The 144,179-nt window shown below is 40.0% G+C and overlaps 6 protein-coding genes across 12 annotated transcripts; 1 reads left to right on the top strand and 5 right to left on the bottom strand.

Moving 5' to 3' along the window:
- Positions 1 to 12,092: 12,092 nt before the first annotated feature.
- On the bottom strand, positions 12,093 to 15,687 carry LOC126395988 (retrovirus-related Pol polyprotein from transposon 412). Its single transcript, XM_050053791.1, has 3 exons — positions 12,767 to 15,687; positions 12,368 to 12,490; positions 12,093 to 12,252 (listed from the first exon to the last, which is right to left on the bottom strand). Exons 1-3 carry the CDS (start codon positions 15,685 to 15,687, stop codon positions 12,093 to 12,095), a joined length of 3,204 nt encoding a protein of 1,067 aa, XP_049909748.1.
- Positions 15,688 to 33,598: 17,911 nt separating this feature from the next.
- Positions 33,599 to 39,045, bottom strand: LOC126395627 (neuropeptide FF receptor 2-like). Its single transcript, XM_050053236.1, has 4 exons — positions 38,941 to 39,045; positions 36,869 to 37,207; positions 35,608 to 35,707; positions 33,599 to 35,518 (listed from the first exon to the last, which is right to left on the bottom strand). The coding sequence occupies exons 2-4, from the start codon at positions 37,197 to 37,199 to the stop codon at positions 34,627 to 34,629; spliced, it is 1,323 nt and encodes a 440-aa protein (XP_049909193.1). The 5' UTR covers positions 37,200 to 37,207; positions 38,941 to 39,045; the 3' UTR covers positions 33,599 to 34,626.
- Positions 39,046 to 47,366: 8,321 nt separating this feature from the next.
- LOC126395385 (electrogenic sodium bicarbonate cotransporter 1-like) lies at positions 47,367 to 87,877 on the bottom strand. Of its 3 annotated transcripts, none has more exons than XM_050052801.1 (27): positions 87,544 to 87,877; positions 81,642 to 81,715; positions 80,474 to 80,650; positions 73,799 to 73,931; positions 72,388 to 72,548; positions 71,459 to 71,638; positions 71,154 to 71,249; positions 70,464 to 70,540; positions 68,618 to 68,775; positions 68,389 to 68,476; positions 65,843 to 65,997; positions 64,833 to 64,949; positions 64,208 to 64,382; positions 60,662 to 60,795; positions 58,539 to 58,801; positions 58,015 to 58,067; positions 57,683 to 57,868; positions 56,226 to 56,339; positions 55,395 to 55,556; positions 53,486 to 53,664; positions 52,502 to 52,574; positions 51,654 to 51,722; positions 50,736 to 50,909; positions 50,470 to 50,634; positions 50,250 to 50,343; positions 49,849 to 49,926; positions 47,367 to 49,730 (listed from the first exon to the last, which is right to left on the bottom strand). In XM_050052801.1, the coding sequence occupies exons 1-26, from the start codon at positions 87,558 to 87,560 to the stop codon at positions 49,883 to 49,885; spliced, it is 3,318 nt and encodes a 1,105-aa protein (XP_049908758.1). In that variant the 5' UTR covers positions 87,561 to 87,877; the 3' UTR covers positions 47,367 to 49,730; positions 49,849 to 49,882. The 3 variants fall into 3 exon arrangements, with proteins under 3 accessions (XP_049908758.1, XP_049908759.1, XP_049908760.1); XM_050052802.1 differs by having other exon boundaries at positions 49,853 to 49,926; XM_050052803.1 differs by lacking the exon at positions 71,154 to 71,249 and having other exon boundaries at positions 87,544 to 87,876.
- A 697-nt stretch (positions 87,878 to 88,574) lies between these two features.
- dck (deoxycytidine kinase) lies at positions 88,575 to 99,367 on the bottom strand. Its single transcript, XM_050052804.1, has 7 exons — positions 99,154 to 99,367; positions 98,707 to 98,822; positions 96,634 to 96,827; positions 94,011 to 94,158; positions 93,701 to 93,816; positions 90,911 to 91,010; positions 88,575 to 88,877 (listed from the first exon to the last, which is right to left on the bottom strand). The coding sequence occupies exons 1-7, from the start codon at positions 99,254 to 99,256 to the stop codon at positions 88,851 to 88,853; spliced, it is 804 nt and encodes a 267-aa protein (XP_049908761.1). The 5' UTR covers positions 99,257 to 99,367; the 3' UTR covers positions 88,575 to 88,850.
- Positions 99,368 to 101,012: 1,645 nt separating this feature from the next.
- LOC126395633 (MOB kinase activator 1B) lies at positions 101,013 to 110,850 on the bottom strand. The gene is made up of 6 exons (XM_050053245.1): positions 110,538 to 110,850; positions 109,034 to 109,200; positions 106,500 to 106,593; positions 105,598 to 105,731; positions 103,263 to 103,426; positions 101,013 to 103,138 (listed from the first exon to the last, which is right to left on the bottom strand). The coding sequence occupies exons 1-6, from the start codon at positions 110,549 to 110,551 to the stop codon at positions 103,061 to 103,063; spliced, it is 651 nt and encodes a 216-aa protein (XP_049909202.1). The 5' UTR covers positions 110,552 to 110,850; the 3' UTR covers positions 101,013 to 103,060.
- A 2,631-nt stretch (positions 110,851 to 113,481) lies between these two features.
- Positions 113,482 to 142,904, top strand: tnpo1 (transportin 1). 5 transcript variants are annotated; one of them, XM_050052897.1, is made up of 25 exons: positions 113,482 to 113,632; positions 113,776 to 113,895; positions 115,572 to 115,647; positions 116,312 to 116,461; positions 118,030 to 118,136; positions 125,423 to 125,556; positions 126,152 to 126,233; positions 127,018 to 127,140; positions 127,921 to 128,039; positions 128,339 to 128,399; positions 129,551 to 129,722; positions 129,963 to 130,115; positions 130,230 to 130,455; positions 131,111 to 131,282; positions 131,542 to 131,628; positions 132,156 to 132,263; positions 133,769 to 133,927; positions 134,020 to 134,107; positions 134,193 to 134,291; positions 134,405 to 134,500; positions 137,494 to 137,569; positions 138,480 to 138,579; positions 138,664 to 138,738; positions 139,006 to 139,145; positions 139,736 to 142,904. In XM_050052897.1, exons 2-24 carry the CDS (start codon positions 113,791 to 113,793, stop codon positions 139,111 to 139,113), a joined length of 2,676 nt encoding a protein of 891 aa, XP_049908854.1. In that variant the 5' UTR covers positions 113,482 to 113,632; positions 113,776 to 113,790; the 3' UTR covers positions 139,114 to 139,145; positions 139,736 to 142,904. The 5 variants fall into 5 exon arrangements, with proteins under 5 accessions (XP_049908854.1, XP_049908851.1, XP_049908853.1 ...); XM_050052894.1 differs by having other exon boundaries at positions 113,502 to 113,609; XM_050052893.1 differs by having other exon boundaries at positions 113,508 to 113,632; positions 113,779 to 113,895.
- Positions 142,905 to 144,179: the final 1,275 nt, after the last annotated feature.

Raw genomic sequence — 144,179 nt, 5'->3', positions numbered from 1 at the left:
ATATATATGACAATATACATAACAGTATATAAACCACTATATTAACGTGAGACACTAAAGATGTTTTTTCAGTTATAGATATCACGATCAGACCTCACCCAGTTGATTACTAATATTTTTGGTATTACAAGTTTTCTGAGTTGTTATGTTAAAATATGCAAATTAAATATGCACTGATTTGTAAATGTCCAGAACAGAAATCTGAACATTGGATAAAGCCAGGTTCAAAATTCTTGTTTCATTTTACTGACATGTTAAGAGTCAAAGTTTTTCCAGAGGAATTATCTCTTACATAAATGTCTCTATTTATCACTTTAAAAATAAGAAAATAAGGCTGTGAATGACATATGAACAAAGACCAGTGTAAAAATCGCTTGATATCACTGTGATATGAGGCAAAATATTGTTTGTGAGTGACAAATCTGGTATAAGAGAATGTATGAATATAATGATTTCAAGCCTTTTGACTTTCAAGTTCACAAACATTATGAGTTAGAAAATGACATTGACCCAGAGACCCACTTCTACCAGGACATTAGAATGACTTGTGGGTATTATTCTGAGGACAAGTTCCATCCTGAAAGGGCTTTTCTGTGATCCACTTTAATAGTAGAAGTCTCTACAGTAACTTCTCCAAAATCAAAGATTACCTTCAACAGTTTCAGCAAAGATGTAGTGTAATAGCAATTTCAGAGACTTGGCTGAGTGATGATAAAGAACTGCAGGATGGATTAGAGGGTTATGAAATGTTTTGGCAAAATAGGGCCAACAGAAGGGGAGGGGTGTTGCCCTATTTGTGATGTCTGCTCTTAAATGCAAGATTATTGGTAATATGACAACTGTTATTGATAATCTAATGGAATGTGTTACCATTGAAATTAAGGCTGAAAGATCCAAAAACATATTAGTTAGTTGCATTTATAGAGCACCGGGGTCCTGTATTGATCAGTTTAATAAGAAGATTTCTGAGTTATATGAAAAACATAATGATAAGGTGATTCTGGTTTGTGGTGACTTCAACATTGATTTGCTAAAATCTAATGATCATATGAAAACTGCTGATTTTGTAAATATTATGTTTAGTTTGAGTGTTTATCCATTAATTGTAAAGCCTAGCAGAATAACGAAGCATAGTGCAACATTGATTGATAATATCTTTGTAAATATAACTGATGGAAAGATAAAAAAAAGTGGACTATTAGTAACTGATGTAAGTGATTATTTGCCTGTTTTTGCAGTGTTGGAAATGGACAACAAGTTAACATTAAGTATGAATGGGCAGTTTACTATGATCATTTGTTACAAACCCATACAAATAATATAATAACATACATTGTTGGAAATGACAACTCAATTATTCAAAATATAGACGATATTGTTAATGTGTTGTGTGTTAACTATTGACATGTCAATTATAAAAGAAGTAATTGACTATGTTCTCAAACCATTCACTTGTATATGTAATAAATCCTTTCTCACAGGTACTTCTCCTGATAAAATGAAAATTGCCAAAGTGGTTCCAATCTATAGAAATAGTGACAAACATATGGTATCAGATTATAGACCTGTGTCACTGGTACCTCAGTTTTCTACTTAAAATACTTGAAAAATTATTTGTAAACAGAGTGGACAACTTTGTTGCGAAATATGAGTTCTCTATCATGTTGAGACTATCTCTCCACCCTACATATTCCATATGTACGGGGACTGACCCCCACGGGGACAGCTGACATGGATATGAGTTACTGAGTGACCATCAATATGGGTTTAGGAGTAATTGATCTACATCTTTAGCAGTGATGGACTTAGTAGAAAATATAGCAACAGCAGTAGATAAAAAACAGCACACTGTAGGTGTATTTATTGATTTACATAAAGCGTTTGACACAATTGATCATTCCCTCCTTCTTCAGAAATGTCAACGCTATGCTATAAGAGGTGTCGTGCATCTTTGGTTAAGAAGTTACTTAGATAACATATCAGTTTGAAAAAAATCAATAATACTGAATCACATCTTAGAAGAGTAACCTATGGTGTTCCACAAGTTTCAGTATTGGGACCTTAGTTATTTATACTTAATTTACATGATATTTGTAAGGTATCTAATATGTTGAAATTTGTAACATTTGCTGATGATACAAGTTTATTTTGTTCATGAGACGACATGACAGAGTTATTAAAAATGGTAGAAAGGGAATTGATCAAGTTGAAAACATGGTTTGCCGTTAATAAGTTATCATTAAATGAAAATAAAACAAAATGTATGGTGTTCGGTGGTGTTCGGGCTAATTGTGAAATAAAACTGAACTTCAATCGTGTTAAAATTGAAGGAGTATATGATGTGTTTTGGAGTGATTTTAGATCATAAACCATGTTGGAAGCCACATAGAGAATATATTAAACGGAAACTATCGAAATCTATTGCTGTTCTTTATAAGCCAAGGGAGTTGTTCAACAAGAAATGTTTGTATATATTGTATTGTTCACTTGTAATGCCATATATGTCCTATTGTGCTGAAATTTGGGGAAATGCTTACAAAACAAATATAGATCCGATAACTAAACTTCAGAAAAGAGCCCTCAGAATAATACATATAGCAGGTTATCGGGAATCTACAAATCAATTGTTTATAGCATCTTTACACCTTAAAATTTCCAGACGTGTATTTAAAAACATTGGAAATACTTTCTTGAGTTGTCAACAGAAACCTTCCTGTCTGTATTCAAAAATTCTTTACATTAAGAGAAGGTAATTATAACTTAAAAGGGTTGTTAATTTATGAAACATGTAAAGTGAGAACCAATGTAAAATACAGATGTGTTTCAGTTTTGGGAGTTAAGTTATGGAATGGACTCAGTGCTGATTTGAAATTGTGTAGCTCTCTGTTGAGTTTTAAAAAAGTCTTAAGATGTAGAATGAATATGGATTATAATGTAAAATGATCAAATTGTAAAATACTTGAGGATTAATTCATTTATTTTCCTTTCTAAAATAGGATAGGCAAAAATAAGCCTGGGGCTTCAGCCTATTCCTTTTTCGGTTACAGACTGTGAGACAATTTGTGTGAAATAATCTTTGTTTTTTCAGAAGTATGTAACCAAAATTCAAATTCTTCATTCATTCATTTAAAAATCTTAAGAATATAGACAGGAATAAAACTGGAATGTTTGTGTCAATGGTGTGTTGGTTCTACTGAAGTGGAGATCTCTGGCTCAAAGTATGGGAAAAAAAAGAATAATTCTAAGAAAATAATCTGGGTGACTTTGAGATTTTAGACTATTTTGCTTCCAATATACATCTTCTTTCAGGCAAGTGGGAAGAAAACATTCGAAATACACATTTCATTTTATATCTTAGTTCAGATATATGTTCTGGAAATGTATGCAAAAAGCACATATTTAATTAAATGATGTCTCATTTGTATATTTAAACATCAAATTTCAGAGAACTTGTGACACAAACAATAATTGTCTTAATGTAAGTAATCAGCTGGGGTAGTTTCATGGTGATATCTGTTGATGAGTTGTTTTTAGCCCTGTCACCTGTAGATGTATAGACTATTATAACAGTGTATAACTTTAAAAGCCGTGTTCTCAAAATGAGTTTTTTCTCAAACTCTGAGACAGAAATCTGCACATCAGTAGCTGATGTACTTTGCATACACCAAACATTTCACTTTTATTTCTATCTGTATTCTGAAGGTTTTTACAGACAGGTTTGTTCATATATCATTCATAGCCTGATTTACATAAAATTGTATTCCTAAAAACATGATAAAAATAGATTTTTTTTTTTTAAAAGATTTTGACTGTCAACAAAATTAAACAAGAATTGTGAACCTGGCTTTATCCAATGTTCAGATCTTTGGTCTAAAGTATAAAAATCATCACAAATTTTAGTGTGCATGTTTAAAAAAGAATTTTATACAAAAAATAATTGTCTTAATCTAAGTAATCAACTGCGGAAGTTTCATGGTGGTATCTACAGGTGAAAAGGGCAGGAAATTTTAATTAATAGATATCACCATGAAACTTCTTCAGTTGATTACTTATATTAAAGCAATTATTTCTGGTATAACAAGTTTTCTAAAATCTGCAGCTTGGATGTTTTCTTGCCAACTAGTCTGAGAGAAGACATGAAGTCTATGGAAAGACTATGGAAGTGAAATAGCCCAAAATCTCAGAATTGACCGGTGCATTAAGAACATCGAAAAAGGTGCCTATCAGAGTCAGCTTTATTCCATTTAGAGTGCATGTCCTTCTTTGTGACTTGTATTTTTGACAATGTGCCAATAGGTGGTGCAAGAGAACTGTTTGATCGTCTCAGTATTGCTGGTTGCGTACATACATAAGCATGTGCTTGTGTAACCGCATACCCTTCCTTAATCGCTTGTCATAGTTCTTTGCAGCATTTCTAGCTATATATGAAATTGATCTATTAAACTGACAGTAACTGATAAGAGCATTATGTTTTGTACAGCACTTGTGGATGAAACCAAACCCTGGGCTGTGACACAAACTATTATTTCCATTAATGATACACAAATGCAAGTGATTTAAACTCTTCAAGAAACATACCTATCAAAAAATACAAAGATACAGCACCAATTTGTTTTTGTTTTTTTAATTACAACCACTGTGTGACCATAGTCTACTCTAGACCAACCTGCTCACAGTGTTTCCAGTTAGTTAAAAGCACACAGTTGTTGCACTAACACCAATAGTCTCATTTACATCAAAGACAAGACATGAGACAATGAGCATCCATAAATTACATAGCAATTTGTTCTCATGCACTCAATTGTTGATAGACGTTTGATGATTGTCTCTCTCTGAACTGCATTACAGTACATCATATGTCACAAGGGCCCATTTGTGTCAATGTCACTGCCAACGTGTGCCCACTTAGCCCTCGAAGGCTTCTAATTTACGTCAGTTAGAGGCAAAGAGGCACCAATCCAAACACAAGTGTTGTACATATATGTGACAGATGAGTAGCCTTCACATGCTATAACCTGCAAGTATCATTAAAAACCTGCCTGCAAGTCCACTTATGCAATAAAGTTTTGTGAGAGCTTTGATGAGAAATTAAAAGTACAAAACCCCAAGATTTACTGCCCATGTTTGCCTCTATATAGGCTTATATTATGAGAGTATTTAATAAGTCAGTATGATGAAAATATGCAATAATTGTGATAACACCATGATTTCTGGTTATTACTGAGAAATGATTAGGTAAAAGTTTAACCTGATCTACTGGTGGTATTATACACAGTGCATTCAGAACCCTACATTTTTTTCATGTTGTTATGTTGCAGCTATGCTGAAATCATTTACATTAATTTTACCTCTCATGAATCTATAGTCAAAACCCAATAATGACGATACAAAAACAGGTTTTTAGATTTGTTTTTGTTTTTCTTATTTATTATGACTAAATCTCACAATAACAGTATTCAGACCAACAACCCAGTACTTGAAGCACCTTCGGCAGTAATTACAGCCTGAGGTCTTCCTGGGTTTGACGCAACAAGCCTTTCAAACCTGGATCTTGGAATTTTTCATTCGTCTGGCCGATCCTCTCAAACGCTGTCAGGTTGGATAGGAGACGTCAGTGGATAGCTATTTTTTCTCCAGCAAGGTTTAATTCAGTAGTGCCTGATACAATCTGGGGTGCTCATTTTTTAAAACTAGATAGTGGTATCTTGTGGAACTAGACAACCTAAGGCATCCATTGGTACCAACCATGCTGACACTGCTTGTCAGGTAGGGGGGTAAGTAACTTTTCAAATTTAGGCTCAATTCTGGCGAGGAAACAACTGGCATGGCCATTTTCAAAGGGGCCCTTTGGTTGTCAACTAGCTTATACACTACAACAATATAATAAAAGCCCTGAAAATAAGTTCTAGCTTTTGGTTTTGTGACACCCCGAGACTTTCAATGGCCCTATCTAGCCATTCCCATGAAAAATTTCTGGGGGTGCCACTTGTTCTTTTGGGTTCCCTTTTACAAGGCGGGAATGCTGCGCTGTTATTCCACCTTACCATTGTTTATAAAAGGTACAACCATGGAATGGGAAACAGAGTCATCTCGCCTTTGAGCCAGCAGCAGAAGTAGTAACGACACTGAATCAATGTCTGTGTAAAAGGAACAGCCAGCAGGAAGGACCATAAATGGGACGGGTGTGATGTTTTGAAGGCATGTTATGTGTGCAACCCACCGCCCGGAGATTTATAAAGCAGCTAGAAGCAGTTAGCAGCTAACTCAAAGAAGAAGAATGATAGCCAAAAATGTCGGTAAACTGGGGAGACAGTGAGGTCAAAGAGCTCCTTACCCTCAGAGCAGAGAATGAGATCAACCGTCATAAAACAGGGACGGAATGATTGTTATTGCCATGTTAATGCCACTGTTATTGTTAATAAAGCACTGCTGATGTGTATGTTATATGTCACACTAGAGGCCAGCACTGTTACATTACGTCACACCCGTCACACCTCTGCCGGCAAGCTATGTAAAATCACACACTGGGGTGGCATTATGCTGCCATTATTTGGTTCTGTGTAAAAATGCGAAGATGGCATAAAAAAGGGACTTGGTAACAACCCTATAGAACAATCTCTGTAAAAAGGGCTACAGAGTTGTCCTTAAGAAACTCCTGCTTTGACTAGACTGTTCTGAGGGTCGTTGAGCTGTTGGAGGGTAAACCTTGGGCCCAGTCTGAGGTCAGTTTGGCCGAGTTACCTTTAAGAAGTGTTCTGGTTGTTCCAGACTTCTTCCATTTAAAAATCACCATGGTGCTTATGGGAACCTTCATTGTAGCAGAATATTTTTTCTATGCACAGCATTTTAGGCCTGGTTTGGTCAGCAAGCTCCTGAGAAAACCTACTGGATCTCTTCCACTTGCTCCTGAAATGTTCAGCACACTTTAGCAGCCACCTGTTGTTTCTCACTGTAAAGGTGGCAGTGACCTTTAGTGAGCATGCCAGAGAGCTGCTCCCCACAGTTCTGCTGTACATAAAAGACAGAGCTATGTGGATTTACCCATATGGGCTGAAATGAAAGCTGCACAGAGTGGCAGCCTGAGCTGACTCTGTGGGACTCTCAGTCAATACAACTTTTCCACATTTCAGGGAGTTATTTGAGTCATTGTTAATATCAATAATATCACTCACTGGAGCTTCAAACTGCTGCTGTTTCATTAGTGACTGGGTTTAAAAATGTCTCTGTCTGAATATACGATGCAGTCAGATATCTGCATGCAGGCACATAACAGAGGGAACTCACTCAAAAGTGAGTGGTGGTGTGCTTGCATTAAAATCTCATGCTATCTTGATGTCATTGCCTGGATGATTTAATGTATCACATGAGGTCATGGCTACAAACACAAGCCAACACTGATATACAGTTTGTGTTTAATCTTTGTAGACACAACTAAATGAGTGTCTGAACTACAAAAAGAACTGTTTTTGTTGGGAATCCCAACTCTTAGTTTGGTTTCATTTGGTTTTGGTCTCATGTCTCATCACTAACTCTCCTGTCAGTTCAGATCACGCCTCCCTCTCAGCCCATTCAATCTGCTCATTACCTGCACCTGATTTTCCTCGCCCATCGCCACACCTGTGGCTCATCCTCCCATCAGTCCTTCAGTATATATATCAGTCCATTTTCCCCTGCCCGCTGCCAGATTGTCTTGTGTTTCTGCCAAGCTATCCAGCATGCTTTCCCTTTTTTTTTTGCCTGATCACCTGTTTTTGACCCTGTCTGCCTGTTTTTTGGACTCTGGATTCCCTGCCTGCCCCTTGTCAGATTTGTTTGCTGGTTGGACTGATTTCCTGGTTTGACTTTCCCTGCAACTCTATTGTCTCTTTGTCGTGCATTTGGGTTCAAACCTGTTCTGTTGAATCTTACAGTTTTACATGAAAGCAGTCTGTTAAGTGTAAAACTATGTGTCAAGTGGACTCAAGTATGCTCAACCTGATTCACATTGATAAAAGCATACGTGACACTAACTTTCTCTCTAAATTTAAAATATGCCATCAGTAAAACCTTACATTGACACAAAAACACCCAGGACAGTGTTCAAGTGTTTTAGTAACCAGCCTGTAGAGTTGACCGAAAAGGATGAAATAACATCAGAGATCTCACAGAGAAAATTTTGGTAACATAGCTCATTATCGCAGTGCTTTCTGACAGCCAACTCACAAGTCTGGAGGTCAGAGCGTCCTTCAATGCACCAACATGAGGGTTGCCTGCTCACAACACTGTAACTTTGTGAGCATATTTTTGAAGCGCAGTTAAATAAAAGGAACCCAATGTTTGCCTAAAAGAGATAGGACCTAAAACAACTTACAGTTCACTAAAACATCTAAGGTGTAAAACACATCTTGTTGTAATGCCATTTTACCCAGACTGAACCAAAACAACCATATTACTTTAATTCAAAAATATTTTATAATTTTATAATTCAACCAAATACCAGTGTAATAGGGAGACAGTTATATAAAGAGCCATGTCTCACTGGAATACTCTGCCATACTTTATTCATCAAGGATCCACTATTTTAAAAATGGTTTAATGAAACATCTTAAAATGAGAAAGAAAAAGCAGAATAGGTATTCTTTACCGTAAAGTAAATTGCAATTTACTTCTAGCCGCACTAGGGGCCAGCCTGTTCACCACTTTGGTCAAGATTAAAATTGTTCCACAAATAATAATGGATTATCTAATGCCACCAGTAGACTTGGGTGACACATATATTCACATGTGCCGGGGTATTTGGTATATGATGGTATTTGTGTAAAACAAAAAAAGAAAAAAAAAAACAGTAAAAGTAAAGTAAAGTAAAGTAAAAGCTGAGCTACTGGTGACTGAAGTCACTGTAGCATGTATGTCATAGCCTACAATGCATTGTTTCTAATATGCAATGAGTCTACTTAGATGAGTCTTGCTGGGTCTAAAAACTTACGGCCCATAGAATAATAAATTGATTGGAAATAAGCACCCTTCTTTCATTTCATTCCATTTATTTATTTATTGAATTGGGACAATGCACATTAATCAACATTAATGTAATTAACATCAATGTAAATGCGCCAGACTTAGCATAAATGCTAAATTTCATCTGTAGTCCCAAGGCAGACACAGTAAGACTTTTAAAAACCTCACAACTACAAATCATACAATAGACATTTTCAAAACAAGACACAGGCAGACAATATCAAAACAGTCTTACACAAGTCCTACACCTAGGTACATTACAGTCTCCTCTAGTTAGCGCTGTAGTTCTTCGTCCATCATTGTCTTTTTTCTGGATGAAGTCATTCAGTGGTGGTGGTGGGGCAAGACCATTTAAGACTTTAAAAATGAGACAAACATCCATGAAGATTTGATAACTGTCTAGGTCAAGAATATTAAATTAATTTATGTGTGAAAATATCATGGCAGGAGGACAGCTGTTGCTGCAGATACCGACACATCAGTGGCTGAAGACTTCTGCTTCTGCAGTTGGTCATCTCAGTGTGTGGCAATTCTCCCAAACAGGGGCAGAGGCATTTTCTTTTTTACTACTCCTGTAACGTTATCCCCATCACTTAGCTCAGCTGCCTGTTCCAGCAGTATATACTGACCTCTGGTGGTGCATGCTGTGCACTGCAATAATACGTTACCTAAATACAGCATCTCTGTATCAGGTTAATAAAAGACGAGTATGTATAGTTTTGACGGTATTGAAAATTATATCCACTGGATTTGTAAATACTCCCGCATACCCTCATACCTTGATACTGCTCAAACCTAGCCACTTGCAGATCAAATCTTCAATTATTAAGAGAAATATTTTAACATCTACTGAATGGACTTGCACAAAGTATTGTGCAGCCATTCATGGTTCCCACTTAACCTGACTTTTCTTTGGTACCACAATGATGATGACATTTATGGTTCTTTGTGAAGTGTCTAGACAACACTCAAATGGATTGCCATGAAATTTAGTGGTGAGAAGACCCTTCGTCTAGTTATTTTCTGGTCAAAATTTCCATTTCCATCCACAAAGATGTGCAAAACTAACCTCAGATGTACTTTGTCTGTAGATGGTGGAAAATGCAAAACCAAAGTTGTACAAAGATGGAGCCAAAAACATCCCGAATAGAGGTGATGGTACCATCTTTGTAATATGGAACCAGGGTCTGCGCAATTATGATAGGGAAGTGGAGCTGCAGTATTGAGTTCTCGCTCATACTCCTGTCTGACCCAGCCACTTGGGGCGATCTTTGGCTTCACTTTTGGGGAGCTGTCATGCCATAAATCTTTATGCACAGATATTGTGTTAAACATTATAGAGAGGTTCAGGAATGAGTCCTAAAACCTAGCAATTAGTATTTTACCCCTCCTGGTTCCTTTATCCAGAAGTTAATGAGTTTCTGAACGTTTTTTGGTTATGTGGCGAGGGGGGAGGAGTAGGAATAGTAAAGCTAAGGTTGTCAACAACGCCACCCTGGGAATTTCACCCAGAGAATTATTTTTGCACTACAAGGCACACAGGTACGTTTACTCAAGAGGCGTGAGACGTGGTTCCAATTGATAAAAAAATACAATTTATTAAACAAATTGGGTAAAAACCGTAATTAAAAATGTCACACAGGGAGGGGAAAAGGAAACTGATCAGGGCTGAGGCCTAGTTGATGGACGGGGCCTAGTGCAGGGGAAGGATCCACCAAAAAAACAGAAATCAACTTATATCACCGGACACACGTGGCAGACACACACTCAGTGAAGTAACCCACTCCCAGGAACACTGCAGACAAGACAGAAGGGTGCCAACACCAGATCACCAACACCGCCACCACCGGCCTCCAGCCACTGAAAAGAGGGGAAGATAAAACAAATTAGTGGGGTTGCAACAAAAACACAAAGCAAAATCTAACAAAATTGTAATTAACGGGGCAGGGCACAAACTTAAACTTAACAAAATATATCAACCAATAACTACCCAATTCGGTTTCAAACAAATATAACCCAAACAAAAAGGAAAATAAAGAACAGAAAAACAAGACAATTTCCTAATTGCATAAAAAAAACCTTTCAAATTAATTCAATTAATTAACAAATGAGTTACCCAAACAGACCGAATCAAGTTCAACCCAAACAAAAACATACAAATAAACCTATACAAATAACCAAAAATAATGGTGTAAACCCACACTGTCACACATGCATTCCATATAAATAAAGAACCGTGCCCCGGCGTGCGGCCGAGCAACTGCCCGCACCAGACGTTGAAACAGAGTCACCAAGGGTCTATTTTGTTGAAGCAGAGCTACAAAGTGGTTTAATAGACCGCCGCGTGGCGCCGTGCCATAAAAGCGAAGCCGCAGCAGAGACACGCTGCAGACGCGGTGGAGACGAAGCAGCAGCCACAGCGCAGACAAAACAGCAGAAGCAGGGGAGACAGCAGCAGCCGCAGTGGAGACAAAACAGCAGCGCCCCAATAAGCTGGTTACAGTAATTCCTAATCAAGAAAAATACTATTAGCAATATTAAGTACACTGATGATGACGCGGTGCACGTTATGCTACACATACATACCTTTTTAGCAGCGATGGACACACACACACACACTCACGAGAGGAGGGAGGGAGAGAGGACCCCTGGCAGCCACCAGCATTTACCTGTGATCACACTAGCATTAGCCACCGGATAGCATCAACCATACCGCAGAGAGAGAGGACACCTACCACAGACACACGCAGCAGCGCATACAGGGGGGGGCCGGAGCAGCACACAGACAGTCGCCCTACAACACAACACCAATGCCTTAAGCACATTGAGAGACACAAACAACCAGCGAGGTGAAGCAGCGTGCAGCCATACCTGTCAGATCAAATGACCGCTGACCCGGAAGTGACGCAGAGGTGACGGAGGCGCAAAGGAAGAACTGGTGGGTGGACTGCCGCTTTTATACTGGCCCACCTCATCAGCGGCCACCAGCGGCACTCATTATAAACAGTGGCAAATCACAAAGGATAAACACCTCTATGCTGCTACATCCTGCCCCTCCTCCTTGGATCGTCGTCCCGACGATCGACAAATGAATGCTAACACAGTAAGCTACCTCCAAGGTCTAAACAAAGCAGAGACTGCATTGGACACGGAAGTCGGCGGATTGGCAGCCGGGACCTCTCCAGCTGACCGTGGAAGACGGTGGACATTTGGGTGCTGGCCAGCAGTTTGCCGTGTGGTCCGGCGTGGAGCCACCTGGCTGGAACCAGGACAAGGGACTAAATGAGGAGCTGAAGATGTTAATGCTCCCAAAGGTGGAACTACTAAAGGGCTAGACCGAAAAGAGTCTGGGTCCGATGGCGGCACTGACAGTTGGGACGTGGCCACAGCCGGTCTGGCAGGGGGCAAGGCAGAAGTGGCCACAGAAGGCTGCTGGCCAAGCACAAGCAAGTCATACTCAAATGAGCACTCCTCTTCAGAAGGCGGCCCTTCTACAGGTGGCGCGTTGTGGGAAGAGGCCTGACCAGGCGAGTCCATTCCAAGGACAGCCTTTAGCATGGTACGGTGGACCTGTCTGACCTTGGTGTTGTCGTCCACTGGCACAATAGTGTACACCGAGCCACCCTCCTTGGGTGCCCTCAACACTTGATACCTCACAGAGCTCCACCTATCTCGGGTCTTATGGGGCCCCCTTGCAGTGAAGTCTTGCAAGAACACCAACTGCCCTTCACTCAGTGGCACATCTCTAACATGCTGGTCATGGGCTCTCTTTCGGTGATCAGCAGCCTGTTGCAAGCGTTCCCTAGCGCCTTCAAATGCTACCTGCAGTCCAGCTTGATGTTCTTGAACCCACTCATGAATGGACCCACCAACAGGACTCTCAGCTCTACCCAACAGAAAGTCTACTGGCAGTCTGGGTTCCTCACCGAACATTAAGAAGAAGGGAGTCTCTCCTGTGGACTGATGGGGAGTTGTGTTATGGCAAAATAGCACATGGGGCAGACACACATGCCAATCCCTTTTTCGGGACACTGGCAGTGTACGAAGCATGTTGTGGAGCGTCCGGTTAAACCGCTCACACTGACCATTTCCTTCTGGGTGGTATGGGGTAGTGCGTGATTTTACAACGCCATACAAATTGCACAACTGCTGAATGAAAGAGCTTTCGAAGTTACGGCCCTGGTCGGAGTGCAAACGAGCAGGGACGCCAAACTTGTAGAACCACTCCGACACCAAGACCTTCGCCACAGTGGCAGCACGCTGATCCCGGGTGGGGACAGCAACTGTGTATTTGCTAAAAACATCTGTCAGGACCAAGACGTTTTCTATGCCATTCTGGGCAGGCTCTAGAGTGGTGTAGTCAATGGCAAGGATTTCATTGGGGCGTGAAGCCAACAGATGTCCCATAAAGCCACGAGCCCTTGGGTGGACATCCTTGGCCACTTGACACCTCTCACATGTCTGACACCATTGGGCCACATCAGAGGACATACCAGGCCAGTAGCATCGGGACCGTAGGAATGCCAGTGTCCGCTCCACTCCCTGGTGCCCGTGCTCCTGGTGGACTTGAGTCAAGACCTCGTTAGTCAACACACTAGGCAACAACAGCTGGAACACGGCCTCAGCGCCATCTGGGTACAACACTTTACGATACAAGATGCCATCTTTCTCAACCAGGCGGTCCCACTGCCGAAGCAAAACAAGTGTGGATTGGGACAGCTGTGCCCGCACCTCACGGCTGGGACGACGCTTCTGCTTCCACAACCCAAACAATTCCTGTATAACAGGATCAGCCTGTTGAGAGGCACGAAGCTCAGTGGTGGTGTACTGAGGCATGACTGAAATGGAAGCTTGCATGACCTCAGCCTTCCCCAACCCCAAAGCTTGCTGCAACGGCTTGGGCATGGCGGTACCTGGGAGCATAGCCTCTACGTCCTGGGGGCCCGGGGGATGTTGACGAGAAAGAGCGTCCGCATTGGTGTTATTCCGCCCTGACCGATACTTGATCTCAAAATCGAAAGAGGCTAGCTGGGCTGCCCATCTCTGCTCAGTGGCGGCCAACTTAGCAGAGGACAAATGACTGAGGGGATTGTTATCAGTGTACACAACACACTTATTGCCCAGCAGGTACTCCCTAAATTTCTCCGTCATGGCCCACTTAAGGGCCAAGAACTCAAGTTTCATGGAGCTGTAATTCACCATGTTCCTCTCTGTGGGTCTCAAACCCCGGCTAGCATAGGCTATTGGTCTCACCTTGCCTGCCTGCACCTGAGAAAGGACTGCTCCCAAGCCACCATGGCTTGCATCCACCTCCAGAATGAACGGGAGGGCAAAGTCTGCGTAGGCTAACACTGGTGTGGTGGTGAGCTTAGCCTTCAGTGCTGCAAAGCTCTGGTGGCACTTGTCAGTCCAACACCTGAGAAGCTGCTGGTCGGTCTTTCTACCAGACTTGCCGTTACCACACGCAGCTACAGCTTTATGCAGAGGGGCTGCTAGTTTAGCAAATCCCTCCACAAACCACCGGTAATAACTGGCGAAACCAAGGAAATAACGCAGCTCAGGGGCAGTGGTGGGAATTGGCCAGTTGGCAACCGCTTCGACCTTACTCGGATCGGTGGAGACACCGTTGCCAGAAATCACATGGCCCAAATAGTGTACCTGTTTCTGGAAGAACAAACACTTGCCGAGTTTGGCTTTAAGACCCTCCTGTTGAAGCCGCCCTAGCACCACCTTCAACCTCTCCAGATGCTGTTCCACAGTGGAGGAAAACACGACAATGTCATCAAGGTACAAAAGTAAGGACTGGCACTGTTGGTCCCCGAAGATGCGCTGCATTAGCCTCTGGAAGGTGCCGGGTGCATTGCAGAGCCCAAAAGGCATTCTGTTCCACTCAAACAAGCCAAATGGTGTACAAAATGCAGTCTTTGAACGGTCTGCCTCAGTGACTGGCACCTCGTTGTAACCACTGGCCAAGTCCAGGGTTGAGAACCAGCAAGCACCAGACAACGCATCCAGAGACTCCTCTATGCGTGGCAGAGGAAAAGCATCTTTTCGAGTCTTACTGTTGAGCTGCCTGTAGTCAACACACAGGCGTATGCTGCCATCTTTCTTCCGTACCAACACAATAGGAGACGCGTAGGGGCTACTACTCTCCCGAATGACCTGTGATGCAAGCAGCTGGCTGATGTGTTCCTGCACAACCTCATATTCTGAGGGTGGGATGTGCCTCACTGGAGTATCGTCCACCAAAGGAATGTCATGGGAGATGAGGTGTGTACAACCCAGATCGCCATCATGGGCTGAAAAGACAGGAGTGTACTGCCTAAGCAATGATCTCACCTGACCCTGTTCCTCAACAGATAACGTGGACAGATCAATGTTCTCTACCTGCTGCTGCACACTAGGGGAAGCTGTCTGGGAGGACACGGTGGCCACACTTGAAGGCACCTCGGTGATCCCTGAAAGAAGGCTGACGACATTTACAAAGTCCAGTGTGCCAACAGCAGTGCGAGGATGCAACACAATGTCAGTGGAGCCAACATTACTGACAGGTATGTAGGCCGTGCCCCCGATTACGCGGACCAAGGTAGGGGAAGCAAGCAACCCAGCTGGCAAACCAGCATCCAAGGGCTCAAACAGTACTGTAGAGCCTGAGTACTGCTCAGAACATGTGGCAGCCACGATTTTCATGACGCCACCGGATAGCATCAACCATACCGCAGAGAGAGAGGACACCTACCACAGACACACGCAGCAGCGCATACAGGGGGGGGCCGGAGCAGCACACAGGCAGTCGCCCTACAACACAACACCAATGCCTTAAGCACATTGAGAGACACAAACAACCAGCGAGGTGAAGCAGCGTGCAGCCATACCTGTCGGATCAAATGACCGCTGACCCGGAAGTGACGCAGAGGTGACGGAGGCGCAAAGGAAGAACTGGTGGGTGGACTGCCGCTTTTATACTGGCCCACCTCATCAGCGGCCACCAGCGGCACTCATTATAAACAGTGGCAAATCACAAAGGATAAACACCTCTATGCTGCTACAGTTACATGCCTGAATAAGGTCTGTGGTTGACACAAGCTTAGGAGGCTTCACATTTTTTTTATGACATAAAATACATCAGTAAGTACCACACTCGTGAATTTTGAAGCTTTTATGTGTCTTTAAAAAGGCAGTTGCTAAGAAGTGGCTAAATGAGACTGCAGAATGTCATCACACCAAGCACGGCTTTACAGCCTTGTGTGTAAAGCCTAATGGCGACGTGGCAGCTATTAGACAGTTGGTTTATAGCCTTAACGTTTAATGTCTGCCAATTGCATTTATGCTAAAAAAAAATCCTAAGAGTGGTGTTAATTTGTGAAGATTATCTTGCTGAACGAAATGTGTTAATATCATAAACTTTTGTTTGCCACAGAGCTTATTTCTGCAAAAATCCAAAATCTAATGGAAAAATTCCATAGGCGTTTTGACGAGGGAACCAGGGCAATGCTGATTTACATGTCAGTCTACAAAAAAGCATTGTCCCTGCAACACTCTATATATGTTAAATATCAGTATGTGACATAGGCGTTTCTAGCCCATTTTTGGGGGTGCTGAAGCACCCCTAAAATTTGAGAGTTTTTAAAAAAAAAAAAATTTTTTTACAGTATGTCCCTTTTTAACAAGCTAGAAAAGTGTAAAAATCATACAGTACTTGGTTGCAACGTGATATTTTAACAGCAAAAATACAGCAGCAACCCTCCCCACCCCTTGCCTCAAAAATGGTTTGATCCACCCCATCCCTCCCACCTTTCCCCGACTCGGGCTCTGAGCGCTCTATCTGCACAGAGCAATGCGCTGCCTTCCAGAGTGGGTGATATGCAGTAGTGGTGTAAGTACCTGGCTTAAACCAGGATATGTGGCACATTTCTTAACTTCTACCACTCAATACCAACACATTATTATCATTACCAGTCCTCATTTTTGCTGCATTTAATCGTAGGTCACTGTTTATGTTGTTAGGTAGGAGTTAGCTGACGTTTTTTCTAGCTAGGAAACGTTACAGGTGGTCAGTACCACTGTCCTCTGTTTGAATTGGAATGAGAGAAGCTAGCTGTTGTGTCATGTGCATGTGTTAATATTAAAGCCAAGGTGCTACTGACTAGCTAACTGACTGGATGCCCATTAACATTATAACTCCTATTGTGTGTATTTATTATTATTATTTTGTAGATTTCAAGCACTTTTCTTTTTTTAAGTGTATTTTTATTTATGTATTTGTATTATATAATACAGACAAGAAGGGAAACGGCAGAGACAAACATTGAAAAAGTCAATTAGTGTTAATATGTTAATATGTTAATATGTTACATGTTGTGCATTGCATTTCAAATAAAAGTCCAAAAAATAAGTCCAAGGTCCATTTTTGGTATTTTTGGTACTCACTATAGGGGGCTGGTTTACTCCAGAAACATACATACTGTTTATGTGTATGTTGAGGAGCTGCTGTATCAAAATGAGTTGTCTTCCCCCAGAAATTAGGGTTACGATATGTTTCTTTTATGATTCCAATCCATTCCTCTTTTGCTGTGGCTCAGCATTTAAATAACCTTTATCAGATTTCCCAAAAAGTGTTGTGCTTTTTTTTCACAAATGTGGGAAGGAAATTGAGTTAAAATGTACAAAACAGTGAAATTTATCTTGCCTGGCCAGGCAGCTCTCTGGGTGCTCAGCACCCCTAAACCTCTGATCCTAGAATCGCCCCTGGTATGTGAACACCTTAGCATGCTGACATTAGTATCTAGCTCAAAGCACCGAAGCGTGTCTGTTCCGCCAGATGAGACAGACGACTGAAATATGAAACACAAAAATGATTTCTTAACAATAACGATCCAAAGAAACAATAAAAGAGTTGTCATTTCCTCAGGGATAATAGTCTTACCTGAATTGCAGTCGAGTTGCTCTCTGTAAATCTAAATCCCACATTAATCACCAGAAGGCTCATGAGAATATTGCTCATCAACACACTCCAGTATTGCTGATCTAATATAAAGTGTCTATCATTTTGTTCAGCCAAAGTACATTTTCTGCTGTATTCCCCAGGTAGAATAGGATAATGAAAACTAAATAAATCAATTTACAATATTGAGATGTGCTCCTTAACATTTAATGAAGTGCAGAGTGTTAGAAGTAGAAAAGCCCCTCACAGATGTTTAGAGATTAACATTGTCCTTAGTGTGGGCCAGCTAAAAGGCGTGGGCCTCAAACAATAAATAGCTCTGGGAAACAAAGCGGCACGTATGTCTTCTTGATGAAAATCACACGTAAAATGACACGTAAACCTAATGGAGGAGCAGGGACAGAGATATTGCTGGAGGTAGACATACTGAAAATCACACGTAAAATGACACGTAAACCTAATGGAGGAGCAGGGACAGAGATATTGCTGGAGGTAGACACACTAATGGCTTTTGGAGATTAGTAGCCCCAGAAGGTGACTTTAATCTGTTGAGAAGACAATCCATTTTCTCTTCACCCATAGGACACAGATTTAATAGATAGTTTATCGTGGCCTTGGCTAATCAACTGTAATAATAACTGTTGATCACATCTGACCTCATTGCTCTTTTGGTGTCACTCTTGGTAGGAGAATGTCTACACCAACATTTATCTATGTTTTTATGCTTTATTTGCCAGACTAGCATGGGTCATTTGGAGTTTTTCATTATTTGTATGACCTTTCACATTTATTTCTGCCTTTCTGAAGTAGGTGACACATATTTCTCTCAGTGCTGACATTTTGGTTTATTAAACAATAAAACACATCAGCTGTCTTCTTACAGTCATAGGTTACAGTACACATACAACAATTAGGAGTACAACATTATCGGAGACAGCACCTTGAGGAATAATGACCGGAATGTAAAAGTCAATAATTCAATTACTGTGTATCCTCTGCCAGTGTTGCTATTCTCTGCTTCACTGAGTACATACAGTGGACCTATAAACTCATCCTTTCTTTGGGGGGGGTGAGTTTTTCCTTGTCCGCTGTGAGGGTCTAAAAACAGGGGGATGTTGTATGCTATAAGGCCTTCCAGGTAAATTGTAATTTGTGATATTGGGCTTTATGAATAAAATGTAACTGATTTAAATCTTGGTGACAGCTAACCTGAAAATCCAGATACACAGTGCCCGATACACAAGGATCTCTTTAGGATCTGTATGAAACACACCAGGCTTTCAACTAACTCCAGTGTAAACCCATCGCGGCAATATTAGACACTCAGAGTAACTGCTATAAAGAGTGAAAAAGTCTGCTTAGGGACACAGGATTTTCACCCAGAAGACCACTGTTTGTGTCCTGTGTGAAACCAAAAGTCAGTGTTGACTTATTTTTAGCATAATGTTATGTTAAGCCATGTTCGTATATCACATAGTTATGTCATCTCATGTCACATATTTACATCATATTATGTCTAACTGTAACCCCTTAATAAACATACTAACCATATTATCGTTGTTCTTAACCTGACCAAGTTTTTCTGTTGCCTTAACCTAACCGCAACATTTCACATTAGCCATGTTTTATGGTTTCACCTAGGAGACTACTGTGCGTCTGATACAGATGTTAAAGGGTGCTTGTATTTGATGACATGGGAATGAGGGCAACTTGGTACGTAACCTAACTTGAATTAAATACAGTACACGATGCACTGTAACGAGTGCACTACACAAGTCAACTTTCATACTTTCACACAGGACACGAACAGTGTCCTCCTGGATCAAAGTCCTGTATTTGTGTGACCCATCCATCCACCTGGACTTCATCCCCACACAGACTATGTCACCTGACTGCCTCCTTTGCACATAGGGCCAATGATGAAATTGCTGCTTTTAACTAGCTGGGAATGTGTTGAGAAGAGATGACACGAAATGACATTAAACAAGATGAAATGAAATGCAGTCGAATATTGCACTGTTTTTGGTTTGGTTTTGGTCAAGTCTACACATAAAATCCGAACAGTTATCATGAGCTTAAAATCACATCCTCTAATCAGTAGACTCAGCTAATGTTTGCAGTAATATTTACTCCTGTATACTGACAATGCATATTTATTCTTATTGTTCAGTTAAAATAGGAATTATATAAGAGTTACATGTCCCCATCTCAAAGCTCACCCCAGGCATTGTTTCAAAGCAATTTAACTGTATAATACAAATTTACATGTCCCCTAAAATGACATAATAATGTAGCATACTTAACACTCTGATAGTCTAAATACACTGAACAAAAATATAAACGCAACACTTTTGTTTTTGCTCCCATTTTTCATGAGCTGAACTCAAAGATCTAAAACATTTTCTATACACACAAAAGACCATTTCCCTCAAATATTGTTCACAAATCTGTCTAAATCTGTGTTAGTGAGCACTTCTCCTTTGCTGAGATAATCCATCCCACCTCACAGGTGTGGCATATCAAGATGCTGATTAGACAGCATGAATATTGCACAGGTGTGCCTTAGGCTGGCCACAATAAAAGGCTACTCTGAAATGTTCAGTTTTATCACACAGCACAATGCCACAGATGTCGCAAGTTTTGAGGGAGCGTGCAATTGGCATGCTGACTACAGGAATGCCCACCAGAGCTGTTGCCCGTGAATTGAATTAAGTTTAAGTTTAAGTTTAAGTTTAAGTTTATTTACTTTATTAATCCCCCTGAGGAGAAATGTGTTGTGTGTGATGTTGTTGTTGTTATGTGAATGTTCATTTCTCTACCATAAGCCGTCTCCAAAGGCGTTTCAGACAATTTGGCAGTACATCCAACCGGCCTCACAACCTCAGACCACGTGCAACCACACCAGCCCAGGACCTCCACATCCAGCATGTTCACCTCCAAGATCGTCTGAGACCAGCCACCCGGACAGCTGCTGCAACAATCGGTTTGCATAACCAAAGAATTTCTGCACAAACTGTCAGAAACCGTCTCAGGGAAGCTCATCTGCATGCTCGTCGTCCTCATCGGGGTCTCGACCTGACTGCAGTTCGTCGTCGTAACCGACTTGAGTGGGCAAATGCTCACATTCGATGGCGTCTGGCACGTTGGAGAGGTGTTCTCTTCACGGATGAATCCCGGTTTTCACTGTTCAGGGCAGATGGCAGACAGCGTGTGTGGCGTCGTGTGGGTGAGCGGTTTGCTGATGTCAACGTTGTGGATCGAGTGGCCCATGGTGGCGGTGGGGTTATGGTATGGGCAGGCGTATGTTATGGACAACGAACACAGGTGCATTTTATTGATGGCATTTTGAATGCACAGAGATACCGTGACGAGATCCTGAGGCCCATTGTTGTGCCATTCATCCACGACCATCACCTCATGTTGCAGCATGATAATGCACGGCCCCATGTTGCAAGGATCTGTACACAATTCCTGGAAGCTGAAAACATCCCAGTTCTTGCATGGCCAGCATACTCACCGGACATGTCACCCATTGAGCATGTTTGGGATGCTCTGGATCGGCGTATACGACAGCGTGTTCCAGTTCCTGCCAATATCCAGCAACTTCGCACAGCCATTGAAGAGGAGTGGACCAACATTCCACAGGCCACAATCAACAACCTGATCAACTCTATGCGAAGGAGATGTGTTGCACTGCGTGAGGCAAATGGTGGTCACACCAGATACTGACTGGTTTTCTGACCCCCCCTGACCCCCCCAATAAAGCAAAACTGCACATTTCAGAGTGGCCTTTTATTGTGGCCAGCCTAAGGCACACCTGTGCAATAATCATGCTGTCTAATCAGCATCTTGATATGCCACACCTGTGAGGTGGGATGGATTATCTCGGCAAAGGAGAAGTGCTCACTAACACAGATTTAGACAGATTTGTGAACAATATTTGTGAGAAATGGTCTTTTGTGTGTATAGAAAATGTTTTAGATCTTTGAGCTCAGCTCATGAAAAATGGGAGCAAAAACAAAAGTGTTGCGTTTATATTTTTGTTCAGTGTACATAAAACAATCTCTTGTTTTAAAAAAGGCCTCAGCTAAGGTCAACCTATCATTGAACAAACAGTCTAGATAGATATGTATTACCAGTGTTCATCATCCTCAGTGCAAGTATGTTTACTTCAAAGTAACTTCTCTGTCCACCTGTCCCATGATCACAGAGCTGCTGGTGCTGCAGGACTTCACCCTCAGAGGAAGACGCACATATTTCTGCTTGCTCTTCATTAAACTTTCCAGTAGACAAGCCCCTCTCTGATCCCATGTTAGTCCTCTGACATTCAAGTCTATTTAGCCCAGCTGGAGGGCAGGTATGTCTTTGTACTGTCAGCATCAAATCTCCACCGTATGGGTGCACTATGGCTGCAAAAACACGATAAAGGCCTCAACAAATCTTGCTTGCGTGACAGCCCACTCTGAGCAGGCCTCTCAATCCCAGACGCCAGAAGAAGATGCTGGCATAGTTCATTTCTGCAAACCAGAGATGTTGTTACATTTGCTCATATGTATCATATTAATGTTTCTAGACACAAAAACACCCAGTATAGAGTTTCATTATTGCAGTGCTTTCTGAAAGCCGACTCACAAGTCTGAAGGTCAGAGCGTCCTTCAGTGTACCAACATGAGGGTTGCCTGCTAGCAACACTGTAACTATGTGAGTATATTGTTGAAGCACAGTACAATGAATGGAACCCAATGGTTGCTTGAGGGACAGGATCTAAAAAATGATGGTTGGCTGAATGATTTTGAAGAATGTTTTTCAATGAATAATGTGCAATTTGGTAAAAAATATTTGGTGTAAAACATGTCTTGTTATAGTGCGACCTTTAACCAAAGGGAACCAGACCAACCATAGTACCTGCATTCAAGAATGTTTTGATATTTTTTTAACGTATATAAAGTAAAAGAAAGTAAAGTAATTTGTCAAACAAGGCAGATGGGGAGGGGTCACATAGGCCACCTCAACAAAACCAATGTAAACGGAAAAAACAATTGACCTATGGCTAAGCCACGCCCCCCTCCACTCACTCGGACAAACTATCAACATTCATTGACTGGGCGCTATGGCAGGTGTTACAGTACACGGCATTTTGCAGGAGGCAATTGATGATTTTTGGAGACATAACGATCAGATGTCATTGTTTTGGAGACATAACGATCAGATGTCATTGAGAAGTAACCAAAAGGGCCTAAACTACACATTGGATGGATATATTCATCATTTAATTGTAAAGCTTAAATTACAAGCCAAAATTTACAGGTCACATTGTACGCTTGTGAACCACATCTCGTTGCCATCGCCATCAAAGACAACAAGTTAAAGTGCCACTGAATTTAAGGTTTTTGGCTCAGAGTATGAGGATAACAGCCTTTTTGGTGCTACAGTATTTACACTGAATCATTCAGCATAACGTTTGCCAACCTTTGCTATCTCTGCGATTACAGATAAATTAATGAAGCTAAGCTCCAGAAGTTAACGTTAGCTTACCTAGAGTCCTTTGGACAACAGTTAACAATGATGTACGATCACCAAAGTACAACCTAGAACAAAATAGTCTAATGAACTCCCAGCAAACAAGGTGACATGATGAACAACGCAGCTAGGAGCTAACGTTAGCTAGAGATGTTAAAGATAACTTTATATTTCTTTCCAGCAAAGTGACAATATGTTGCCTCAAACACAATGTTGACTTACCTTAGAACAGATGTAGACATCATTGTTAATCTTATTCACGTTGAGTTTATGTTGTGATCTACCGTTACCACACAACTTTATCCAAAGGAGACACTTTTCTCGGTTGAGATATGGTTTAAGAAAGTGTAAAAAAAATACACCATGTCGCCCAGCCTCTCAGGATACCTTGTGTCGGAGTTGCATGTACCCCATGCACACCGTTTGACCATTTTTAAACTTCAAATCTCCGAAAAGCTCATAAAACCAAACGAAACTGACTTTCTGTAATGCATTTCAATGAACGTCCAGGCAGAGAGTGTATGGGAATGGCTATACGCACTGTGATTGGCACATCGCATTTGAGGGCGGGACTTAGCCATAGGTCAATTATGTAAAGAGCCATATCTACTATTTAAAACGGGTTTTTATAAATGAGCATAGCTTACTTATAGCCACACAAGGGGGCAGTTGGTCTGTCCACCACTTCTGTCTAGATTAAAGTTGTTCTGCAGAAATTAGTTTGATAAGTTTGGTGACCTGTTGACTGTTCCTGTAGCCACCATGAGGTGACTGGGTTGGGCCTCTCCTTTCATGAGCCTGGTGGGCGGAGTCGGGTCATCTTGGAGATTCAGCTCATCTGGTCTGGCTCCCCTCACTTCGAACCTGTTTGGTTTTGTTGTATTTAGTTTGTCTGCAATGTTAATTTTGAAAGCTATTTTAGATTTAGTCTTAGTCTTAGTTTTGAGATGATAATGCTTATTAATTTTAGTCACATTTTAGTCATTTTTATCCTACATAGTTTAAGTCTAGTTTTAGTCGATAAAAATTCAAAACATTCTAGTCAACTTTTAGTCATTATGTTTTCTATGTTTCAACTGTTAAGAAGCAGAAAATAACTTAATAAAGACTGAATTCTTTCTGAGTCTGCAACGTTAGTCATGAGGTTTAAACTCATGTCCTCTCACAGAGTTGGTGATTAAAACTAAACATTCATCTCTGTCAGAAAAAACTCTGCTGCGTTCAGACTGTTTACTTACAGCACAGTTACACTCACGGATAACTGAGCCTCCTACCTCAGTCTGGGTTTGGAATCCTGCAGGGATCAACTGTGAAGTCTGGAGGCTGGTGGCTTCTTGCCCCACTGCTATTCAGTGGCTAACAAGTGGAGCTAACCGCTAACAGCCACTGCTGCAACCGGCTGCAACTAACAAACTCCACAAATCCACAAATCAACCATTTACAGCCAGACACTCATGGCTAATTATTTACTGCTGAATTACAGCTCACAACTCGCACCAATGGCTGGCGCTGCTCTGGTGTGAATGTTTTTGCTGGCTAGCGAAACATCCTGGTGCAGATGATTTACTGGTGTTTACCAGCCTGCCGCTCATGCCGCATTTAAAAATAACTGCAAGCACGGCCGTTCTCGGCTTACAATGTCTGATAGCCCACCACTAACATTTTTGTAATATCTAATGTCGTTATCAAAAATAAAACATTGATTTTGTCGTAGTTTTTGTTATCAAGATCTATTTTTTGCTCTTCATTGTTTCGTTTTTGTCATGGAGAAAAGGTCGTTTTCACCATAGTTTTCCTTAAGGAAAGCAACACTGTTAGTCTTAATTTCCCTTTTAGTTATGTAACATAAACATATTTTTACTTGCCTTTTGTGGTCTCCAATCCTCTGTGCAGCCTTAGGCCAGGTTGTGACATCTCCCAAAAATGACAAAACATACTCCTCTGAGAAATATAACTATGGCAACAGAGCAGGAATAAGAGAAGTAATAAACCTAAACCCAAAAATATGTCTACACAAGATGATGAAAGTGAGAGGAGAAAACTGAAAGAGAGATTGAGTAATATATCAGAATGAGACAGAGATGTGTTTTTTCAACCCTTTTATCGGAGGGTTTCTCCACAGAATGTCTCTACCTCACTATAATTTGGTTAAAGTTTAAATTTATGAAACACGTTTGAAATAAGAAAACGAGTGAAAGAGAAAATCTCAGTTTAACAGCTGCTTGTTTAGAATTGCATGTTTATCAAAGTAGTTTGTTCTGTGTAAAAAAAACATGATGATTATTTCGTCTGTATGAGATACAGTAATAATGTTCCAAACCCAACACATTGTATGTTTATCCCTTTGATCCCTTTGAGCATATAATCCAAGTGTTTTCATTTGGCTTATGATTTCCAACTGTTTTTTAAACCCAGTGATACAAGGACCTGAGACATTATTGATTCTAGGTTGAATTAATTTTAGGTATAAAAGTCCATATGGGATGGGGTGTCGGTAGCATAGTGGATAGTGCCAGAGCCCCATGTACAGAGGCGATGCCTCGATGCAGCGGTCGCAGGCTCGACTCTGGCTTGCAACCATTTGCTGCGTGTCGCTCTCTCTCTTACCCCATTTCACTCTGTCCTGTTCATTAAAGGCAAAAGCCCAAAAAAAAATCTTAAAAAAAAAAAAAGTCCATATGGGATGTCTTGTTTTCAGCAATACAAATAATTTTGCGTCTCATTTTAGCCTCATTCTAAAAAGAAAAACCTATTGTTTGTGTCAAAGTACAACAGTCAGACTCTTCACTTCAAATTGACTAAAGGGTTAAAGATTGTCTTCAGTGGAAGCTTTACGGTAATTATTCAACCTAAAGTGGCCAGTTCATTGAAGCTATTGAACAATATGTCTGTTATGTTGACGGTGGGGGTTGTGGGTTTGTGTGGTAGTGCACTCAGGCTTATCGTCTTGTTGTGTAGGCTACACATCTTACATGAATTATCTTTGAAGCCCAAACAACAAGCACAGTCCCAGGTGAATGTGGCACATTACCTTTTTACTGTCAGCACAGTGTTTTAGGAAATTACATTTTTTAAAAGACTAAGTGAATTTATTTATGGTATTTTTTAAAAGGTACATCTTCATTTGGAACCAATGTGGTCACCTTCTGGAGCTATAAAATTACACCAACATGGAAGTGCCAAAAACTGCAGTTCATCAAATGGCCACTTGCAGCTGGCTCCAAGAGTGAATCAATCCTTATAGACCCCCATGTTAAAATGTCCAGTTTCACGACAGAAATAAAAATGTAACAGCCTTGCACAAAAATACTTTTGGGCTCTATAGCAAATTTCAACATTCATGGCAACTGCACAGGGGTTGAATTTTTATATAACTCAAACATTTACATTTTATTAAGCTCCAAAGTTATGCATATTTAAGGGCGGGGCCATTTGAATGAAAGGCTGTCTGCGAGGCGTTGCTACAGTCTGTTAGTCAGATCTACCGCTCCGTGCTCCTCCACAACTCCAGCCTTTCGTTCAAATATGGTCACTTCTGGCTTCAAAAATGAAGATGGTGATGGCCAAAAGGGTTCAAAATGGGAGTCCACAAACCAATAGGTTACGTCACAGTAGCTACGTCCATTATTTATACAGTCTGTGGTCAAATCCCATAGACCACCATGTAAATATGCACAACTTCACGGTGAACAAATAAAAACAACAAAAAAAACGCTTTCAGTCTCTCTAGCTAATTTCACCATTAATCACAACTGTACGTTTTTTTTTTTTTTTAGTTTTTTTTTTTTTATAAAACTCACCTGTTTATATTTTATTAAGGCTTAAGTTTATGCACAATGAAGGGCAGAGAAGCTTTGAGTGACATGTTGTCTGTCAGATGTCACCAGAGCCTCATCCAAATATGGCTCATCCAAATATGGCTCCAAAAATGATGGTGAAAACTTATGGCCTTGAAATAGCAGTCAACAAACCATTAAGCGACATCATGGTGGCTACATCCATTATTTTTACACAGTCTGAGAGCCACAGACATGGTGACAAAGTCTTGAGAGTCGAGCTAACACATTGTTGGCTTCTGTCTTTTCATGGGATTTGTTGACAATAATAAACACAGAATGTAGCATGCCTCATTCTTTTAATACAGAGGAGACTAAACCCCTGAGCTAATGGCAGCCTTCAGAAACATTTTGTACAGCTCCTGAACATGACATGAAATGCATGCATTGTATTTTAATCATCGGCGGTCCAACACCTTTAAATTTAATACACTACTCGGCTACTGTGTCAAACCGAGACCCCCCCTAACAAGCATCTGTCAGATCAGGCATGACAACTTGTAGAGGGCTACTGGTTGCATGGCAACTAGTGGCACATCATGAGTGTCATGGTAATTACATTGTATTATCCCTGCTTGTGCTAAATCAACAACAACTCAGCAGTTTAATGTAGAAGTGAGATGGAAAAAAAAAATTGCTTCATGTGTGCACTTTTCCTGTGCACATCTAAATCATATGCTGGCTCTGTGAAATCGGCACTCATCGGTCATCAAAACTTCAAGAAGTCATGTTTTCATAATGAAGGCTAAAATGTAACACAGTAAATTTTTGGATCTTTAGCGAAATCATTATAATTCCTGTAAATATCTAACATTGTCTCTCACAGAACCTGCCCTTGTTGTCTGCAGCCTTACCACTGTGATGTAACAATAATGATCACTAACAACTTTGCAAACAAGCAGCAGAGAACACTGGCAGTAGACTTTATTTATCCATATTTTTCAAATACAAATATCAAAGTATGTAATAAGCCAAAAGGGGGTGGCTGAAATATACATTTTTGTATCCATGTATATTAAGACAGACAGGTTCACACACGAGTGCAGTCATACAGATGAATATTTTCCATATTTCTTTACATCTTTCTTGTAGTAACTGATCAATAAACCTGCTCAGTGAAATCTATGTGCAGATTGGCCAAGAACCAAACCAAAAAAACAGCCACTTTCATCAAAATAATCAGAAAAATCAATCCAGTATATATTAAATACACTGCGCACTTCATGCTCTATCAGTGAGGTAATCTCCTTTTCTTTCTATCCCTGAGGCTGGTTATTTGGCCGCTGTCAATAGTGTCATTAAGAGCATTCTTATAACCGACTCAAATGTAAGACTTGAAGAATGAGTTTTTGGGAGGAACATGGTGAAGTATCCTCACTAATGCAATGTTATCAAGGGAGGCATTGACACGCATACAAAAAAGAAACTACAAGTAACATGAGTCCCACCTTTATTCTACCTTTATTAGAAAGAGAAGGATAAAACCCTTGAGTTGCACCAACTCGTTTTCGAGGGGGTTCTTAACACAAATAAACAATGAATACAACACAAGACAACACAACAGTTACATCCATACAGACACAGAAAGAAGCTCCCCACGCCAGAATCAGAATATGATGAGGTATGTGGGACTAGGAATTGTTTTAGGTAATCAGGATAATTGAAATGAATGCATTTGAAAATAAACTGCAGCCAGTGAGAATATCTTCTATGTTCAATTGTTAACCAATTAAGTGACTTATACATGAAACAATGGTGGGTTCTACAGGGACACCTCAAGATAAATCTGCAAAGATTATTATAAGTGACATAAAGTGGGTGAAGAGTTGTATCTGAGGTGTTCTGGTAGATAATGTCTGCATAATCTAGAATATTATATTGGGTAATATTAACTGTGAAATTATTCTTTTCCTGACCTGAAAAGTAAAACAGCTGATTGACCGGTATAGTATTCTCAGGCTGCAGTCTACTCTCTGAGTAACAGAACTGACATGGGATTTGAAAGAGAGTTGGGGATCGAGCCAGAGACCCAGATATTTAAATTTCTCCACAGTTTCAAGTTGTGTCCCATCCAAGCATTCAATAGGTAGACAGGGAATTTGGTCTTATGGCAAACAGCATACAACATGTCTTCTTCTTGTTCAGAGATAATTTGTTAAAATGAAACCATTTTTGCACAGAATCAAAGTTCGCCTGGAGTGTATGCTGAATCTGAGAGATGTGCAAGTTTGAGGAATATATGACTGTGTCATTGGCATATAATTGAATATTGCAGTCAGTGCAGCTATTAGACAGGTAATTAATAAATATAGAGAACAGCAATGGCCCCAAGGAAGAACCTTGCGGAACTCCTTTCTCCACAATCAAAGAACCTGACTGACTGCCCTGATAGGAGACACATTGACGTCTAAGATGGAGGTAGGAATTAAACCAAAGTGGGGTTTGTCTTGAGAGACCTATTGCATAGAGTTTGTCAAGAAGGATATAGTGATCAACCATGTCAAAAGCCTTAGAAAGATCTATAAATATTGCACCCATTAACATGCTGTTATCAAAGGAAGAGAAAATGTCATTGGCAAATTTCAAAAGTACAGTGGATGTGGAAAAGTTAGGTCTAAATCCGGATTGAAATGTAGATAATATATGAGTCTCATTGAGGTACTGTGATAGTTGGTTGAAGATAAGCTTTTCAAATACCATAACTGTACTATTAATAATAGAGATGGGTCTGTAATTGTTGACGTCATGAGGATCACCACCTTTATGCAGTGGGATGATTCTGGCACACTTCCAGCTTGGTGGGAATTCACATGTAGATAAAGATAAATTGAATAACATGGCAAGGGGATATGATAAAACATGAGGTGCAATCTTTATAAACCTAAGCTCTAGACCATCTAGGCCAACAGCATTACCTGAAGTTAATTCGCGGATCACCTTTTCCACACTGACAGGACGAATCCTTTGGAAGGAAAAGGAGCTGCCGCATTTAGGATTAAAAAGGGGAACATCAGAATAGGGAAGATCAGAAAATTGGGAGCTACAGACAGAAGAAAAGTGCTGGGCAAAGGCATCAGCAATTGTAGAGGGATCATTAGTTAAATTATTATGAACTCTGATGTGATTTGTGTTTGAGTTAGCTTTATTAAATAGACTATTAATTCTATTCCAAAATTGTGTCGGGTTGTTGAAATCATTATTCAGACAGTCCCTATAATAATTTGATTTGGCATTTCTTATTTTGGTTTTGCATATGTTTCTTAAATGTTTATATATAAGCCAATCAGCAGGATCTTTTGTGATATGATACTTTGACCAAGCCTTATCCCTCTGTTTAAAAAGATGTATGAGGTCACCATTGATCCATGGTAAATGCCTCCCTTTAACCTTAATGGTTATCCAAGGGGCATGCCGGGCAATAACGTTAACAGCTCGGTGTAAAAAAAATTCCAGGCATCTTCAATAGATGGAATTAGCTGAAGCCTGTTCCAATTAATGTAATTCAAATCCTGAATGAAAAGGTGTTCAAATTTTTAAGCTGCCGATGTATTTTGGGGGAATGCGAGGCAATTTGATCTTCCAGACACAGAAAATAATGGAGTGATCACTGAAACAGTCAGACAGTACCCCAGATTTTTGGATACAATTGGGATGGGTGACTAAAATCCAGTCTAGAAGTGACCTAGTCAAATGAAAGGGGTCAACTCTGGTAGGCTCTTTTATAAGTTGAGTGAAATTAGCACTGTTAATAAGGTTCCGATCCTTAGAGGATGAACGGTCGAGCCAATTCTTATTAAAGTCACCCAGAATGATGCATTAATTTAAGCGATCTATGGAGTTAATGGTAGACAAAATGCTTTGTGTAGATTCAACAGGAGCATCTGAGGTCTGTAAATATTTCCTAAAATTATTTTTTTATTTTCCTGAAAAGTAACTCTAATGAAAAGAGCTTGTCATACCAAATGAGAAGCCTATGGACTTTGAATGTCCATAGGCTTCTCATTTGGTATGACAAGCTCAGAGCATAGGTTTGATGAGACATATGTTGCCACTCCTCCTCTAGAACCCCTGTCTGCTCTGTACAAAACATAATTTTCAATTTCGATGGCATTATCAGGAATAGTATTTGTTCAAGTGTGTTTCTGAGACTGTGATTACACAAGGTTTGTTATAAGTGACCCAGGCCTTTAAGGAATCAATTTTAGGGAATAAAATCACTGACACAAGCACTTCATCACATAGAACTACTTAGTAGCAGGTTTTTAAAGAAAGCAAAGACTTTATGAATCATCATCATTATTATTATTTGTCACATTATTTAACGCTTTAAGGAGACAGTTCACTCGCAATCCAAAAATACATATTTTCTCCCTTACCTGTAGTGCTATTTTTCAGTCCAGATTGTTTTGGTGTGAGTTGCCGAGTGTTAAATATATCTGCCGTAGAGATGTCTGCCTTCTCTTGAAAATAATGGAACTAGATGGAACTTGGCTGGTGGTACTCAAACAGACATTTGAAAAACAATGTCACACACAAACAAAAGAGGGTTGTGGCTAGATGATAACACTATATTTGTCAAAATCTCTTGCAGGCTGCATTAGATTTCTCTTGTCTCACTGTTTTTTTTTTTTTTTTTAAAGATATTTCTTGGGGCATTTTTTGCCTTCAATGGACAGGACAGCCAAGTGCGAAAGGGGGAGAGAGAGAGGGGATGACACGCAGCAAAGGGCCACAGGCCGAACCCGAGCCCAGGCCACCGCGGCAACAGCCCTGTACATGGGGCGCCTGCTCTATAAAACCACCATAAAAATCACCATAAAACAGTGAGACAGGGGCATCGGTGGCTTAGTGGTACCGACGCCCCTGTCTCACTGTTTTATGGTGTTGCCATGGTAAAGGTCTTGGTTGGGGTTAGGGACAGATCGTGGTTTGGGTTGAAATTGTAACTTGAAACATGGAATATGAAATCACACTCAAGTTCTCCAAATCTGGGGTTAGCATTTAGACACAACTACAAAGGAGGGACTCACATAAAATACATTCCTCTGTATCATCACTAGTGGTCAAAAAAACTCCATAAGATACCTTAAAGATTTTGGTACAAACACATCACATACTGCAGCTTGCCAAATACTGACTACAAAAAGTTAAAAATGACAATTATTTAAGTACTAATAGTGACAAAAACTGGATTTTATAATAATGATGAGAATAAGTTAATACAAGAATTTCCAGCAAATTTAACATTTTACAATCATGATTCTTAACTGTACATGTTATCCTGCTCCAGTATCAGTATCAGCACTGTTAAATAACATCCTGAGCTAATTATGAGGATTAAAATGTACTTATGTGTGGAAAAAGAGTCCACAGCTTATAATCAAGAAAATTACATCATTTTTACAACAGTGCTGTCTTGACACAGCTGTAACCCTCTGTGGCAATGACAAAAGAATACTATCATTATGCAAGTATACCATACAGAACATACTGTAATGAGGACGTTTATTGTTGGTTAAGCCCTGAAGGTTTTCTGATGGTGATATAAACACGTAATGTGTAGTTAAGCACAGATGTCATGGTCAAATGGTTCTGAATGCCTATCAAGCATTATATTATGCATTTGTGCTTCCTGTTGGCTTAGTAAGTCTCATCTCAATTTATCTGCTGTGCTTTCAGGTGAGACTCCACATGCTTCTTCTTTTCCAGAATCCTAATGCTTATCTATTAGTTACTAGTGTGCTAGTAAATGTTAATTTCTACTCTTTGACATGGTAGAGTTTTAAGTGTTCAAATTTCAAATCACCCCATGAGCAAGCAGAGAACAGGAGGCTTTCCAACGGAGCCTGCAATCCTGTTCCCCTGTTACTGCTTGTCACAGCCGTCAACTCAGGCATTAGAACATGCACTTTGACTGGAGGAAGTTGACACAATATCTCATCACACTACCTTGTACTTCACCCTTGAGAGATGTGCTATTCTAAACGCAGTATCATCAATCGTCCAAGATGTCTAGATAGGCCTTCATTCTTCCTGAAACATTAAAAACTATCAGGGGTAAGGGTAATGCTCAGTGCCCTTATGAATAAAAGCCTAATTGAACTGCACCACGGTGCCATTCGGAAAAATCTTATGGGTATTACATCACCTGCTCAGAGAGTTTGCAGAGAGAGTTGACAAAGTTTGATAGGTTTACAATATGTGCACAACAAACACACAATATAAACAATCAACATGGTAAGGTTCATCAAAAATACAACTACAAAACAGCAAAGCAACAGGTTTGCACTGCCAACTCTTCAGCAATGTAACCAACTTTATAGTGCGTGGTTTTTGCCTGGAATGCCACCAAAACCAACTGCTTTAATGTGACTTTGTTTGGCTGCACTGTAAACAGTTATACCACTTGTCCTACTGGTGCTATTTTAGACTGTGATTATGGTAAAATGTTAATCAAAAAAGGGGTAATTAAAAAATAATGCTGTGGTTACTGGATAGTGCTGAACTGTATCAACATTTTTGTGACTTGGCAAGTACGTAATTCGCAATATTTCCTCATTATGCTAATAGAAAATGTAATTCACTTGTTTCCTTCAAAAACACATTTGCTGTTTCAAGTTATTTGTAAATAAACATAATTTTTAGGAGACAGGGCTGTAGAAAATACATATGTAAAATAATATATATGTTCAGGTTTAAAGTCTATTTCAATCAGTAGAGACTTTATTTAAAAGTAAACTAAATTCATTGATATGGTGCAAAATAAAGTTTGGAAATATGAAAAATCTTTGGCAATTAGATCCCATCAATACAGGCATATCCCTGTATTTGCTTTTTCAAATTAGTTGTATATACATCTCCCATTCTCTTTTCCAAGTCGTTAAATACAGATGCTTTGTCACATAACGTAACACGAGTGACATCAGTGGGCAACACAAACTGCACTCTCCTGGGTGAAAGTCATGTTTTTGTGTGACCCATCCACTCCCAGATAACGTGAACTTTCTCACTCCTTATACTACATCAGTTGCCTTCAGCATCAAGCATTGCCGCAGATGTGTTTACAGAGATCGCTAAAAGCCTTATGCGTCTCATCAAGATGCTAATGGGTGCCTTTGGCGTCAATATCACACACTGTGGAACATGACAAAGCATTGGTATTTGGCAACCTGGGGATGAGAATAGGCTGACATTCACTTGGAGCAAATATACACATATAGTACATTCATGTATTTCTGATGCCTGTTTTTCATTGTCTTAGAAATGCAATACATAATCTACCAGAAGCCTCAGGTCCTCTGGAAGTGTTCATGCAGTGTCTCATTCTGTCTAAATCTGAGACACCATTTCCAGGTCCTCCATGATCAAGTCCTGTTCTTTGATATGACTTTTAGCAGCCAAGCTCCCTCCTTCCTGACATGAGCACTTCCCATTCTTCCTTAACACTGAACTGGCTCTTGAGCCTGATCTACTGAGGACAGCAGGCTGGACCGGGAGTACAGCATTCCCTCGGATTCGGTACGAATAGGTCTTCTGGTGCCCATTGTTCTCAGAGCACAGCTGGAATTTGAAAGCAGCTTGAAAGCCTCTACGAAAATTCTCGTTGAAGAACCCATAGATGATTGGGTTGACGCTGCTGTTGAAGAAGGCCAACCAGTGAGCTAAGGGATACACGTAAATGTTAATAACACGATATTGGTGTTCTGTCAGGCTGGCGTAGTCGCTCAGCATCATCAGCGTCCACAGAGGGAGCCAGGATAAGATGAAGAGCAGAGCCACAACCAGCAGCATCATTATCACCCGATTCTTTTTCTTCAAAATTGTGTGACGACCCTCCATGCTAGATTTGCTGTTGCCTCCACCCTGTTCCGACATACTTCCACTGCCCCTCACCTGAAGAATAGCTGTCTTGGAGAGGGTGAAGCCAATGCGGGCATACATGATGACGATAAGGCTGAGAGGAGCGAGGTAGATGTTGGCAAACAGGACGGTGGTATAGATTTTCCTCATTTCCTGATTGGGCCAATTTTCCCTGCACCAGTAGAAGGGGCGAGTGTTGTTGCTACCAAGGACAATTCGCACTCTCTGCTCCTTTGTGACTTGGAGCATGACCCCAGAGGGACACATAATGGACACAGCTAGGACCCATATAATGACGATAATTAGCTTTGAGGTGGCGATGGTCAGCTTCTGCTTGAAAGGGTAGACAATGCAGCGGAACCTGACACAAAGGGGATTGGAGGAAATGCATAAAGGAAAAGAAGTCTTTTATGAGCATATGATAACCAGTAATACTATTGCAACCCTCACCTGTCAACAGCTATTGCCACTAGAGTAAAGACAGATGCTGACACGGAAATCCCTTGAACCATACCGCTTAGCTTACACACTATGCTACCAAATGGCCATCCTGTGGAAAAGAGAAAAAAGAGAACAGAAGACAAGAAAAGAAAAGAAAAGAAAGCAGACTGCATGACTAATTTGAAGGGAATGTATCAGTGAAAAAAACCACAGGTGTCCTTCTGTTCTCAACACTTCCAGTTTTTCAATTTTTTCCCAGTATGATGTCATAGTCAGTATATGCAGGTATGCGGGATATAACCACTTCTTTTTCTGGCCATTTACCGTATACCCACCTATCAGCCAAATAGCCCTCATAATATATGGGAGAGTATACTAACTTCCTCCTCAGTAACCTACTCATCTAACTAGTAGTGCACCCACCTCATCAACCACCACTACACCTCTGATCATAGTGTGGCGGATTTCTTTATATGGTCATCTGCACCAGGCATGCTACATTATGTAGCCTACATTGCTACGTGAAGCTACAAGCTAGCATCAGGTAAACATGTAAACTGTTGCTGGTGTTGTAAATTTCTCCACAATGTCGGATCATTATCCTGCTGGAACAGGTCCAGTTGTGTTTAAAAGATTTTTTGGGCATTCTTCACAGTAGAAAGTGCCACTATTCTGTGTTACAAAAATATTTCAGCTACAGTGATGATGCAAATATGCAGGAATGACCCCGAAATGAGGCAGCATTTTATAACTCTTGGTTGCCTCGTCTTGAAGTCAATGGATTTTGTGTTGTTGTTTTTTGGTTAGAAATAAGGTCTCTCATTAAGTCAAGCTTAAGAGACTTTCACATTTTGTTCTATGACATAAAATACATCAGTAAGTACCCTACTTTAAATTTTTGAAGGTTTTGTGTGCCTTAAAAAAGGCGGTTGCTAACTAGTGGCTAATTGAGACTATGCAGCATCAACACACTGAATACTAGCTTTTTACCGTTAGCATTTTACTTCTGGCGATTGAATTTAGGCTTCAGAAATCATAGAAGTAGGTACTGTTCATTTGAGATTATCAGAACTTGTAAGTATGCCCAGCACATTCTCACTCCAATCTTGTCACATATCGACTTTTCGATATGACTTCTTGCTCCTAATGGCTAAAAACAATTAGACTTGATTTCCTGCACTTTAGAGAAAGTTGAGTATAATATTTTCATATTATAACCCAGCGTTGGCATATCATTAAAGAGAGAGAACTGGAACTACAAAAAAAAGACCTGTTATGATGTTGTCCACCAGCGTGGTTGGCATGCAGAAGATGCCAACCAGCAGGTCACTGATGGCGAGGTTGAGAATAAACAGGTTGGTGACCGTACGCATGTTCTTGCTGCGCAGCACGATGAAACACACCACGCCGTTGCCCACCATACACACCAGGAATATGAACAGGTAGGAGACGGTGAAGATTGCAGCCACAGAGGGCTTGTGGAGGTAGAAGTCAACATAAGTGATGTTCTGGTGGGTCACAGGGTTTTCCTGCAATCTTGAGGAATTAGATGGGTTCGGTCCCCCCACCCAGCTGGTGTTAAGATCTAGGTTCTGGGTCATGGTGATATCTGGGTGTAATAGAGACAGAGACATAAAGACAGGCAGTGGTATAATGATGGGTAAACTATTACACTGTGTACTCAGTACGTAAGTGCATTTGTTAATGGTTATATATCCGATATCCTCTGTCAACAAAACCATCCAATTGTAAAAGAACACATTAAAACATACTCCTTCCCAGTAGGAGTGTAATCATGTGGAGCAGAGGAAGGAATCAATTACAAAAAACAAAATCAATAAGCCAGCTCCTTTGGTTTTTGATTATTGTGGGTGGATTGACTAGTCATGTGTATGCTCTCTCACATACCCCCAATATAATGCTGAGCAAAATCACCAATCTGTTCTGAGAGAAGTGGCAAAGCGTGGCTGGTAACATGCAGATTGGTTGCATCAATCATCCCGTCTAGTATTCTGGGATGAAATGAGGTTATAATTGATCTCAAACTATTTGTGACATATATGTGATTGGTAGATTTTACACACCTTGATGGATGGAGCATTTTCCACAAGATTGAGCTTGTGCTCTTTGCAGAAGGATGACTTGAATTAAATCGAATAAACTTGTGTTTTATTTTTTCATATGATGTGTTCACGTCTTGAAGCTCAACATCTACTGTGTATCTAAAAGACTGTCCAATCACTGTGTGAACATTTTTTCACTGTTATAAACCGATAGGCCAGGGCAACTCAGTGATGAATGTTGAATTGATGTAGTTAATATGATGAATTAATAATTACTATTTAATAAGTAATTTCTCCATCATGTAATCTAATTTCATTTTCACACTTGATTGCGTATTTAAAGGGACAGTCCAGCCCAAAATCAAAAATACACATTTTTCCTCTTACCTGTTTTGCTATTTATCAGTCTAGATTGTTTTGGTGTGAGTTGCAGAGTGTTGGAAATATCAGTTGTAGAGATGTCTGCCTTCTCTCCAGTACAATGGGACTAGATGGCACACCACACTTTGTGATGCTCAAAGCACCAACAAATACATTTGAAAAAATCAACAGCAATGTCTCTTTCTAGAACTCATGACCTGGGTTCTCATTTATAAAACAGTGTGTAGGATCATACTAAAAGTGTGCATGCAGACAAAAGTAGAAAATGGCGTGCACCAAAAAATATTGTGACCTATAAAACCGTGCAGAAAAAACTCAACAGCAATGTCTCTTTACAGAAATCATGACCTGGTTACTCGAGATAATCCACAGACCTTGTTGTGAGCAGTTTCATGTAGGAACTATTTTCTGAAATGAATAATATAATCTAAGTCTAGCAAACATCTGAGATTCAAACCCTCTGTGGATTAGATGAGAAACTCTTGTAACAATTACACGGATGACTGAGAAGATGTTGGAGCTAATTCCCCAAATGCAATAAAATACATCCAGGACCAAGGAGACCACTGTAACACAATAGAAAATGTGCTCTAAGATAAATTATTGTACTTATTATACTTTTAAAAGTCATGTCTGGTGGGTATTTTGTTCATACCAGTCTTTACAGTACCTCACTTACTGGAAATGTCTTTATTTTTCTATTAAATCAATGTACAGTCATGTAGCCTTATTATCTTCACAGCTGACTAACGAAAGTAGATCTAGTAGTGTATGCATAAATAATAAGTCTGGGTGATGTGAAGGACAGAGAAAAATATTCCAGAGGGAGATTATTATAATACATTAACAATTTCTGAAGTTTGCCAAATAATTTTATACGAGACACTTATTTTCTTACCTTATAGGAAACAGTATATTCCTTTCTTCTGTCCTTTCAGATGCTATTTCCAGTTGGAGCATAAAGCTGTGCGCTCTCATCCCTATGTGAGACCCTGTGCATCTGCTCAGTCCGCCTGCTGGGCAGAGACTGCTGTAGTGCTTATAGATGGCAGGGAGAAAATAAGATTCATTCATGTGAGGGGCGGTGCAGGTGCTGGGAGCAATACATATGCGGAGGTGTTCTGTGACATGAATGTTACATAGATATCATATGCATTATGTACTGTACACTGACTCCTTGTCACTGAGGGGCAGATGGTGGACATCTGAAGACACCTGTTTTCTTCAGCATTCATCGGGCAAGTAGGTGTGGGGGAATGTCATTGCTCATCGTGGATCAACCGTCAGATTGTCAGTCCTCCTCCTCAGTGTTCACCCCACACTGATCAGGTCTCACCTTTTACAACTCTTCTCTCAAGTCTGAGTGGTGCACAGAAGTTTCTGCAGCTCTGTATGACTTCATCACAGTGCAGTATTTTAATTTGGTATAAGGTACATGTTGGCTGAAGTAATATCAGAAATGTAGGCTGCAGCACTTGCAAAAAATACACAAAATATTGTAAACATAATTCATGATTAATGGCATGTGGGACAGAAAATTAGCTTAAATGGTAAAAATAGAGAGATGATGGGTTTTCTGGAGTGAGATTTAGTGAAGGGTCAACAGCTGATTAGTGTGACTCATCAGATGTAGACTGCAGCTATAAGCTTGCCATTGGGCCACTGATTTCGACCGGCATTCTTCCTTTCTTCTGTTATCTGCACGTTATCATTTCCAAATCACCTTTCCAACGGGATAAAACAACCTCTGAGATAACAACTTACTGTATACACAAAGATTTTGACGAAGATTTGGATCATGCAGTAAGGCATGCCTGCTTTGTTCTTTCAGTGAAATGTTGTAAAGATCTACAACAAATAAAACAACTTGTGAATGCACATCAGAAATGCCCAGACTGCATCTCGCGGGACTCTCACGCCCGGCGTTGATTTGTTTCCTGACACAGCCAGTCGGAGTTGATTTGCCACATCTTTTTTACCCCTAGCAGCAGCATGCGGCAGTGACAGCGACTTTAGTAATGTACTGATTAATTTCATTTCACATGAGCCTCTGTTACATCACTGTAATAATGTTCTGCTAGAGTCACATACAGTCAGCAAATGGAAGTGTTTTAACCATGGATGTATTAAGAGACCTGGATACAGCTTTGAACGTGGGGCCCCATTCATTCCTTTGAAAGTTTACCAGACACCAAAATGGTTTAACTGCTACATATAAAATTACCTGGATGGTCTGGGTATTATCGGCTACTTCTTCCACACTGTGCAGCCCGTAGAGCAAGCATGCTAGAGGCTTACACCAGCTGAGCGGCTAACTATTGCCAGCCGAATGGCTGACTTCCAGTTTAGCCCTCTGCTAACTTGAATGGGAATATGATTATTTAATCTTACGGCTCTTAAATGTTGTTGGACCAAATAAAATGTATCCACTGATTTACAGACATCTTTTTCACAATGTAAATCAATGGGAAAATGTCTTTTTGGGCCGCAGGACATCACATGACATTGCAGTGCTACTGTTTGGCCACTACGAAACATTAGCTCACTTGCTGGGGGCCTGCTTTTAACAGTGAGCTCCTCCTGAGCTAAAGTATAGTCAGGCTTCACCTCTAGGGCGACAACTATCCAGTTAGGTGTGTCTTTTTTATCACTAAAAGTTGAATCACACGGTGATATTTGTGGGGCCTTAGTGAGGCCACTTAAAGCTATAGTGCGTAACTTCTACAGGTCCGTAAATGTCCGTTTCACCCAAGCCACTACTCGAGGAGATGACACAATGCTGATTAAGCCGATCGGCTCCTAACATCTCGCGGTATTTTTCAATATATATCATTTTTAGTATGCGTGTAGACCGGCGACATTCCCACGCTGGCGCACAGGAAATGTTTCCTCACAACAAGGAGGGAGGGGGAGGAAGAGCGGAGAGTGTCATAGCAAGAGGTAGAGCGCAGGTAGAAAGAGAAAGCAACATGGCGGAGAAGCGGCCGAGACACGGTTCAGAAGTGGATCCTACCACAAAGGCAAGTGTTACTCTGTGTACGGTGTGTGGCGAGTGTTACTCTGTGTACATGGAAGTGCCGCCGGCTTATTAGTTGTAATAACGCATTATCCGCTGGGAGGCGACAGAAGTTACACACTATAGCTTTAATGATGGTGCTCGCTTTCTTATGTGCAAATGTTCCACTAAAACAAGTTCACCCCGACACTACTTTGAAAGAGCACTGTTGCCGCATCCTGTCCAAGATGACTGTAATTGGTTTAAAGAAGCAAGAATAAAACAGCTTTTTTCCCCCCATAACAGAAAGAAAATCTGTGATTTCACACTTTTCTTTAACGCTGACACAGTGCTGTGGAGATAGGTGTGGCTGCACGAGACTAAAGCTCCTTTCCAAGCAATAAACAGAAAGCAGTTGACAAATTGTGAAGGCAGAGACTCATGTGTGTGTGTGTGTGTGTGTGTGTGTGTGTGTGACTGTGTGTGTGACTGTGTAATAGGAGTAATAGGAGGCTCTCATCAAAAAATTCTCCTATGCTCAACTTTTCCCATCTTTGCATTTTTTATTTTTCGGCTTATTGTTTGGTCAATTAATTGGGCCCAAATGTTGTCAGATAATACTAATACCAAATGTTCTTTCATGCACACACACATACAAAGAATATAAAAAATCAACAAAGTCATTAATTAAAAAGGAATTAACAATTTCCAGCAAGTTACATATTTTTTTCATTTCATCTCATTAGAGAGTGTTAAATCAGTGAGTTTATTCTGCCATGATTGTCCTTATGAAAACAGTAAGGCAGGAAAGGGAGACTGTTATACCTGGGCGGTCATTAAACCCTTATTTGTCCAGGTCAGTCCTTTAGAAATTGAAAATATCTTTTGCAGGGGAGACCTTACTAAGATGGTACTGTTGCAGGCAAAATAATATAAAATGAAGCCACAACAATGCTGAACAAGAGTCTGCAGCTACATCAGGCTGTATAAGCTAAATGCTAACATCAGCATGCTAACATGCTCACTATAACAACACTAGCTGATGTTTATAGCAAATATAATGCTAACCTGCATGTTCACTAGTCTTGGTTTACCCTGTTTACATGCTAAAATGTGCTAAGGAGCACAAAACACTGCTAAAATATGGTTATAAATACGCTAAGATCATGGTCAATCGTCCATTTAGCTGGCTCTTCCATTTCTCTGACAAATGTATGTTAAAGGGACACTTCAACCACAAAATGATAATTTGCTTATCAGTTGCTTAACAGTGTTACACTGAATTTGTGAAGAGACCTTTGTATTTATTAAACGCCTCCATGGTAAACAGAGAATACAAAAACTGGGAAAATTCTTGATGAATTGGAGTAATTGGGGGCCATGTTAAACAACAGCAAAACTACATCCAAACATCTGTGAACAAACTGCCACACAGCTTGTGCTGTATAATCCAAGTCAATTTATTCAGTCAGCTCAGTACTTCCCAAACACATGCATTTTTGCTATATATATAAAAAAGAAAAGAAAAAAAGAAGTCTGATGCATGGATGAGTGCACCTGGATAAGTGCCTGCAATTAAACTCTGCTTAATAGCTTATTACTTACTCTGCTTAACTTTGGGATTCTTCATTCACTGTGGAGGCATGTTAGGGGAAGAAAGTTTTCTGCGTGAATTCAGCAAAACGTCGGGTGAGTAATTTATATACAAATAATCTTTTTCTGTTTTGTAGTATTAATTGCAAGGCTGTTGTGTAGTTTTCATCATCAACAACAAATTGTCCATTCTGCATTCACAGTGATAGCTTGCTGAATTCCTTTCTGTGTAATGTGGAATTAAGGGAGAGTAAATGATCTGAAATTATTTAAATGTTACTAAAAATAAATAAGAATGTCCTTCGTCTATCAAAGGATTAAATAATCCCATTCTTCCTCTCCATCCCCAAGGCTATTAGCCATTCACATTTTCTAACAGGGCTCTGTGCCCTCAGATAAAAAATGTTGATGTCCCATATGTCATTCAAAACTCATTATTACAATTCACCTGACTGACCTCTGCAGGAGATGTGATGAATGCTGGGCCACTCTGTTTTTATCAGCAATGTGTTGCCTAACAGCAGGATAGTCGTTAGATTGAACCAGCCATCCAGCTGGGGTCTTTCTTTGTGGAGTTTGCATGTTCTCCCCGTATCTGTGGGGGTTTATTAATGACCATTGTGAGCATGAGAATCCCTCACCTGGGACCCTAATTTTCTTTTAAAGGAGTCCATTTCGGACAGGAAAATGAAAAGTATAGGTTACGAAGTTAGGTATGACTAAAATAGCAATAGCCCTATTCATCAGTCAGAAATATGAGACGATAAATCAAACTGTTGTCTAATCATCAATATGATTATATCAGAAGTCAGAAAAGCAGATCATAACATCTGGACATCATATTTACTTTAACATGCATAGATGCATAGATGTAGACCTAAGCAGGGGCTCAATGGAAATGTAACCTTTAATATTTAGACGGTGCATTTCTCTCAAAATAGCAGAGGACTTTTATTTAAGACATGTACTTCATAAAATGATGCGGAAAAGCCACAAATCAGTGCATAGAAACTCACCAGAATGCATAAAGGAATGAAACAATTGTGTAGGAATGAGCGAGTACACCATTAGCTGTATCGCTGTCTGTCCAACCAACTAAATTACCTCTATCTGTGTCCGTACTTAGAATGGGCAGAATTTAAATCAAAACATTCTCACTCCGACCTCGTCACATATTGACGATTTGGTCATAGACTTTCCACATATACATACGATGTGCAAGGTACACTAGGTGCGTTGGTTGTTGCCGTACTGGGACACTGTGTTAAGTTCAAGATACACTTCCGTTTTTACGGGAAATTTACGTTGGTACAACACTGCAATTTTTTTTTCTTCAACAACAAACACACATGATTGGGTTTAGGCAACAAAAACAAAAAAACAGCAGGGTTTGGCTTTAGAATCTTACAGGACACGAACACTGCTCTCTCGGGTCAAGGTCAGTATTTGTTGAGTCCGTCCACCACCCCTCCCGCCAACCACATTCGGACTTTCGTCGCCTTAACTTTCGTCATTGTCCCACCACGTTACCCCCTGACGCTGCTGAGCGCCATTAAACTATAGGCTAACTGCCACCAGCTGCGTATCATGCCAATGTTAACGGATGCCTTTTTCATTGGTTTCTGGCGCCGCAAGTCCCTGCCCAAGTGTTGGATTTCGAGAGTGAGACTGGGCTCTTTAAATCAAACGTGGATGGGGTTAACCGGAAATGGGTGGGAGCTAACAGGAAGTTGTTTTCTTTTTGTTTTTTTTTAATTAATCTTTTTATTGAAATTTTGGGCAGCAGACAGTAGTAGAAGACATCAATTCCACCCTATTAGATGTGCCATTTATAAACCCCAGCCCACTGGAAGTTGTTATTTTAAGACTGAAATGGGTATGGGTTGTTCAGGCCCCAAGGAAGGTTGCTGGGCTTTGCAGCCAGTTTTCATAGCAGCCAAGCCATGTAATTACAGTTTCAGGGTCTGTCTGGGCTCAAAAAGATTTTCCTTCATCACAAGTGCAGATATTGACACATTTTAATTGGATGATACTCTTACTCATAAAAAGTACATAATCCATACTGGATACTTGTTTCATCCTAGTATTCAGCTTAACCCTACAATTTTGCTGTATACCTATTATTACTGTTAGCTTACACACCAGAACGGTAAAACACCAAAGGTGTGTTAAAATCACAGAAAAAAATAATCACCTCATTTTTGTTTTCCAGAGAAAAAGAGGCTCCATTAAGGAGGCAGGCCACTACACACTAACTAACTAAAACTTTCTAACAACATGACTTTAGAGTTTAAATAGAACAATAATTGCAAGCGGCGTCATGAAAAGAGAATTTTTTGCAGCGTGGTTTTCTGCTCCGTTTACCTCATTATTAAATTGTCTCCCAAAGTCCCACTCCTCATCTTATTAGCTCCCCCTGAGAGCTAATTGTAACATATTTTTCACAGTGGATGCTTTGCTTCATTTGGATTGCACATGCATACAATTGGCAATATTTTCACTCATGGCAGTGGTAGTATAATTACATAGCATTCACACTGTGTGGCAGAAAAGTGTGGACCACCATCAAGAAGTCTTCAAACATCACTCCTCCAACACTTTTCTTTTAACATTATGTCCCTTGCACCAGAGTGCAGAGAATTATTAATTTACACACACACACACCAACATAAAATGCAGAACTAGTGGCAGACAGCCAATTAACTCAAAAATACAGACTGCTTTTATTAACTGTGACATCCATGATTGCCTTGGCTGGCAACAAAGTAGACATTTTATTTAGAAAAAAAATACCCAGAGGGAAAACACTAATGGCTCCCCTCGCCTGAGAAATGACACAATGAGCCGAATCTGGACAGACAATCACAGGGCATTATTATGAACCTTGGAGACCATGTCATGAGAAGGGGATGTACAGTGAGTGCGGAAAGCCAGAGGGTGCCCTGTCAGTTAATTAAGAGTGTTAGAGCTGTAGGGAAAGAAGCTACAGCTCTAACACTCTTAATAAACTACCCCACATTCTGCGAGTGAGTGAGTGAGTGAGTGACCTTTATTTGTCAGCTCTACCTATGGCAAAAATGTGCTGGAGCATGATGCCCCCTTCACATTTATGACTGCCCCCTCATATATGCCTGCCTAGAACCGGGCTTGCTACTGAGCAGAACATACGGTAACAATTGATGCCGTTGCAACAGCTGTGAGCAGAAATGGTCTTAAACATGAACCCAAACAGAAAAACCTGATTATAACACGTGCATGTGCCTTTTTGAAAAGAGACACTACTGCCCCCTTGAGTCAAAAAATAACACATCTTGGGATTAAACACCATGTGGGGGCTCAAGCATTTTCTGCTGCTTATGCATTTGCTATTTAGTTTTGTTTACATGGTAAAATGTGGATACATGACATTTGCAGTATTCAACAGAATGTGATGTTGGATTTATGATGCTTGTGTGAGCCCTCAGCTGTTATGTGATGAATGGATGCAGACGTTTCAGGATGTTTTTAAGGACAAGCCAGTCGGGTAACCCTTTCTGAGCTTTGACCGTCACACATATTCAGTCACTTGGGCAACACATATAATATCCAGGAGCATTAGCCTGAGCAAATGTCAGGGGAAAAAAACCATTGATGTTCTCTCCCACACCAGAGGAGTTAATTATTACACATTTTTTTTCCTCGTGGCAATGACAAGAACACAGTGACTCATAGTAATGAGCCAATTAGTTTCATTACAGCCGGCCCAAGTCCTGTGATCGTGGAAACTATGCAGCCATCCTTTCTTATCTTTGCTGTGAGACTGAGCACGGCTTATCTCTGAGCTCTTGAATTCAACCCAATTCATCTACTTAAAAAACACACACGCACTCCACGTGTCTGCATCTCCCCAACCAGATAGTCAATATTCCTATCACCTTTGTTGTTAGCAGAAGTGATATGTAAGCTTGAATAAAACCATCTGTGTGTAGTGCATGGGAAAATAATGATACGGTGGGCCCCTGGGCACAGACATGCAGAATGTCCCACCTCTGCTACACTGGAGCAAGACACACAGACCTTACAGTTCTTTTTGGTATTTTGCATCTCTCTGTAGCCCTTATGCATCTGTCTGTGGTTATGTGTCTCTTTGTAGTCATATGAAGTCTCTTCATTGTTGTTTATGTCTCTTTATAGTTGTTATGTGTCTCTTTATGGTCATTTTAAGTCTTTGTAGTCTTTTTGCTTTTCTTTGTAGTTACTTTGTGTCTTTGCGGTCATTTTGAGTCACACTGCATTTGCTTTGTGTCTCTTTGTAGTTATTTTATGTGTCTTTGGGTTCATTTGGACTCTTTGTAGTTGTTTTGTTTCTTCTTATAGTCATTTTTTGTCTCTTTGTGGTTGTTTTGCCCCCTTTGACATATCTGAGAGTCCCTTTGCAGCTGTTTTGCATCTCTGTTGTTGTTTTGTGTCTCTTTGTGGTCATTTTGAGTCTCTTCCAGGTCAGTACATGTCTCTTTGAGTGACATTTTGCAGGTGAAGGCCGGGGGGGGGGGGGCCCTGACACTTAGGGCCTATGGGCCTGTGCCCGGCAGGCCTGTTCAGTAATCCATCCGTGATGTAGTGCTGATCATACTGTCCACGTCAGACTTCAACACTGTTTCAAGTTCTCTTAGTCTTTTGAAAACCCATCCTGTAGGAGCTGCATGGTCCAAACTCTTGGACCAAACTTGAATGATTTAAAGAAAAACACAACAATGTATTTAAGAATCATTTGGATTGTTTTATTGCTCTCATTCAAAACACTACTCCATAAAAAACACCACCATCTGCTTCCTTCTGAGTAATCTATGGTTATTGAGCACATAAGATGCTTGTATAAAATTGGTTTAACATCAAAAATATGACATTAATTGCAGAATCAGAACCAGAGAGTCAAAAAGTCAAGATATACAGATCACAGAACAAAGTGGAAGACAATGTGGTTTTTGATTTTTGGTTCAAAGCATTGACTGGAAGCAACTTCAGTCTTGTGCTTCACATCTTGACAGCATATTGATGTGATTGTGAAAGCATTCATTAAAGCCCTTCTTTGCACTACAAATCAGAAGCAGTGCTGATTGTTCATGTCCTTATATGCATTTCAAATGATTGAGATGTATTACATTCATATATGAATTAATATCCTAAATCAACTTAATCAGTTTAAGTTACAGTGTGTAACACAGAACAATGATTAACGATTCAAATTTAAGACGTCAATCTGTCACTAAATGGAATTTAGATAATGATGCATTAAAAATAGTGTCAAAGAAGAATATGAATTTTAAAGTGAAGCTGTTGCTCAAACATTTTTTTACCCTGTATACTATAAAGCGGTAGTTCTTCCAGGACTGGAAGTCACAACGTTGCATTGCCTCACAGTGATTGTTGGTTGATTTGCATTTTATAAAAACACACACATTACATGATTAAAAAACAAACAAGAATTTCCTCAAAGATTGAAAATTAATCACATTTATCACAACAGCTTTTAAATATGATCACATTTTAAAAAGGATTATTCAAATAGGCTTTTAGGGTTTAGTTCACAGTCAAGTGTGGGAGAACATTACAGGCCATCCCTTCCCCCCAACCTTAGCACATTTCATGTATTGAATTTGGGGGGAAACTGAAAGAAAAAAAAAAAAAAAGTGAGAAACTGGTGGAAAAAAAAATCTCAAATGTTTTTTGCTTCTGGGACAAAAATGTTAATTTGGTGGATTTACCCTTTAAAACACTGCAAATTCATACATAATTATTTCACGTTGACAAACAAAAAAATACAATATCTTAAGTGTCACAGAGCAAAAAGGAACTCAAAGAAGAGATTCAGAGATCCTATGCAGTGCCAGTTGAAAAAAAACAATAAAATAAATCAGTGTTTGATCAAAAAAAAAATAATTTGCACAACAGATGTGCTGAATATATAATGCCTGGCACCTACAGAAACATAAGAGGTAGAGCTACATACAGGTATAATACATCTACATCTCCCTTAAACAGGGAAAAGACAGCTGAGTGGATACAGACCACTGAAAGAATATCGTCAAATTTGCACAAATGGGGAAGTTAAATGGTAAAGCCATACTTAATGTTCAAACAGCAAATTCATTTGCAGAGAGTTTAAATATAATAAATATAGAAAAAGGAAGAAGGAAGAAAAGGAAAAAAGTTCCAGTCCGTATGGTGTTAAACCATTTACTTCTTACCATACTGAAACAAACATGGTATTCTTACATGATCTTCTGGTTGTGTTCTGTGAATATGCAGCCTTGGATGGATGCTTTTTAAATAATTTATATGCCCGTAAATATAAAATAAATACCTGCAAATAATTGTGCACCGATGGCCTTTAGTAGCCCTTTTGATCACTATAAGTTACGTGGGATTTCTCATGTGTATCGCCTTAACACGCCTTCAAATGCAGTACCTCCACTACAGTATGTTTTAATCTTAAGATTCCAGTAGTTGGGATTTTAATTCTATAAGGAACATAAAAAATTACAATATTAAAAACAGTACTATCAGAAGAGAGGCTGGTTTGTGTTTGGTATTATTTGGAAGAGAAGATAAAACATAAAAATAAAAACTATGGGGAACACCATCTGTATTCTACAAATCTACTGTATCCTGGACATCTTTTATGATTAAACATCTTTAGTTGGACATTTTTTTATAAATTATGAGCATATACATTCTTAAAATATTAATGTCCCATAAAAACTGCATTAAGATGACCTTGAGTAGCCCTTTTGTTTTCTGCAAGAACTCATGTGGATGAAGCTCCAACATACCCCGTGTCAGCCCTTATTAAAATTCAGTACCACCAAAGTGTTTCAGTTTTAAGACAAATACTTCCAGCTGTTCTGATTTAAATCCTTACACAAGAAATATTTAAAAAATACTGTTACGAATCAGTACTATATTACAAAAGAGGATGTTTGTGCTGGTTCTTCTGTATCTTTAAATAATTCCTTCACAGATCTGTTTCAGAGTTCTTCCTCCAGAGGAAAGTGTTATCCTCAGAGTTCCTGCCTATGCGAATTTGAGGCGAACCTTTTGTGTATGAACCTCTGTCAAGACTGAAAGAGAAAGAGACAAAGAGTGATATAAATGCGGTGCAGTAGGAACTCATAAATCACACTTGTGCATTTCCTTTCAGAGAAAATATGCGACACGTGAAAGCCAGCTGGTACTCACTCACTCGGCCACTGTGGGAGACTCAAAGTAGTGCTCAGCACGACGAATGCGGGTTAAGGAAAGTCTTGGATTCATCTCCTGCAGGAAAAAAAAAAAAAACACTTTTAAAAATGTACTTCACAAAGACTCTGAAATTTCAAATAGATCAGTAGAAAAAGAGTAAAAAGAAAAGAAAGCAAGCACTGCAAAGCTACTTTATTGGTTATAATATTAAGAACTCTGTGAAAAAAAAAAAAAAAACTGGCAGTGTTATAGTCAGAAGAGCATACTGATTTTTTAAGGTGCTCAAGAAATTTGTTAGTGCATGCAGGAAGGCTAGTATGACAAGGCACAAAGCCTTTACAAGCAAAATTCGAGCAGTCCTTAGAGCTTTGGCAAAGCAAGCCCTGGCTAGTACTCACTATCCATAGATTTATCACCCAACATGGGCTCCTGCTCCATCATATCCATAGAGATTTTTATGCTGGGGACATTGTCATGGTAGGGGTAGTCAGACTGTGGGAGGATGGAGGGAGAACATTAACACATACGGAGGATCTATCGGAGGATGTAGACAATCACATGACAACAACAGATATACAGACCAGTTAAATGTTTAGGTTGAAAGAATGGTTCACTTACAAACTCAATTTCACTGTCAATGCTTCCTTTCTTCTTGTTTTTCTTTTTCTTCTCATCCTCTTTCTTCTTCTTGTCTTTCTCTGGGATGACGTCATCCAGGTAGCTGAGGTCATGCTGTGAGAACACGTAGTCCATTGCCTTACGAACAGCAACCAATGCCAAGATCTGCAGACAGAGAAATAAGTTTTAATAACTCTCATGCCCAGATAAAGCCTAGCTCTGTCTAATTGTGGTCAGCAACACCAGCGATTGCGGCCATTTCTCACCATGACAGGAAAGATGATGGCAGCCACGGTGGACTTGAGAATCCAGAGGAGGGCCAAACACAAGGCCTGGATAAAGGTGAAGAGGTGGATGCGTCTCTGGGGGACGTGCCGCAGGTAGATCAGGTCCGGCTGGTGCTTGGCTGGCATCAGGAGCAGCTGCAAGCGGTCCATGAACTGACAGCAACAAAACAAACAAACAAACAGGTCAGTCCGGTCACGAGAACGGACATGCTGCAGTCAGACAGTTAACAATATCTGTGTAGTATTTACAAGATATTGTAGACAGATGCTTTAGTTTAGTTTATGGCTGCAACTAGAAGTGAGTAGGGACGCTTTTACAGACAGTTTTAATGTTATATTGTATTATATAGTGTAAGGGATTACAATTTGAAATTCAGTAACTAATCCCAGTAATGCTTTGTTACTTTGACATTTTACGAGTCAAAATACGTTGCCACCTTAGCAGAGGGTTAATATCAGTTTTGTATCTGTGCCTTCAGAGGACAGACTCCTGTGGGACGTGTTAGCTCAGCAGAGGGGCTGAAAGTGTTGGGAGGCATTTAACCTCTATCATAAAGGGACAAATACCCCTCCCACAAACTCAAAAGTTGTGATATGTTGTCTCTTAGCTGCTCGCTAGCCAGCATTAGCTTGACTTGCACTGATTAGTAAGCATGCATTCAGGTGGGTTTTGTCCACAGTTGAAGGGTGTGTGTACAGGAGTGCTGCTGTCACTGAGGCTAAGCAACACTGACTGAGTAAGTACTGGCTGGCTGCTTGTTAAACCTCAATGTACTGTTCATGTAATTACTTAAGTAATGTAATTACTTTTACAATGAGTATTATGTAATGTATTACCCTTTTTCAAGTATCTTGTTCAACACTTGTTATGTCACTTAACAGGTCAGACTAACTCACCTGGACACCATTGAGCGACGCCACACCCATGTAGAGAAACACACCATAGAGCACAGGCATGGGAATGAACTGAAGGACACAGAGGACAATGAATAACGTTATTAATGTGATATGTGACCAGCTGTAACAAAGTCACTTGAGCTTAAATAAATTCTAAAGACATGAAAAGTTTGCTAAAGATGTTAGAGCTCTCTCCATACAGGCAATGCCAGTGTTAATTTTTAGCATCACTGCTTGGTTTAAAAATAGTCTGCAAGCAGCTTTGCTAGTAAGAATGTTATTTCAGTAGACACCAGTGTGTTCAGTCACTTGGCTGAGCACACAGGTGTGGCAACTACCTGCTCAGCCAGCAGTGGAACATATCCATGTACGATCAGAAATCTGCCACTAAGTTAATATTTAAACATGAAGAGGATTAAGCATGGCAGATGGAAATACATTTGAAACAGCATTCACACTTAACATTTTGCATCTTTCCCAAACTCACAAGCCAGTTTGGAAAGGAAAATGTATTGACAGGACCAGAAGTACAATATTAAAAATGTCCACAAGGGGGAGTACCAGCTCAAACAATATCCTCGCACTGACTTCACTTTTGTCTTTGCTGTTTGGCAGCTTAATGTGGGAATGGAAACTCGAGAAGGCACTCAGCTGCAATTGGAGCTTAAGCCCTGATGAACATGCTTATTTCACATTGAATTACTTCAACTATGGGAGCTCCTAATCGGATGAATACAAGATTTTAAATTATTTTAAATTTAAGAGGAGTGACAGGAGTTTGTCCTAAAACAGGTGGACAGTAATCCATGTTTCTGTGGAGGCGTTAAGAAGCTGAAGCGCTACAGTACCTTGAGGATAGGGGCCATGAAGACAGAGAGTCCCGTCAGGAGGAACACAAAGATACCAGTGACTCTTTGTTCCCTGGATTAGGGGGAAAAGAGGAAAAACACAAAACTAAAAGAACAACTCTGGCAAACATGGAAGGCAAGATATATGAAAAACATTTCATATGATGTTTCCATTATGACAAATCCAAAGTCACTGGAGATAACACTGCATCTACAACATACACACTATCTTTGTAACAGAAATGTCCAAAACTTTGGTTTTCAGGTCTTAATTTCTATCAGCTGTGTACGCACAAAATTGATCTTAAAAAAGGAGTTTCACTTTCAAAAGAAAAGTTAAGAATTTTTCATTTCAGAATTAACATTAAGGAAACATTCACATTATAACAAATACATAATACCATGGCACAAAATCTTTAAAGACTTGGAGAACAGGCATAGTAACCAAAACACACTTTTATCACTTAAGTATACTGATGCAAGTCTATCTGTGGCTTTGTATAGATTTTTACTCCCTTTCTCTCCTTTCCAAGACTGATTTCTCTCTTTTTTGTGTTCTTCAGTCCCTCTCCTTCCTGATTGCTTATTTTTTCCCTTTTAGTTATTACTGGATGATGATTCTGTCTTTGTGCACATGTTTTCATTATATACAAAGGAAAGGCTCTGCATTGACCATTTATGGTTAGACTAATCATGGGAGGATAGCAGAAGGAAATGCTTGTCTACTTGCCCACATTTTCATTTTTTTAGGGAAAAAACATGCATGAATTTTTCTTTGTAGGGTGGATTTCACACACACACAGCAATTCAGCCCATTGTATTGAAAACTCTGCCTTCTAGCCACCTGCTAAGAGATTTATTTTCACCTGGGAATCCAAAATAAATGAAGAGAGGAGTAGAAACTTTCACTCTGTACCATCATTTTAGAAACAATTTAATTCCTAAATGATGTCAGCACTGTGTCCAGCAGCTGCATTCTCTCACCTGACGCCCAGGAATTTAGGCTGCTCCCCAGGGGCCGACGTCTCGGTCTCCATTTTCAGGGAGTCAATGTGGGCGATGGAGATGACAGTGGCAGCCACGTACCACGGCAGGCCCATGAAAGAGCAGACAATCATCAGGACAGCCACCCAGAACAGGTCCAAGTGGTACCCTGCCCCTTTCTGAGAGAAGACACGGGCAAAGAGAGACAAGAGAGATTCTCACAGTGAAGCAATGCATAGGTTACAGGGTAGAGATGGAGCATGCATTAACAGTTAAAGGACAAGTTTGGTATTTTTCAACCTCGACCCTATTTTCTCATGTTTTTGTATCTAAAGCCCTATACTCACAGGACTAGTATTACCTGGGGACCTCTGGCACATTTGTCTCTGATCTTAATCCCATGCCAATCTGCCAAGCTGTCAAGTAAACACCCCCCCCCCCCCAAATTACCTTCCATATTTCTCCAAACACAGAGGTCAGGTGATGGTATTAGTCGTGTGCGAATCAACATCTCAGCAATTTGGGGTGGTATTTAAGTCTTCTGTTTTCCCTGTGCTTCGTTTCTTTCCCGTGCTAGAATTACTGAGGCTGTGTTGGCAATTATAATTGAGCATTTTGACAGCATTTTGGGAGCAGGATGCATGGAGACCCATTTACAGAAAGAGTAACTTCAATTCCATCAGAGAAGCAAAATCTTGAAAGATGATGAGATGGATGAGATGTGACAATGTGTGGATGAAATGGTTCTGTTCTACGTTTAAAAGAAAAACAAGGTCATCAAAGCCAGAGGTGCTCTACGGTGTTTCTGTGTTGTGTAGAGTGGAGTTACACATGACTGTGCACATCACATCCAGGGGATAATGTCAGTAAATCTGAGTAAAATACAGACTTTGCTTATCCTGGGCAAATGTGCTACAAAAAACACAGACGTGGGGGGTTATTTCTAAATCACATGAGGATCCCCTGGTAATACTGGTCCCGTGCGAATAGGGCTTAACTGACTAATGGGAACAACAGTTTCTGAAAGTGGTCCAGTATTGGGCAAGACTGCTGCAGACAGCAGCAGCAAAACAGACTGCAATGTAAACACTCAGGGCATGCTCACTCTGTGAAATTCCTTAAGTACTAAAAGTGTTTGTATTTGCCGCTGGCGAGCTCAGATTATCATTTGAAGTTTCTGACAACTTATTATAGTGAGTATCCCTACAGGGATCAACCTCTGTTTCAACAGAAACTGCCCCCAAAATCGCTGTCGTCACACCCACCAGACTCCATTTAAATAAACAGTAATTTATTGTGAAACACTTCATTCAAAGTCGACAGAAACTACACAAAACTCACAAAAAAATGTGGTTTGTCTTTCAACTGTTCCAACCATCACCAACTCTGGTTTGGTTGAAATAAACCCATTATTCAACCAGTCAGATGTAAAATCGACTGGCTCTATACAAGCTGCTTATTTAAATGGCGCCTAGTGAGTTTGGGGGTGTTGATTTCGGGGCTGTTTCTGAGTAAACAAAAAGGAACTTACGCTTTAATAACAAGGTCTATCTCTGTCTGGTTCTTTTCCATAATGTTGACAGACTTGAAATGTAATAATCTGAGCCTGTCAGCGACAATACATTAGCGGTGCAAACATGCTCTGAGTGGTGACACTGCAGCCTGTTTTGCTAATGCTGGCTGCAGCGCTCTGGCTCAATACTGGACACACTGAAAAAATGTTTTGCTCCCATTAGTCAGTTAGATAAAACAACTTGGGAAACTATGACCCGGGTTGAAAAATATTGAAGTTTGCCTTTGATATTTCTAAAATATGGCTATAGTCTTTTATGTTGAGTAGTTCAGAAGTTCTTTGTTCATTTATGCTAGCATTTTCAAAATGAATAAGGCCTTGAAGTGTTGTACCAACCTTGAGTTTGTGTTCTTTCCGGTTGACAATCACAGCAGTGATCTGCTGGTCCATAAATATCAGAATGGTGACCAGCAGAGCAGGAAGAGCGGCAGCCAGGTACACCCACCAAGGGTTGCCTCCAAAAGGAGGAACAAACCAGCCCCTCAGTGGACTTGTGGGCTAAATAACGAAGAACAACAAGGCTGTTAAAGCAACCTGGACACCAATAAATGAAAAACACCTGACTAGTGTATCATCTTATTTCTGCGTGTACACAGTCCAGATCTCTCAGACATTGATAACATCTCAAGTAGAACAGAAAAAATATCTAATTTGAAGTGATTACTCCATTACACTTTCAGAGAGTATTAACAATGACCAGAGTCTAACATTACTGCTGCATTATTGCAAGACAGAAATCTGTGAATTAAGACTCTGTGGTCGGACAAAGCTGGCTCTGTACCTGCAACTACAAGACCGTCTGTGTTCTCACATCACCTATAATCAAGCTGTTATTCGATGCAGCTACCTGCTCCTCTACCTCATCATTCACGTCGTCTGTGCCAAGGCGGTCTTTACGCCAGCTGAGGAACATTTGAGCAATCTGCAAGACTGACTGTGACTTAGTTTCATGTGTCGCTTACTGGTCAAACTACAAAGAAAGCATTATGCTGGGATTTTAAAGAATCTTAGAGGCTTTGTAGCAGAAACATGGATCATTATCAGTGTAATGAGAGGAAAGTGCACCTGGCTGGCTGTTGTCTTTCAGCTAAAATTAACTCAGTGCAATGATTTCAAACACAAAATGAAACAGTGACTAACTTAGTTTGTGACTAGTGTGGTTTGTACCTTGAATTCACTTGGCACTATGAGCTTTGGAGTTTCCACACCGACAAAGGCGTCCACGCCGCAGAAGACCAAAATGGTCAAGATGATCGCAAAGTCACTGATGAGCTTCCTCACCTAGACGGGGTAAACATTGACAGCAGGTTTGACAGTGGGTTTTCTTTTTGGCTTGTGGCGGTAGGAACTACCAGACATAACCAGACAATGACATGTTCTTTGTGTTTGACAAAGAACTACAAAGAACTACATTAGACTATATATGTCATTTATAATAAGTAAACACCAATGGTACATTTTGTTACCCAATGTCACATCCACATTATTGGATGGGTTGCCATGGACACCATCTACCCAGCTGTACTTTGCATTTTGTGCTAACAAATATGCTGGCAAATATTAATATGCTAAAATACTAACTAAGAATGGGAACATGGTGAACATTATACCCACTTAACATCAACATGAATTGTAATTGTGAGTATGTTAGCATATAGACGTTAGCATTTACCTCAAAGCACCACTTTGCTTAAGTATAGCCTCACATCTCTAACATGGCTCTAGACTCTTAGTTGGGAGTGTACCTATGGTGCCATGATCCTATGTTCCCCAGTTCAATATCCTCTTAATATGACTTGATTTTTGACATCATTATCTCAACAGTGGCTGAACAGATTCAGATCTGCACTTTTTTCTTTTGTGGGGCTGCACAATATGCAAAAAAAAAAGGAAAAAAAAAAAGAAAAAGACATACTGCACTGATTTTGATAGATATTGTGATTGCAATATGAGTGTCAATTTTGGCGGGAAAGGTCATTTTTGCATTTTATACTCACTGAAAAAAAAAAAAAAATAATGGTTATGTGATTTTTGCTGGGATCTGTATCAAACAAGTATGTTTCATTATGTCTGGAATATGATATGCAAGTGTGGGCATCTCTGTAGCACCACAATACCTCATTTATAATGGTATGTTGTGATACATTTACCTTTATCAAAAAATTGCAGCTCTTGTTGTCTGTATATTTTACATGGCTTCATTGCAATTTCTATGATATTTCGATTAATTGTGTCACCCTAGTTTTTTGCAATTTGTACTGTGCAGAAAGCCCTTATCAATCTCATGCTCAAAACGCAACGTAAGGCTCAAGTAACATTAGGCCCTTGGGAACATAGGACCCTAGGAACAAAGGGATGACCCTGAATTGAATCATTTATTTTGGATATTTATCAGAAAAGTGAGGTTACTGATTTGAAGACAGTGTAAATTAATTTATGAATCTGAGCTTGAGCCCAATTCTTCTTTTCTTTGCCAAACTGTTGACTTTCTGGTGACACCACAAATATCTGTAATGTCACTGGTCACAGTTTCACTAGATGCTCACTGCTTCCAACATTGGGCACAGGGCCAGAATAGAAAAAACCCCACTGTTAGACATACATAGATGGATACTATCACTCACTGTGGTGGGGAAGAAACGGCTTGTCTTGAACTTCTTCAGAGCCATGGAGCAGGTGTAGGTCCCAAAGAACAAAATGAGGGACATCAGGGTGATGTCAGGCACATAGCCACAGTTCTCTCCGACCAGACGCCCTTTGTACTTCAGACACTGATCCTTGGTCAGAGATGCCCAGGTGGCATTTGCTGGCTGGAGAGATGAGGACAAAAAGGTTCCTTTAACCAACAAGCAACAACATTCAGGGAAAAAAAACAGCTCTGTTGTCAAATTAAGCAACACTTATGAAATTTTGAATCCATGCTGCTAAATGTCATTTAAACAAAGACACTACATACCACTTCAGTACTGTTTGCCCATGCAGAAACATCAAGGGGGTCTGATGAGTTGCCTAGTAAAGAGACACAATGTTGACCAAAATGAGATAACTTGCAGTGTCACACTTGCCAATTTGAATCGGGGTCAACATCTCTCTCCCAAACAATCCTGCCGAGTCACTCGCGGCACTGAAACTGATAGGGCTGTTGAGAAGGTAAACAGTGGTATCTACAGGCCGACACACACTAGTATCATTTGTTATCTCCACTGTAAACACGGCAAAAATAAGTTGAAAGCTTTGTTTAACATACAATAGTGACATCTCTGCCAAACAGGGCAAAACCAAATCAGACTGTTCAGCTTTCACTGTCTGGTATCACTGCTGATACTGATGGCACCGAACAATGAGAACTTTTTGGCAAAGGATGGTTCAAGATAACAGTGTGTTGGTATCAGACACTGTCTATGTTACCAGATACAGTGACACCCCTGCTGTAATCTACCTTTACATGGCCACCACAGCTATTTTTCTACGACTACACACCTGGCATACAGATGCAGTCGTAATGAGTGACGAGGTTGGGATCGTAGTCTGAGTTGATCGGGTTGTGATGGGCCAGCTTTATCATCTTCTTGAAAGCGTCATAGATGAAGATGAAGCTGATGAGCGCAGAGAAGCCTTCCTCGGTGAAGCGTGTGAAGTACTGCACCAGGAAGCTGGCGTCTGTGGCGACCAGCAGCAGACAGAATATACCCGACCACAGGCCGATCCACAGCCGGAACTCAAGGTAGTCTAACTCGTTGTCTCTAAGGAGAGGGACACATTAGAGACAGAGAGAGTGGTTCATTGTGTACAAGTGTATCCTTACACCATCATATTTTATTTCAAAGCAAAATCCTGCTAGGAATTCACTGTACTTTCAGTCACCTCTGTCTAACTTGAATTCTGTGAAATGTGGGCTTCCTTAAAGTGTTCTTAAAGGTTTGTAAATATTGTTTATGCCATGAAGCTTTTAAAAATAAAACACTGATTTTGAGGCTGTGAAACACTTGCAACCTGAGTTGTCAGCAGGCTTTTCTCCACATGGAAATAATGCACCTGTGATATCCAACAGCTGTAGACAGGCTAACAGCTGCCACTGAGTCAGCGACCACTGACCGGAGGCATGGAAACATTTGGCGGACACAGACGCCACAACATTCTTCACTCACAGTGTAAAATTAAATGAGAGTGAATTATTAATAATGGAACATAATCAGCGTGGTGTTTGGTAATGCTAGAAGACTCTCTCCGGGAGAGGAAGGGAGTACAGTGGATGTAGGAGGGAGAAGTCAGCATTTAGCAACCTTTAACACCCATAAGGTATTGTGAAATGTTAAATCTGCACAATTACTTGTTCTCAGAGATGAAATAGTTGGACTGTACAGATAAACAAGTTAACAGACATTCAATAGATAGTGTAATAAAATGCCTTCAACAAAATACATTAGCTCCTGTGTTGGCACTGTCTCCTACATCTGGTTTTACAACAGGGTGTGTGTGGTCGTCGAGTGAATTGGGACAGGAAGTTGACGGCAAAAACACATGGAAAATTAACAATCTGCTGGCAGCTGTTAACTGCCAGCAGATTTACAGTAAGCACAAAAAGTTCCAGTGTGATACTCTTACAACAAGCAAACCTGAAGGAAAAGTTGCCAGCCTACTATAAACGTGAATTATCAATTTGTATTCTTTATGCTTGGATTTTTTATTTCATTTAAAAAGGCGGCACAAGGACAGCATCCCAGTATATACAGAAACAGCATCTGTCCTTTGGAGATAGACAGCAACCTATAAATATCTGCCAGGCTACTGCAGCTGCTTCTGATTTGTATTTCGCCCTTGCTAATATTCCATCATTTTAAAGTGCTGGAATGAGCTTGATCCTTGGCTGTAATTGTAGTATATATTGGGGGACCACCCCAGTGTTTAAATTGTCCTCCCTGACATGATGAAAAAATATAAATAAATGTGCTATGCTATGAGAGGCAACCACGCCCCGCCATCCAATATAATCATCAGCAAGTAATCATAATCATGAATCATCATAATCTGCGTGTGGTTTGTCCAAGTGGTGTTGCCGTACCCCAACAGGAGCTAATGTTTGACTTTTTTCAAACATATTAGAGAGTAGAAAATTAGAATTCACCATGAGTGTTACCAGGCTATATTATTGGCAATCTTTTTGTAACTGTTAGTATGCCATAAAAGTGTCATAAAAATCAATAGTATATCATAAAAATGCAGAAAGAAGTCATAGTACAGTACATCATGTAATTAAAAGTATCACAGTTTCATATGTCATAAAAAAGCCATAGAAATAGTCATGTATGTCATAATGGTATAAAAAGTCATAATAAAAAAAAAAAGTCATGGTAGAGTCAGTGTGGTCACTTTTCTTGTGCGACTCTCAATCATATGCTGGCTCCCTAAAATGCCTCACAATCATCAAAACTTTGAGAACCCCTGATCCGAGCTTTCTGTTTCAAAATGCTGAATGATGGGGGATATTACCCCCCACACACCCCATGGAGGGTTGGGTTGTAGACAGTATAAGCTGAAAATGGTCCCCCCACCACAATGTTAAATAGGTGATGATGGCCCTAGTTTGATCAGTAACTACTCACTTGCTGAAGGTGAAAAGGAGTCTTTCAAAGACAAGCACCGGGCCTGTGCTGCTGAGAATCGTCAGGGGTTGACCGGACAGCAGACAAAACACTATTCCTGTCAGTGCCGTACCCAGGAAACTTTCCAACACTCCCTGCACACATGTGGAAAAACACACAGACTTTACACACAGCTCATGGAACATGTTAGCCCTAAAAAAATATATAAAAAGAGATGAGATCGGACATTCATATTTGTAGCACGACTCCATGTTAACCATTTTGGAAAGAAATTGTTCAAGAGACACATTCTTTTATCAGCATTAAGCACAATTTTCCATTTTTCTTCTCCAACTCTTTCTGAGCCTTGGAACGTCAATACCATAATTCTGCTTACTCAGCTGGAAGTTTTGTTTTCCCTGTACACATCACACAGCTGCAAGGCTGGCCCATCAGGACAGGCCTGTTTCATTTCCAGCTGTCTCAGTCTTTTAGACTCTGTGTAATTCATAACCCTGATGCTGTATAGATACAGTTGATAGATGGCATGCTAGTGGATAGATAGCAACTGACAACTTAGCTCTACTTCTGAGACCTGCGCTGAGTGAGGTTGGCTGAGGGCAGGGATTCCCTCTGTTGTGCACAGAGTGGAGAGGAGGATTGAAGAGGTGGTGGCGTTTAAGGGAGGGGCCATTAGAAACGCAGCCATGACGAAGCTACAGTGGCTGAGTAATCTGGATCTGTGGTTATTTACAGCCTGGGCAAATCCTTGAGGCTGGTGCTCTGCAGGATTGCTAGGATGCATCTCTTTGACAGAAGGGTGCGGCCAAAGCCAGGGACAACCCTATACCGTCAGCTATCAGAGGCACCAAGATGGCTGCAGCAGCATATGCTATTATAGCACAATTGTACAGCTCTTCCAATTGCAGCCCTGTCAACAGCAGGTACAACAGATGGATGCAGTATGAGCCTCTGAGCTCCAAATTAGCATGGCTTATCAGCTGAAGTGAAATATTTTTGTCGTTAGTTTGTGACTTAACATGGAGAGCTAGGTCATCTTAAAACAGATCAAATCTCATGCCATTCAGTGTATACATACAGTGCCCAGCTCTTGTGAGCCATATTCTATGTTGGTTACGTTAGAAAAAAAGCGTGCTATGTGAGGGGAAAAAGGAGGATAGGAGTGCATTTAGAGAAATACAACACATTTGTTTAGTACTGACATGTGATGCAATAGCCATAATTGACATGTGAAACTACTGCAAATGTACCAGAACTTATCAGCTCTTTAATCTAGTTTCACACTGTGTGAACATGAAGTCTCAGAACTGCGCCTCTACAAAACACTGCCTACTTTAGCAGTTAGAATCAGGAAAATGAAACAACATGCAACAGGCTGCCTAATGCTGTGTTAACTGTGTGTTTATGACCGTTTAAGAGGCACTCCACCTTTTTTACACATGTAGTTTAGTTCACTCATCATGAGTACCACTCTCTATTAAAATACTTAAATAGTGTCTTCTGTGGCTCTGGAGGAAGCTTTACTAGTTTGATAAAATAACCATAATGATGTCATCAGGGTTAACGTGGATTTGTTTTAAAGGTATACTACGCAGGAATTGTCATTAGTGTTTGTAAACAACATCCATACTTGGCCTCTCCTCCCTACTGTGCTTATACGTACACTGCAAGGTACCTGATGGAATGTTATATTTGTTGTATCCGAAAAGCTGATATGTTCGCAAGGGCAGGGTCTCCACAGATAAAAACAGTGCCACACACTTCTGCTTGGTTTTAAGTAGGGCTAGGTGTCCAATACCTTTATGCATCCACCAATATAACCCAGTACCAAGCAGTATCAAAATTTCTCCAGTAAAACGATACTTGTATTCGATCTCTTTTGTCCCGGGGTCTGATCCTGGACCGTTCCGACTCCCTGCTAGATCAACAAACTTTCTGTCGATGCCATCTCCACAGCCAGGGAATGGCCAGCTCAACGTCTACCTGGTTAAATCTGTTTAATCGTTTAATGATTTTGAGCGTGTGATGCATGCTTTTATCACGTCACATTTAGACGATTGTAATGCTCTTTATGCAGGAATTAATCAAAATGCCCTATTGCACTTACAGTTAGTCCAGAACTCTGCGGCTTGTCTTTTAACAGGAAGCAAGAAACACAAGCACATAACCCCCATTCTGGCCTCGCTGCACTGGCTTCCTGTTCGTTTTAGGATTGATTTTAAAATTTTATTGTTTGTTTTTAAATCTTTGAATGGACTGGCCCCTACGTACATTTCGGACCTCATTCAAATCTACACACCCCCGAGATCACTGAGGTCCACTGGTCAGCTCCAGCTCGTGGTCCCTAAGACCAGACTTAAAACCAGGGGCGACCGAGCTTTCTCTGTGGTCGCCCTAAACTGTGGAACTCCCTACCCCCTGAGATTAAAATAGCCCCCACAGTTGAAACTGTTTCGTCTTAAGACTCACTTTTATTCTCTGGCTTTTAACGTAGCATGAGAGTTGTGTGGTCTTCTTTTGTCTTTAATTTATTTTATTGATTTTCTTAATGATTTTATTTGTTTTTATTTATCGTTTTTAATTTATTGCTCTTATTCGATTATATTACTGTTTTTAGAATTTTTTTTAGTATTGGTTTTTAGTATTTTATTTCTGTTTCTGTGCAGCACTTTGGAAACCTCCGTTTGTAAAATGTGCTATATAAATATAGTGGATTGGATTAGATTGGTTGGCATGAGCGTGTATAGCAGCAGCGGCTAACATCAAACACTAGCTGTTAAACCGTCACAACAAACTTACACCAAAACAGCCAATTTCTGCTGTTAACCTGTTAATAACCATGGGTAATGTCAGTTGTGTGATGCTTACAGTAAGCCCTGTCACTGTGTTTGTGCAGGCCGACATTCAGCAACTGCCCCCATCGTGGAGCTCACACACCCACAGCAACAGCAGCTACATCCCATAGAGTCTGTGGTAAGTCAAGCACGTTGTATTGACAGAGTTGGCAGTCCAGCATGCTTAGCTACCAAATGTTTGAAAGTATAGCTATGCTACTTGCCAATTCAAGTGTCAGTATCAATAAAGAGTACTGATATTTGAAACAATATCCAGCTCTAGTCATAAGGGATGATTAGGATGAATTACTTTTGTATGACTGTTTCAAGGGTTTTTAAGGAAACCTTTAAGCAAACATTTTGGAGTCAGGGAGGGTCAAAGAGGAGATGCTATCGAGTTGTATTGTGGGAAATGGGGGATCAAGCTTGACCTACACTAGGGACAAAAAGTTGTGTTCAGGTCCAGCTTTTTCCAAGTGGTCATACTTAGGTTAGTGTTCATCTTTTAAGCACAAAGTTAAACTTTGTCAGCAGTCATAACGTAGCTTGGCTGGTACAAGGTTAATGGGACACTTGTTTTGTCTGCAGTCAGCTGTATACAACAGCAGTGTGGAGCTTTCCCTTTAAATGTGCACCACAATATCTCTGCAGACACAAACCTCACTTGTTGTACATATAATGACAAAACTACAATAAAAAGCAGGAGAGTTACCTGCATGTTTTCTGTAGCATCGCCAAGCAGGCCTCCAAAAGTGATTGCATTGGTGACTGTGCCCAGGTAGATGAACAAAATGGCTGACAGAGACTGGATATGTATTGCATCGTAGAAGTCACTGGCGAAAAATGGCAGCTTCCTCTTGATATCCAGGACAAGACCTCCACAGAACCTTGAAAACAGAGCCATTCGAGTAAGTAGGTGCAACACAGTTTCATAACTTTGCTTACTTAAGTTGCAGAAATGATGCATGATGTACAAAAGGTGGGAAAAAGATTCTTTCTTTCTCAAAAAGAGAAAAATGTGTTCTAAATGAAGGAAAACATAGTTACTGAATAGTGAGGAATTATTATTTTTTAGTCATGTGTGGAATATTTCCTCATTGAAAACTTACTGGAGAAATAAAAAGACTCAAACAAACAGATTTTTCACGTTATGATGCATATCTTCACTGATAACAATCACATGTCATCAAGATTATAATCAGGATGATAACGCCCTCATGTACAAGGTGCATGAAGCCAACTATTAGTATGAAGATCATGACAAGGTTACACTGTGAGTATGATTTACTTTATGGTATCCGCACCAATTTTATTTAAGACAGTAAAATCGGACTTACTTTTTGGTCCACTGAAGTTCCTCTCCAACCTCGTGTCCTCCTCCTCCTCCATGTCCCGCATCATGCGGAGTGTCGCCGTTCATCTGTGGCGCCTCTAATCCGGCATACATGTTCTTCCTTTAACAGACAAGACAAACAGTCACGTTTCACATGCCTTCAAACATGCTGTCCTTCAGTTCACCAAAACAAAAAATATGGGGTCTAATTAAGTCATTTTTACAATAAACACTTGTATTTTGTGAAAATGAATGTTGTATACAGGCTGTTAAATATATAGTTTACAAGATGGATGTAACTTTTAAAAGGAAATAACACTTTTCTTACAAATGAAAAGATTAATTCATTAGCAATAAAATGCACACACTGCTACAGCTGTACTTGGCCTGGTATGACCAGCAGTTTATGGTGGCTAATGTCATCATATGTTAGCAAACTTCACGTAGTCCATTCTCTAACCTTGTGATTTCTCCACCTGTGCTATGTCAGAGCATTTCAGCTAAATCCTAAACAGCTGGATGCAACCAACTGAAATTCCTCCTGTGTGGCCAATGTAAAGGAGAACTATGGTGGCTGATGTGAAAATGCAAATGGCCCTATTCAGAGCCAGTGTTTGGTTTGTCCATTCTGGGCTACTGTACAAACAACACGGCAGACTCTGTGGAAGAGGACCACTCCGTGTGTTGATATGAATGGTTCATTCTAACTAACGAAAACACTGATGAAAGCATAGTTATGAATATTAGAATCCATTTTTAGCAATATATCCCCTTAAATCCTACACACTGGACCTTTAAACTCTCCCAGTAATTCTTATTTGTAGCCACTCCACAGCAAAAGTTTCACAGTCTTGCTTTAAGAAAAGAAGAATGGAGGTGATGGCTGATGGAGGGGAAGATGTCTTTATGGTTTCAAATATATGTTCATGTTACATATTAGATACGTAGATTTGTAATAGATTTATGTGCAGTAACTTAATTCATTTGGATTATGTTGTGTGGGTTCGAGCTAACCTCTTGTCGGAGGAGGGCAGGGACTTGGGTGGCTCTATCCTGATGTCAGGATCCCACTCTCCAGGGGGCAGGACGATGACCTCATCAAGGAACTCCTCAATGCCAGCCAGCAGGTCCTGCCTGTCCTTCGCTTTATAGGCAATATCATGGAACACCTGTAAGCAAACAAACATAACCAACCTATTAGTAATCAATAATATAACAACATTAGACAGAGAAAAAACACAGAATGTGTTATTACAATGGCTCATTGAAGAACACTGCCTACTCGCTTTTGATGACACATACAGAGTGCAGTGTGTCATTGAAATGCAAATGATGCTAAACATCATCACCACTACAATATTGACAACAACCAAGAATTTTCTAAAGTCTTTTACAATGTAAATAAATAATGAGTAATTATCTGTGTGCACCCCTGGGCCACAGGGATATCAGGTACAGCACTACAGGGCTGATGACACATAAACACAAACATTTGATAAACCTGTGACACCGCTTGTTGCGCGGGAGAGCATAGAGGGTAAAGTTTAACTTGAGGAAATCCTGGAAAAACATGTCCTATCCTGCCGTGTTGACATATGAGATATGCTGGGAAGAAATGAGGCCTGTGGGAATTTGCAGGCAAGGTGCTCTCAGGGTTGAGTACGTCGTGAACCAACAACACAGGAGAGTTATTTCAGGAGATACAAACACTGAAAATGTTGGAAAAGCCTGTATTGTATGTACTGTTTGCCTCATTGTATTGCATTTATTCTGCCATCACAAAAACAGATTGGCCTCCTTCAACTTCAACACACGGCTTAACAATTAAGCTATAAGTTGTTCACTGCCAACAAGACTGAGCAGGCAAACTGCTGTGATGATTAATACTGCAATATCCAGAGAGCTGAGAGATTTGGCAAGAGGACAAGTACTGCAGGAGGTGTAGTCCCACTTGACTCTAGTACTGTGAGGTTTGTGGTTTTGATTGAAATGCCTCAAAAAAACTATTTGATGGATCGTCATACATGTTCCCCACAGGCTGAATTGCCATCACCAAGACAAAATTTCAATTTGTGCAAGACCCTGGTTTATGACCCACAACTAAAGCTATTCCCATCTGCTTTAACTGTACTTTGTATGTAAGCTAATTAGCTGGTGGTAGCATGCTAACACAGTAAACTTAGTTGAAAGGGACCGTTTGTCCCCAGTATCAAAAATGCATATTTTCCCTCTTACCTGCAGTGCAATTCATCAATCTAGGTTGTTCTGGTGTACGTTACCAAGTATTAGCGATATCAGCATAAAGACGTCATCTCTTCAACATAATGGAACTACATGGCACTCGGCTTGTGGTGCTCAAAGCGCAAAAAAATACATTTGCAAAATCAATGTCTCTTCATGACATGCTTAAGATAACCCAGGCCTTTTCGTGAGCAGCTTTATGTAGGAACTATCTTCCTTTTACCGAACCACACCTGCCAACTGTATCACCATGCAAAAGGAAGCATCTACGCATGGATGATAGGCTTGCGGTCGTGACAGCACAAGATATAAACATTAATGGTGTCCTCCTTGGCTGAGCTGTAATGTAAGCTAGTTCAGTGGTGCTGAGTAAGCTAGTAGTAGATGCACGCTTCCCTCTGCACAGTGATACGATTGGTGCGTGTAGTTTAGTGGAAAGAAAATAGTCCCTACATGAAACACAACAAGGTCTGTGGATTATCTTGAGTAATCGGGTCATGATATCTGGAAAGAGACATTACTGTTGAGCGCTTCTAGCACTAGTGAGTGCCATCTAGTGAGCTGAGTGCCATCTAGTTCCATTGTTTCTTTATTATATATCCATTATACTAGAGAGAAGGCAAACATATCTATGCTCAACATCTCCAACACTCAGCAAATCATACAAAAATAATCTAGATGAATAAAAAGCACTACAGCTAAGAGAAAAAAAAATAATATTGGGGTGAACGGTCCCTTTAACATGGTAAATATAAAACAGATACCTGCCAAAAATCATGTCAACATTGATATTGTGAGCATGTTAGTATGCTGACATTAGCATTTAGCTCAAAGCACTGCTGTGCCTAAGTACATTACCACCGGTAGACTGAATGGAAAGGTAAGAACCGGTTTCCTTACTTTTCTAGCAACTTCTAAAACCTTAATGGGGTGTTTCACTGTCAGGAGAAAAGGCAATCTCTTTCCAAAGGAGCTCTGTAGATGCCATTATCACAGGTTCACAACCAATCAGAGCTTAATTAGTCCAATCAGAGCTTAAAGAGGATGAGATCTCTTTGCATTAGAGCAGTAAGGATTGATTTAGTCTTCTCCATCAGCTCTGTTGGTTTGCAAATCGAAACAAAAGCAGTTAAACAAAACTCAATCATTGTTGCCATAAAACGTACAAAACATGAATTTTAGGGGACCCGTGGCACCCAAGTTAATCCCTGAATACAAGTTCAGCAACCTTGTATCAAAACCTACAGTCTCAACAGCAGAATGTAAATAACAGTGAAAGTAAACAGACAACCATCAAATTAGCATACTAATAAAAGTACCTCATCTGACATCAGGGTGGCAATGGCTCTTCCGATTTCATGATAGGACTTTGCTTTACCTTTGGGGCCCAGCAGGACAAAGAGAAATCTAAGTCACAAGAAAATGTGATGTTAGAGTACATTCAAGGAAGTCAGAAAGTAAAGTGGCAGATTTTATTGAGGCCATGACCAAATACCATGACCAGTAGGGAAATTTTTCAGTTAATGGTGCGGCTGGTGTGTGCTCTACCTTGTGGGCACTGGGACCTCAGTCAGAGCCCCCAGCATGACAGCCTGCTGCAGACGGACAAACGCCACAAAGGGAGTATCGAGGAAGTCTACCTCTCCAACCAGCACGTTTGATGCCTCTGCATCACGGGGCAGTTTCTTCATGAATTTATTCTTCAGCTGTTAGGACAGATATAGCAGAGCAGGGAAGGAAAAGATAAAAATCTGCTTATTAAAGGAATACTTCACACCCAAATGATGATTTGTTTATCTATTACTCAGACCATGTTACATTGAATACAACTTTGTTTTTCTTGCATGCCTCCATGAAGAATGAAGAATCGAAACACAGTGACAATCTTGATGAATTGAAGTCCTAGGGGTCCGCACTTAACAGCAAAACTATATCAAAACATTGGTTTACAAACTCACACAACCTGTGCAGTATAATCTAAGTCTCATTTATCCAGTCATACTCTTCTATACTTCCTAAACAGACAGTCCTTTCCGACAGAAAACAAAACTTAAAGTCAAATTTATTTATACTCTCCTCAAAGCCAGACTCCATTGACAAAAACAGTATTTTTACCTTGCAGAAAATGGGAGTGGCTGTTCCACCACTGCCTCAATCAGTCAGTTTGTTTGTTATTGTGTGACTTTTGTGAATCCAAACTAACCCTTAAAAACATCAAAGTCACACAATAACATAAACTGACTAACCAATCGAGGCAGCAGTAGACCAGCAGGTCCCATGTTTAGCAAGGTAAAATCATTGTTTTCTTCAATGGAGTTTGGTTTTGAAAGAGCCTAGATCAAGGTCCTGCCTGTTTGGGAAGTAATGACCACACGACTGAATAAATGAGACTTGGATTAAACTGCACAAGTTGTGTGACAGTTTGTAGACCGTTGTTTTGATATAGTTTTGCTGTTGTTAAACGCAGATCCCTATGACTTCGACTCATCAAGAATTTTGGATTCTCCGTTCACTGTGGAGGCATGCGAGAAGTTTTCTTCACAAGTCAACATAACGGGGAGCCACTGATATACAAATGTTATTTGAGAGGTGAAGTATTCCTTTAAAATGTCATGCAACATTGTAACACTGAATACAAGTTCACAAGATCATGCACACACAAACTCCCTTTCTCTGCCAAATGCAGTGTGATCAAAGGTAGATGTGACATTTTAAATAAATGTGCTGATTAAAATGTGGTTGTAACAAGGTTGGGACAGACGCGGTGTTTCCACCGGTACAGGTAGTGCCCGCCCTTTCCTAGAATTATGTGCTGAACAGCAGCTTGACTTTATGCCACCTAATAAACACACCTTACTACAGCATATGAAACTGCATCTACAGTCTTCCACTAAACTGATATGCAAAGTACAATAATACACAGACAAGTTGTTGATGAAAGAAAAAACTTAGTTGCAGGGAGATGATTAACTAAGACCTTGGTGTCATGTCCAAGAACAGAACATTTTGACACAGCTACACTTTCATTAAATGTGCACTTCCAGCTGTTACAGTTTAACTGCTTCTGTGAGCTTTTATCTGTGTGCCCTGTATCTGCAGACCACGCAGCCTAATTACAGTAAGCTACTCGATCATGAGTCATGACAGGGAGAGAAACTGCACGTGCTGACGATAGAAACTCACGGGACAAAGATGAGAGACAGTAAGCTTTTGTTGTGAGCACAGAGCAAAGGGGTCACATCTATCAGTCTGTGAGGCTCACAAGCTTGTGCACGCACACACAGCCCAGCACATGACACTGCATAGTACTGCTCTGTGAATGGAGACCTTAAGTATCATCCATTATGAGGTTGCATAATAGATGCAACAATACAGAGAGAGACAAACAGATTACCTGATCCTTCTCTGGTTTGTCAGAGAAGTCACTCAGGCTGTTGGAGGTGAGGTTTCTGTGGGCAGTAGCTGGACTACCTGCAGAGAGGTAAGACACTGTTAGGATCAAAGAGGCCGGGCGACACTGCAGAGCTTCAAACGGGACATTTCTGGCAGAGGAGGAGGACAAGTCCCAGAAAAGAAAGGCACCAGGAAAGAACACAAAGAGAGACAGAAAACTCAGGACCTAGCTAAATGTGGCAAGGCTTAAGCTTTAGGACTAATGCCAGATGGTCATTCATTCCCTCAGAGAGAGGAGAGCTGGGATCCATGGCCGTCTTAGGTCCACTGCCTCTGCTCATCAGCAGAAATTTGCTTAGGCAACGATTGGCAAATGGGTGTGAATGTAAACTCTGGAACTCAGTTTGATATGGTCCATTTACTGACAACATTACAGAACAGAGTCTAAGACATTTTAGCTTTCTGTTACCAGATAAATATTTAGTTAGTACATTTTAATGAGTGAAGCTATTCTATCTTCGTGGGTCTCTACACTGACTTTAAGTTTGTAGCACTGAATAAACACACATCCAGCTTCTTTTAATGTAATGGACTAAAGGAGAATTGAACTGTATATCTCCAGCCAGCTACTTTTACATGAAGTATATCCCGATTCTGCTGCTTTCAGTAGGAGTGCTGTGACCTCACTTACAGAGGTATCCCATGCTGGAGCTCCTCATGACCTCACATGGTTCCTCTGGGTCGTGTGGGCTTAAACAAGGCACAGGGTGCTCAAGGGGGTTGCGTGCTATAACACGGCAGGTTCAGTAGGTCAGAGACAGTGAGCACAGACCCAAAGAGAAGGAAAAAGACAAGGAAAAGAAGGAAGGAAAAGACAAGATGGAAAAGATTAGGTAGAGAAAAATATGTGTAAGACAGAAATAAGACACCAGAGGAGAATAAAGGTGGAATCCTTTGGGTTAAGAGGGACTTTAAAAAAAGTTGGTTTTGCATTACCATTCTCCTGGTTGGTGAACAGCCTACTTGCACTGGAAACACTCTTGCCAATGTCAGCAAGGGAGCGCAAGTTGGACTTCTTGGTCTGGTGGCGATGCTTTCGTAGCAAGGTGTACATGACCTTCTCCTTCAGGTCCGCCTTCAGCTGACCACACTCAATCTGGTTGTCGGTGATCAACTCTGTAAGAGGGACAGATCGAGATCAAGTCACCCTCAGTTTCTTCAGTACCTTTAAAGGGGACCTATTATCCTTTTCTGAATTTTATGTCTTATATACAGTGTTACAGTGACGGGTGTTTGTATTAAACATGGCCAAGGTTTCAAATAATGAAGTAAATGTTTGTATTTTGCTCACAGTAATCCCTGTGAGCAAATATCTCAGACTTTAGACCAGTCTAAATACTCTGTCTCCAACATTGTCTTATGGCTACAGTGACATCATAGTGTGCCGGATTTTTAATGTGGTCATCTGCTCCAGGTACACTACTGCAAGTGTTTACATCATGTATCCCACATTGCTACATGAAGCTACATGCTTACATCAGGGAAACATGTAAACTTGGTTGCTGATGTTGTAAAGTTCTTGCTGATTTAGGGTCATATTCCTGCTGGAACATGTCCGGTTGTGTCTAGAAGCTTTTATTGGTGATTTTTTTGTGGTAGAAAGTGCTGCTATTCTCTATTAGCACTGACGGTGCAGAGACGCCAAGATGTGGTAGAGTGGGTTTTTTCGGGGAGGGGGGACTAAAATAGACAGGTGCTAAATGTAGCATTCTCAGATAGCAGGGTGAATACAGGTGTTCCAGCACAGACAGGCTGAGGCAAATTATGTTTTTTGACCATTAAAGCATGTTAACCTGACAAATTTAAACCTGAAAAGGAGCATAATAGGTCCTCATTGAGAGTGTGTCAGTATTCTGGTCACCCACCGACAAGCTGTGGCAGCGTGGAGGCCTCCAGGTCCAGCATGATGGTGCCCTTCTCGATGCACGTTTTGAGTTCCATCAAGCTGTGCAAGGACAGAGTGGCCACATGAGGCTTACTCCAGCGCTCGCCACCCTTCTCCACCTTCTCCTCAAACTTGATCCATCTGGACAGAGGAGGAAAAAAAAGGAAGACAAGTGTTGAGATGTGTTTACAGTACTGGGCTTGTGCTGCTGTAGGAACTTGGTGTACCTCAAAGTCACACCGTGCATAATGGCTTTAATTTTTTCACTTTCTCAAACACGTTCCTACAGTAAAGGTCACTGAACATTAAACATAAAAGTACATATCGGTGGCTTTGTACATTTATGAACAAATATGGGCCACAAACAAAAGGAGACAAGATGGGCTCCCTTTTCTTTACACAACAACCCCACGGTGTTTTGAATTGGTCACAGTTCATAAGCCAAGGGTAGGGGATGCAGGACAGCAGAGAAAAAATAAATAAATCACTAGACTTGAGAAAATATTCTGCATGCTGGAATGGCAACAGACAGCCTTTTGTGACGCACATGTCTAAATGTGAGAAACAAAACTTTGTTACTACCATGGAAGAGCTTAGCCTCCAAGGTAAGACTCAGGACAAGGATTCTTTTTAATAATAATGATGCCTCACATGTCACCGCTACAAAAGAGCCATTCTCCTAGGGCCTGAGGATGGGGTTTCCTCTGGGGATAGAGTATCCCTCTGGCTTTGGTCCACACGCCTGTGACCACACAGTCTTACTAGGAAACGAGCCTGGCCACGGATGACCTCAAGAAGTTCGTTTATCTTCCCTTTCATGTAACCCCCACTTTCCCTTCCTAAAAATATTGCATGACTATGCCTTTGCCCTACTAGTTATCCTATCTGTGGCATAACTGTGTATACCCCAGGCCAAGTACTGCTAAAACTATCTCAATTTGGTTACAGCTTTCTCTAGCTCAATGAAGACATGTCACTCGTGGACTTTACAGAACTATGTAAAAGCCACTTTTGACACTAATACAGGGAAACATTTAACAGTTTAATGATATGCACATTGCAATGTCCAAATTCCATGTGCTCCAGAGCTAACTGTTACATTAAGTCTTGTTTTGACCATGTGGGAGTTTCTGCCTTTTCCTGCTCTCACAGAGCAGGTACTACAGATCTCAATCAGATAAGAGCAGACTGGGAGTTCACTGGAGTACGGCCTATTTCCCTACACATACAAAACACGATTATTCATAAGTGACTGTGTTCCGCTGACTGCACCGGGATTGTAAAGCAGGAAATTTTTGACTAGACTGCCCATGGCTCTTAATGTAAAAGGGGTGGGGGGGTCTGACAGATCGCGTGCCTGGCTTAAAGAGACATTCAGTTCAGCGGCTCACCTCGCTGTCTCCTTCCACTCCATCTCCTGCCCGTCCACAGACAGCAGCTCGTCCAGCTCAGTGAAGAGCTGAGGAGGTGGGGGACCATCATCCTCTTCTCCCAGGATAAACCTGATCCTCTCAGCTGGAGAAACTGTGGGGAGAAAGAGGTAAGCTAAGGACCACCAAAAGTCTCATTGTGACTGTGCAGCCTTCATGTTGGCTGTGCATCAATGAATCTGAGGTGAGAAATAGGTTAGTTACTATGTAACTGCATGTAATAAGTTACACATCTTAAATAGCTGCTCATGAAGTCATGTCACCATGTAAACACTCCCTGAGTACCTAATTGCTCGGTCAGAATCTAACACAAAAGGTGAATACAAGGTGCTATCCCCAGACTTGAGTCTGGTTGCAAAATCTGAGTGAAGCAAGTATAATCTGGCTTTACGCTGCTATATATTTTCCTAAAAGCTTGATTCCCTCTCCTCTGCAAATAAGTACCTGGAAGTCAAATACTCACACAGTACATCTCACTAGCAGAGTTATAATGAATTTTATAGTCTCAAGGAACATTTCAAGGCTGTAGCCATGGAGTCAACACTGGGGTGGACTAAATCTGTGTGGGGGTCTGGGGGATGAGGTGCTGATGTTAATGTTACCTTTCATGCACGTCCTGACTGACATAAAGTGTTATTATTGGTATTAATGGTGTTACAATAATAAGTTTCCCATCAACAACTAATGGGAACATAAAACCTAGCAAGTGGAATACGCTCAGAATGGGTTGTTCGCTAGCGTTAGCTAATGCACAGAATGTATGCTAGCTAGCTAGCTAGTTAGCATGACAGGGATTTAGCAAAACACTGTGAGATAACCATTCAAAAAATTACCAATTTCCATAAAACTTTACAAAAACTTACACAATGGACAGACATATAGCCTACCTAACACTAATATTATATTATAGTCTTCCACTTTTAATACATTTGAAAAGTAATAGAATACGGAGACAGTACAGTGTTTGATGGCTTCTGACAGGGTACGGCAACACCACTTGGACAAACCGCACACAGAATTATAATACAGAATACTAGAACCAGTAGTGATGATGATGATAATAATAATAATAATAATAATAATAACAATAACAATAACAATAACAATAACAATAATAACAATAACAACAACAACAACAACAATTTGTTGAGTTAATTTATGATTACATTTGGGAATATATGGAAGTCATGTTATACTAAAATAAAAATATATATACTTTCAGACTTCCAAATAACCACAGAAGTCAGAATAATCTGAACCATTAGGCTGCAAATTTTGCGTTTTGGAAAAACAAATGTAGATGTATAAAAGGAAATGCAGGAATCTTTACATGTGGTTTGTTTCTGACTATATATTCAATATATCTGCAGAAAAAGAAACAGCCTCACTATATAGAATGACAGACCTCTCGAACCTGCTTGAACCCATGAGAACAAAAACCACAGGTATTTAGATTAGAGGAAAAAAAACTTAAACAACACACCCTCACCAGGAAACACTGTCACTTCCTTCTGAGCAAGGTGTGCCACGATCTATCTCAGAACAAAACTGACTCGTCATTATTGAACACTTACAGTAAATGCTCGTCTTGGTCGTCAGAAATAGACATAAAGAGAAAGCTATGCCCTCAGGATTCACTGATAAAGTACCAAGAGGGCACCAGTGTGTTCTATCCTATATATAATGGGTTATCTATTGGAAGAACGACTATTTATTCTTGTTGATACTTCTAGGAAAGTTGTGCAACTGAAGTAATGAGTCAAAGTGGAGGTTAAGTGGTAAATCACAGGAGGCTATTTATGCAGCTTTCTCTTGATGAACTGTACCAGTCAGGAATCCACAGGTGGATACCTCAACAACGTAACAGTGCCTGTGACCTTTTAATCCCCACACAGCACACCCAAGCTTAATTTAGGATGGTTGTTTTTAAATAGTACAGTTGGAACTTTACTGTAGCGAGGAAATCTAATGTTAAGCTATATGAAGGTCAGGATCAGTGTGTTGGAAACACTGAAAACAGTGTCTGCCCATCAGCATTATTGTGCAACACACTACCGTCATCCACCATTGGCTTGAAGCACAAACACGAGATCTTTCAGTTTTCCTCATGGCAACAGGGTCTTTCCGCTGTCCTTCCCACTTACAGAACGTGACTTTTAACACAGCACTTAACGACGCCACGTCGTGTACACAACAATGCTCACCTCTTGAGTCTCACAACTGGTGTTATCAATGAAAACCAGGCCTTTGTTGTAATTGCACACAACTTTTAAGTGGACAGCTCCACAGAGTTTGCCAAAGTCAACAAGATTATGTGGATTTAGATAGAGGGCAAAACAGCGGAAAATCCATCAAGTGGAGGGCTCTAGATACACTGTCTAGGAGCGTGTGTATGTGTGTGTTTTGAATTGGGACTTTTGTCGTCTGGCGCACGTCAGCCTGAACGCTACCCACACACCACACTGTCTGACTATCATCTCTGGCACACCCTCCCCCCTACCTCTGCGCCATTTTCACATATGTACCTTGTGAAATCTACAGACGCATGCCAATTACTCATAGTGAGCTCATGGTGGAAGCAGAGGAGCTAGAGGGGAACACCACCTGAATTCAGAATTCCAGTATGTTATTTCCATGACCTTGGAAAGCTCAATCAATGTTTGTGAACATGCGTTACTCTCTCTCAAAGCCAGAAACCAGAGTCGCGTGTCTCAAACTTGTGATGTTATAAGGTATAAAGTCTGGAGCTGCTCCACAGACAATGAATGGCAGCCTGATTTTGTTATCCACAGAATGCGTGTTGTCTTTTTATACCAAAATGAGCTTTTTTTCTATTGTAACTAACTAAAGGGCAAAAATCTAATGTGAAAATCTTTGCAGGGGTCACTGAAGTGGTTTAGTTCTCAACAGGAGGAAAAACATTTATCCCAACAGTGGCTCTAGCCTCATCATACAGTAGCGTCTGTCCTCTCATTCAACCAAACAAGACTATTTACAGTTCAGATCCTCTGCGGAGATACCGTAGGATGAGCAAGAAGTAGTTTGTGTGTGTTTGAGAGGGCATTTAAAGTGAACCGTAGTTAAAACCTGCTTCTGTGTTTAGTTTGTCTCCACTTTTGTCCCCATCTGCTGATTTACAGTCTGATTCTATATGCATGAACCATAAACACTGTTCGCATTTAAACAAATGGCGCCATGTTTGAACCATACACACATAAAGTGCTACAGGATAAAATAAGGGCATTTATGAAAAAGACCAGAAAGATTTGGAAATGGTCTTTAAGGAGAAAGGCTATATCTGTAACACTGACTGCTACTTATGTTTAGATTGCAAGTTATGACGAAATACTCACTTTTCACAGCTACTGTTCCGAGTTTTACGACACTGATAATGTGCAATTGAGCAGTGAATAGTTGTAAAGCCATTATCAAAAACAAATACTAAATCTAATAGCCTTTTATAGATATGCTGGTATGCCGGTTTCTTCATGTCCTTATGCAATAGATTTGTAATATTGGAAAATAATTTAATTGATGAAACAGTACCATTACAATGCAGTTTTCACAGAGTTATCAGATAGGGCCGGTGATATCTAGGCAGAGATTAATGTGAGCAAAACTCTTATCATAGCATGGCACCTTCAGATGACTAAGCATACAGGCTGGTTTACACTCGAGCATGAGGCGTAACAAAAAGGAGGATTACAGTGTCAGAGGAGCCAGCAGCGTGAGAGGATTACTCAAGTGCTTGTCTGCCTTGTGGAGTCTATGAAGTGACAGCTTAATGTGATGCCCCCATGACTGAGAGGTGTGATCGTAGGTGGGGAAATGCATCAAACGGTGCTGAGGATAAAATCTCATTTGACTGATATAAAATGATAAGCTCCACTCATTTCTGATCAGCATCCAATTGTGAAAATAGACCTTATGTGCAACAGAATAAATGAAAATCAGCTGCTGTATTTACAAAATGAAATGTCAGATGATGAGACAGGTGTATTTTCCTCACAACACCCCTGATGCCTGATACTCTGGTCCCACCTTGGTCCGCACCACACAGTGTAATGTACGGTCTAATTTCCCAGATCCATTTAGAAGCACCCAGTTCTCCCTGGGGTTTGATTTTCCCACAATTACTGCAGCCGAGCAATTATGCACAAGAGCTTCTTTCTCTGTGGATTCTCAGCTGAACCACTGTCCCGGTTTTGCTTTGAAAAAACTATTTTGGCATGCCCACAGTTTCCTGATTCAACTGCTGTTCTACCAGTTTACCTTATCTAAGGGTGTTGCCAAAAACGGTGCTCCAACTCACTCTCCAAATTCACCTCAGGATTTCTCTTCTGTATATTACAGAAAGTGCCTATTGCATAATGCATGATCGTCTGCTCAAGTTCCTAAAAAAGCTAAAGCTTCCTTATAGTGTCTGAATTTTTGGGTGAAGAATCTGAAATGGCTCTGTTACCATTCTAGCATATTTCACTACATATTTGTTTCAAGCTTTATTTAAACATGTGATGTTCCATGTAACTACCAGTTCAGCTATATCTTATAATTCTGGATTTGATGCCTTGAGATATGTAGGTGCTGCTGACATTGTCGACACATGAGGTGGGAGGCAAATTCAAGTCCAATATTGAGTGAGACTGCTGCAGCCTGCAGCGGAAAAACAGGCTGCAATGTAATCACTCTGGGTGTGTTTGCACTGTCAATTTACATCCACTAAAAGCTCTTGCTTTTGGCTCAGATTGTTATTATACATGTCTGACAACTTATGGAAAGGATTTCTACAGAAACAGATCTTTTTGTTAAAGAATACAATCCTTTTTTTTTTTTTTTTTAACCAGAAACGGCCCCAAAATTACTATTGCCAAACCCACCAGACTCCATTTAAATAAAGTTATTTTGTCAACACAGAACACACTTCATTCATAGTTGACTTAACAAAATAAACCCCTAAAAACCATCTTTGTTCGTCCTTTCCGCTGTTTCAATAATCACCAACTATGGGTTGTTTGAAATTAAGCCTTAATTCATCCAGTTAGATATGAAAATATGCTGCCTCTATACATGCTAAAATTACTGTTTATTTGAATGGAGTCTGGTGGGTTTGGTGATGGCAATTTTGGGGCTGTTTCTAGTTAAACAAAAAGGGCCTTATTCCTCAACAAAAAGGTCTACCTCTGTAGGGATCCTTTCCGTAATGCTATCATCAAACACTTAAAATAACAATCTGAGTCTGTCAGTGGCAAAAACAAGCCCTTTTAGTGGACGTAATTTGATGGTGCACAAATGCCCTGAGTGATTACACTGCAGCCCGCTGCGCCGCTGCCGTCTGCAGTACTCTCACTCAATACTGGACCAAATTCAAAAACTGTTGTTCCCATTAGTCACCCAGACACAAAACATGGGAGAGTCGGGTACTGGTTGGAAAATATCAAACTTAACCTTTAATGGTTACCTCCAACAGCAGTAAAGCAGAGATTAAACACTTTCCCATTATGCCAGTTTCCTGGCTGTGCCTTTTCAAGGTGAATTCCAGTATTTTGATAATTGTATGTCTTGCAAATAGCTTACAATGGTAATGCTTGCTACTCTTTTAATTACCCACGTAAGAGGTTTATGTGGTGGTACCAAGCATTCATCAAGGCTTAGAGATAAAACATAAGAGATCCCTATACAATTATATGGCTCATTTACAGACAGTTGTTGAGAATTTTCCCACCTGTGAAACCACATTATTAAAAAAAATATGTATATTTAAATATATCATCTTGTACATTCAAGAGACATATGGGTTTGTACTGACCTATATGTAAAGACCTTTCTGGTATTATAATTCCTCCTGTTCTAGAAAACGATCTTGGGATTAATGGTTGTACCATGGCACTTTCTTAAGCTTCTATATAAGGAGAGACATCTGGTATGTCTTCCTACAGCAGGAAGAAGACTCTTGAGACTGACAACGATCTCAATGCACTTCTTAATGTGCATTTTGCATCTTTATCTACATTATGGACCAACATTCATTTAGTTCTGTTGGTAGATCCTGCGTCATCACTTCAGTTTACCATTACGTGATCCTTCTTTGTTCTGTCATTGCTCTTCTCTGTGCTGAGGTTGTATTAGATCGACTTGTTGCAGCAATATCCTTATCAAGCTTGTGAAACATTTTAAAAATTTGCTGTTTCTGCTTCCTTTTCTTTCTTTCCATCCACCTGGTTTTTATCTTCTGAGAATCCGCCCTTGCAAATCCCACTAAGTGCTGTGTTAATCATCAAGGTGACAGATTATACCCCTCTTGTATTTACTTTACACACTTTAAGCCAATCCAGTGTCATTTGCAGATTAGTATTCAACATGTTCCCATTCCCTTGCTACTCTAATTCTGTTGAGTGTAGGTTTCTGTCTGGGGATTTTTTAAGTGTTTTTTCTTTTTTTGCTTTCTTGGCTGCCACCCCACCCTACCTCCTTAACTACAGAAGCACTGATATCCTGTAGGCTGTGATTTGCAGAGTGCTGCTGGACTTCACCCAACTGACTTAACCAACATTTCAAGAGCGATAAAATCATTGCTAATATCTATGTATAGTCTGTGTACTGGGTGCTTTCACTGAATTTGGTTTTATCAGAACTTACTGAGAGGTTTGAGGACGTTTGTGGTGGATTCATCTGCATTCTCTCCGTCCAACTTGTATCCTTCCGTGCTGTGGTCAGCTCGCTCACGCCTCTCCTTGTGGCTAGACTTGCGTCTGTGGCGTCTCCTCCGTTGATAGCTCTTGGGAACATGCACACCAATGTACACTGTGTGGTGACCTGCCAAAAACCACGACACAATAGAGGGAATGCAAGTCAGATTACGATCAAAATTACAAGGAAATCACATTAATCCTGAACGCTGGTAATCCATGTCAGCACTGGGTTGTGGTGTGAAATGTTTGCTTATCACAAAGCCACTCTGACGCATCTTGCTTTGGCTTGTGCTGAGGTTTACAAATGGTTCACTGATATTTGTTGCTTATTGTGCAATCAGGAAGAGATACAGTCAGTCAGTCAGTCAAACTGCAGATTCAAATAAATGCCCTCCACTTCCTACACAGCAGCCATACAGGAAATGATGACTTAATGTCTTCAGGAAGTAATTAGAGAGAGAGAGAGAGAGGGAAAACTCTTCTCAATACTGGTAATAACTGGCAGGGTAAGCGTTGAAGCAACCATGCATTTTTCTATTCAATCATGCATTCCTTAAACATGTCTTGTGGGATTTAATGATATCTTTCACACCTCATAGTGGTCTGTCTTGCTTCCTTGTAGAAACCAAAGACCACCTGAGGTGCACACAAAATGATGCACTTCTACCACATTCCCATGCAGGGGAAGAAAAGGATCTCGCAAAGGATGTACGGATGCACACAATCAGTTTGACAAAGTGCCAAAAGCTGTGACGCGGTTCTCTTTGTGTGCACCCTTAAGTGTCGGTTTGTGAAATGTGAATATCACAGTAAACCCATGTGGGCGTCTCAAGATGAATTCTTTTGTGGCTTTAGCTGACAGCCAGCAGTGGACAGGATTAGAGCACTTAAAGGAACATCTTCCCGTTCAGAAATGTCAAGCTAAAGTGGAAAGGAATCATCCTATATAATATGTCCAATTCTGTGCTGATACTACAAGGAAAACTAGTGTTTTTCCCTACGTAGATGAAGCACAGTTTAGTAGAGAGCATGTTTGGAAAGGCACGGATAAGTTGAAACTCATAACAAATCTGTCAGCTAGCTAATGTGTTGGTGGAATTCATCACTGATCTCACCTTCCACTTCCTCCTCATCGCAGACATGTTTAACAAAGGATGCTCCTCTGTCCAGGACTGCCTCATCCTCCACTCTGCAAGGCAAGAGAGAGAAAATGATTAAATATGGATCAAAAATGAAGCCAATGCCAAAACGCCAAAAAGTGCAGTTCCTTAAATGGCCGCTTGAGTCTGGTTCCAAGAGCAAATCAATCTCAGGCCCCCAGGAAAGCCACTCAGCCTTGCTTCCAATTTTTCCCAGTGGCCATTCGCGGCATTGCAGCAAAAATAATCCCCTGCAGCCAAAAAGCATTTTCTCCATAGACCATGGTAAAAGAGACATCTGTAAAACTACTGACAGGACACCTCAAACTGCAAACATGATCAATAATGACTCTTTTATAACTTCTTATAGATTATATTTGTTATATGTTATACATATGTTTTATATTTGATAAACTTTTCTTGAGCTAAGTTATGTATATCTATATGCGTCTTCAGTGAGGTACATATCGCAGAAGTAAATCCGAGATCTAGAAACTGCTTTGGTGTACACACCAGGCAAGCAACTCCACTGGACTGAATAGGCGCCATCTTGGGATCCAGGATCTAGTTATTATTATACATCTATGTCCAAAACAGGAATCCAGGAACTAATGCATGACATCACGGTGGCTACATCTATTATTTTAGTCAGTCTATGGCCAGCACATAGGGCAGCATGGAATATAAGCAAAATTTTTGCTCCAATTTCACCTTTCACCATCAACAAATTAATTCAAATTTTAAACTGTTTGAGCTGTGTAATCTTTAACCCTCGTACCAATAACTGATGCCAATAGAATATAATAGAAGCAAATCCAGTTTTACCATGAAATACAACCCAGATAATGACTCATATTTAGCAACTTCTTGTTCAGATACCTAATGCTGCTGAATATTAGACTGACTGTGTACGATTATGTTGGATTTTTTTTTTTTTTTTTTTTTTTCAAAAAATGTAACCAGAGTGATTCAAAAACATGGCAAGTAACTGCATAACAAGGATTCAAAATCACTTAACCTTACAAGCCTTAAAGTGCATTAGCATTTCTGATGCTATGGCAATCACCCACATATGACCAGAATGTCACCTACCCATCAACCCACGATGCAGCACAACACTTGCACAACACTTTGTCATAGTAATACTTGCATAAACAGTTTTGACTGACAGTCATACTGGACCTTCCAGTTCACAAAGACGGCCTTATGTCAATGACATCTTTCAAAGCGATATGACCTTCAGTTTTCTTTGATCGTCAATGGTCAACCTTGCTGGAAGGTTGAAGGAATGTGGCTCCTCCAGCCCAGCAAAGTGTGGCCTAATCCAGGCAATTAAAGGTGGTTTAGGGAAACCCCAATTTCAGAATTCTCTTCGGTCAAAAAGGAAAGACTACACCTGATTCCAACAACAAAAAGTAAAGACAACTGAAGCTAATATTTCATAACATTAGGAATAATTTTCTAGTTTAGTCTCATTTCTGTTTAGGTCTCATCTCAACACAGACAGTTTAGATCAAAGTCAATCCACTCTTTCAAACTGTTGTGGGACTATAAGCGTGTCAGTATCAAATTAAGAACTCATCTGCCATGGCTAATCTGACCAACTGCTTTATGAGAATAGTTTTGTAAACAACAAAAAAATAAATATTTGATTCTGGATCAAGAATGTGAATAAACATATGAACAGTTTCCATTTGCCACTGAACAATCCCCAACTGGGGATGACACAATTCCAAAAATGAGAGGATGGGAGCAGTGTACATAAACTGCTAAATAAACAAAGTCAGGAAGGATACAACTTGTTCCTCCAATTGCACTGAGAGCTCATCTGAATTCCCCGTGGATCTGGTATCTGGCCTTGAGAGAGATAGAGGCATAACGCTGATAGCCGATGCAATGTTGATCCACCAGCTCCCGAGATCAAACAAGTGACAGGGAGCAGCCGGGCTTGGTGCCAACTTTACAAGCAATACTATTACAGTGATTAGCCTCTGCGCCCTCCTTTTGTTGCCCATTGTTGTTTACAAAAAAAAAAAAAGAGAGAGAGGTCAAGTTCCCACACGGTGCTGTGTGGAGAACGCAATCGCTAACGTTTAGCTCCAGATTTTTGCGCACGTTCTGTTCTGCTTGTGCTGTCTTCTTTCCTTCCAGGACAGCGTGAACAGAAAATACCAACAGCTTCAGGGAAGAACTTGTACTTAACCAGTTATCGTAATACAGCCTTAATTGTCACTGAGAATGTGGTCGGTGATCAGAGAGAAGACTCATTCAAAACAATTGGCTGGAGCTATTTTAATTCATTCTTGAATAAATATTGCACATAAATGCTTCAGGATCTTTCCAGGAACACAGCTCCGTCTTGCAGCGTTTACTTCTGCAACAGGTAGTCTTGGCAATGGTGTGTGTGTGTGTGTGTGTGTGTGTGTGTGTGTGTGTGTGTGCATGGAGGCAGGTCATGTAACATGGTGAAAACCATTGGCCACACAGGAGAGCCAATGAGGCTCATGTTGCAGGTTTACTGCTGGCTATAGCCAGTCTATGGAGCCACGTTAATCGCTCCACACTGGGGCCTCAGACAGGGAGACCCTCATGATGAGAAACATACCACAGGTGGCACACAGACATGCAGGATGCAGGAGAAGAGTTCAGCATTCCTGTTTTGAACGGTGTGCTAAATCAAAAAGAATTACACTGGTATGTAAAATGAAATGTAGAAGAAAGAATGAGGCGATGTTGGGGGGGCGGGCTGCGAGGTGAAAAAAGCTAGAAGATCAACAAGATTTCCTGTGTTTACAATGACGTGAATGAGGAGATATGGGATCTTATCTCATTTTCATACACACGTTATGCATTTAACCGGTTTAGCTTTCTGCCGCCTGATTTAAACTTCATATTCAGTCATTTTGACTGACATGCTGAAGAGTAGAGATATATATATATATATATATATATATATATATATATCCAGTACTGTAGCTGCAAAACAGGGTGCAATGTAATCACTCTGGGAATATTTGCATCTTCAATTTATGTCCACTAGAAGTGCTTTTTTTTGTGACTGACAGGCTCATATGTGTCTGACAACATTATGGAAAGGATCCCTACAGAGATAGACCTTTTTGTTAAACTAGAACAGCCCAAAAATCGCCATCACCAAACCCACCAGATTCCATTTAAATAAACAGTAATTTTAACATTGTAAAACACACTTCAATCAAAGTCAACAGAAACAAAATAAACTGAAAAAAGTGCCTTGGTAAATCGTTCTACTATTCCAACAATCAAACCCACCATAAAACTCTGGTTTGGTTGAAATAAACCCTTAATTCACCCAGTTAGATGTGAAAAATCGCTGGCTCTAAACACATTAAAATTACTGTTTATTTAAATGAAGTTTGGTGGGTTTGGTGATGGCAATTTCTGGGCTGCTTCTGGTTAAACAAAAAGGATCTTACTCTTTAACAAAAAGGTCTTTCACTGTAGGGATCCTTTCCATAATGTTGTTAGACACATATTAAACTAATCTGAGCCTGTCAGTGGCAAGAACAAGTACTTTTAGTGGATGTAAATTGACTGTGGATAGTTGCCTCTATTGGTTACACTGCAGCCTGTTTCACAGCTGCCCGTTTCTGGACCAATTTAAAAAACTGTTGTCTCCATCAGTCACTTAGACACAAAACCATTCAAAAATAGGGTTCAGGTTGAAACATACCAAAGTTATCCTTTAAATATACTCTCCAGCATTTTAGTCTAAGTGATATATATGAAGTTAAAATCAGGTAGCAGAAAGCAAAACAGAAGCTACTGTAAATGCATATCTTCTGTCTGAAAACAGATAAGATCCTGTGTCCTCATTCACGTCATGGTACCGCAGCAAATCTTCTTGATCTTCTTTTTCATTTCCTGCCATGACTTCCTCTGTCTGATTAATAAAAAAAAATCAAGAGCTGGGTGAGGGTCAGAGCAACCAGCTGCATTCAGCTCCTAACTTCTCACATTGCTTCTGTTCTTGGTGACCTCATGGGGCTGGATAAACCTGGCGGTGCGTGAGGAGCTGGGATCAGCTGCTCGGGATCAGGGATCATCCCCATCTCTTTACAGAGTGACGCAGCCAATCCCACCAGCCAGGTTCACCATGAGGGTAGGTACCCCCAGCACAGTCAGTGCTACCAGCAACACAGTGATGACCTAGGAGCGTTAAAGTGATACACCACCCAAAAGTAAACTTTGACACTCATAATCTGAGGGATTGAAAGGTGGCTGTAAATTATTTTCACCTCTGACAGAAAGAACAGAGGCAATGATCAGCATGAATTCAAAGAGTTTTGATAAAACTTCTCAAACCACCCTTAATGTGCAATTAACTTTTGAGGAAAGTGTGCCTTTTTGTTGTTGCTTTTCGAGTCTGCCTGAGGTGAGTGATACTGAAGGGAGAAATCGCTAACTATTTTAGGAGTGCAACTAACAATAACTTTAATTATCAATTATTTAACAACTGAAAAATGTGAAAAAATTATATTACGTTCCCTCAGTCCAAAGTGAGATCCTAAGATCTTCAGTCTTGTTTTCATGACAACTTGTTTGATTAAAAAAGTAAGTGTGTTTTGCTTGAAAATGACTTTTATGGAATATAAAGTATATAATATATATAATATAAAGTAGCAGCTTACTGGCTTACAAATCAAAGTGTCTAATGTCATAGTGAGTAGAGGTGACAAAGGACACGCCTGCCATGCAATATCTGACCTGTAGTTAACTCCCTGCTTCTCGAATCCACCTTGACATTTGGAATTTCCTCCAGCAACACTTGAATGAATGAGGAAATGGATGGGTATCTAATTGCACAGAGCATCACTCAGCAGAGCACAAAGGAGCATTCAACGTTCCACTTAGCACCAAGAGGAAGAGTCACACAGGTAAATGGATGGAACAACTGTAAAAAGAACATTTCCCTGTTGCAACACATTTCACAATGTCTACAAATGACAGAAGAATGAGGAATCGTCTTGTGTTTTTACTGTTTCTACAGCCCCTGTAAAAGGACAGGGCACACACCCATGTTTAGGTATTACAGGTAACTCCTGGTGTCAATTCTTGCTACTTGGAGAGGTGGTAGTAACACTTTGAGGGAGCATGGCCCCACTTGGTAAATATTATGAGATCAGGCTGTTGCTGTAAATCTTATATCTATAACTAACTCACACTGGCTGCGGGTGAAAATTTCCAAACAGCTGATGAATTACAGTTGCATGTCAGAAAAGTGCTCGCAGACTCACAAGTGTAGTTCCGTGTAACCGTCAAGTCTGATTTGTTGCAGCTTTGGCTCTTGCGTCATTGCGCAACGTGGACGCACACGCTGGCCCGCGCCGAATGTGGATTTTTGGGGTGTCACCTCATAGACCACATGATACACGCAGCTTTATTCATAAAGTTGCACTAAAGACAGCACTCCGAAACTTGGCCTGCGTGCCCTGACTGTCTGTCTAATTGAGACTGACAGGTACTTGGAAATTAGATTACCGGCCGTTCATAGCCACAGCGGTGCGGGGACGGTGGCTTATCCAGCCTATGACGGGTGTAACGTGTATGAATGAAAGTATTTCAGAAGCCTTATCAATAGTCCACTGAGTTTTTGCTATGAATGTGGCACCGGTGGTTAACAAAACCCGATGAGCCAGTGAAAGAACAGAATTACGCACAGAAAATCTTCTAATAACGCGTGTTATTTTCACATAGCTGGTGTTCACCTGATGACTTATTTACACGTTTACACCTGGACAGGAAATGCCCTGAACGTATAGTACATATAGTACTGCGAGCCACAAGGTAAAGTTCTCAACAAAGTTAGACAAGCTGAAGGAAAAGATCATAAACTTACTTCTTGTCGGAACTCATGGTGACAAACTTCGCCTTTAAAGATGATCAGTCTGGCGTCCAGCTGTCGTTCAAAGTGCTGTTGTGGTCGGTGTTTGGAAAATCTTCACCTACTCTAGCTGTCGCGCTTTTCAAGTGGATAAAAGTAAGACAGAAGTCGGTGGAGCTATCTCGCTGGAATGATTTCTTCAACTCTACAAATCAAATTAAACTCGTAGCACACAATCTTCATATCTTGCTGGACTCTTTCAGGTCGTGTCCATGTGACATCTTGAAGGAAAAGGCTCGTTTTGTGTCTCGTCGAGAGCGTGTGGAGAGACTCTGGGAGCGCAGCGTGTCTTTTTCCATATTTAAAGTGCCATCCCTCCTCCTGCGTGACGCCACCGGGGGGTGGAGGTCAGAAAGTTGCTCTGAGGTGGCGCATCAGACACTTAACTTGACAAATGGTCTGTCTATTGTTCTTTTTATGTCTATAGGTAAATTATAATTTGGGCAGGTCTATGAAACCAGTTTAACGTACTTTGTCAGGATGGAAAATAGTAAAGAATCCTGAAATCTTGGACCAATTTATTGATAAAGTATCACTTCTACAGAGATTACACTTTAAATGCAGTCGCTTAGTTCACTGCAGGGCATGCGTATTCATTTTGTACGTTGACACACACAAAAATATTAAAATTAACTTGACTCAACTGCGGTCAGTATTTATTTTAATCACTTTAAAAAAAAATCACACATCACCAACAGTGTGGAGCTTCATCTTGCCATGCACTCTGAGCTCTGTAAATATAAGCTATTAGAAGAGAAAATGAAGGCACCTATTTCAAGTAGCTTTAATCAAATCCCATTGGAATTACCAGTTAAAGGCAAGCTCAGCAGTCAAAAATAGCCCAGTAGACTGCCGTTATGGGGACTGGCGACATCTTCTGGAGGAGTTGACATATTGATACTTCGTGGAAATGACTAGATTTACCTACACTTGGCTACCATGGTATACATATGGCTGGTACATAAAAGACAACACAACACTCAAAATGATGTAAGTATTTCAAGTTTATTGTCATTTGTGAGGACCTATACACATGCATTTGCAAACAAAACATTTATAAATACAAAAAGATGTAAGAAAACACTAATAAAAGTTTTTAAAATTCCTTCAGGTCAGATCATGTGATGATCGTACGGAATATATGTGTATATACACGTATGTAAAAAAACAAAACAAAAAACTAATTGTCATTTCATTGGTGTAAAACACTCCATCTGGTCTTTATTCTTCAGGCACTGTCTATGTTTCCCATCAAGTGATGTTCACAACGTGCTCAAGAACTCCTTTACCTGAAAAAGAAACACAACAGCCAAGCTGTTACCATTACCAGTGAATATGAACATCAGTGACAATCATCTTTTCTTTGTTCAGTTCAGACTTCACACTAACATTCTGGTTTATGTCATTTGTCTTTTGAATGGTAGGGAAAAGTCTAAAAATGCACCCGTGTTTACCATCAACATGAAACTAGGGTTGTCAAGAGTATCGATACTCTGAAAAGTATCGATACTCAAACGCTGTATCCGGATACAATACTAATTTACAAAAGTATCGATACTAACAGTGCACGCCACCTCAGCGCCTGTCGGGTGTGCGCAACAGGTCCGACGGACACGCGCTGTGCAGGCAGCATCTGGCAGGCACAGAGCCCTCGCTGCAACCCGGCTTGTTGTCGTCGCTGTGCATGCATGCACACATTTCTGTTGCTGTAATATGGCCAGCGCGGCTGCAGGAGGATCAGAGCAGCCAGTTTTGGTCAAAAATGATAAAGGAAAAAGCGCTCTTTGGAAATATTTAGTGAAGTGAACACAGCACGCTGCAGACGGCAGGTACAGCCCCTCCCCTCACTAGCAGCTGAGCAGCTGGTGTCGCCAGCATCAAACTAAAATATAACTTCTAACGTTAATGTGGGAGCTAAGCAGAAAACTTTATCAGTCATGCCCGTCTGTAACATTAATAGACAATGTTAGTTTAACAGGACAACACAATTATGTGTGTCTGAAAAGTTATGTTAACTGTAAAGTCACAGATTGAAGCTGAAAAAACGTTTGGTTTCTCCCGTAACCCCTGGTTCTCTGATCACATAGTGAGGTAGAAACAGGAGCATCCTGAGCCTAAACTACCAACTCTATTTGATCAGCAACGAAAATATGGTGCCAATTCACCAGAAGCACAGAAAATAAACAGGGCTGTAGATAAATACATTTATCTTTAAATTTTATTTATGGACAGATCTTGTTTCTGGTTGTTATTTATTTTGGGGGGATTTTTTGTTGTTATCACTGATGTTACTGTTCTGATCTTTATTTAAAAAATGACATGCCTCTTAATATTTTGCTGCTGTATCGAAAATGGTATCGAGTATTGAATATTTTCCTGGGTATCGATATCGAGTTTGAAATTAGCCTAGTGTCACTATCAGAGGTCACACTCAGCACAGTGCACATAACATTAAACCCTTGATTTCTGCCCGTTTATTATGCTAAATATTACGGCGTCCGCACGTTTCAAAGGTTCCACAGCCAGTTTGTGCATAAACATCAGCTGCCCACAGGCAAGATTTTATATATGTGCAAGTAGTAAGCATGCCAACTTTGTCAAAAGTGTACAGATGACAGAAATCAAGCTTAAGTATTAAATTCCTCACTTGAGTAAAAGTACCAATACCACAATATAAAAACGCTCAGTAACAAGTTCTTCATCCCCATAGTTCATATGACGTTTTTCAAAACAACTTTTTATGTCGGGGCTGCAGCACACTTGGATCACTACGGATGAGCAGTATGGAGATACTTTGTGGATTCAATTTTGTGTTCTTGGATGTTAGTCTGGGGCGCCGTCTGCCATTAGGTGTGCTAGCTCCTCCCCCCGCCGATCTCCGCAAGGAATGTGAGGACTCTAAAACTTCACCAGGGCCTCCATCAGCATATGGGTATGTAGATAATGGCTGAATTTTCATTTTTGGGTGCACTATCCCTTTAATGTTAAGATTAGCTAGAGAAAAATGTTTTTTTTGTACCAGGCTGTAAACATGTTTATTTCTGCTGTAAAGTCTGATATTTCAACATGGGGGTCTATGGGGACTGACTGGCTTCTGGAGCCAGCCTCAAGTGGGCCTTTGAAGTGCTGGCCTTATTTTTCAGCCACAGAGGTTCCCGCCTGACCAACACAAACCCCTCTGTGGGATTCAGAGCAGGGCAACAGGATGCCTAACTCCTGGAAAGGTAATCTCAAAGTCCAGTTGGAGTTTTTGGAAGGAGGCAAATTTAAAAGCATTATTTGACTATTTAAAATCTTTAAACAGGGCTTAACGGTCATTCACCTTCTCAATCATGTCGGCTTTCTTTGTTTTATTCCCCTTAAAGTCTTCTTCTACATCCATGGTCAAGACTGGCACATCACTGAGATAGTCAAACTCCATCCTGTAGACAAGAAGTGACAAGGAACACACAGTTAGTGATGCTTGAGCACCATGAAAAAAAGGATGCAGTTTCCTGGAGATGAATTAAGTTATTTCCTCAAGGTAATGGAGCTCGGTTCATCTTTGTAAAGGAAATCCTGTACATACAATGGACCTAACAACCCGCCCATTTCCAGCCTCATCCATTTCTTGGCAGATGTAAATCACATGTATCCCAAACCATTTTAATCCCTCATGATCTCGTACTAATGGGGTCTTTTTCTAATGGCCAAGATCCGTCAGGTAACTAACACCCTTTGTAATGCAAACTCATCGGTTGTCCTCAAAGATGCATAGTAGTGTTGCACGGTATACCGGTACTAAAATAGTACCGTGGTACTAGAGTATTCCAAACGGTACTATACTGCATTCGGAAAATACCGGTACTTTGAAATTGAATCAATTCATTAATTTAGTTAATTTATTTTACTCAATTATGCACACAAACACCTTTCTTGTTCCTGTTGGAGCACAGATTGCGCAAGTGGTGTGTATGACAACACCTGTATCAACATTCGCAGCTGGCGCACGTGAAAAAAGACAAGAGAAAGTCTGCCTCGCAAAGGGAGACAACACGAGACAACACAAACTTGGTGGAACATTTGAGTTACCAAACCGTGTCATCCGTACCGAGGTACTTATCGAACCATGATTTTTTTTGGTAACGTTACACCCCTACTATTTATTGTTCTAAAGGTTTGTATCCAAAAGGACTTTTCCTTAGGAAAAGTACCGAAGAATATCGAAAAGTATCGAAATTCATATTGGTACCGAAACAAAGATTTTGGTATCGTGACAACACTAATGCATAGTTTTTTTTTAATAAATAATCATTTTATTTATCCTATCCTTTATCCTTTAGCCAGAGAGGCTAGCTCTCTTCTTCCAGGGAGTCCTGGTCAAGACTGCAGCATAATTAGTTCACATAAAAATAAAAATAACATCAAAATAGTAGAACACATACAATACATGAAAGCATCACAAGGGAAACCATAAAAGTAGAAAGGCATACGGGCCATACCAGTGATACACATACACATTCCACCTGAGTCAAGGATTATGGAAAACAGCAACATGTTTCCTTCAGGGCAGTCTTAAAAGGCCTTTAAAGTATTCAAAGAAGGGAGAACTTCTAAAGGTACTGACACTGTACAGCTCATTCCATGCCCAGGGTGCATGAAAAGAGAAAGCAGTTTCACTAAACTCTGAACGTACCCTGGGGACATTTAAAACAGTCAAATTTGTAGAACAAGTGCAATAGTTTATGATATGAAAGATAAAAGGCTGGAAAATGTGTACATAGTTTAGCCATTAATGTTTTGGCAATAAATAGCAACATTTGCATTTCCCCCCTGTGTTACAGCGAGGACCTTTGGGTTGATATAAAATGCAATGATGCTTGTGTGAACCTGTGATTGTAACAAAATATAATGCAGCATGATATGCTAAATCGAGTATTTAAAGCAGGGCTGAAGCTGCATGCAAATAAAATCACACCACCATAGTCTAATACAGATAGAAATGAGCTTTCACATTTTTTCCTGACCTCAAATTGACTTTAGCAGGAAGAAAAGATCAGATTTGACCTAAGCCAGTAATACTCAGTTTACACATGCCAGGTGGCCCACTGACCATTATATAATGGAAATGCCCTGCATACACCTGACCTGTGTGGGGCTGCTGCGACTGAATTTGCCTTTTAGCAAAGACAAATTAGGACAGCAAATATGTCGCCCCTGGGCAAAACAAGATGAGTATCCCTGCTTTCTAAATACATTGTCAGTATGCACATTAAAAGTCAGCTTGTCATTTTACCATATGTCCAGATATTTGTAGGAAGTGAGTCTTTCCATACATGTAAGTTCTAATGTCAAAATAGTGGGATCAGCTGCTTTAGAGCGAGGTTGAGTGAATGTTAAATAGTTAGTCTTCTTTAAATGTATGATTAATTTTAACAATGAAAGTTGCAGAGATTCAAAAGCATCCCGCAAGAGCTCTATGGTTTGATTCAAAGATGTCACCTCGTAGATGATTGCGTACATATGTATCGCAGCTGGGTTTATAAGATAGGAACTAAAACAGATCCCTGAGGGACACCTTTGTTCTTTGTTACCAAGGCTGAGGTATAGTTTGCTACCGAGACACCCTCACTTCTTTCCGATAGATAATTTTTAAACCAAATCAGAGCCATTTCACTAAGGCCTAAACAGCCAAGTCTCCCCAATAGCTGTTCTACAGGAGTCAAATGCTTTGGTTAAATCATAAAACAGATGCACAGTACCAGTTACCGTTTAAGGATTTGATGATGTCATTGGTAACTAGCATAGCCGCTGTTATAGTGCTATGACCTGATCTAAAACCTGGTTGAGATTCACTGAGATCATTATTTGATAAATAATTAATGATCTGGCATTTACAAGAGATTCAAATACTTCGGCAATAACAGACAGGTCAGAAGGGTCTCCACCCTTTAAAGGCAGAACCATAGCTGATTTCAAAGTATTGGGTATGACGTTGGAGGATTTAGAAAATCTACAGTAAGATTTTGATTAAATAAAGAGGCAATAGGCTCTGCAAAAATATCCGCAGCAATTTTTAAAAGGTTTCTGATGACAGTGTGCCATAAAAGTCTGTGTGCATGTGTGGGCTCACGTCATGGTCTTGTGCTGCAGCCAGCTCTCATGCTTAAAGTGGAGTTTCTCCAGGTATTCCAGAGGGATGTCTTGCTCTTCCTCTCTGCCCCTCAGGTGCAACCTCTCTAAACATCTCTACACACATACACACACAAAAAGGAAATTTACATGATAGTGAGTGTCAATTCAGTGCTTTTCTATTGGTCAAAAGTGAAAACGTCTCCATTCTCCATTGCAAAGTCATTTAAATGTAACCGATACTTCATTATAAGTAATTATTTGTGTCTTAACAATGTAGTAAAAGAAGTTAAGGAGACTCGTGGGAGTACCTTCGGAGAAGCTCTGAGGTAGATGATACCATCCAACTCGATGTGCTTGCCAAACTGGCTGTGCAGCCAGCCGTGCCAGTCCTGGTAGACAGACCACTCTGTCTCATTCAGGCATTCACTCTCATAGAGGTTGGCTGCAAAGATGTACCTAGGAGGACATTATGGACAAGGAGTTTCAAGTTATGACATAAATATATAAAAAGGCCATATCAGTGTTTTGCTAGTTGCATATTTACATTACTGCTACAACTAACCATTCATTTCTGTCTAACCTGCCAATTTGAAAAAAACAACAACAAAAAAACAAAAGTAACAAAGTGCTGCAGGAATGGGTCCTAAAACAAAGTCCATGTATATTTTATATAGGTTTTTGGTTAGATGCCTGAAATAAGGTCTGTGGTCAACAAAAGCTTAAGAGACTTTCACGTTTTGTTCTACGACTTAAAATACATTAGTAAAGACCTCATTCATGAATTTTGAAGCTTTATGCTTCTTTAAAAAGTGACGTGGCTAAATTTCAGTGGTGAGAGCAGTCTATACGTCACCATGACCATCACTGTCCATGGAGACAATTCTTTGTCGACTAGTAAAGCTGCCATGGCATTTGCCCTTTAGGCCGACATTGTTGTTTATTTTGTCAACTGACAATTACGTAGTTGCTGGTGCTGGCTGACAGGTTACACTCCATTTAAAACAGCTTGTCTGGCCCGCACCGTTATGTTTTAAGTGGTACAACGCTCCACTGAAATGGAGCAGACCCACTACTTTGTAGCCTCGCTCAATGTCCCGCCCACAGCACTATCTGATTGATTATATGTCAAACATAATAGCCCATCAACACTGAAGGGTGCCATGCCTCTGATGGACAAAGACAAATGCAGACTGGAGCTGCTCCGTTAAGCAGAGCTGTGTGTTGAATGTAAGACAGCAGCTATCAATGAAGTTGTAATAAACATCACAATCCTATACACTGAAGTCACAAAACACCCAATGTTTCCACTGCTTGTGTTCTCCTGCTGGTTGGTTCATATGAATCAGCCGTCACTCTGTCATTGGAGACCTTATTCTGCAATGTAGTTCATACACCTCACTGGTAAATCAGAGAAATACTCAGAACACTGGGCTTCATGCTCAAAGTAAGTTTCTGTATTGCATCAAAACTTCCTCCCAACAACAGTGGAGATATTACCAGAACTTCTGAGGGAGAACTGATGGGAGGGATGTTTGTTTGGGTGTTAAAGTTCAAATAAACAATCTTTTCCCAGAGTCACTGACTCCACCTTTAAACTTAAACTTGGTTGACTGCTAGTCATTTATGCTTGTATTTAGGGTCCGGGCAGCTAAGCTGCCGGGACACTATTGTAATCCTAGGTATTCTTCTTCTTCCGAGGAAATCACACTTCCCATGGGTGAAAACTTAACAAACTTTGCACAAAGGTCCAGTCTCATGCCAGATATCCTCAGCTGTAAACTCAAGCCAATTGTCCTGATGGTGGTGCTACAGCAAGCGTCTAAAGTTCAAAACTTTGAAAATTCATAACTATTAAAAATTATGAAGTTCATCACTCTGTTTTTTTTCCCAAAAACTGTAAAACTTCTTAAACCTATCTCCTCCCACAATTTTTGCTCAATTGACACCAAACTTGCTACAGAGCATCTTCAGACTGTCCTACACAAACTATGTTTCTCAGATTTTTGATTTATCAAAAATTGAGCCTACAGTGCATCAAAATGTTTGACTGTAAACAGTAGTGTAAACATATACATGCAAATTCTTGCTAAATAATTCTTCAATGTTCATGAAAAAAAATGACAAAATTCTAGAGTCATGGCAGCTGATGTGTGGCAAATTTCAGAATTTTATCTCAAAAACTGAATTTTTGACAGCATTTTGAATTTTGTGAACAATTGGAGTCAATGTAAAAATGGCAATTTTAAACATCAGTTTTTCACTTATGGAGCAAATCAATCATTGTTACAAACAAATGACCAACATCTCCATGCTGTCTAGATGCAATATGTGTATTTTCAGATTTTGTTTCGATAACTGAATTTTTTACAGTGGTTTGAAATCTGCTTTTCCATGCATGGACGGCTGCTAAACCTGCACGTCTGGCTTAGTCAGTTTGTGAAGCTACACATGAATTGTCATTGACTAATTAGCTCAGTGAGATAGAAATTGATTCTTAGTCTCAGAGGTTGTGAGTTCAAGCCTCAGCTGATGCAAAAGGCAGATTGTGTTGCTAAATTCCTAAATGTCTTCAAATTCATATTCAGAATTGCCTAAAAATGCCCGGACCCGACCCATCGCTGCGCAGCAGCTATAATCCACTTTGTTTTCCTACCTCTTAAGTTTTTTAAAGCACAAAGCATTTCTTCTTTCAGCCCTTTCAGACAATAATTCATCTACCAGCTTTAACAGTAGTACAGTTTAGCTTCCAGCTTTTCTAGCAATGTCTTTCATCTCTTAGCTCCTTTAGATAATGCAGTTCAGCTTCTAGCTCTGCCAGTTTTACACTTCAACTTCCAGGTTTTTTAGCAGTGCAATGCATTTGATCTTTAATATTTTTAAGGCAGCTCATTTCACTTTTCTGCAATTCAAGCGATGCTGGCTGATGTTTACCTGTCACTGTAGATGGAACGCTCGAAGAACTGCACAGGATTCTCAGCCTCTCTGAGCTTCCCATTGGCCGACCTGATCTGAGCACGCACCCGGCTGATGCAGGCGTAGCTCTGGAAAGTGTAGGCCCACCTCTCCGGTTTCTCGTACATCATCTGCAAGACATTCCCTCCACTCCTCTGAGATGTGGTCAGCTCCTGGGACATAAGAGATAGGGTGTATTTTAAACTGTGCATAAAATGAATTCCTCCCCACTGTTGCAATTACAGCTTGGTGTACAGTAGTCCACATATTTGTACAAGCAATGCATAACTAAAACCTGGTTATTTTAAATTTGCAGAGGCTGATTGATATTTATAGATACTATATGAAAATCTAAGCTGACATTTGAACCAATTGTTGTCTTTGCTGACATGCTTTGTGTAGTTATTCTAAGGCTGCAACTAAAATTTCTTTCAATTATTAATTAATCTTATTATTTTCTATGAATGCAGCAATGAAATTAAATTATTTAAGTTTTATTATTAGCTCAAATTATTAAATCAAAACATTTAAGATCAACAACGGAGACAGGATTTTCTTAAACTCATTCAGTCCATACCAAGGGCATACCTGTGATGGCTACAGTGAAAATTTATCTGATGCTGAACTTAGTTTGTCTCATGATCAGCAGAGGGCGCCTGATTTAACTGCTGTAGCCGTGGATACAGTAAGTAGTTGTGGCAGCAGAAGAGCCTTGTTAGAGGACTCCTTAACAGTTGTCCATACTGATAATACCCCTGTGCTATCAGTTTACACTGTACTACACAGTGTGCAGGGCAGTGTTCAGTACTGTTTGCACAGTTTCCAGCTGTAGTAACAAAGATGTATATCTTTAAGGTCATTTGGGCTTTTATTTTCTACTTCTTTGGTAATCAAGAATTACAGCTTTCATGTCAAGGAAAAAAAAATTAAATATAAATTTTGCTCTTCTTCAAAATGGAGATTAATGTAATTCAAAACAAGATATCAAAATTGAGCTGACATTATTAATCGACTGACAAAGAAATGGTCAGCAACAATTTTAATTATCAATAAATTACCTCAAGTCATTTGTGAAGCAAAATTGCCAAATATTCTCCAGTTCCAACTTCTCAGATGTAAAGATTTGCTGCTTTTCTTCGTTTTAGGTGACAGTAAACTAAATATCACTGGGTTCTGGACTGTTGATCAAACAAAAGAAATACTATGCATACTTATATTTTCACTCTGCAAAATTGTGATGGACATATTTGGCTTCTTTCTAATGTTTTAAGAGACCAAAAAATTAAATGAAGGAATTAATCATCAATGAAAATAACGGTTACTCCCAGCCATCCATAAAAGCACAGACTCTTCCTAAATATTAAGTCTATCCATGTGCAACATAATAAAATCTGCTTTCACCTGTACTGTGTGTAAATTCCCAAATGACATTCATTTAAGTATTCTTAGTCATGGTGGGACAAAGAGACATGTGGTTGATATGCTTCCAAATACTGGCTAAAATATATGTACTTGAATATCCTGCTTATTGTCAGACCTACAGTAGCAGTGGTCTTTATATGGGACCACTGAAAATGAGTCTGAGGGTGAGGCCAGGCCTGCAGTCGAGTTGGAGGTTAGAGAGGTTTGCCCTGATGATGGCATGTTCATCTGTCCAGAGTGGGACCATCTGTTCCTCTGGGTGTGTGGTGGTTATGACCAGTGCAGATATGTGGACAGATGGCAGCTGCACTCTAAATACAGATGAAGACTCCCCCAGTTATCTTCAAAATGGATGCTGAGTCAGTGGTTGCGAGAGGCCAGAAGATTGCAGGATAGTGTATGAAGAAATTCATCCTGGATTTATAGTGTTGGCTGAGATGCAGTTTATAAAGACGAGCCATATTACCTCCAACTGGCAACAAGCAGATGTGATGTGATGTGATGTGATGCTGATGCTGATGTAAAACCATTTCACAGCAGAACACGTATACTGTATATGGGTGTCGGCTGTCAGCACTGAATTCGGATCATTACTTAGAAATGCGGAAATGCTGTGCAGTGTTTCAATACCTCAAAGTCACTGCCTTTTGTTTGGACATTGCACCATCTGGCGATTGGCTCTGGTACCACCTCCCAGTCCCCGCTCTCCTGCTCCAAAAGGCGCACAAAGGTAGATTTGCCCGCCGCTGAGAACCAAGGAGACAGACATTCAAGTCAGTCATACTGAATAATAAAACATGTAGCAACACATTATGCAGTTATATTAGCTACTAGGTATATTAGCTTATACCGTTAGTTTAGTCCTGGTAAAGATATTAGTCTTGCAGTTGGCGGTAAAATTTTAATGTTAGAAACTATGAACTATGTCAGAGTTATCACTGTCTAAAAATCACTGTCCAGCGTTAGTTAACGTTGTCTGATGCAACAGGCAGACACGTTAGCTTAGGTTTCGGTTTTTATGTAACTTTAGCTTGTTATGTTAAGTTTCCCCTTTGCCATAAGAAGTGCTGCTCTCACCAATGTTTCCCTCGATAGATATCCGCCGTATCCTCTTCTCCATTGAGTCGTTCAGGGAGTCGTTCATTGGGTCGGGGCACGGCCTCTTCGGAGTAAAAGACATTTTTCTGCGGATAAATAAGTCTTCCTTGTTGATTAGAGCGGGCACTGCAGCTGCTGCAGGGAGGAAAGGCTGCCTGGTGTTTAAAGTTTGGCGGTAACTAAAGTCAGGAAGCGGCGGTTTGCACAGCTGTGACTCCGCCCAGGCAGGAAGCAGCTGCGGCCCCTCACGTGCCCCAGCAGCAACCGTCAACACCAGGCCGCTCTGGTTATTAATAAGCAGAATGGCTAATGTCAGTGTTGTATTATTACATTATTATTATTGCTGTATATATATTATATAATATGTAAGTAATACTTAAATGTTGGTAGAAGTGAAACTTTTTAATGCTGAGGGCTAATGCATCACGTGTTTGTATGTAAAATATCAATTTGAAAAGTAACTAGTAACTACAGCTGTTAAATCTAGTGCAGTAAAAAAAAATACAAAATTTGTAGTGGTGTAGAAATATGAAGCTTTTGTGCCACTAAACCTGGCTATTTCATTTTACACATTTTTAGGGTGTAAATAATGAATTATATAATTTCCCTTTCATTGTCCCTTTTAGAGCAAATGAGGTGTTTTTTTGTACCGTACTTGGTTTGTTTGTCTGTTTATTTGAATACTTTTTGTTCGTATGTTTAGTTTTTCGTTTTTTGTTTGTACAAATGTATTTGCAAAAATTAGCAAAAGAGCTAATTACTCTTAGGGTCTGTTCGTTATGTATGGTGGGGCAGGGGGTGGTGGAAAAAGGGGGAGGCATGTCAAATAATTTTTAAGCAATGGAGATGGAGTTATGTTTATTTTATTTTGGCTTAGGAGAGGGGCATACACATTTAAATGGTTGTATTTTGCTTAAAATAGTTATATCTCATCAAAAATATTTTACATCTCATTTAAAATTTGGCCAAAAATAAACACTTTGCATTAACTTACAAGCATACATGACTAGAAAAAAGTGAAAAACCTTGGGGTTTTTTTTAACTCCAGGATTTCATCTTCAACTTTTAACTGTCAGCTCTTAAAAAACAAAGAGTAAGTCAAAAAAAAAAAAAATGCTGGAGGGAGGGTCATACATACTCCACCAGTCACCAGGGAGGCTCCAGGAAAAATATTTGTAGCTTCAGGCAGGGTACAAAAAACAAAACAAAACAAAACAAAACAAGTCACATCTCAGCCACCTCCTTCTCTGATAGGTAAAGAACAGTCCCTTAATAAGAACTATCAATATAGTAGAAATATGAAAAAGCATAAAATGAAAACATTGTACTCAAGTATCTCAAAATTGTACATTATTTGAGTAAATGTATTAAGTTGCTTTCCACCACCACATTTGCCTAAGTCAAAGTACAAACTCCAAAAATGATAAATACTCTACCACAAGTAAAGTCACCTACTGACAATGTTAGTTAAGTAAATGTACATAAGTATTGGCAAAAAGAGTACCATGAGTCAAAGTACTCATTATCCAGAATAAGTTACATTATTATTGGTGATGCATAAACATTTAAGAAGCACTTTAATGGTGTAGTTGGCTGAAGTGGATCTAATTATAACTGCTTTAAATACTTTGGGTCATTTAATGTAGAACAGTGCATTACATTTTATCAATGAGTTCAGTGTTTTGTATGTAAAATGTGCAACAGTAACCATGGTTGTGAAGTAAATGGAGCTGAGCAGAAAGTATGATATTCCCCTTGAAAAAGCACTATAAAGAAGTGAATAAAAAAACAAGTGAAGTAAGCACTGAGTTCACACACCATTGTAAACATACAATTCATTCAAAGAGTCAAGACCACCTTTATTTGTCTTGTAAACAGCATAAATCAATTCAGTAGCATTGAAAACCCCTACCAAGCCATTATTTACAAACATGTCATCAATTATTACAGTCCAGGAGGAAAAAAACTGTAGGCAAAAGGCTATGTTATGGGCATTTCATAAGGATGAGATGCTTTCAGGATGACTGATTTTCTATTACATTTTTAGATTATCTGGTGAGCAGTAACATTCATAATAGTTTGCTAAGGAGATGGAAAAAAGATACTCAACGGTTAAAAACAAACAAGATTTTAATATCCAAATGAGGGGAAAAGGGAAGCAGCCTCTAAAAAGACTCAATGCATTCTTGAAACCAAAAGCTACCACTCCATGCTCGTGTTATCTTTAAGTAAGGTTTAACCCTCAGTATTTACATGTGTGCATTGAAGTATTACACCTCTCTGACAAATTATATATAAAGATATATAAAATGTTCATCTCACTGTTTTTGAAACCAGACCTGAAAGAGAATTCTGTTTCTATCATACACCAGAATTTAATCAATAGAAAGGAAAATGAATATCAGATAATGTATGAATGAGCCAACTGGTAACCCTTTTAGTGTTGTGTCAATCATTGCATAGTAAACTACACTTTGAGATTAGGGAGGGGTTCATGCATCTGCTGTTTGAAGCACAGCAACAAACAACTCAGACCATACAAAAGCATAAGAAATCTCACTTGTGCCCAAGAGCCAATTTCAGAGGAGGGTTAAGCAATTCAACATTCATTTGGGGAAATAGAAGGGAGGAAATAAACTATGATCAGTCACATGATACAGCTTCTCACAAAGCACAGTCTATGCAGAATAAACATTCAGGCAAAAGAGGTCAGGAAAATTGTTCAAAGTGCTTTATGGCTAGTGAGATAACAAGGGATGCAGTATAATCCAATTCAAAATGCCTGTAGTTTTTTAACAGTGGAGGATGTAGCTTTAAACACAGGTCTCTACTTCTATTTGAGGACATTTATATACAATTTAAGGTTTTAGATCCCTTGAAGACTTTTCCTAAAATTTCTACTTCAAGTTTTAAGGGGGGTTAAACTAATATACAGGAACATGTCACTAGGAAAAGCTAAAAGTTTAATTTTCAGTCCCTGCTACAACATGACAATATTCTAGCCTCACTTCTATGTCCCTCAACACATTCATTTATCATAACCTGCACAGAACACTTGGTAAAGAGACTTTCTAACTAAATAAGGACAAGGTTGGTGCGGGGTTTAGGTAACAGAAAATAATGTTTTAACCAAGTTACAGTACAAACAGAAAAGAAGTGTAAGAGGGAATTAAAAAGCAAAGAAACTTAAAGAGGAGGTGGCGTAAATTTAATGCTTTGTCAATCAAGTCAGTGGTATATGGCCTTTATCTTCTTACAGCTCTCTGTTGATATAGGGCGATTATGAGCCATGCTAGGCACTTAGGATTCTTTTGTATTGACAGATGTGGGCTCTTACAGATGTGAAAAGTAGCAAACCGCAACCCAGATCCTTCTATGTAGATAAATGAGTAAAATAACTAGCTACTGCGGTGAAATTGGCTTTAAAGGCTGGCTTAAAATCTCGCCATAACACCAACAAAGCCTTCCTATTATCATACAGCAATGTACTCTTCCCTGCAGGTGAGTTAGAAATGGGAATCTAAGAGCCTCGTGTTGCCATAAATCCAAGTGGAAAAAAAAAAATCTGTGCAGTATAATAGAAAACTAATTAACATATATCTATATTATCCTAAATGTAAGCCATGACTGAACACTGGGGATCTTTCCATACAGCTAAAATCATTTTCTCCAATATGTTAATCTGTGGTTTGTTCAATTAAGTGTGTAATCCCTGATAGCATTAGTCCTGGTGCCTTAAACCTATTAAGACCCTTCCTTCTTCCTGGCCTTATTAAAAACATTTCCCCAAATGGAAATATAGTATATACTGCATACATACAGCCAGGGTGGGGTGGGTATCTGTGCAAAAACTAGAAGACCAATAAAATAAGGATTATATGGCTGTTTATCTATCCTTGGTTGTCAGTTTTTCAATCAGCTCCTGAAGTGGCACCAACTCTTTCCTGTCAATGAGGTTGAACTCCTGAAAAAGACAACAGGTAAGGGAGCAAACATTATTACATTATCCGCAGTATGCTACATTTCTTATTGCTAATATACAACTCAAGTGATTAATACGCATAAGTCAATATTCAAATGTTCTTTACCTGAACAAAAAAGATGAAGTGTTTGAACGACGTGTTGAGGTGAGCCTCCTCTTGCAGCTGCATGACAGAGTCAAAGTGCTGGTGGTAGATGTGAGCGTAGACTCTGAACAGGCGCTTCAGAATGGTCTTCGCCACTGACATAAAGTTTCGCTTGAAGGGGACACCTTGGGAACAAGAGGGCAAGAGAGAAGAGTGGTTATTCAGATTCTGTTTAAACATACAACAAAAAAGCCCTGCGTACCACTGCTGATTGCGCTAGGTCTCACTTTCTGCTTTCTCCAGTGCTAAAACAAAGTGTACAGATACAGTAGGTCTGGCTATGTGAGACTAGCGTTAGGTTGACCTGTGAAAGAGCAACGCACATCAAGATGGCTAATATTGATGGGAGCAAGGAGAGAGAGGAAACATTGGAAAGATTTAGTCAGGCCCAGACTCAGATGAGGAATCTGCTGTGCACCAAAATCGGCAACTATCAGAGTACCAGAATGCTAAGTGTAGTTAGCATCTTTTATTTGTTTATGTTGTTGGTTAGCTTGTTAGCCTGTAAACGGCAATGGCTGAAACAGCATTTATAACCAAAACCTAAACAGTCTACCATGTTTGCTGTCAAAACTTTAATTTAATGCAAACTCTGCTCTCTGTACTGACAAGTCTGCTCCGCACTGGAGGTTTTAGGTTTCTTTCCCAGTGATGTGTCCAAGTCTGTAACCCCATTGATATGCATTTCCTGTGTTAGACAGCGACTGGCTTTGTTATTAGTGACGTACCTAATCTAGCTCTCCAGGTGTACTTTTGAATGTACACTTTTAGCAAAGTGCACAGACATGGCCCCTTCAATAGAGGACTGTAAAAACACCTCTCTAGTGACAAACAAGAGAAAATGTCTTAATATACATATATTTAACAAACTGCTTGGTTTCTTGAGGCATATCTTAAACAGAAAAAAATGCAATGGGAGGTTTAGTAGCTTGAAAAGCTGACACAATCAATCCCTCAAACTGTGCATGACTTTCTTCTATTATCTGCTGCTACAAATCTCAATAAGCCCCAAAAGCTCAGAGCAATGAAAGCAGATACAGCTACAGTGTGTTCTCGGGATTGCAAATGTCTTTACAGGCAGGCAGGCCGCAACATGATTTAAAGGGAAGTGCAAACAATCATGAGTGCAACCCAGAACCACCGCATGGTGAACAACACGTTCATCTGCAGTTAGGAAATGCTGATGTTGTTTCAACAGCACTGCTCTCTACACCAGTGATGGGTTGTGCAGTTCTTCTTTGATTAAGTGAACAGTTGGCGAGTACAGGAACCTGGTGGAGAGCTTCTTCCTTCAGTGTACGGCGCGCTACAGACCTATGGTACTTACTCAGCATCAATTATTCAAAACCAGCTGGTGACCAACAGGACAAGGAGTTCCTGATTAAAGCAACCACCTTCACACTCTTCTAAGTAGTTAACTTTTTCATGTGGACACCAAACTCAACTATTCCACAAATATTAGTCACTCACAGATTAGAGGGTAGTGTTAGTCCCGATGAGGTCAAAAATATCAAAAGGTACCCTGTGGAGCTTTTGATAACTTGTGGCACAATGAAGAGAGTCCCTGCTTTATCTGAGATAGTGAGAGGCTTTGGAGTCCTCCTGATACAAAACTGATACCAGCAATAGATCGATCTGGTGGTCGTGGAAAATTAAGAAAATTCTGTCACTCCTCCTCACATCTTTAGTCATAGGCTTCTTCCACTGAGATGCACTGAGGGATAGATGAGACATGTATTTGTGCTGGCTGCCTTCCAACTCCATTAAGCCTCCACCCTAGACAGCACAAGCTTCTGCTAGTTGGGAGAGCTGCGTTGCTATGGCCTGCTTCAAAGTCAACTCGAGAACTCCTGAATACATTCATCTGGAGGTATTTGTAAAACTTGTCATGACTAGATATGTAAATAAGCAAACAGACAACATTTACATGTGCTTTGCTATTGACAACTTAGATAATCTCCTAAGGACGTTCAATCCATCCAAATATGTAATACTTTCTCCCTTAGCGAAGTTTAAACAGTTTTTATACACGTGTGATTTACATTTCATTTATTTTAAGATCCATTCATTTTGCATGGCAGGTAAAATTTGACATAAAAGGTGTAACCCATTTGTGCACTACAGAGCCCTTTTTTTCTAACACAAGACAGACTTTGAGTTTAACGATTAGCCCACACCTAATGACTGGACATAACAGGACATTCTGTGTGCACTAATAGAAACTACAGTAACATATCAACCCCACACAAAGAAAAGATGGCTTTGACAGGATAGAGAAAACAGACATAAAACATACCGATCTTTGAAGGGAAAAGTGTCTCATCATCAAGCTGGTCCTGCACCCAGGTCATGAGGTAATCAATGTACTTGGGAGCAGAGCATTTGATGGGCTTCTTGATGTTGGTCCCATCTGCCCAATGGTACTCATACCTGCAGGAAGTATAGAGGATTCCATGTGGGTTCACACTTCATTCACTGCTGACATCATTTAATGTACAACAACATGGTATTTGATTTTATTTTCACTACCCCATTTCCAAAAAGCTGTCACCAGACACTTTGTTCTCATGTGCAGAAGCCAATCTAAATCTTGTGAGCTCAGTTTCCATACAACATGCTGCTGAGCCTGGCAGCAGGAGGCCAGACCAATGACGAAGGGGCCTATGGCAGGTGTTTTACACAACCCTACCCTACACACTGTTGAGCCAAGGCCCCCAGGAAGTGTGCTTGGCTTTGAAAGCAGTTTTTTCAGTGGCCAAAAATTGGAATTACGCCCGTCACCTGATGCTCTGTGGGCCAAAATAATTTTTCCCACAGCCTTACATGGCAGTGGCTGACAGAATTTGACACATTCGATTCCAATAACATTTGGAAAGTCTGAAAGAGACACAAAATTTATTTATTTTAAGCTAGCGGAGCACTAAACCGAAAGTCTCTAGCACATCTGCTCTATGGGTCACACAGTGCAGAAGCAGTGCCAATCATCCAGGTCATTTTATATGTGGCACTGGAACTTCTCTGGCTTCATACACCACTGACAAACTTTCATAGGAATGAACAAGGCCCCACCTCCGACACAATATCCAGTTCTCTTTATACACCCATGGTGAAGTCTTGACAGACCAAGATGAGTGAAGCAAAGCTCATGAGCTGGTTTTATGAGACTGCAAACTTACAGAGCAACAATGTCAAACTTACTTAGGACCAGCAGACATGACTGGACAGCTTTCCTCTGTGCAAAAATCTGTGATGGTGCCGTACAGCATGTTGATCTGGTTGAAGAAATCCACAGCTGAAAAAAAGGAAACATATTCAAATCAAGCACACATGAGATCAAATACCTTGTGTGCCAGCACAAACAGCTGGCATCGAGTTTCCCCGCGGCCCTTTACCCACCCTACTTCACTGCCCCAGTCCAAACTGTAGACCAGTGCACACTCCAGTTATCTGGAACAAATTGCGTTATCGCTCATTCCCAGGGGCACAGAGCCAACTTTGGCTTTCCATCAGTTGGACAGATCCATTTAAAGTGTTGGCAGCATTAGCTTTGGTGCTCCATTTGCTAACCTCACAGGAAAGATACATATTGAACAGCTGATGTGTGAGGTCCTGTTTAAGGAGAGACCAGCTCCCTCTTATGTTTGATTGAGTTTAATCAGTCTCCAAAGACAGATGTTTTCATCCATAGCGTTTGTTTTCATAGGCGGGTCAAAGCTTGATAATAACTTAACATATTCTATAAATACATATTTGACACTTTTGATTTCAGTGCCTTCAACACAGTTCTGGTCAGGACAGAGCTGAGAGCCCTCCCAACTGAATAATCTAGAATAATGCATGTTTCAAGGCAATACCGAACTAATCTCTTATTAAACTTTTTCATGTCCTGTCATGCCACAAAGTACTTGTAGGCAACGGGAAAAATATAAAGAAATCATGTATGTCAGGTAGGTCTGCACTCAACTGGTCAACATGTTGATTTGGCCATGACAGATTCTCATAGAACCAAGACTGACATAGGGGTGTATGTTGAAAATCAGAGATGCTCAGGTGATACAGAATAAACTGCTAGAGTTGTTCCATCAAATTAAAGAGAAAACCACTGATGGCCTACTGGTGAGGATGTACACCATTTAACTTTTCCAGTTTGATCCTGCATGGGGGCATGCTGCATGTCATAACTGTCAAAAAAGTAAATAAACTTAAAGTCTCTTTCTCACGCTACTATCACTACGCAATGCATTTAGTGAACTTAGTAAACTGTTTCTTGTGAACAGAGATCACGAGGAAAAGTCATATAAACTTGGTGGTTGGAGAAGTTATCGCTCACAGCTGTTTTATTCTAACTTCCCTTAATTGTGCAAGTTAAAACAACTCATGTAGCGCTGACTAACATCCATCCATTTCCACTGACCCTTTATGAAACCGGAGACTACAAGTGTTGCAATAATGACATAGCTAAGCCACCTCTCAGGCACATTTAAAGGTTCAGTGTGTAGGATTTAGAGGGATATAGTGGCAGAAATGGAATATAATAAGTACATTGTGTTTAGTACATAAAAACCTTAAAATAAGAATTGTGCTTTGTTACCGTAGAATGAGTCATTTATATCTACACAGGGAACTGGTCCTTGTTTATGAAGTCCCCCATATTTCTACAGTAGCCCAGAACACACAAACCAAACACTGGTTCTAGGCTGGGCTATTTGCGTTTTTGCGTTGGCCACTGTAGTTAGTAGCCCTAAGCAGCGGCAGAAAAGCACTGTTTTTTTAACCTCTTGTATTCATGCTGTCCATTTGTTTTGGGGAGGATGAGAACTCTGTGGATAATTCCACTCCCTGTAAAAACCTCCTGAACAATGAACACTGAAGGAATCCTAAAGGGAGGAGTTTCAGCTTGTTGCAATCTGCAATCCTCACCGCTAGATAGATGCCACTCAACCCTACAGTGTTCCCTCAACAAAGCTAGAAAATGCGTCAACTTGTTGATGCATGAGATTTGCTGCTTACATTGTGTAAAAACAGTGGATAATTACACTCTGCCTACTTTAGCATTCATGTTTTTTCTGCCACAAAGGGCTCAAAAATGCCCTCTTTACTTTTGAAAAACCATGCAGCGCAATCCAAGCAAATCCATTAACTTCAGGAGATTCAAATGACAAAAAAATCTAATTTAATGATACATTCACATCCCTATTTAGTGATGTGCATTACACCAGTGTAAAAAAAGATCACATTAAAAATTCAAGTCCTTATCACTTTACCTTATGCTTTAATTAAAGGACTTTAAATAAAAGCTCATTTCAGCTGTTAACATTATGATACTCTGAACATCTCCAACCATAAAGGCACTCTGAGGCGAGAGGAAATTATGCTTCTGCCCACCAGCCATTTGTCTCAATTTAGAGGAAAGTAAACAAGGCTCTCACAGCACAGACAATAACGTCTATTTAACATTCACAGTGGTTTTTCCAGCATGAATGCGCATGGTCTTTAGAGGGAATGCCAAGATCTTACACCCTGATAGTTCACTCTCAACTGATTCTTGATGTAGACTAATTGCGGTTTCAGGAACAGGACTATGGAGAAGAATGCAAATATAGAAACTAAGAGGAGAGTGACAGATAAAAGACTAAAAAAGGGTGTGTGAAGGTCAAGTCACTCTGCCAGAAACCCAAATCTACAAAGGGTGTCTCAAGGAGGGGGGAGAGAAAGGTAAAACTAGTGCTTACTGTTGACTGCGACCCACTCATTTAAGTCTTCACCCTCGGGCAACATGACTGCCATGCGCAGGTTTCCACTTCCTAGTGTAGCCTCTGCATGTTTCAACAGCTCGTACTGATGAGAACCCTCCGGGATGTTCTTCTTGGGCTTGAACGTCTTGGCTGCACGGCTTGGACTGTGAGTCACATTTCAAAGAGGAAGACAAAGAGATTAAATAATAAGGAGGTAGTTAGATATGATGACAAATGTTGAGTTCACAGTGCTCCTGGGTGAGGGACTTTTGCTAACAAAAAAGTCAGGGTCTTCTAAAAAAAACATGACAAGAGTTGAGCTCTTGTTGACCTGATGTGTTTGGCAGAATCAGAGGGGGGGGACCAGAACAGTATGGCTCTCTGTGTGTGTAATGAGGCCATTTGGAGAGGTACTGTTTTCAATCGCTCTCACTGCTCCATTAAACAAGAATTCATCACAACATGGCAGGTCACACATTAAAATGTTTTTTCCTTTAATTACAGCATTAACATCCATTAAAACCAACCTATATCAAAATCATCACCTAAGATCATTTTATTAAATGTTAAATTTATTTTACTAGGGCAAGAGAAAACTGGCCGTTTGTTACAGAGCAGTGGTTAAACTACATTCCTAAGTCTTGAAGTAAAATGTTGTCCATGGCCTCTACTTCAGCTGGAATGTGCTTTTGATCGACTGTAACATTAATCATTAGGAATCAGGTGTATAGCTAATCAAATGTGTCTCTGCCTTCTAGTGCCTGATGGAAACTATGTTAATTAAACATTAAAGTAACCTTTTAATGATAATACAATATGGTGTAAAGGAAATTGAGGGTTTTTGTAATTAATTTGAAATGTTTAAAACTGGGATTTCGCATAAGTTTAGTAGCCTAACTTGGAGTAAAAATGAGTGACCTATCCGGTAGCTGCCTCTGAGAGCCTGAACCTCACTCATGTTCTTCCATTTAACCAACACTCACACCTTCACCAGATGGCGCATTTGATGTAACCCCTCCACCCTCTGATTTCATCCACAAACCGGCTTTTTGTGTAGTTGACTAAATATCACGACGCAGTCTTATTACTTTGATCAAATATTGGGCCACAGATTGATTTTTGCGTCCTGTCACATCAGGGCTGGATTAGCCCGTAGCAACAAAGTGTTCACACCAGCAAATATCCAGGCCAGACTGAGAACCCCTCTCAGTTAAAAAATTGCCCTGAGGTTGGTACAATGTGGCTTAAAGTTTTACGGCATAACGTAACACCAGTACAATGAATCTACTATCGGTGCCTGTGTTTGTTATCCTGACAAATATCAGGAAGCAATGTGAATCAAATCAGACATTCGGACGTGAGCCCAGCAAGTAGTCTTAGCCTATATTATGCTATCGCTAGCTAGCTAGCTAGCTGTGGAACGCTAACACCACTTGTATTTACTGAACGTAAAGCTACATGGCAAGGCAAAATAAGCATTTGTGACACAAATATTACTCACAAAAGAAAGGCCATGTTTCCTTGGACCGTAGAAAACCACCCTCTTTACAAAAAGCTAACAAGCAGAGTGGAGGGGCAGACTAACGGGATTGTTTGTCAAAACTCTCAAATCTCACACGTCCTCGGTTCTTCTCGGGCTTCTTAACGTGGTCCTAGTGAAAAATCCGATAGAGGTGTCACTGTGGCAGAACCCACTAACAGCGAATACACGATCGTATGAAAGAAATTACATAAATTTGATAGCCAAGCTGGTCCCCTGGATGCTGCTCTGTACGCTGAGAAGCAGCAGCGTACTGAATGTAATGCTAACTTCTTCATCTGACGTTCAGGGCAGAGCAGACACATTCCTGCCGTGTGCTGCCACCTAGTGGAACAAAATGATCAACACTAACATCAGGTGTTGGCCCACTAGTGCAGGCATGAGCACAGTGCTCTCCAACAATAATTAAGTTTCGAGGCAGAAATCCTAAATATTTCCAAAAAAATATTTATTACGACCAAAATCAAAATGTTTACTGCATCTACAAAATTTTCATAAGACTGATACATAATGTTAGGCTTGATGAATTTGTGTAATAAAATAGAAAACAATACAAACAAACGTCATAGAATTTTTCATGTATAAATAAATAAAATATAAATAAAATATACGTTGTTGTAATATTTTGCTATATATTGTTTTCATTTGTAATGTTGTCAGATTATTAATAAGAATGTCTATCTATATAATGTAAATAGAATATTGAATATCTACCTATATAGAATACTATTCTTCTCATGGCAAGTATTAGTGAGTGTTAGGGAGTGTCTGAGCCATGATTCAGGGTAGAACAAGGGGCATTCAAGAGTACATCAGGAAGATGGCCCCCCAGGATGACATGCTCAAAGAGTGCCTCAAGGGGCTGAAGATAGAGGATGAAGAGAAGGAAGAGGAAATATTGTGGAAGACTAAATCTCTTCCATGGGATGTACCATCAGCACATAGATGACATCGCTGACATAGAGTGGCTACAAAAGGCTGATCTGAAGGAAAGCACAGAAGCCTTGATCATGGCAGCACAAGAACAGGTCCGGAGCATCAGATCCATAGAGGAAGGGGTCTACCATAGCGAACAGGGCCCCTGGTGCATGCTGTGCAAAGAGGCCCCTGAGAAAGTCCAGCACAAAGTAACAGGATGTGAGATGCAAGCAAAAAGTAGACAAAAAAGGACAAAGGCTTTTACTGGTTGAATAAGACCCGAGATATTTACACTGCTAAACTGAATGGATAGGCCATGTAAAAAATGCATGAACTTCATATTGGCCTACATTTCAACCCCTGATTATATTGTAAATGGGGGAGTTCAATAAACCATTAACCTTTTTTTTAAACTCTGAAGTTGTTATAGATTTCTTTTCTTTTGTTTTTCAAAATGAAACAAACCCGATAGTCTATATAAACCTATAGTCTACACAAAGCCTATGGTAACCACACTGAGCTGATAGGGGCCACTTAAATGAAGACTCAGATGACAGCCAAATTCCATATCTCAGCAATTTATGAAAATATAAAAATATTAACCATAACCAACCATCCCAGAGAGGGGAATTGGGGAAAATGCACTCCTTGTACATTTAACAAAATTTTACCTTTCACTTTTGGGTTGGGCTCCAAAAAACTTGAACTGTATGAATATGAGAGTCTGAGGCTATCTGAAAACACCACCAGCCTCTTCAGCTAACAGCTAGATGCCTATCTCAAGCCATCATTCATCTTAAAATGACACCACCTGTGTTAACTAATGTTATGCAAGCTATCTGTTGAGTTCCCACAGAAATGTATAGTAGAAATAGTAGAAATGTGTCCAACTGTGCCACGCCATGATAAACTGTGTTTTTAAGTCAGGCTTTAAGTTTAGTTTGGGACTGTTCCTTACTTATGTTGGGGGAGGGGTGGTGCAAAAAGGGGAAGGCATGTCAAATCATTTTTAGGCGCTTGGGAGGAACTTATATTTTTCATTCTGGCTTAGGGGAGGGACATACAAATTTGAATGGTTGTATTTTGTAAATATTTGATGCTGATTTTTAAAGAAAACATGCTTTTGGAAGGCATGTGTTCTTTAAAAATCATAGCCAGAAACAGTAAAAACAGAAATTACTGTTGGATTTTAGAATTTCCAACGGTCCTTGGACGCATCATGTGCATCAAAGCTTCCATCAGGAAAAATAAATAAATAAATCTGATATAAATAATCTCATTTAAAATTTGGCCAAAAATAAACCGTTTGCGGAAAGGTCATTCATTTCCAGCCAGTCAATCAAGGAGGCTCACTGAAAAATATCTGTAGCTTTGGGAAGGGTAAAAAACAGACAAAAAAAACCCCAAAACAGACCTCAGTCGACTAGACTTGACATATCTGAAATGGCAGACTCAAAAAAATTCAGTAACAATCTGGCTCTGTATGGTGTTTTTTAGTCAGTTTCTGATTTATATTTTTGTAGAATTTTATTTTTTATAATTTGCAATCAAACTAATTATGGTTTTATATGGCGTTATTTAGAAAATGAAAATAATTAATTATGGAATAAAATATCACGAGCAGCCGCGAGGTGTCGCTGTTTTGCGTTTACTGAAATTTTAAACCAGCGGTCTTGAACACAACGGCGAAATCACGAAGGCTTAGAGACCCTTGCTGCCTTCAATTGCTGTCGGAAAAACCCCTACATATTTAGGCTGCCCTCCAAGCCTTTTTTTGTCCTTCACCGTTTCTCGTCTTTCTCACAGCCATCCACCCTGTCCCTCAAATAAATGTGTCTGGGTGTGCCAAAAATCCTTTGTAGATGTAGGTGTTAAAGAAATTATAAAAAAACAGAGTGCCTATTTGTGGTCACGGTTGGCTTAAACCCGCCTAGCACTAGGACCACTCAGCCGCGTGTCAGCTGACGAGGCAGCCAGATATATGCGTCGCGAGACTGTATGGCCATCAGCTTTTTCAGCTTGTTGCGAAAACGGATGTGCCCGCTGTAACAGGCCCATGTCTGAAAAAAACCCAGACAGACGGTCACACTTCAACAGCAAGTCAGCTTCACTCGGGTACGTCGGCTAAGTCAAGACAGGTAAAAGCATTTCTCTTTATAAAACGAGGTTATGTGTTTACACGACGTTTCATGAACGTGTTTTTGTCTCTTATGAGTGCGCGTTAGCGAGTCGTTTGATGACAAATCCTCCGTGTTAGCCAATGTTATGTCTTTATCCGCAGCAGCAGCGGAGCAAGATGGAGTGTGAGTGGAAGCCAGACGAGCAAGGACTTCAACAAATTTTACAGCTGCTGAAAGAGTCTCAGTCGCCAGATACGTCCACACAGAGATCCGTCCAGCAAGTATCCTTTCATGAGCCAAACATGGATGATAACACATGTTTTTTTAGGTGTCAGTGCTTAATAGTGTCACATTGACTCAACAGGCTAGCGATAGCTAATACTAGCCAGGGTGGTTACCGTTATAAGCAGGTAAAGATACGCAGGTGCTGACCGGTTGCTGCTTTTTGTCTCTAACAAAGCTAGTTAGAGCTACCAGCAAAGCAGGCCGTGACGTGCTGATTTAGTCATGTCTGGGCATTTATAACATTCGAGATATTGTGTGTCATGCCAGGTTAATATAACAATAAGCCTCTCTACAAACAGACGTCGCACGTAGGCTTCATCCAGCAGTTAATCGCCTAATTTACACACCCTCACTTTGCATTATGCTCTAGCAGAACTAAAGTTATTTCATGCAACACTCCTGTATATCATCCAAAACCTAATCTTGTAACAACACTGGGCATAGTGATTTACAGCTTATAGATAAACATGATATTCATTCTACACTTGTGTATTGGATATAGTTACACATGTCAGATGTCAGAAATTATATTTTTTCAAAGCAAACAAATGCTGAATCAAAATACAATGTATTGTGATAATGTAATGATGATTATAATATTGATGACAGAGAATTGTCCCCCTGCATCCAATTAGTGTTTGGCTGCTTATTGGCATAAATCATCTTAAAATATAAAATAACATTTATCTCTTAAAGAATTGTCACGGTGTTGGACTGGAATGTAGACACCAAGCTTTTGTGCATAGACCTTTTATATAAAAGCATGAAGTTACTGGTTTTGGTACATGCACCAGTTACCGAAAATGTACAGATTCTTGTGTCAGGACCATAAAATAAAGAGAGGGTTTGCATGTAAATCTGCTCAAATGTAATCAGAGACGGTAGATGTTACTGGATATCGTAATGAAGTAAATCATACAAAACTAACTTTGATAAGCAGTAAAAAAAAAACACAAATTAAAAAAAATCCAGTTTTTAGTCGTCACATGTGCTCCATCTCACTCTGAAGACGACTGTTTTATTTCCACATTCAAACCGTAAATCAAACATGTTGACATACTATTATGACAGCCCGCAACCAAACTAATGAGCAGGCTTTAGACCTAGGCATGAAATGCTGTAAGACTGGAAAAACAAGGTGTGTGTGGTTTAGTAATTATAGCTGAGTAACATTTAAAATGCTTTATAAATCTGACTGTTGTTAAATGCAAATGTGCTGCAGCATTTTGTATAATTCACCACATACTTCTGCATTAGAGAGCAATTATAGTCCATCGCTCCATGCTGTTGGCCCTTATGTTTTTTTTGTTTGGTTGCATGCTGATTCTAAATGATTTGCTTATGTAACACTTCATATGCACTGCATCATTAACTCATAGACGAGCTGCTGTTAGAGCCCTAAATACGCCATCTGTCTGGGTACGTACAGTATTCAGTCACGTCACATGACATGTTTATGACCTCCTACAACCATTCACCACTCCCCTCACACACACGCCATTGTACTGTTATATTACACCACCATTTGACCACATAAACTTTTGCCCTTTCCTCATATCTCTAGATGAAAGATTCTTTTTTTCCCCATTATTACCATGTAACAGACTGCAGTGCTAATGTGCACACAGCCTTTTAACAATTAGCACCTTGTCCTCCTCAACCACTTTCTCAGAGACTTGAGCAGCTGAACCAGTATCCAGACTTCAACAACTATTTGATATTTGTCTTGACAAAGTTGAAATCAGAAGGTAAGCTCTCCGTCTGTTTGTGTCAGTGTGTCATTTTGCTGTATCTGTACCGTGTTCCTAGATCATTTGATGGTACTGGACAGTGTGAACGTCAGACATGTCATTTTTTATGTAACTGTTCAGTGACAGGTCTGTTTGGCCATGACTCGGCTGACCCGATGGCATCTCTGCCACAGATGATGTGGCACTCGGAATATGGGTCACTCTAATTTTAAACCTAATTCCTGGCACCACTCAACTCTTGGCTGGACTGTCTGCACAGTAGATGACCGAAATGTTAAGTGGTGTTAAGACATTTTAGGATGCCGCTGCACTATTGCTCTTAGTTCAGACGCAACAAGCCGCAAATATTTAGAAATTATCAAATAATCCAGACTACAGCTGCAACAATTAATCAATTAAATGTCAGCTGTTAAATTAAATCAGTTTGAGTACAATGTGAAGAAACAAAAGACAATATTCTCAATTCCTGCTTCTTAAATGTGAATATTTTTGGATTTAGTATCTAGTTTGGCACTTTTCCCAGTTAGAGCAAGACTGTGTTTATGATCTGCTGCTTGCTTGGGTTGAATGGGGGAAAAAGAGAAGGCAGTAAGATCCTGTGATTAACTAAAATGTTATATTACATTTCAATTATCTGTCTTTCCTCCAACCTTCCCCCAAGATGAGCCAACACGGTCCCTGAGTGGGCTGATACTGAAGAACAATGTGAAAGCCCACTATCAGAACTTCCCTAATGGCGTGTCTGATTTCATCAAGAGTGAGTGTCTCCAAAACATTGGCGACACTTCTCCTCTCATCCGGGCCACTGTGGGTAAGTGTCATCTTCTGGAGTCCACTGAAAATGACGTCTTCGGCACTCGGCCTGTGGCCTCGTACCTACGACCGAATCACAGCCGTGACGATATCACAGTACAACATCACTCCCTCTCGTTTGATATTGCTTAAATATTATAAGATAATGATATATATATCCACGCTTGTGCCACAGTGTAGAACTGTTAAAAAAAACAACTTTTAGGGATATTCGTCCTGTGTGGCTTGCTTGCGGTGTAGATCTGCTTATTTGCTGACACAACATACTGTCACATTGACCCGACAGCTAAGTACACCAGGTATTTGGAAAATGTCAGTTTGTCTTTAGTTTCAGTAGACATAGGCAAAGCAGGGTAAAGATATAAATAAGTCTTTTGTAGAACAGGAATAGAACTTTTTGTATTGAATGCGTTGTATCCCATTAGAGCAAAGCATCGAACAGAGCACTCTTTAAAGGGAAACTTCAGTATTTTTCAAAGTGGACCCTTTTTTCCCATGTTTTCATGTCCAAGTGACCAATGGGAACACCAGTTTTTTAAATTGCTCCACTATTGACAGAGACAGCTGCTGCTGGCAGCGGCTAAAAAGGCTGCAGTGTAACCAGTAGGGGCATTTGGCACCATCAGTTTACGTCCACTAAAAGTGCTTATTTTGCCACTGACAGGCTCAGAATGTTGTCTGACAACATTATGGAAAGCATCCCTGCAGAGAAATGATTTTTTTCCTTACCTTTTGCTTGATCTGGTTTGTTTGTTATTGTCTATAACCTCGTCCAACTCAGAGAAGTCTCGTTCTCAAATCTTGCAGGAGGTGACTTGTTGCAGGAAGATGTCAGTGACAGTTGGAGAGACAAGTGCAAGGAAGAGTGTGTTGTGTTGTGTTGAAATACAGAAAGTGTAACAAAGTGTTGTTCATGGCTGAATATTTCGAAGCCTGTAGAAAAGACCTCTCTCAAATGGGGTCAGTGTTAGGATGTATTCCTGCCAGTGTAGCTGTAGAAAGGTGGAAGCAAAGGACTGTTTTAAATTGGATGAAACCGTGCATATAGCATGGGGATGATTTTTGCGCTCGTTTTAGTATTGCCCTCCACATATCCTTGGTGGAAGGGATTGTCAAAGTCTTGTTCTCAAAGTGTTCTTAAATTGTCCAAAGGTTGCATGTTCAAATTACACCTCTGCAGACAGCTCATCTGCAACAGGTAAACTTCTTTTACCTGCCCTGCTGTGGAAAAACACCTGCAGCAAAAATAACAGGGGACTTCAGCTTTGGATCAGCTTGCAACGGAACATGTAGCCCACTTTGTAGAAAATACCGGGATATATATTGTGTATTGCCATTCTAAAGCTATTTATTTGCTGTTGTCTCTGTTTTTGTGACAAAGCTAACTGAATGCATTTTTTGCATGGAGCGTATCCCTACAAATAGATTATAAATGTGTATTGTGATGCTGGAAGTCTGATTGATTCTTGGTTATTTCTTGGATTTGTTTTAATCAAAGTGGCGTCTGTGCATTCTGAGTAGTTTTGTCACACTAGTGTAACCAATAGTTAATCCTTCCATTAACAGGTATCCTCATCACCACCATTGCCTCCAAGGGAGAGCTACAAAACTGGCCGGAGCTGCTACCCAAACTCTGCCTGCTGTTGGATTCTGAGGACTACAACACATGCGAGGTGAGGATGAACATGGGTGATGTTGGCAGGATCTGATTCATTAGTTCATCAATCAGGGCCTGAAGCAGTTAGTGCTTATCTAAGCTGGACCAAATGTTTTTTTGTTTTTTTTTTAAAGTTTACTTGCAAAGAGCAGGGTATATAAGCAAGAATTCATTGGATTTGATAAATACCACAGCGTCTGAAAATTGACAGTTCTGTCAGAGCAGCAATGAAAATGAGAGAATCCATTTGCATAAATCAGAGATATTAGATGACATTTGAAATCTGAATAAAACACATCTTCTGGCAACTCGGCATTAAATATGGATAGAAAACTGAATGCAGCCACGTTTAATCATCCTTTTCACTCTTCAGGATTTGTCCACATACTAAAATTAAACATGTTTGACAAACTATGATGCCAGCTTTATCTGCAGGCATTAGACCTAAACATTGAATACAGTGGGTTCAGCAAAACCAGTTTCTATATGGCAGTACATTTTAGAGATTACGCTTTTGCTTTGTATTTTTGTTATCGAGAGCTGGTGTCAAATTTGTTTCCTAAATATTATTTGTTCTTTGTATCACAGCTGTGTGTGTGTGTGTGTGTGTGTGTGTGTGTGTGTGTGTGTGTGTGTGTGGAAGGGAAAGAGAGATTAAGTGTGTGCACATTTGTGATCATGTGTCATAGCACACTTGCTATAAGTGGCATGTCTGGGCAGACACTGCTGCCCGCCCATCTCTTTATTTGTTTATTTATTTATTGTGGAGAGAAAAGAGAGCTGGGTCAGCTATAAAGCAGCATCTGGATGGCATCCTGCTGGCCAGATGAGCTAAAGGCAGTCTCACAGCTGGAGCGGCAGCCACAACTGCAGATTATTCAACATGAAATCATTTATTCTCTTTCTATCCTTTTTTACCACAAACCCATTATGACCTCATTTTCTGACTTGGAGTGCATCATCACCCAGAATAGATTTTATAATGTGTATATGAGCAAAAACAACAGTGTTTTGCTTCTTCTTGCAAGTTGTTTTTTTTCTCTAAAAGCCATCATCCAGTTGTTTGCATTTTGAAAAATACCGTTAATTCCTCTGATTGCTCTTGATTGCATTAAGAAGACATGCTTGAGGTCCTCAATTCTTTATCATATCAGTACTTATGCATTTACTACATTTAAACTATGGATAAATGCTCCATTGCAATGACCACTAAAATTACAGTACAGTATCTTGTAGTGAATGCCAGCTGCATGTGCCTGTGATATCAGCTACTGTAGGGAAGGCGGATTCATAACATTGAAGAACAAATTAAGCTGCATGTTGAACTGTAAATGCAGCTGTGATGAAGGGCATTTGGAATGTATCCGGGAAGGATTACTCATCACCGCTTACAACAAGAATGTCCATATTTTCTTACCATAAAGTCTGAAATTTAAGGGAAGAGGTGTGACAGAAAAAAATGTCTCTCCTTGTAGCACCACAGCCAGCCTCTCTTATAAAGCTCGTTCAGGAGCTGAGATTTAGGTCAGCTATTTACTGCAGAGGATCTTGAAGTGTATGTGTGTACAAGGCTTAAGACCGAACAGCGAGCAAAGTAGCAACTCCTGGTAAGGCTCGCTTATGATTTTGAAAAGCTGCTCGGAGGCTTGAAAGCTCCTTAGCTTCTGATGTTGAGGATGGTTAAGTTGGTGCTGGATGAAAAAAGTGTGTTGTAATATTTTGATAGAAGGTGCTCAGTATATATTTAAAAGTAGGCCTGGGCAATATATAGATAATTTCTCAATTTTCTGAACTCACCAGAGTGTTCCAGCTGTTCTGTTATTTGCTTTTGCCCACTTAGTCATTACATCCACAGAACTAGTGATTACTTATCAAAACTCTTTGTTTAACATTTTGCAAAAGCACCAATAGTCAAACCTACAATATATTTGGTCAAAGATATCGTTATATTTGATTTTCTCTATATTTCCCAGCCCTGTTCAGAAGCTTTCAGTGTTTTTGGCTGCTCAGTATAAAGGTTGTTATTCTCCACTTTTGAGGCATTTAAGTGATGCTGGGATGGTCCCGTTTCCCGAGTTGGGAAGTCATTCTTCTGACTTTGGTGCATTTATGAGGTTTGAGTTGAAATGTGAAAACAACATGGACTCTACAAATCAGATGTATTAAACAACACATTGATAACAGGTTGAAGCTTTGTATTACACAGTGTTTTTTGTCCATTTTGGCATTTGTCAGTTTTCCCAGTTGGGAACTTATTTTTCCAATTATTCTGTCATCACATAAATGCAGGGTCAATATCCAATGTCATCATGGTAAGGAAGCAAAGGTATTTTGCACTGCCATTGATCTTTTCATCGTTTATTAATTAGTTGTTGTAAACACTTCTACAGCCAGACAGAGCCACCAGTGTGGCCATATGCTGCAATAATGGATGTAGTGAATGTTCCAAGTAATGTTCATGGCAATAATGATACTTAAAATGGATTCAAACGATTACAAGAGGTGAGGCGTTAGATTGAAAGGGGCAGTTAATCTATACGTAAAAGAGCCGCTCCACTAGGCAGGTATTTTGTGAAGCTGAATATGTTTTTTTGCTGTAGGAGGTGGACAGTGTTAGACTTCAGATATATATTGGAGTTACTATGACAGTAGGTCTTTTTTGTTTTTGTTTTTTTTTTGGGTCTTTTTTTTTTTTAAATACGGAAAGCTCTTTCATATGTATTTAATGTCACCAGCAACCATTGGTGTCAGGGAGGACATTCATTCTCAAAGGCTTCTCCCTGAACTGCTGTGGCTTGTATTGTACCCCATTTGTGCATCTCTTGGGACAGAAGCCAAATGAATACATGATATATACTACACTTAATTTTTACTACACTTGATGTCATTTGTTGTGGAAAATCAATAATAGTTTGTGTTTCTTGCTTAAACAGATCTTACCAAGAAATGTTCAAATGTATTTCAGAGTCTGCTGATGTGCAAAACCCCAAATGAATTCTGTCTATTCTGCAGCAGACTTTGTAAATGCTCTAGAGACAGCATATAGCCACGTAAAGCCAAACTAATTTTTTAAGGTGTTGACTGTTTCAATAGAGACTCCTAAATACTCCAAGCCATTACTGCCACCCGCACTTTGATATCTATTTTGGGAATATGTTTGGTGGCTGCCAGTGTACGGTTTCAGGGCAGTGTGCACTTTGTAATCTAAGTAGCGAGCAACATGTGTGATTCATGTTGGCCTTGGGCCATTTGATCAGTCTCCATGTCCTCTGTGTTGTGCATTTACTGTACATTTATGCAAAATGACCCCCATCACTCTGAACTATTATCACTATGAGTGCACAACAGTCCCACACTGAGCTAGCGTCTGCTGATATCGGATGGATAAAGAGGATTGGATACAGTGTGTAGCTTTTAATTTTGAGTGATCTGTAAATCTTAAGTTAGGGTATTTCATTGTCTTTATCTAATCTTTTTAATTACATTTTTGATATATAAAACAAAGCACGTGTGGCTATAATATCGAAAAGAAAATCAAAACCAGCTCATCGCCTTAGTAACATCAGCAATTGCAGCTGTACCGTAGGTCCTGTGCTGTCATGTTTGTGGTTCAGAGCAGCAGTTGTAGGAAGAGCCCCCTGAGCCTCCACACTGTACCCCTCTCCACTTGCTCCATAAAAAGACAGGAGCAGGTGTGCTGGACACTGAGTGTGATGTTGGTGGATGGCTTTATATAGGTTTTGCCTGACAACAGTTTTACTGTTGTGATTAATAGCTCCTAGAAGGTAGTTATGAGCATCAGTTTTAGACCGAACAAGCGACCATACATACAATGCTTTGTCACCTCAGTGCTTGTTTGTACCGTGACATTGTTCAGATTTCCTGAGCAGGAGTCTGAAGGAGCTGCTTAGTTGACTAAATGCATACCTCTCTTTTTCCTGGCTCGCTGTCATCTGCATGACTTACATGCTCGTGTTTAATGACCTTCCATAGCAGGACGTGAAGGGGAAGATTACATTTTAGACGCCTTAGTGTCACTGGAACGCTTGAAGGCCACTCCCATTTATTTGCCCTTCACTGTTGATGCACCAGCACGCAAACACCTACACTACATCAGTAGGAGCAGTCTTGTGTCCGCCCAGTTCCATTCAGTACATTATCACATGGGATGTGTTGTAATGGAGCGACATTGCAGCATGATTCATTCATTAATTTGACAAAACAAAGCATAACTATTGTAGCATTCAACTTGACATGAAAGACTGTATATTTTGTATTAACTGGAACATTTAAGGCTGCGACTAACCCTGTCTGTTAAGCTGATGAATAATTTTTTGATGTGTCTATTAAATTTCAGACTTTAGACAAAATGCCATGTATCAATGGCAATATCCAAAAAACCAGGGTGACATGTCTTATCTTGGCTGAATAAAGGCCCTGAGAAACCAAGCCGACAGTCGGCTGTCAGTAAATGTTGGCTTGTCGGTGAGCGTCTATTGCCCAGCACTGTTGCCCCTCGTCGGCCCCCATTTAATTTTTTTGTACAGATTCAGTATGTTGAATCGGTGACGGCTGAGCCCATTGGGGAATAAAATCACTGTGTATGGGAGTGCAGCTCAGAACAAGAGAAACAGAAGGGCTGGTTAATCTAGTAATTAAACACATCAGCGTTTTTCGAGAGGTGATGATGGAAGTAGCTTAGGAGTGAGCCATCTAGCTTCCTTCTCGTTTTTGTTGAAAATTGCACATGCCCATCACTGATCAGGCACTTGCAAGAGAATGGCAGCGGGTGAAGACAAAATTTATGAGCTGACGTGCAAGCAAATATTTTAGCTATCCTAGGAAGCAGGAAAACAGTTGGGCAGCATTAGAGGATGTGGGAGAAACTTCAGCTATGTATAGTGCAGTTTGCTGCAAGTTTGACAGAAAGGCAGATAAAACAGTGTCGTTTTCATGATAATTAACTTTAGTCTTTGTTATTTTTTGGTACTGCTAACAAAACAATTCGTAAAGGGGCAAGTAAAAATTGACTTTGGGCAAGTAGATTTCTGACCCACTTGCCCAGCAAGTGGAGAAAACCAATGCTGAACCTTGTGAAAGTCCAAGATATCATATCATACAGTGATACAAAGAAAGCTGCAAATTTTCATCTTTTAGAAACTGGATCAAGCAGTTTTTTGGCATCTTTGCTCGAAAAAAAATAAATAGATTCAAGATCAAAATAGTTTACGGCTCATCAATTAATCATTTCAGCTCAATTTCCATAGTTGTTAAACATATTTTTGTCAACAGTAATTGTTCATCAGCTAAATCTGGCATCATTCGTTTTCATTGGTACACTAAATCTTGTGCTATTCAGCTGCATCATGTCTAAATCTGGTGCTTCATTTCAAAGATCAATACTACCAAGTCTCATGCACATCAAATCATTGTCTTTTTTGTCTGTTTCAATGTGTCGTGCACAAAAAGCATTCCTATTCATTTCACAGTCCCCTGCGAAGTGAAATTGAGTAATCTGTATACTAATGAGGGAAATGACTGTATTTACTTTGTCTCCTCCTGCATGTGACCTTGACACAGTGTCCTCCTCATACCCTCCTCATCTTATTTCATCCCTTTGGCTCTTCCACATTTTTTGAGACCATTTCTGTATCTGTCATCTGAAAGGAATGCCGACATGGGAACGGTTTCCATGGAAACACATTTCAGACACCGTCGGTGTCCGTGCTGTGCTGTGCTGCTTCTTGTATCTGCTTCTTAGGCTGCATTTTTGCGAGCAACACCAAAGTCTGCAGCATATTGTGAACATGCATACTAACCATCAGCCAAGCAGCTAGTGTTGAGAAAGAGATGTGAGATAGATAGTGTGTGTGTTGTGTGTGTGTGGATAACTGACTGCTTGCCAACTGTTTGAAGGTTATTAGAGCAGAAGGAGATGAATTCTATTGAAGATCATGGATGAGGAGGTTGAACACATTTTTGAGCGCTCACACTGTGTAAAAACTGGAGCAGGGTGCTCTATATGACCTATCCTTACATAAATACATATGATAATGCATTTGTTCACTGAAGATCCAATAGAATATGATATTAACAGTATGTTGAGAGTGTACTGTAAAAAATGTGTTGTCCGGGGCGTCGGTGGCTTGGTGGTAGAGCAGGCGCCCCATGTACAAGGCTGTTGCCGCAGCGGCCCGGGTTCGAATCCTGCATGTCACTCCCTCTCTCTCTCCCCCTTTCACACTTGTCTGTCCTATCAATTAAAGGCTTAAAAATGCCCAAAAAATATCTTAAAAAAAAAAAAAAAATGTGATGTCAAAGAAGCTTAACAGAAATCAAAATCAATTCTCATCTCTATAGCTGCAATGTAACGATTGCTAGAGAAATTCTTTTCATGAAGCATTAACATCAGTTTTATTATTATTATTATTATTATTAGCCAACATATCTCAGTAGTTTGTGGTATAACATCTAAGAATTTGTTTAAAGGGTAACTTCAGTATTTTCCAGCCTGGACCTTATTTTTGTTTTTGTGTTGGCTCAGGCTATAATGTAACGTGAATGTAACGTTAATGGGCAATTGCATACTGTTAATTTACATCCACTAAACGTGCTCATTTTGCCACTGGCAGGCTCAGGATGTTATTCAAGGTGTCTGACATCATTATGGAAAGGATCCCTACAGAGATAGACCTTTTTGTTAAAGAGTAAGATGCTTTTTGTTTAACCAGAAACAGCTCTGAAATTGGATTCGCTAAACCTACCAGACTCCATTTAAACAAACAGTAATTTTATCATCGTGAAACACATTTCATTCAAAGTGAAACTGTCTTGGTTGGTCTTTCCACTGTTCCAGCAATCACCAGCTCTGGTTTGATTTGAAATTAACTTTTAATTAACCCAGATGTGAGAATATGCTGGCTCTACACGCACTAAAATCACTGTTTATTTAAAAAGTCTGGTGGGTTTGGCAATGTCGATTTCTGGGCTGTTTTTGGTTAAACAAAAAGGATCTTAATATTTGACAAAAAGTTGACCTCTGTAGGTTCCTTACCATAATGTTGTTAAACACTTGGAATAATAACAACCTGAACCTGTCAGCGGCAAAAACAAGCACTTAAAGTGAACTTGAGGATGCACAAATGCCTTGAGTGGTTACACTGCAGTCTGTTTCACCGCTGTCTAGCTCAATACTGGACCAACTTGTTGTTGTTCCAATTAGTCACTTAGACACAAAACGTGGGGAAACAGTGGACTTTTCAACATATTCTCGATTGTTTTTTTCCTTTATTTATCCCCCAGGGAGCGTTTGGAGCCCTGCAGAAGATCTGTGAGGACTCTGCGGAGATCCTGGACAGTGACATCCTGGATCGTCCTCTGAACATCATGATCCCCAAGTTCTTGCAGTTTTTCAAGCATAGCAGTCCGAAGATTAGGTATCAAGTTTTCTTCCTAAACTCTACATTTTTTGACCATAAAGTTATGACTATGCCGACAACAATGTTTTTTTTTTTTCTCCATTGATTTGGAAGATTTATGGCATTGCAGTTTAACTGTTCATGAATTCCATTATAATTAGGAAGTGATGATACACAGTCATCAAATTGTTGTACAGATCCTTTGTGACTGCTGCTTTCTCATGGTAGTTCCAACATTTATTGTTTTTGTTGAATAAAATTATGCCATTTACAATCTTGTATTAAAAAATAGATTATTTATGTTTTTTCCATCTTCCTTTTTAATGTGGAACATATCTTAACTTTAAATCAGTTTTCTACTAGTGAGTATGTTTTATGCAGAGAATGCATTTCTACACACGCACAAGACATAATAAAGGTCTGCGTAATTGTACAGTAGAGGGAGCAGTCTGTCGCAGTGCAACAGGCCTGCTGACAGAAGAAAAGACTTCCTCATAGTTGGTGGTTAAATCAGTGGCGACTGAGCGGATAAGAAGACAGGGGCCGCATTCATAATGTGTAACGTGAGGAAAACTGTCTGTGCAGTTCTTAAGTCTTGGTTATTGTGTTGCAGGTCTCATGCCATTGCCTGCGTTAATCAGTTCATCATCAGCAGGACTCAGGCTCTAATGCTGCACATCGACCCTTTCATTGAGGCAAGTCTGACTGTAATGTATCCTCACTCTTCACAGTGTGTATAGACACCAAAATGCATATAGATGTCTCTTGTATGGAAGGCAGACAGTCTGTCCACAATGAGAATTACCTCCCTTCCCTCAGGTCACTGTCTCTCAGTTCACTTAACACTAGCTACTGGTCTAACTGCTCACTGAGACTCTCTGGTTTACCTCTAAGCTTTTCACTTTGTCTAGCCTTTGTTTTATATCCCTCTTAAAATCATGTTTTCATTAAAAGCCCATTTGAAAAGGTTTAAGTCATGAATGTGTTCTACTTTTGATTTTATGTCGTACTTTTTGTGGCCTTATGATTTGGTATTACCATTTTTAATGGATTAATTTTATTGCTGAATGTGCTATTCATATTTAGACTTTGGAAGAGGAGATACAGAACATTAACTTCAAATGAAATGCTAGCCTCATATTTAGCCCAGGGTAACATTTGTATTTAATATTGTAACAAAATGCCAAGAGTTTTGGTGCTTTTAATAGCAACATGTGCCATCCCTAAAATGTCAAGCAGTAATAAAGTGGCAAGAGGCTGTTAAAAAGATTAGATGTCTGCAGTAATGCCAAAAGGAAGCGTGGATCTGTTAGAAGCAAATTGCTACAAAACATATAACAAAGATATACTTAATAAAATTTTTGCCCCAATATTTGTCATATCTGCTATCGAACACACTTTGTATTTTATTGTTTGTTGTTGTTGTTTTACACTTTGCATAGGTGACATTTGACCCTGGTGTCTCTGTGTTCTCTGTAGAACCTGTTTGCACTGGCGACAGATGAGGAGCCAGAAGTGAGGAAGAATGTGTGCAGAGCTCTCGTCATGCTGCTGGAAGTTCGCCTGGACCGCCTCCTGCCACACATGCATAACATTATAGAGGTGAGGGGGGCTACAGAGAAAAGGCTGAGAGTGGAAGAGTAAGGATTAGTTAACAACTGGTGTAAAGATAAAGAAGGAATGTATGTATTTCTAAGATAAGTTTAGTGATTTTTAAAAATATTTATTACAGTTTTTCAGTATTTTTCTTATCGTCAACAATTCCCATAAAACACAAAATCCAAATGTTCACTGTCAAGCTGAAGTCTGACACAGCTTATTCCCCTGTGCCACAGACCTTGATTGTTGCTCAGAAACTATTTAAAACACATCAGTAAGCCACACTGTTGGACTGGGTATCATGTGTCTTGTGATAGGCTCTGAATTTTAATTTGAGTCCATCCCGTAAACACTGGGGTGCCATAAATACCCTCTTATGCGCCCTATCTGCAGCAGAAAATAGTCCCCAACAAATACACCATTAACTCTGTTTGAGTGAAGTTTGCTACAAGCTACAGTGCCCAGCTGTTTTATGGAATTATTTAGCCGTTTTTTTAATGTATGGCTTCAGTAGGCATCAATGGGCTTGGGGCAGAGTGTCTTAAACAAAGCAGGAAAGTTAGGAAGTATGTATTGAGAGACAAACTCAGTTATGGGTTTGGTTTATGGGATGTGCAAAGTAGAGTATTACCAACTTGTTCTTTAATGATACACTCCTGATAGCGGCATTCAACTTGCTTGTGATAGGCTGCAGATGTAGTTGCATTGATATTTTTTAAATTAAAAATCAAGTTTTGTAAAAATTAAGGATCTAAGATTACATTTTCCCAACTTTCCTCCCAGTACATGCTACAGAGGACACAGGACCAAGATGAAAATGTTGCCTTGGAAGCCTGTGAGTTTTGGCTTACTCTGGCAGAGCAGCCTGTGTGTAAGGAAGTGCTGTGTGGACACCTATCCCAGTAAGAACACACAACACACTACAAGACTGACACTCCAGTGGTAATACAGAAAAAGCTGTTGATTCATAGCAACCTTGACAGTAACTTAGTGCAGACCTTGTACTAGGGTGATATTCTTCTTCCCCACCTCAGGGTGGCTGATTAAGAACCTTGACTGTTGACCTCAGCTGTAACATCTGTCACCACACTGTCACATTAAACTGCGCCCACAGCAGGAATCACATGTGAGTGATTGCTCGCGGGCTGCGACCTATCCTTGCCCTTTGTTCTCATAATTTTTCCTTCTGCCTCCACTCCAGGCTCACTCCGGTGCTTGTCAACGGGATGAAGTACTCCGAGATTGACATAATCCTGCTCAAGGTCAGTGTTTATAGCCTAATATTTGTACCTGTAAGTAAGAAGATGGATTGCCCCATGACTTTGGCTGACATTCAGTTTAGTTGACCCCTCACTAAACCCCGCCCCTTTGTTGTTAGAAGCTGCTACTATGTCAAGCTGTCGGAGCTGGCTTGGAACCCACTCTGTCACTAACTGCAGAAATATTATCTAGCACCACAAGCGGAGTGTCTTATAGTTCCATTATATTGGAGAGAAGGCAGACATCTCTACAGCTGATATCTCCAACACTCTGCAACTCACACCAAAACAATATAGATTAATAAATAGCACTACGGGTAAGAGGGAAAATAAATATTTTTGAATTTGGGGTGGACTTTCCCTTTAACATGTCTCTGCCCTACCTATCCCAGGAATGAGTATCACTATTACACATGCCCCAGGATCAATGTTTAACCATGACAAGCTTGAAATTTACAAAACCAGTATGATAATGAACAAAATCTCAAATGATTGCATGAGATTTTGGAGACCCTTTTTTGGAGATTTTGGATTATTGCCAAAATGTGCCATGTGGCAAACAAAATTTTATAATACATACATATTTTGTTGAGCAAGATAATTTTCACAAATGAACACCACTTTTATGATTTTTGAAGAGCAAATGCAGCCGCCAGAAGTAAAAAAATATGTCTCACTTAGCCACTTGTTAGCAGCTGCCTTCTTTAAGACACCAAAGACTTCAAAATTCACAACCTAGGTATTAACTGACATAATCATAACAAAACATAAAGGTCTCTTAAGCTTTTATTAACCAAAAACCCATCCAAAAAAAACACTGACTGAGAGGAGGGAACTGGGAGTGCATAAATGCTAATTCACTTTCGGGTTTTATGACTCATCCTGCACCACTCTATAGCTTACAGTCCCTGGTTGGAGGCGGTCGGTGCTCTGATATGATTGTCCAGTCTGTGTTGAAGGGCTGTACTTAACGAAGGGTGAATTAAGTGGTTTATGTGACTGTGTGGTCTATAAATCTGTGTGAGATGTATACATTAAAGCACAAGCATTTGCAGTTGTTTGTATCCCTTTAATGATACAATCATTTTTGTGTGTCAAAAATAATGAAGTTGAAACATACTTGACTTTCTTTCATGCTGTGCATTTGTCATCAGGGGGACATTGAGGAGGATGAGGCAATTCCAGACAACGAGCAAGACATAAGGCCACGCTTCCATCGCTCCCGCACAGTTGCCCAGCAGCACGAGGGCGATGGGATTGAAGAAGACGAAGATGAGGATGACGAACTGGATGACGATGATGACACTATCTCTGATTGGAACCTGCGTGAGTTCAGTGCCTGTGCCAATGGAGCTGTCTAGATCTCCGTTCAGCGCTTGCGTCCTTATCAATATAAATTGTCCCTTTTCATCATGTCCCATTCTCTTGACGAAGAGCTTGATAACATACGCTGTATTGATTAACTTTCTTGTGTTTGTCTCTACTGTACCTGTGATGTGTGTATGATGTTTGTCCGCACACTTCTATGTTTGTATGTATGTTGCTCTACTTTTCACCAAACATTAGGGAAGTGTTCAGCTGCAGCGTTGGACGTGTTGGCCAACGTGTTCAGGGATGATCTGTTGCTGCATCTGCTGCCCCTACTCAAAGAGCTGCTCTTCCATCCCGAGTGGGTAGTTAAAGAGTCTGGTATCCTAGTGCTGGGGGCTATAGCTGAAGGTAAGAAAGGAAAGAAGATGTTGGGACAAAACATGGGGAGAAAATTCTCCCCCAGTAAATGTAATCAGACGCTGTGCCTGCTTTAAATGACTGTGCTCTCATCCCTCTGTCCAGGCTGTATGCAGGGCATGATCCCGTACCTGCCTGAGCTCATTCCCCATCTCGTACAGTGTTTGTCTGACAAGAAGGCCCTAGTGCGTTCCATCACCTGCTGGACACTGAGCCGCTACGCCCACTGGGTTGTCAGCCAGCCCCCAGATACTTACCTGAAGCCTCTGATGACAGAGCTGCTCAAACGTATTCTGGATAGCAACAAACGCGTGCAAGAGGCTGCTTGCAGGTGAGCAAGAAGTCCTGATAAAGCCATGTCATTTTACAGCAAATTTGGAACCCTGCACTTAATTTGGACTGCTGCTGCCCTCACATTTTTCTTTGGCTTTTGAGCTGCAGCTAGATTACTTTAAAGCTGGGCATACATTTTACAATTTGAGCCCATTTCAGAAATGTTGTTGATTAATTCTAACTTCTACTATATGAGTAAAATCATCACAATGTAAAGCCAAAGCTCACAATTTATGCCCTCACACTGTATGGTCCCATCGTCAAGCCACAGAACTTTAAGATGCTCTGTTTGCCACTTTGTGCAGGTGCAGTGAGAAATAGGCACTGTTGTTAGGGGAATTGCTCTGCTCTGCATCATCTGTGCCAGAGCCTGACAACGGCAGACCAAAATTTTTGACATGTCAGAAATTCATCTGCAACCAGTTGGGAGCAGTTGATTGGGCCATAATCTGTCCTCGCTCACCCCTGTAAACTGCACAGCAAACAACATTCAACAAAGCTATAATTCCAATTCCACTCTAAAATGAGTGCTCAAAAATAGGGCTCAAATCGTACAGTGTGTGCCCAGCTTAGGTTGTTGAGAGGTAACAACCACACATGGCTCACTCTGTGATGTTTTCTTTACTCTCCTCTGTTTAATCTCTCCCACCCAGTGCCTTTGCCACTTTGGAGGAGGAGGCTTGTACAGAGCTGGTTCCCTACCTGGCATTCATCCTGGACACACTGGTGTTTGCTTTCAGCAAGTACCAGCACAAGAATCTGCTCATTCTTTACGATGCCATAGGAACACTTGCAGACTCAGTGGGTCACCATCTCAATAAACCGGTATGAAGAACAGAAGCACTGACTCAGTTTCACTTCACATTTACATGTGAATATAAAATTAGCGCTAGTGGTGGTTAAGTGTACTTTGTAATGTCATAGAGTGGAATCATGCCCAGAAGGAAAACAAGCATTAACAAATCCCCATGCTTCCTAAATTAGCTTGATTGTATGCAGGCCATTAATTTATGTCTGTAATTATCACTCATTAGTTGCATACTGTGTCTCTGCAGAGGCTGATGTAGTGTGTATTATTTGTCAGGAATATATCCAGATGTTGATGCCTCCACTGATCCAGAAATGGAACCAGCTGAAAGATGAAGACAAAGATCTTTTCCCATTATTAGAAGTGAGTTGCTTATGTGAAGTCACTGTCTGCACCAATGTTAATTTTGCTAACAAAAACTATGACTTAATATGTTTTTCCAACAAACCTTTATTTCCATGACTAAGATGAGACAATTATGAGATTACATTACACACTAACCGTGTCTTTATCAACTTCCAGTTATGATGATGAAAACAGACGAGACTGAAATGTATTTTAAAAAATAAAAACTTGGCTAACTTTATTACCATCTATACTGAAGTAGTCATGGTTTTCTTTGCCTAAGATGAGACTAAAATGCTTAGACTTGTAGTCAACTTAAACTTGAACTTAAAAAAACAGGATGAGGTTGACTAACTTTGATTAAAAACTAACAAGGACATGTGACACAGAACTAAGGCTAATAAAGAAAAATAGCTGACAAAATTAACACTAGTCTGCACAGATCACTCAGTTGACATTGAGTCTGTTCTATGATCATGATGATGATGATGATGATGATATGAGCAGACTACTGACGGTATCTACCCCCTGCTTGCCTTCCTCAGTGTCTGTCGTCTGTAGCCACTGCCCTGCAAAGTGGATTCCTGCCCTACTGTGAGCCTGTGTACCAACGCTGTGTGAACCTGGTTCAGAAGACCCTTGCTCAAGCCATGGTGAGTGTGTAGAACCCTCAACTGTATAAGTCTCCCTCTCTCTCTCACTACACTTAAACTATTTTTCTTCTTTTATAAATACAATGAGCACATTTGAGCTGTTTGTATAGCTATTACTCACACCATTTTCTCCAGAAATGGAGAAAATTCTTGATGAATTGAAATCATAGGGGTCTGTGTTTAACAACAGCAGAACTATATCAAAACCACGCTTTACAAACTCTCACACAACTCGAGCGGTATGATCCATGTCTCATTTGTCCAGTCGTATACCCAGTGCTTCTCAAACAGACGGATCTTTCCCAACAGAGAACTTAACTAAAAGAGAGTTATGTATACTCTTTTCAAAGCCAGACTCAATTGATAAAAACAGTTATTTTACCTCGCTGAACACGGGAGCTGCTGATCTATCCCTTCCTTGATCAATTAGTTTGTCTGTGTTATAGTGTTATTTTTGTGTTTTAAAGAGTTACTTAGGGTTCGACCAAGTCCTACAATAACCCAAATAAGTTACTGGTCATGGCAGTGGTAGACCAGCAGCTCATGTGTTCAGCGAGGTAAAATCACTGTTTTTGTCAGTGGAGTCTGGCTTTGAAGAGAGCATAGATAAGTTTTACTTTCAGTTCAGTTCCTGGTCAGAAAGGGCTGCCTTTTTAAGGACATACCGAGCATACGACTGGATAAATGAGACTTGGATTATACTGCATGAGTTGTGTGAGAGTTTGTAAATAGATGTTTTGATAATGTTTAACAGGGACCCATTTACTTAAATTCATCATGAATTTTCTTCAGTTTGGGTTCTTTGTTCACCACGGAGGCATGCGAAAAGAACACGTTTTCTTCACAAATTCAACACAACACAAAATTTTTTTTAGAGTGGAAGGATTACTTTCTTGCAGATTTAATCCTAATGTTTTTATTACCTCCGCCAAGAAGGTTATGTTTTCGTCAGCATTTGTCTGCAAAATAACTCAAAAAGTTCTGAACGGATTTTGATGAAATTTTTAGGAAAAGTTGATAATGGGACAAGGAACAGATGATAAAATTTTGGTGGTGATCAGTTGAAGCGAAGTGGATAAAATAATAAAATGTCGGGAAATCCGAGCTGCTTGGCGGAGGTCTGCGCTCTCCGAGTGCTCTAGTTATCAATGAATCAAATGAATAAATGTAATATGAAAGGATTCGGTTGTAGTGACAAAGCCAAAGGCATGTCAACTTTAAAAAGTAGTAATATCTCAAGGTTGTGTTTACACCTTGTCGCACTGCCTCCAGGTGGCCAAAAAAAAGTGAATGCAGGTTAAATATAGGTATGCAGATAAACTATATATTCAATCATTAATACAGTGGATGGGACATGTCATTTTAACGATAGAGAGCTGACTTCAAAACTAGAAACTTAACTTTAGAGTTCAGGTTTTAGAAGTAATGATAATTTGATTATCTAGTAATTATTTATGTTAATGTAACTCAGCTCTCCTCTGCTCTACCATCCCTCACTCTTTCAGCTTTATCAGTCGCAGCCTGACCAGTACGAGGCCCCTGACAAAGATTTCATGATTGTGGCTTTGGATCTTCTTAGTGGACTGGCTGAGGGTTTGGGAGGCACCATTGAGCAGCTGGTTGCGCGTAGCAACATCCTCACCCTCATGTACCAGTGCATGCAGGTGAAGAAAGTGAATAACATGCTACTTTTCTGATAAACTGATCACTGGTCACTTGCATTGTTCACCCTTTGTTGTTCTGTCCAACTGCTCAGGACAAAATGCCAGAAGTGCGTCAGAGTTCTTTTGCTCTGCTGGGAGATTTAACCAAGGCTTGTTTCCAACACGTCAAACCATGTATCGGTATGTTCTGTGCAGTTCATGCCTAAACACTGTCTGTAATAAGTTGTTAATCAGTTGCAAAGTTAACTCGCTTTCCTTCTTCCAGCTGATTTTATGCCCATCCTGGGTACTAATTTAAACCCAGAATTAATATCAGTGTGCAACAATGCAACATGGGCAATTGGAGAGATATCAATACAAATGGGTGAGTGCCTCACTTTTAAATAATTACCAAAATATGTCACCACTGTATTTTTTACTACCAGAACAGAGTGAACAGATTTCTTTCCATTGTTTGTCACTGTCCTACACCCGTAGGGTCTGAAATGCAGCCGTACGTTGCCATGGTGCTGCACCAGCTGGTGGAGATCATTAACAGGCCCAATACTCCAAAGACTCTACTGGAGAACACAGGTACCACTCGGTGGCAGTGCTGAGCCAGCCAGCCAGGTCGCCACACACAGGGAGGTGCTCACACACTCAGGTCCATTCAGCCAGGAATCACCACACTCACTAGAGTGCCTGTCCTGCCCTTTAATCTCTATTCAGAAACCCTTCCCTAGCCATGGGCCTTACAGGTTTGGCTGGTTTCAACAAGTATGCAAAATATTTCAGCTAATGATTTGCTAGCTGGCAGCATGGCCTGTAAATGGAGATAAAAGAAAATGAAACATGCGCAAGGCCCGGTGTGAAAATCTTGACACACTTGAATCGAGCGAGTCATGTAAGTGCCCAGACTTGGAATGACCTAATGTGGACTGACTGTGCACCATCAGGAGAAGCAGAATACTGAAGTAGAACAAAAGGCAAAGCACAGACAGTGTGTGAGATACATAGGTTGAGTTCACAGCCTCACATAGTTAACTGTTACCACAAGACAACAATTTGCTAAGCACTTAAACAATAATTACTTATAAATGATTGCTAGAACACCTAATCTGACTAAATGTAGGGTACGTAGCCTAGAGCATTTAAAAGATGGTTACACTGCACTTTTGTTCTTACCAATTGAATTGGACATAATGATTTGATGAGTCAAAGAGACCACCTCGTCAAAAATCTACATTCAAGAGTGAAGTGTAACCTGCCTAAGTGACAGAAAATTTAGGGACTCTGTAGATGTGTTCCTGTTTGTTTGCTGTCAATTTATTTGTTGCTTTTATTTACTGTTCTTTAAATGTGGATGCATATCTGCCAATAGATGTTAAATGTTGTTAAGAATGGCCAATGTTTGATGCAGGATACATGATAATTAGAACTGTGTTATTCCAGTTGAATTTTATAAGAATTTAATAATGTTTGATTCTGACCAGCGAACCTTTTCACCATGTGTTGCATGTTTTCAATGCGTTAATTGAAAACACAACAGTGAACCAAAGGATTCCAAATAACTCAACAAAATCCAATCTTTTGGCTGCGCATAAATCTCACAGGCTATGTTCAGACTGCAGGGAGATGTTTCCCAAATCTGATGAGCTTTTTTTGTGGCTCATATGTGACTCGATCTGTTTTTGTCATAACAGTGTGAACATTACAAATCACATAGAATCTGATCTACATCTGATGCAGGTCGAAGTCATTGACACCATTCACGTCACACCACTCCTGGCTCCAACTCTACATACACACATACGTTGGTGCAGAAGTAGCATCCGTCTTCGTCCTCTTTATCATCTGCTCATGAATTAACTGGCTTCCACTTTACATCAACTTTTACTTTAAACCGTAAACGCTGACTTCAGTGGCCTCCATGTTTACTTCAATAGGACAGCGTGCTGCGCGTGACGTCGGGTTGTACCCAGCTCAGAATTATGTCGGCCTAAGCAGATTTGGCTGCTCAATATGAATGTTTAAATATTTGTTCTTCATTTTTTTCATTTAGAGAGTTTGAACAGGGTACAGCGGCACATTCAGTGCGACGGTGACATTCTCAAAATATAGTTAACAAGCTAACTACGCTAACAAGAGATCGGAAATGTGCAGTGCTAGAGACTATGTATTGAGTTGCTGTGAGCGTCATCACTTCTAAGCAGATGGTAGAAGATAACATCTCGTTACCTGATTGGGCAAAGCCTTTCATCCTGCGGGCAGCTGCCTCTGTATCCGCAGCTGCCTTTGTATCAGAGGCTGCCTGTACCGAAGAGCAGCATGAAAGTGAGGAGCGTTCAATGTGCAGCTGAATCTGGAGACCAAAATGTCCACGGAAATACTATGCACGCTGACTGACAAAAACCAAACCAAACAAACAAAAGACTGCTGGAGTTGGAGGAATCTCAGTTGACTCTAAATTGTTCTCTGACTAATGATTCAAATCTCCAACTTTTAGGGGGCAGCACCAGTGTGACGTTGCTGTCATTGTTCTTTTGCACGTGTGATTTAGTTCAAGACTGTGACCAGTTAACACTGGAATCTGACATTGGCCTCATTTAAAAAATAATGTGAATAGTCAAAAAAAAAAAAAAAAAATCAGATCTGAGCATTGAATCCAAATGGAGCACTAAAGCTTGCAGTGTGAATGTAGCCATAGAGATTTCCAAGAGAACCAGTTAATCACTGGAACTAAATTTAAATAGACAGCCATGTAACACCACAGTCAGTTAAAGGTGGATGTGGCAGTGAAGTCTAGGAGAGTGCACACAGTGGCACTTTTCAGTTTCTCTGATCAGCTTATCCTGCACTGAACTTAAATTCTAATGAGCATACCATCTGCTTTCTGCATGTGTCATTGGACTGTTCATAAATGCCTGTTTGTTAATGAGAATGTTGCATAGTTTTGTGTCTCTTAAACTTAGGTCCTCCCTCCTCTCTGCCTCATAAGAACCTGCTGTGCTGGATACTAGTCTCCCTCCATGTAGTTGGCTTGGAGTAATCTGTCATTTCTTTTCAAAAGAACAAAAACAAAAACATTTCTGTTTGTTATGGAAAATTAACATTTGTGAGTTTAAGGGAGAAATCTCTGAAAGCCCAAGTGAACTGCTCTTGTTTAGTCCAGTCACATACACATGCTACACCTCAGCTAGCCTGTGTCTTCACATCCAGACCTACATTGTAAATCAAGTTAATGCATTCATAATAGATTTGAATAGCTTTTTCAATCCATATGATTTGTGAAAGCAGATGCCATTGTTTGCCTTTTTCTATGAATGTCCTGTCAAAGTTGTCAATGTGTTCTCCCTTAAACGTGTTGTATGTTTTTTTTAGAGTGTCATATTTTACATTCCTCCCCCATGACTGACGGGGCAGTAATAATCAACACTAGTGAAATCTTCTGTTTATTATCATACACAGATTCTGTTGATTTATGTCTCTGAGTTGTTTGTTTTTTCTTTATTTTTCTCCTCCCCCTCCTCATTGCTCATGTCTTGGTTGGCGTTTGGTGGTGTGTAACCGTGATTGCGTTACCTTAGCAATAACAATTGGTCGTCTTGGTTACGTTTGTCCTCAAGAGGTGGCACCCATGCTACAGCAGTTTATAAGACCCTGGTGTGTATTATTCAATCTTTTATTTAATTCATCTCCTCTCTGCTTTCCTCCTATCTTCTCGTCTGTCTCCTGTTGCTCCCCTTTTCTCCCCTGTTGCTCTCCTCTCCTCACTCCTCACTCTCCTTCTCAAAAGAAGTCCTTTCAGTTGTTCTTTTTTGTTTTTTCTTATCAGTTTGTAATCATTGCCAACCATGTGACTAACCCTGTCCTCTTTTAGGTCCTACTTGTGATTTGTTTTTTTTGCCTCAGTAGCACCTTCATGTATTCTACATTAATTTAATTTCTAGTTTTTTTGTCATTGTTAACTGTCGCTAACCTAAAAGATGCATGGGATCAGATATGTCACATGCCTGCTGGTTCAACAACAGAGAAAGGATGCAGTCTTTGCTGCAGAAAGAGCATTCCTAAATCCCTTTCTCATATAGTAGTCACCCAGCTGCATGTGCCTGTCCCAAAAAATGACCCCAAGCCTAGTCAACCTTTTCAAAAAGTAATGTTATTTTCAAGGTGCTATAGATGAGGTTTTGCTCAACATACTGCTTGTAGACAAAAGTGAAGTCATAAGTCAAATATTTTGTTAAAAGTAAAACTGTTTTATTTTTATTTGTTTTGTGTGCATGCTTGACTTGTCGTGGTTATCCCTCAGGTTATGATAGACACAATTTTCTCCTCACATGGATGTATACATAGAGTCTAATATGTTTTTACTGATAAGGAAGAAAAGTATTAATGATAATACACATAAACATTACATTTGTATAAAGGATGAATATAGGCTATATTTGTTTATTTCTCACAAATATTATGTTATTGGTATTTGCAGTAGCCATTCATAGTGGCAGTTGTTAGTAGTTTCTGAAATAGTTAACTTGATATGTCTGATGTTAAATGTGGTCGTCCCTGTTGTCAGGTGCACCTCTCTACGAAATATAAGAGACAATGAGGAGAAAGACTCTGCGTTCAGAGGAATTTGCACTATGATCAGTGTAAACCCGGGAGGTGTAGTGCAGGTGAGGTCTAGCAACACGTGGTCATTATGTTTGTCAGTTGCTCCACGAGTTGAAATGTTGCCTTACCTCTCTTCTCTGGAACAGGATTTTATATTCTTCTGTGACGCAGTGGCCTCCTGGGTAAATCCAAAGGATGATCTCAGAGACATGTTCTACAAGGTAAAAGCTGAAAATGTAAAATATACTGCATTGAATCACAACTCATATTACCAGTCTAACTGGGTCAAATTTCAGCAAAGTAACATTTACTTAAGGATTTTTGATCATTGCTCACTGAGTCACCCTGTCTGCCCCCCAGTGGCCAAATGGAGAAGTGGCAGTGTCTACAGTTGACACTGATAGTAACCCTGTGATGCACAAGATCTATTTTGAAAGGCAGCACTCCGTTATGACTTGGCATGAGCTTCTCTTGGTGTTTGATTTCAGATCCTTCACGGGTTTAAGAACCAGGTGGGAGAGGACAACTGGAGGCGCTTCTCCGATCAGTTCCCCATGCCACTGAAGGAGCGGCTGGCAACCTTTTACGGGGTGTAACTGTTTCCACAGCAGTGTGCCTCATCACTGGGGTCAGTATCTTCTCTGATATCATATGCTGTCATTGAAAGTAAATAGAAAAACATGCTGATTTCAGTATTTATGAAAAATCTTAATGTCTTAAACTCAACTTTATGAATATCAGGCATTATAAGTCTTTAAATAGTCTTAAATTTGGATTTGTGAGGTCTCAATTGGCACAAACATTTTATCTAATTTATTAATCTTTAAATTTCTTTTTGTCAAAGTGAGTCGAGCTCTTCTGTGTGAAAGTCCACATTTCTGATGTTATAAATCTTAAAAGCTACCACTGGACCTATTGCCTATTTTTTAACGTAATACTTGTTACCTGTTGACAAAATGGTTATCATATTACTCATTCTAATAACCATATTCCTACATAAAACTTAACTCTGAGTGGTGCCACATACATGCATACATTTATACTTGTCTGCAGTGCTTGAATAAGTGAAAAATGATTTTTCCAAAAAAAAAAATTTGGTTAAGTGATTTTTAAAGCTCTTACAAAGCATGGAATTTAAGTATGTGACACCCTTATTTAACATAAAAGAAATGTTGCTTTAGGACAGTATTCTAATGGGGTCTTTCTCTCTCTGTACAGGTCATTTACTACGGGAGACAATATAGGGAACCTCTTTTACCCAGGGAACATGTTACCCTTTACTGGGGGGAAGGGTCTGCCTGCTGAGGGGAGGGAAGGGGTGCGGACCCCTCCCCGACCTGAAGGACGGGGTGGGAGGGAGGTGGTAGCTGCAGTGCTCAGTGCCCCCATGCACAGGCAAGGGGGGGAAAGGGACTGCCAGAGCAACCTTATCATGGGAGGAAAAATCACGTTATCACATCTCAATCAGAAAAAAATCTGTCACCTTTTTCTCTACATTTATTCCCCAAACATCTTATTTTCTGTTACCTGAACTATTGGAAAGAAATGTAAGCAAAACAGAACACTTTGCAAAACTCTGTAAAGCATTTGCTCATTTATTTTTGTTAGGTTTGCACATGGAAAGGTGCAGAAAAAGGTCTTTAGTGCAGATGCGCATTTATCATCATGTCAGCCAGGTAAATGGCACATGGTAGTTCTCAGTACGACTGAATTCTACCAATAGAGTAGAAGAATAAGTGAAGTTAAGTTGAGGGTTCATCAAGAGGTATTTTCGCTAAATATAAGGATAGCCTAAAGCTAAGACATAGCAGCTGATGCTAATGATGCATCATATTGGATCCAACTCTGGAGAATCTAATTTAATAATGCTGCATATCACCAAGAATAAGTTATCACCTATGTAGTTATCATATTTTTTCAGTGTTCCTATACTTTATCAGGGCAAAAGCTGTTAATAATGTCACTGGAGAGCACAAGATTTTCTTTTAAGAGCAGCTTTTCTGGGAATAGGTAGCATGCTTGTGTCGTCGTGAAAAGCTGTGGAACATTAGTGATGTGTGTTGAGTTTGACAGCTGTCATTGCCCTGTGATAAGGTTCTTCTTTGACCTTGTAATTTATCTATTTACAGTACATTTGTTTCCTCTACCAGAGAATTACGGCAATCAGCTGTAATGTAGCATGACTGGGTTTACACACAGAGTTTAGGAAATGTGCAAAATCTTGGCTGTGACGTAACGTCGGCGTGAATCTCTCAGTTTGGTCTTGTGGCGTGAATGTGACACGGACATTCATCAGCAGGCGTAGTGAAGCTTGAGATGCTTACAATCCTTTATATGGTCTGAGCCTCGTGGAGGAGAAATGAAGGAGACACATGTTGGAGACACCACGACACAATTCTCGTCTTAGTGATTTTTTGTGATTTTGGCTGTCAAAACCATGCAGTCCATCAGATGAATGTTAAATATGTTTATTTCTCAATGTACTGATGTTTTCTTCTTGGTTGTTTGGCTTCTTGTGCTAAAAGCATGATCTCGAGGATGAGTGTATAATGTTTTGGGTGGTTGTGTTTTGTGGGGTACTTTCATCTCTTGCATGTTGGTGGCCCCTCACAGCCCAACATATAGTGGGAAGGGAATTACGGGAGGGAGGGGAGCTTCAATTAAAGGTTTAAAAGTACATAGTAACCTTTTATGTATAGCAACACTGGGACGTTTATAACTTCACATAACTCTTGCTGGAGTGTCCTCCCTTAACTTTTCCCCCATAGCTGGATGTATAGTTTTTAAATACTGTGAAACTACAACAATGTTATTGTCTCTGGTTGTTTTGCGCTGTTATATTTTATGAAGTGTGTAAGTGTTTAAGTTACAGATAGCCATGTATTCCATGATGGGTTGGAGAGAACGGAAGATTTTTTTTTTTTTTAATTTTTGTTTTTTATGCCCTGCCAGTCGTTTTTCCTCTGCTGGCCAGAGTAATAACTGCAGTATTTTAACCCTTTGCAATGCACATGGCATGCACTTAAAATTTAAATTGCAAGTGCTTGAAATTAATGATGTAGCCAAACCCTTCAGAATATGACCTTAGTGTTAACAGATCATTGATTAAGTATTGCTGCTAAAATGTATTTACCTAATGCAATAAGTATCTCGATGCAAAGGGGTCATTAGATTGTGAAAGTACTTTAGTGTCTTAGATAAACGTTCACAATATGAAACATATAACTGATCTCTTAGATTTAACATTAATGAGGTAAATAGGACAATAATGCATCATGGAATACAGAGGCAAATATTTGTATGTGCCACATCATTTTGTGTTTTGAAGTGATTCTGTCTGTCACATTCCAGCTGTTTGGCATGCAAAACAATGGAGTAAACATGGCTTGATGGGGTGTGTGTATGTTTGTGTATGTGCGTGCACAGTCCTGTTATTCTTTCATTGAAAGAGTGTAGGTCTATAAAACACATGCGAAACAATCCCCACCATTACTGTGCTGTATTTCTGACTCGACTGCTGCTATACATTGTAGTTGTGTTTCACTACTTGAATACGTGTTTTCTATGTGTTAACCTCAGGTCGTCTGTGTTCAGTGTTATTTGTTATCATTTCCCCAATGTGTACGCCTTTATGCATCTCCTCTCAACTGAAGATTAGTAAAACTCTCACCCTTCATATTAAAAGTGGGTAACCATGGGTGTTAATTGGCATTAGTGTTATATGTGCGCAATACTGCTAGCTGTCAAAATGGGATTACAATTGCAAGGCAGGGGGAAGAATAAAATGGTAACTTGCACATAACTTCATGTTATTTTGTCAAAAGTGATTGTTATCGGACTACGGTAAATACTTAGTGTATACAATGCCTTGAGAGCAAATACTTTGAGGTTTTGTTGGTGTTTTGCAATAGATATACTGTATCTAAAGAAGCAGGTAACACTGAATTTAAAAGCAAAGAAATAGGTTGACAACTCAAAGATAATGTTAAAAACATAATTTGCAAATATAAGTTTGACTTTCTACGAAGCTTTACTGAAAATTTGTATTTTATAAAGCACCCACCAATATTAAGGAATGTCTAGTCAAAGAACTCCTGCATTCTCATTTAGCCTTCAAACTTGATTAGACTATCTGCCTTTATCATTTTTGCTAATAAAAGCAAAAACATCATTTTGATAGACATGGTTTGATTTTTTTTTCTTTTTTTTTTAATAAGCTGCTGAATTTTAAAAAAGTAATACTTTTGGGGCCACCAAATATTTTGGATCATGCAAAGAATCTATATTGTACTGTAGTAATTTTGTAATATTTGTAAGATGATATAGTGGATGTGACTGGTTACCATTGCTTGAATCTGTACATTGTTCCAATAAATTGTTTACATTATTTATGGGTCTCTGTCTTGTATTTTCTTAAATTTAATAGAGCATGTGTCGGATCTGCACAATATTAGCATGCAAGAAATCATGGAGTCTGTCCTGTCTCATCAGTTCAGACAGTGGCTGAGGGCTTATCAAATTCCAGCCTCAGATTTTAGTACTGCATTTCACTTTGTATACATGTAAATACAGGTATCAGATCTACATTATTTCACATCATAGGCAACATATATTTATATGCATGAAGCTAAAAATCCATCATTTGGAGGCCATTACAGGTGTATAGATGCAATACACCAATTGAATAGAGGCTGTGCATATATACTACAGCATCACAAATGCAGCCCAGCATGCTGAAGTGGTTCTAGTTTCTAGTTGTTTGGCTGCTTATCTGTGGATCTATGCTGACTTAGTGTACCAGATCCCCGTCAGTAAAAAATAACACTTAAATAAGCATGAGGGACAAAAGTTGTAAACAGACTAATTAATGATGGAATCACCTGCATACCAATCTGGAAATCCATCGGTACAAAAAAAAAAAAGTTTTTTCTTCCTTTACCTCCTTTTCCTCTACAATGTCAATTGCAGAATCTGTCTTGAGAGATTACCCGCATACAAGAACACATTTTTTTTTTTTTTTTTTTTTTTAACATGAGGGCGGAAAATTTTCCCAAGTTGTGTTCACAACTAGGTTTGAATATTATGTGATTTCATTTTTTTGCACAAACAAGACACGAATAATTGAAGTTCACCAGCTTTAAACACCACTGATTTCATTGCATTGAAATGTTTTACTTTGAAAACCATGCATCTAAATGTATTTGTGCTGAGTTCACCTATTTGACATTGTTTAATATACTTTTTGATGTTCATAAAATTTTAGAATTAAAAAAAATGCGATTGCTCCAATTGGATTTAGCAGATTTAGCTCTAAAAATGTAAGCTGAAAAAATTGAAATAGCCACAGCTGGGCAAACCCATCATGTATGGGCTACTAGAACAGGATAGGCTATCAAGTCTTGCTTGTCTATCAGAGCATGGTCTGTCAGTCATGTGATCTAAGAAAGCTGCTAGAAAATTAAAACCCAAAGACAGTATGTGCTGATAATTTGTATCTGATAATAATGATATTAATGGATGTTGCTATTTTAAAATTTCAACTCCAATTTTTTAATCTGAATTTGTGAACACAAAAAAATCAGATTCTGCTTTTGAAATTGCAAATCAAGAAATACCATATTTAAATTTCAAAGAGGCGTATTCACATCTAATAAATTGAGAT

Source organism: Epinephelus moara, chromosome 9 (assembly GCF_006386435.1).
Source record: "Epinephelus moara isolate mb chromosome 9, YSFRI_EMoa_1.0, whole genome shotgun sequence".
Lineage (NCBI taxonomy): Eukaryota > Metazoa > Chordata > Actinopteri > Perciformes > Serranidae > Epinephelus > Epinephelus moara.
Note: the sequence above shows the minus strand (reverse complement) of the source record. Positions and strands in the feature narration are given on the sequence as shown.

Coding starts and splice junctions, on each gene's coding strand:
- LOC126395988 (XM_050053791.1), bottom strand. CDS start 15,687: ATGAAAATCGTGGCTGCCACATGTTCTGAGCAGTACTCAGGCTCTACA. Junction 12,491..12,766: donor CAGGCTGCTGATCACCGAAA/GAGAGCCCATGA, acceptor CGCGCCACCTGT/AGAAGGGCCGCCTTCTGAAG. Junction 12,253..12,367: donor GCTGTGGCCACGTCCCAACT/GTCAGTGCCGCC, acceptor GGTTCCAGCCAG/GTGGCTCCACGCCGGACCAC.
- LOC126395627 (XM_050053236.1), bottom strand. CDS start 37,199: ATGACCCAGAACCTAGATCTTAACACCAGCTGGGTGGGGGGACCGAAC. Junction 35,708..36,868: donor GGTGGACAACATCATAACAG/GTCTTTTTTTTG, acceptor TCTTTTCCACAG/GATGGCCATTTGGTAGCATA. Junction 35,519..35,607: donor GTGGCAATAGCTGTTGACAG/GTGAGGGTTGCA, acceptor CCTTTGTGTCAG/GTTCCGCTGCATTGTCTACC.
- LOC126395385 (XM_050052801.1), bottom strand. Junction 72,549..73,798: donor GAGTGGAAGGAGACAGCGAG/GTGAGCCGCTGA, acceptor TCCTCTGTCCAG/ATGGATCAAGTTTGAGGAGA. Junction 50,344..50,469: donor TTGACAGTGAAATTGAGTTT/GTAAGTGAACCA, acceptor ATCCTCCCACAG/TCTGACTACCCCTACCATGA.
- dck (XM_050052804.1), bottom strand. CDS start 99,256: ATGTCTTTTACTCCGAAGAGGCCGTGCCCCGACCCAATGAACGACTCC. Junction 98,823..99,153: donor ATCTATCGAGGGAAACATTG/GTGAGAGCAGCA, acceptor CTTGGTTCTCAG/CGGCGGGCAAATCTACCTTT. Junction 88,878..90,910: donor AAGCCGACATGATTGAGAAG/GTGAATGACCGT, acceptor TTTCTTTTTCAG/GTAAAGGAGTTCTTGAGCAC.
- LOC126395633 (XM_050053245.1), bottom strand. Junction 106,594..109,033: donor TGAGTGGGTCGCAGTCAACA/GTAAGCACTAGT, acceptor CCTTTTTTTCAG/CTGTGGATTTCTTCAACCAG. Junction 103,427..105,597: donor ACTTTTCCCTTCAAAGATCG/GTATGTTTTATG, acceptor CTTGTTCCCAAG/GTGTCCCCTTCAAGCGAAAC.
- tnpo1 (XM_050052897.1), top strand. CDS start 113,791: ATGGAGTGTGAGTGGAAGCCAGACGAGCAAGGACTTCAACAAATTTTA. Junction 126,234..127,017: donor ACATCGACCCTTTCATTGAG/GCAAGTCTGACT, acceptor TGTTCTCTGTAG/AACCTGTTTGCACTGGCGAC. Junction 133,928..134,019: donor TCATGTACCAGTGCATGCAG/GTGAAGAAAGTG, acceptor CCAACTGCTCAG/GACAAAATGCCAGAAGTGCG.